This window comes from Notothenia rossii (assembly GCF_949606895.1).
Source record: "Notothenia rossii genome assembly, chromosome: 5".
NCBI lineage: Eukaryota > Metazoa > Chordata > Actinopteri > Perciformes > Nototheniidae > Notothenia > Notothenia rossii.
Window position 1 is genome coordinate 72,656,271 of NC_136903.1, and position 122,027 is coordinate 72,778,297.

General features: G+C 39.8%; 3 protein-coding genes across 4 annotated transcripts; all 3 read right to left on the reverse strand.

Annotated features, from left to right (window-relative positions):
- Positions 1-20,352: 20,352 nt before the first annotated feature.
- Positions 20,353-23,208, reverse strand: LOC307041566 (PAK4-inhibitor inka1-like). The gene is made up of 3 exons (XM_079685033.1): positions 23,056-23,208; positions 22,904-22,937; positions 20,353-21,432 (listed from the first exon to the last, which is right to left on the reverse strand). Exons 2-3 carry the CDS (start codon positions 22,919-22,921, stop codon positions 20,473-20,475), a joined length of 978 nt encoding a protein of 325 aa, XP_079541159.1. The 5' UTR covers positions 22,922-22,937; positions 23,056-23,208; the 3' UTR covers positions 20,353-20,472.
- Positions 23,209-27,652: 4,444 nt separating this feature from the next.
- LOC307039322 (guanine nucleotide-binding protein G(i) subunit alpha-2) lies at positions 27,653-82,692 on the reverse strand. The gene is made up of 9 exons (XM_079681252.1): positions 81,948-82,692; positions 43,867-43,909; positions 38,708-38,849; positions 35,706-35,866; positions 33,115-33,243; positions 29,965-30,094; positions 29,661-29,814; positions 28,682-28,897; positions 27,653-28,590 (listed from the first exon to the last, which is right to left on the reverse strand). The coding sequence occupies exons 1-8, from the start codon at positions 82,063-82,065 to the stop codon at positions 28,707-28,709; spliced, it is 1,068 nt and encodes a 355-aa protein (XP_079537378.1). The 5' UTR covers positions 82,066-82,692; the 3' UTR covers positions 27,653-28,590; positions 28,682-28,706.
- Positions 82,693-83,691: 999 nt separating this feature from the next.
- On the reverse strand, positions 83,692-116,652 carry LOC307040315 (sodium-coupled neutral amino acid transporter 3-like). 2 transcript variants are annotated; one of them, XM_079683026.1, is made up of 17 exons: positions 116,136-116,649; positions 103,130-103,364; positions 102,380-102,412; positions 102,119-102,212; positions 101,894-102,009; positions 97,401-97,474; positions 96,387-96,479; positions 96,178-96,259; positions 92,879-92,961; positions 91,576-91,634; positions 91,043-91,189; positions 89,713-89,792; positions 89,167-89,267; positions 88,509-88,633; positions 88,265-88,409; positions 87,227-87,330; positions 83,692-86,675 (listed from the first exon to the last, which is right to left on the reverse strand). In XM_079683026.1, the coding sequence occupies exons 2-17, from the start codon at positions 103,258-103,260 to the stop codon at positions 86,571-86,573; spliced, it is 1,572 nt and encodes a 523-aa protein (XP_079539152.1). In that variant the 5' UTR covers positions 103,261-103,364; positions 116,136-116,649; the 3' UTR covers positions 83,692-86,570. The 2 variants fall into 2 exon arrangements, with proteins under 2 accessions (XP_079539152.1, XP_079539153.1); XM_079683027.1 differs by lacking the exon at positions 102,380-102,412 and having other exon boundaries at positions 116,136-116,652.
- Between the last annotated feature and the right edge of the window lie 5,375 nt (positions 116,653-122,027).

Sequence of the window (122,027 nt, forward strand, 5' to 3'; positions counted from 1 at the left end):
TAAAGGGATTATTAATGTCACATTGGGATGATGATCCTTGTCAACATGTGCTGGAACATAAAAGACTAAATACTGTACTCCTTAATTCATTTCCTTCCTTTTGGTGGGCCTGTGTTTGTAGTTAATATCAATTTCCTGTTGAGAAGTGTTTTTATTGGTTTTGACCATAGACTAGTTTTGACATGACATGGGTTAGTGTTTTTTTTTATCCCACTGAGAAAACTGCTTTCGAATTTAAAGCATAAGAAATGTTTATTTTTTCTTGTTTTTTTAATGCTGTATGAAAAAAAGAAAATTAAGTTTCTATTTTTGAACAATGTTCTTCAATGTAACATAAGTAATAATATGTTTTGACATGAAATGAAACATGAAAGCAAACAATGACACAATGAACTACAAGGGTTTGTTGAGATGTTAAGAAAGAGTGAAGAAAAACAACTAATTTAAACAAAATTTGCAATGGCATGTACCATGTAGGTCAAGATCATTAGGAAGGGATTTGAGAGAAAATATCAAGACAAATGGAAAAGGAGATGATAGAATCCAACACAACACAATGCATATACAGTATAAGCCATGTGCGAGAAAGATTTATGCCTACTTAAGAAAAAGGTGAAGTTGAGCTTAGGCCCGCTCTTGTCGGGCTTTCGATGACTAAGTGCACTTCAGACGTGTTCGTTCTGTCTCGCACCTGTTTTTAAATGTGCAGGTTATATGGGGACTAAATCAGAATAATACACTGATGCATGGATTGAAGTACTTTACAGATTATAACACTGAATCTGATTTATTTAGTATAAAGTCATGTTTGAGGCGCTATCAAATATGTGTCTCAACACCTCCTGGTGCACTGGTGTCTGTACAGAAAGAGTAACATATTCATTTATCTGCTATTCAATTATTCTTCACATATGATTGTGAATCCAAATATTACCTTCTGTATATATTACATTTTCCTCGGACTCAAATGTTCCATTCCCCATCTGTATTTAGAGGTTTATGTTCTTTGGGTACTGCAGGCTCCTGAGTGGAAAGTGAGAGAGAGGAGTGCATGAGCTCCACCGTGACTCCTCACAGGCTCTGCTTTGTGTGGAGGGCTGTTTCCTGCATTCACAGGAAACGCACATATTGGAAACAGATTTTCTCTGACAGTTGATTTTTGCCAAAGCCCGGCTGAAACCACTCTCAGCTGCTGCAGCCTGCAAGCAGAAAAAAGAGGAAGGGATGGTGAGGGGGGGCAGCTTTGAAACTCATCTCCCTCATCTAACAGGGTGTGGGTATTTCCTTCATTATTTTTTCAGTTTTACGAGCACATATTTTCTCTCTCTCGCTTTCTTTCAGTCTCCACACCAAGCTCCTGCCTTCTCCTCGTCGCTGAGGGCTCGTGTTTCAGTGTTGAGTGCTGTTTGGTTTTTCAAATGTCAACACACAGGAGTCTGCCCGGGCCGAGGAGTTACCCCAGCCTGAGCGGCGCAGTGAGGGCCCATGTGAGCCCAGGACCTCAATGTAAATACAGCATGCGACACACCATCACAGCACACTTTTAAACCCTCAAACAGAGGAAGTTAACATCTCAGCGTGGCAGTGCAAGCAGCCTGTCATCTATTGGGCACATAAAACTGTCAGGAGAAACCGACTGACCCTGGACTCAACCCAAACAGTCTCTCTGCTGTAAGCTGCATGTAGAGCCACACATGCAGGAACATACTTTCTTATATAACGCTGACAGACTGTTAATGATTATGACGTGTTTTTGAATCTGAAAGCAAGGAGAACATATTATTCTCAACCCTCATTTGTGTGTTTCTTTAATACACTCTGTTTTTTTTGCTTGCACGAAACATGATTACATACACCTTACTGTGAGAATCGTCATTATGGTTATGTCTATATTGATGCAGTAAGTGACCGACTCACCAGAACAGCTGCTTCAGGCTGTCCAGCTATCACCCAGTAGCCATTCCTCATGGGTGCTTTAGCCGGGATTACCATGGTGATAACCTTGAGGTCAAGGGAAGTGTGCCGGGGGCGGGACCCCCCACACTGCAGACAGGGACCCCAGGGGCCACACTGTTACGTCTCAGGAGACTATTGTTTACCTCATGTCATTTTGAAGTGGCCTAATAGACCTAACAGCATACAAACTAAAACACTACGCCTTCTAAAAGGTAACCTATCACAAGTTATTTTGTTGGAAAATTATTGAAGAACATTGCATTTAGAGCATTAAGCTACTATACTATATACTATATACTATATTAAGCTATTATTAACTCTTCTTTAACTCTTATCTGATTGAAGTAACTCAATGTTTTACAATGTGGGAGGTTTAAGTTTATATAATCTTGTCCTAATCGCTGTGTAAGATTTGTGACACCTTTTGACCACTGCATTTTCAAACTAGGACGGAAGAACATGATAGACCTTTCAACTCAATCTATATTTGTCTGCATCTACAGTACAGGTAATTTATCATCTTTAAATTAATTGGGCCAAGCATTTATACATAAATGGATGACCGTTACAGGCAAGAGTTTACCGGTATGTACTATTCATACAATGTTGCATTTTTCTTTAGGTCGCCTCCAGGTAAATGTATTTCGCAATATACCTGTACCTATAACTTGGTTTTGTAATGTTGCTGCTGTGGTTCATCCTTGAGGATTTTCCACCGTTTCCTCTTGGTGTTGTATTTCTTTATCACTAATCCTCATCTCAGTATGGATCCTTTGCTTTCAGTTCATCCCCTTTCTCTCCTGCTGTTAGCTTGTTTGGCTGACTTCATTTTCTTTTGTCCTGCCGTGCTGGTGGCCCGGGCTTCATCTTACCTTCCAGGTGTTTTCAATGATCCATGAGTATCCTAGCAACATGCCAGTGAGCTACATCCTGGGAAGCCAAAGCAGATGTGGGTGCACAGTTCACCCTCCATCACCAACGCATATGTCATAAAAATAATTCTCCTGTTTGATCCTGTGTTTTTCCCATGATGCCATAGCTCCCTTCAAGCTTTAATTATGGCACAACCCTGACAATCAACCCCATGCAGCAATGCATACACACATACACAATAACCAACTGAGGACAGGGATAAACCGCAGGAGGAGAGAGGGTGAATCTGCTGGGAAAGGAAACACTCCTCTTGTTGCAGAGGGCGAGTGTGTCCGCAAAGCCTTAAACATGAAGTCAGGGAGCTGTAATCAGGGTTAGTGGGAGAGCGGTTTACCTTCCATCGTATATTATTCACGGGAGTGCCTCGCTGCCAAACAACATGTTGATTTTTGGACATACTTCAGGGTGTGTGCTGTGAGCCTCTGCTGGGAAAGAATGTGCTCTCTGTGTCATTTTGTGCCTTTGCTCTTGTCTATATTTGAACATAAGAAACTCTGCTGTGGTGAACCAGAAGCTTTGGTCTGGGTTCAGATCGGGAGGTTTTCCTTGGCGTGGCCTGGTGATTACTGAGAGAGAGAGAAAGAGAGAGAGAGAGAAAGAGAGAGAGTTTATGCAAAGTGTTTAACATTTCATACTGAATTTGTTTTGTCGTGATTAAGAGTGAAAAGTTTGCAATTCCTTGTCTCGTATCGAGTACAATATGACAAACAAATACGTTATCAAGATAAGGAGGCTTCTGTAAATAAAATACATCTGTTTAAAATAGCAATGCAAATGTAAAAAAAAAACATTTCAGTTCAGCAAAAAATGATTTAAAGCAAAAGCAGCTGAGCTACAGAAGCAGACCTTTCCCCTTGTGTTTATACTGCACTGCCTGTTTTCATTTCGCATATTTTCTATCGTGTATTCCCATCTTGTTATCAACCTTATCTTGTCCATGCCTGTCATCCCTGTGTGAACCCGAAAGTGCGTACGGTTGTGATTTTGTTGGTCTGGGTCCAAGGAGAGTGACCCAGTCCCCCAGTGCATTCAAAAGCTTTTCACACCTGGGTGTCGGGGGAGGGGCAGCTGCTGCACAGTGCAGAGCAGCACTCCTAACAGCTATATGACCTTAAGGGCTATAACATCTATATCTGCCACACATATTATAGCTTATCAGAAGCTGAAAATATATATAGGGAATTGCTCGCTTAATAGAGAGTTGTGTGAGTGAATTGATACTGCTTGCCTTTACACTAAACATGAAGCCAAAGTCAGCAACAGGTTAGCTTAGCTCAACTTTTTTTTTTAAAGCAGTGAGAATAAAGCTAGGTGGGCGCTTTCCAAATGTAAAGAACATTTATAAAAAGCTAACCAACACCTCTACATTTTGCAAATAAATATGTATTATATCAATTGTTTTGTAGTACAATATGATATATCATGAATGCAATGCTGGAAATGTTAAGTGATGCAATTATTTCCTCTTATTATCCCAATAAGGTGAAGGTTTGAAGGTTTTACCGAATGGTATCGATCTTCTCACCTAACTCTTAGTTAAAAAAGCAAATAAAGCTGTGAATTAAAGTAGTATTGCATCAGCATATTTCTTGAGCCAGTTTTACCACATTTTTTAGCACTGGAGCATCTCTTACTTATATAGGTTCACAACAGATGCCTACCAAACTTTTCAGAAACATGTAGAAAGCTGGAAACAAGAATAAACAAGAGTGACACAGTTATGAAAAAGTGGGGTTGCACAATATTGGTAAAACTGATGCCAGTACATTTTCTTCTAGGTCTATATTATCCACTAATAAACACATATGAGAGCAGAGAAGGAAAATCCAACACTAACTTTGTAGTTTGCAGTCTGGTGCCAATTATCCTGATTGGACAGGTCCTGCTGTGCGAAGTGATTACATCCCAGCACCAACGCCACACACCATCAGGTGTGGGACCACATGATATCCTGAAATAAGAGATGGGTGGGGCGGGGGTGTGGGTACAGAGAGTTTGGCTTTGTTGTAGTCCAGCTGAGACTCACTCAAGAAAATGAGACTTTAGTGTTCTTCCCAGCCAGACTAATTTCATTCCTTTACAAAATGCTGCACCATTTTCAAAAGTGGAAAAGCAGAGTACTCTCATTTCCCTGATGCGAACTGGGTTTAACAAGGAGCTTTGCAGTAAAAACAAATATGCGGGATGTGTTATTTCCTTGGATGGGCAGTCCCTACATCTTCAAGAAAAGCGCTGGACACGCAGATGATTAATTTGAGGCCAGATTTAATTTTGGGCCAGCACAAGCACACAAGTGTTTGCAGCAGAGTTAACCACTCAATGTCTGGGAACAGGAAGTAGTTCCTCCTGTAGCGTAATGCCAAATATTTAAAAAGTCTAATTGTTTTAAAAGCTGCTATCCACAAAAGTTTTAGGAAAAAGTGTTCTTCTTGCACTTTTTACATGATATATAAAGTATCTGCTTCAAGGCTGCTCAGGTACACTCAATCATGAACAGCATGATAGGCCACAGCTGTCACTTCATCCAAATATGGTATTGGATACATAAAGTGAAACCATTCCTCTGCACATCCGCCTCACTTTATTGTTTAGACAAGTGACTGTAAACGTCTGGCAATAAGAAGGACTGGCAGAAGTTAGACCCGTCGTTTAAACTCAGCAGTTCTTAGTGCTTCTTCAGCTCTCTCCATATATAGACCTAGATCATCAGTTTGTTGGGCTGCAGCATCGCGTTTCCTCCGCAGCAGCGAACAGCGGGTCCTCTTGAGTAAGGGCAGCTCTCAGGGTCCCCGAGGTCACTGGCTGGACGAGCCTTTTAGCTGCATAGGAGCCTTTTGTCTTTGTGAGGGTCCCTCTGTTCTTGTACTCTTAATTTTGCCACACTTCCTTCTCATGTTATTAGCAGCTAAAGCCTCAGTTGTCTAAAGAAGCCTGTGTTGTAAAATGCAAGGCCACACTGAGCACCAGTCTGTCACCACTGACCCTATTGATCTTCTCCAACTACTGTGACATCTGCTCAGCACTAATTGAGAGTTTCATACAACTGTCAGCCACTATAGTGCCAGACTGTTGTAAAACGAATTCTCTCAATGGCGTTAACAAGTCTGTGTTGTTTACAGGCTGAAATCAAGAGAAAAGACAGACAAATCTAAATGATCAATGGGCCATACATATATATTTTCTTTTGAATGACTAAATTGATCTGCCAGATAAGCATTTCAAGATATTTGAATTCTTACATTTAAATAAATTCTTAAAGGAATATTGGGACGTTTTTTGGGAAGGCGCTAATTCGCTTTCATGCCGCGTTAGACCAAAACCCCTCCCTACTTATCCAATTCGAAGTTAATAATGACAGTTTTGTAAAAGAAATGCAAAGGAAATATTTGTCATGTCAGATGTGTTGTACCAACCCAATTAAGACACAACTTTATAATCTTTAGTGCTAATAGAATATGGATTATATTCGATCACTATGGCTATATGCTGTGCAGTCTTTTATCTGAACTATAGCACATGTGTCAGATATCAGAGAGCAGACTGAAGGGCACACATCACCTCAGGGTTCAGGGTTCAAGAGGAGCCACACTTCCTGTAGCCTACACCGTGGAACCCCTGCTGACTGCTTTACTGGCTCTCTCATTGTCCAGATTTATCATCCCTGCCATTGATGTGGCCTCTCGCAGAGGCCATTAAAGACCAAAGAGCATCACCCTAAACCAGATGTTTCACCTGACAAAGTCCTCCGTGCAGCCTGTCTCTGAAACATACACAGTGCATGAAAGAATGATGGGCTCGTGAATAAGGTTTAGATGTCACCGGACAACATAAAGTACTCGTAGGACATTCCTGCTATGGTTTTAATTTAAATAACCTGATCTACATTAGAAGAATTATGTTGACACTATATCATAAACTTATATAAAAGGAAAAATGTCAGGACCTCGACACAAACTGAAGAACCCAAATGCACGACCCAGAGAGAAAGTCTTGAATATAAAAAAGGTATATTTATTTTCAACAGTGCAGGTACTGTAACCCCTCTTAACAGAGTAGGTGGTGGAAATAACAAAAGGCGCTCACAAGGAGGAAAAAACGAGCATAACAAAAAGAGGACTTAATAAAAACTTAAGCCAACAAAATAACATAACCTGACATGAGTGAAAAACGATCCTTTCAGAGCTGAGGCTTGGCACGACCATTCGGGGAAATAAACAAGATGAACTGACACAGGACAGGGGAGAGACAGGACTATTTCAACATGAGGTGAATGGGAACAGGTGGAAACAATCAGGGGCGGGGCAGACACTGATAATGGCGGGAAAAACACACAGGGAGGAAGAAAACAGGGCCTGAAATGAAAGACAAGAGGTAAATACAAATGACAGACAAAATACATAAACATAACACATTTGACGTGACACAACAAAAAACAAACAAAATACATATATGCTTCATGTACTGTAAGTGTTCAACGTTCTTTAAAATGAAATAAGTGCAGGTCATATTGCCAGAATTACTTCAGTGACGAAAAGCATACCATGTTGCCATTATTGCCACACTAAAAAAACAGTTAAAAGTCAAAGTGGGATGTTTTTTAATTTTGGTTTTATTGGTAGAAATACATTTTTATCACGTTGTCAAAGTAATGTTATTTCAAAATTAAAGATTACTGCTTTCTTTCCACCACTGTGATCTGGATCCAGTATGTAGAATTAGATTGTCAAAATGTACTTGGCACAATTGGCAAAACTCAATGAATGGAACTAATGCCAGGGGTAAATACAGTATATAAAATCATACCAGAGCCAAAACCTTGTCAACAATACTTAATTGGATAATATATTTTGATACCTAAAAGCGTCCTGCACCAGGAAGGTGTTTTCCCCACTCCACCACCAACATTCTTAGAACAAGTATAGCATACAACATGCATTTATCCTACAATTTTGCTGTCAGAACCCTTATGCACAGCTCATTTTAAACTTATTTTGGTGATTTCTGACGTTGTGTGGGGCGGCTCTGTGTTTGTTGTGGGTGCAGAGTCCCCTGAGGTCTGAAGAAAGAGACAGTGTGTGTGTGTGTGTGTGTGTGTGTGTGTGTGTGTGTGTGTGTGTGTGTGTGTGTGTGTGTGTGTGTGTGTGTGTGTGTGTGTGTGTGTGTGTGTGTGTGTGTGTGTGTGTGTGTGTGTGTGTGTGTGTGTGTGTGTGTGTGTGTGTGTGTGTGTGTGGAGGTCTGGTTTGGTCTGATGATGTTACATGAAAACTCTCCTCGTCCAAAAGTCCGACTTGCAGGGTCACATCCCATGCAGAGTCATGGGGTGGGGAGCGCTAATGCGATGACTTCAACCCTATTAAGAGAGTGCATGTGGAGAAAAACAGCGTACACAAAGAAGCCCAGTGTTCACCTCTTTGGTCTGATGGAAGAATGTTCCAGATGCCAGTGTGATAATGACATTAGCATCTAATCAAAGGCATCACTTCAGACTGCTTCCAGTGCAGATGATGTGCACTTATACGGTTGTGTGGTTTCTCATTTGCCTAATGGAGGAAGTTTGCTAGTAAACAAGCAGCATCCTCCCTGATTCAGTTCATGAACCTACTTTGGAAATCAAACTATCTAGAGAGATGTGTTATTTAGCTGACCTCATTTTAATGACAATTCCCCAGTGGATATCTTAATAATATGATCAATCTCAATCAACACCTCTGGCTATCACAGCTTGGGTCACATGGTGTGACTGACTTAGCACATACAAAATGAGTTCAAGACAAAACAACAACATACGAGTAAGGAAATAAAACTACACATCGCACTTATATAACAGGCATGGCAGGTTTGATGTGAATTTATTTTCAAAACAGTCAGCAACACAAGAAGAGTTGTTGAGATACATATAAATAATAATCATTTAAGGCTTAATATATGAGGCTACAGCCAGCAGCCAGTTACCTATCTTAACATTAAAACTTGAAAATAGGAGGAATAGAGTCCATCACTGTTTATTTTGTACAAAAGCACATTTTTTGGGTCACTTTTAATCTCTGCTGTTTCCCCTTGTTTATAGTCTTAATGCCAAACTAAGTGGCTGCTTGCTGTAGGTTCATATTTATCAACCTTCTCATCTTACTCTGCAAAAATAAAGAGTAGCATATTCATACATCTCGATCTATCCCTTTTTTAAAAAACTGATGTCATTGTTAAACTGCAGCAGTAGGTACATCCCGACATTTAAAACATTTTCATCTGGAACCTGAGCAAAACCAACCGCCGGCCTGATTCAGCTGAACTTGCAGTAAAAACATCAAACACAGCATACTTGTGGGTTAAACTCTTGATAGGAATGTGGATGTTAATTGCCGCTGAGCCAGTGTATTTGATCTGAGCGACATGCATTACTCAGCCTTGCAGAGCGACACATCGCTGAAAACCAGCCAAGAGCACGATCTGACTTCACTGAGTAAACACAAGCATGATGGGGTTTATTTTCTCTAGTTTGGCTGATGTATGTGTATTCAAATACAGAGGGTGAAAAGGCAGCGCAGATAACAGAAATGGAGAAGAAATGGACTCCTGATTAGATCACACAGTGTTTATGTGATAATTAGTGATGATAAGATTGCAGGGGTGAGTGAAGGCGGTTATTTGAGCTGATATTGTGCTGATAGGACCCCAGTGGGACACCCAATTATAAAGTGAGGGACAGTAAATATACATAGATAAACTGTGAACTGCGCAGTCAATTATACACAGGCATTATAATATTTTTAGCAGATGCTTTTTTTCAACTCCTATCCCCATAAGTGCTTTTATGTCGCGTAGAGATTAAAACTATGAGGTAAAAGGAACATATAGAGCAAATTGTAAATAAAACACACATTAAAAACATTACATCGTAAAGGTTTGTTCTTGGATTAACCACAATCTGGATACTGTCTTAAAAGTATTTAGGTTTGCAACGAATTTCAAGTGACCAAGTTGCAGGCCTTCCTCAAAATGAGGGTGACATGCTTTGCAGAATTGTACTTTACAATTGCAACTTAAAGCTGCTTTAGGGGTTCTGCAACAACTTTCATTTATTCTGCCAGTCAGGGATTTACACATGCATTGTCTTTGATTTTATTGTGAGGTCTGAGATAGAGCCTTGGTTCTCTTGTCAAATCAAAGACTTTCACTTCTGTCGGGCACTCTGTTTGGGGGAGGGACAGTTGATGGATGTGTGGTGGGTGGGGGGGTGGTGACAAGTTACAGGGGGACACAGAGGTGACCGAGTCATTAGCAGCACAGTGGTCAGTCTGTGTTGGAAAAAGCTGCTGTACTGTTCGGCCCTGCAGCCACAGACGCCACGGTGCCAAGGGTCAGCCCCGCCGCCACGCTCATAAAGTGCTGGACATTACACGATTATTGCTGGTGTGTGTGTGTGTGTGTGTGTGTGTGTGTGTGTGTGTGTGTGTGTGTGTGTGTGTGTGTGTGTGTGTGTGTGTGTGTGTGTGTGTGTGTGTGTGTGTGTGTGTGTGTGTGTGTGTGTGTGTGTGTGTGTGTGTGTGTGTGTGTGTGTGTGTGTGTGTGTGTGCCCCTGCAAAATGTTACCAATTGGTGTTTGTTGTGATGCTTATTTTTTGCTTACCCAAAGTCTCTGTGTTTAATTTTAGCATTATGTTCTTTGCGTACTTCTATTCTAATTATTGAGTAATCTGAATATTAGTTAGAAACATAATCAAACTGTAGTCCAAAACATTTTAAGGTATTAAGGTAAATTACATAAATGACAAAGGAAAGCAAATCCTCACATATAAGAGGCTGACCAACTTTTTATAGTCATTCTTTAAATATAACTAAAACAATTGTTCAAACTTGTTATTTGTTAACTTTCTGCTAATGGCTGTTTGATAAATCAGCTCTAAAGGATATGACTCTTTCTATCTTTATCAGAGGTTTTTAAAGACGTAATATTCAAGGCATCCCGTTCAGACAAAGTTTGTAAAAAGGAGCCAATGGGGAGGCCCGCCTCCTATTATGAAAACCTCTGATATATATGATATAGTTGAACAATCTGCAAACCAAAGCATTCAAATAATATTTGAAGGACAATTGATTAATAACCACATATCATCCAAATCCAACCAAATGTTGAGACAGCGTGGACTAACATGCATCGCCCCTAGAACCATGCAGCTGGCATAGCCTACCTGGAAAATCAGTTTCATATTGTCACTTTTAAATGTCAACAGGCATACATGAGTGAAATGACAGTGACATAAGATGTATTTTTCCCAGGCTGCTTCCTGCTTGCCGTTTATCCTCCATTCGGAGCTGGTTCAGCCGGTCTAAAGTATGAACAGAGTTCCCACATAGCACTACCTTGGGTGTCAAAGTGATCCATCCCGTTTCCTGACTCATCGTCCGAACCAAAACTTCTCTTATCCTTCCATTCACATTCTTGTTACGGGAAAGGAGGGCGTGGCAGCAGGTAGAGGAAGGACAGCAGGGTATTTTTGGTTCAATGACACCTGAAGGAAGTTTTGATTCCATCTATTTACGCTATAGAGACTGGTTATTACAACTTAACTTTCTACTGCTGAGCAATGACCTGCTCCAATAGATTCAACTAATGTCAACTTTCCAGAATGATTGTATTTACTGTGGTCATTTAATGTTTGTTTCCTATTCTCTTTGTTCTTCTCGGTACATCTAATGAAGGTCAGAAAACTCAATTTGTTCCAAGCATTGCCACAATAAAATGTGTGTTTGTGTGTGTGCGTGTGAATGTACGTGAACAAGTCTGGACAGGCTCAGTCTTGCCAGACAGGGTTAACATCTCCATTAAATTAGTCTGCTGATCAGTTCTGTAATACTGCAGTGCTGTCAGATGAGACCAATAAGAGGGTCCAACAACAAAAGTAACCACATGACTGCGAGCTGCTGTCCCCCCATCTGTCTGTCTGCCCTCTTACGCAATGCGTGATTCTCATTAAAGTAACTGCTTTAACGTAAGTAAGCATGCAATCAATAGAAGGGTGGACTGTGTAAAAATGAATGCAATCGTTTAGTAACAATAAATGATCCCGCCCATAATATTTAAATTGCTCAATTAAAAAAGTGTTGTGTCACATGTCACCCAACCTGTCACAATTTGTTGTGCATTGTTGACTCAGCTTACTGATTACAACCAAAGTCAAAGGATGCTGGAAGATCTGGTTATGAAACTGTTAAACTGGTTGTTGTCAACTGACAATTTTTGTGGTGTTGCGGCACTATGACTTACAGATATTCTTATCATAAATATAGAAAGGGAAACTTTGTCCAGAATGTAATCATCCAAAGGGTTTAATAAGACATGGGCTTTCAAACTTTTATATTTTAAAATAAATTGGGAGTTTGTCAAAAATAATATATGACTTAAAAAATAGCAGAATATATGTAAATTGAGATTTAATCGACAACAATTTAAATCACATTTTGTGAATTTATTAATGGGACAACAATTGAAAGATTAATCAATAACTGATCAACGCTGACAACTCTTATGTGCACCCTTAAAAAAAAAACTATTTATCACAGATAATTTTGCACTGTAAATGCTCGAGCACCAATCTACAGTTATGTTCACAGGGATCAGTACTCAATTCAACCTATGTATCTGTATGATTATTATTATTGTTGTTGTTTTGTTTCCCATTGTAAAGCATCCTTGGGTTTCGTGAAAGGCGCTTTAAAAATTGAAATTATTATTATTATAACATTTGAATGGATTCAAATCTATAGGAACAGGAAAAGGTGTGCAGTGTGTCAGCTGAAAGGGGTTGAATTATTAAACTCTCAGTTTAATATTTGACTCCATCAGTCGTACAGAGGCGGCCACTCAGTCAGGCGTTCTGCATTAGGACGGACAGCTGTGTTTAAAATCAACAGTAGTCCAGGTGCGGCGGGAGGCCATCTGGTGCCTGAAGTAGCCCACCTTCACCGGACCCTGTATTGACTCAGGGGCCGCGAGCAGGACACGCCTCTCTGCCAGCGAGGAGCTTCTAAATCAGCTGAAATAATGCTGCGCTGAGGAGATTTGGTCAGTAAGAAAACATCTAACCTACTCTAGTTTACGGCAAACACTGTGAATATAAAGTTTCTTGATAACTTTGATGAGAGAGGATGAATGTTTTATTTTTTCCCTTTTTTGACCAATTAGTTAACGTGAGAAGAATCATCCATTGTTGGAAATATTGGGAATAAACCACATGGCTAACCATTCCCTAGACTCTCACTTATTCCCCACATCAAATAATATTATAATGAGTGAATCTGGTTGAGGATGGCCTCTCACATGATCATAAAACTTGACCATCTGACCCCCTCTTTACCCACATGCTGACATGCTCCCGTACCCACGATCAACCCAGCTTAACTCAATGACACATGATTTTCTTTTGGGTCACGCAACAATGCTTTTGTTGGACGGGACTTTTTAAACTTTTGCTCTGTGCAAGATGCCAGCTCTTTAAAGAAAGAACTTACTCATTAAAGATGTTTCATACAGCAGTGGAGCAGTTTCAAAGAAATGTGTAAAGTGTAATCACTGACTGCATACACATCTGTTTGTAATAGTCCACATTGAAACCATGTTGGTTAAAGTGATCCAAGTTGGCCAACAGTAAAGTTAATATTTGGAATCACACTGCAGCTTCTCTTCACTCCAGCATATTGGAAATAACTCTCAAGAAACGTAAACAAACAACCCGTGTGGTATCATTCTGATTATAATGTGTGTGACTCTATGGCCTCCATGGACATTTTCTCTCATTTTCTCAACATTTCTATTTACTCTCAGCCTACTCTGGCATGTATCAGAACGAGAGGTCACCAAACAAGATTGCCCGTCATAATTTATTATCCATAGCCAGAGCAAGTCAGCCATGACCAACTGGTTTGACAGCACAGTAAAGCAAAGTCTGCACAAACAAACAAACTAACAAATGACTGCAGGGGTCTGCTCTGGTGGGACAAAGTTAAAATGCAAATAGTTTATCATTTTTATTTCACTGAATTGAAAGGATGTCATACCACTGAGAAGATGAGATGCAGAAGGATGTCAGCAGGAAGTGAAAATGTCAGAGAGAAAAACGAGCTGGAGGAAGCGGGAGCCTGAGAGATCTTTCGAAAGAGACAATGTCTGCTTTCTGTCTGTCCCCTCAGTGAAGCCCGTCTTACACTGAAGAAGGACTCCATTGTGCGGACGTCTAGTGAGGGTTTTCTGTCTGAAGCTGCGGAGGGACAGTTAGTGGCACGACCATGCTGAGGAGCACCACAGGAAGACAACTTATCAAGGTCACTCTGCTGACCTCTGCTTCCTGCTCACCAGAATCACCAATTGTGGGACGGAGCAGCTTGCAGGCTTTTCAGATAACTGATTTCCCACCCAGACGCTCTCACTCACATCACTCTTTCATTAATCTCCATTTGATGTTTTATTCCTCATCGCTCCTTCCTTTCCCTCTCCTCCTCGCAGCGCAGGATTGATGTCTCCTCTACTTCTTCTTATCTCTCCCCACCTTGAGTTCATCTGACTATGAGCCAGGCAGGCCACACTCTCCCACACCACTGAACTCTGGGATGCTTCCTGTGTCTGCAATATTTTGGCAAGACAGAGGTTACTTCTCTGTGCTTTCTATATCAGCCACATGAGCATCTTTCAGCCAAGAAAGATGAAAAAAAAACACCAGGCCAAAAACAACAACTAAATATGAATAATTGCCCTAAAATCTGACATGAGGGTACGTGTGCGATCTTAAGAGCATCTTGAAAGACTGCGTATTTGCTTCCTGATTTCTGGGTGCAGGCAATATTCTGGTTTATTGACCGTAGCCTTCTGTGTCTATTGTACCAAGGTAAACTATGTGGCAATGTGTGTGTGTGTGTGAGAGTGTGACATATTTGTGTTTGGCAGTGAAAGTGTGTGTTTGACTTAGCAGTGCTGTTGGAGGTGATGCCTTTGCCTTTGTGACTGCACACATCGGACCATGTGGTTGTAAATGGACTCTGAATGCCCAAAGAGTCCTTTCACAACAAGTCATTTAGAGAGTTTGTCACAATATGTGGCTTTGGCATCTGCTGTAGGGTTTGTTTGGAAAGACTTCAGAGACTTTGTGGTATTTATTGCAACCGTTTTCTAACATATCTAGTTTTAGCTCTGCAATGTGAAGGCTGCATGATGTTAAATCTTCTTTATCTGTATAAACAAAAATCAAACCTCACATAGTCATGAACAATTGCCTTTCCCTTGTGGGCTCTATCTTTTTTTAGACAAAGAGTGGGAAACTGCTGCTTTATGGGAGGGATAAAACAAGGCTCTGCAAAAAATAGGAAAAACATTAATTGTCTCCAGAGAAGCTAATGTTTTTTTCCGTTCTCTTTACTGTGGTGTTTTTCAGTTTTTCCACAGTAGAGTGTGGACACATTACGGCTGCAGCCAATGCTCTTTGTAAGAGATGGCCGCAGGCCCTGCAGAGGCCGTGGCACTAACTGAGCCAAATGTGTGTGAACTGGGATGTGACACGGCACAGGCTCAGGCACGTCCCGACTCACAGGCAGATACACAGATTTAATAATAGATAGCAAATAATAAAACTACATTCCAGATGTGGTTGTTTATTAAAGTTTGAAAATCTGCACGACGGCAGAGAATGACTCTTTGCAATATTAAAGAAATAGAAAAATAGCATCAATGCAGGAAGAAAAAAGCTTAGCTTGGACTAACAGTAATGCTATTATGCATATTATATATTTATGGATTGCACACAGTGGATCATGGAAAGCAGTGATGACATAATAACCGCCGTAATGATCATTGATTTTCTGCAGTGAGGAAATCCATATCTGTTTTTGCAGAAAGCGAGTATGATGTAATGACTGTGTGTGGACTGGGATATACACTGAAACAGCTTCTCACTTGCAAACAATTCAACTAATTAGTGAGATAAGCAAAACGATCTCTATTTTACTCTTCAAGGCTGTTTTATTTATACTATGGAAATGTGGGTTTGCTTGTAAAGCAGTGTGTTGTACTAAACAGAGGAAGCAGGGTCTGACCTAAGAGGCCCTGTTTGGGCATGAGAACCAAAGCAAAGTCCTCTGGGATATTTCGCCCTGTGTCATCTTGTCTGTTATGATTCCCATGAACCACAGACCGGACTTTAGTAAGCAAAGGAAGAAAGCAGCTGTGTGATTTTAAATAGAGCTGGTGATGACTCCCTGGTTCTCCAAATCTTGTCACAACCAAATATACCTACTTTATATAGGTACATAAAGGAAATGTACAGTGAACCTCCATAATGTTAGAATTGTATTTTCATTATTTTTGTATATTCATTACTTCCTAGCCAGAAAGCTACTACAGTGCCAGGGTGGAAGTCTGTGTTTTATTAAGATATATAAGAACAGGAACAGCAATGAATTAATGACTCAGGAAATGATTTTTTAATTCTGGCCAGGTTATTATGGGGGAGTTTCTACCAGCCATTTCGTAGCCAAAAAAAGGAAGACAAAAAACAAAAAAGACCATTAATCACTGATTCTTTGCCAGACTGCAGGCTAAACACCCCCCACACTTCACTTCCTGTCCCCCTCTCTGCTGGCTCATAGGTTGATAGGAAAAGCTTTTGTATGTGTGTGTGTGGGCGTGCGTGCATGTGAGAAGTCTCTCTAGTAACCTAAAGAGATACGTTTATTCTCCATGACTGAACTTTGTTTCTAGCAGTGCAGCAGACAGGCTTTTAACCATAGTCATATTGTGTGGCAGATATATAAGCCAAACACTGCTAGGCATCTGTCCAACAGTAGTATGTTCAACTCTTCAGCTCCATTGACAGTGTGTTTGATAAAGCCTTTAAACACCATCTCACAATTTACACCTTCTCTTCCTGCTTTACTAAAGGACACAACTGAATATGATATTCTGCTTTCACTACAACATGAGAACCTGAAATTCTGAGTAACGCAAAAAAACTTTGTGAATCAGTTCACTGGAATTAACTCAGAACCCAAAGTAATTCAAACTCATTCATGTGGTTATATAGCCAATATCTCAGTATCCAGGCATCATGGTTTGACTGCAGCAGCATTTTGTAGACTTTCTCAGATGGAAACCTGCTTTCTCTGAGGGCTTTGCATCATGCCAAGTTGCCTCCAGCAAGATGTTCACATGATGTCATTTCTCTCTAATTTCCAAGTAAACGTTTTCTCGGAGGCAGATCTATGTGATCAGAGTCAGCAGCCTCCTGTAACTGTAAATCTGTAGAAACTAAAAACAATGGCTCCCTTTTTCTAAATCAAATTTAAATGAAAATCATAAGTTTTTGTGACCAGATTTATCTGGCATCTGAAACAAACATTGAACTTTTGTAGATTTTTAGATTTCTTTCTAGACTCATCCCTCCATCTAAGTCTAATATGCAGCAGTTACACTTAGGAGTCTGGTTGAAAAAACGGATGAATCGTCAACATTTATTATCATTAAACCACTTCAAATAAGCCTTTTACATATTTAGAGCATTGTGCAGTGAAGGGTTTGAATTGTTCTTCTGGGAGGAAAAAGGTTTGTTTATTTATTGAAAGTAACTGAATTGGCTTCTTAAGCACAGTATTCAAATAATTTTGTTGTTCTTTTGATAACCTATTCAGGTGTGAAAACTTGATTGAGCATTAGAAAGGAAGTTCTAAGCATTATGATTAATGCAGACAAGGCGTTTTCAAATAACTGACCAAAACAAAAGCTTTTTTAAACATTTGCTAACATTTCCACTCTGCACAAAATAGCATTTTTTTAAATGTGAAACAACACTTATGACACTGATTTGTCTTTAGTAAAAAGATCCTTTTTGACATAATTCAGTTACATGCTGATGTGTGGCACATAAAATCGGGTTTGGAACTAAGGGGTGGTCTTCTTTTTATGGTTAGAGAAACAGCCCCTCAAGATGCCGGTAACTGTCAAGTGAGATTAATGTAAGGTCCCTTTTTTATTGCAATAATTCTGAATATGATTGGACAGTCTCAGCAGAGCCTTCAGGTAGCAGCTCTAATTAGAGCGTGTTTCTATCAACACACAGGAATCACATGGATGAAGATTTTGCCAAACTTAAACACATGGCCCATCTTCTCTTTCTGTTTACTGATGGGATTATTACAACATGGGTGAAGGGAGTGAGGGATTAGTGTGGATGGGGTCATGCTCACAGTGGTAGCCATGACTATCAGTGAGGACCAGGGAGAAGAAAATCCTCTGCTTTTACAGTAATTAACAGAAAGTTTGTTGTGTGTCCACGACATCAGACTGGGCCACCCTGAAAGCATGCGACGCCTCAGCAGATCTGCTTTGGATCATCTTGTGTTTATGGCAACTGGTGCTAATATCTGCCAGAGGGTCTCACTTACTATAATCAAACTGTGGGTGGCAACCATGGCTGATGCTTCAAAGTTTGAAAGGTAAGTAATTTTAATAATCGATGATGGTGGGCACAGTTGATCATCTTCCTTACCTATACAGTATGTGTCTACCTAAAACTTTCCCTCTTAAGGTTGTTTAGGATCCTTTAACAAAGAAATTTTGGCTTGATAATGCAGTTCTGCTGAATAATAGCTTGATTTCTTTTGGGGCATGTTTTCATTCAAAATATTAGGCATGTAGGTGGACCCCAGATAAACCATACAAGAACCAGAAGCAAAATCCAGACGTTGAGAAGCAAAAAAACAAATCTAATTTGTGGGATGAAGTCACCTGAACGTTTTCTGGCAGTCCTCAAAGAAGTTAAGAGAGAAGCCTGTACAATGTGCTAAAACAATCTGTCCAACAGGACCAAAGCGAGTCTCTATTTTTATGATTCTGTTCTCTGGCTTTTCACTGGAAATAATGTGATTAATTCTAGACTTAATTACCACAATATATGACACAGTTGTGTCTGTTGCAGCCTTAAGTCTGCAGTGTTTAATCTAATTGGGGTGTTCAATTAATAAAGCTTTACATAATTCACAATATACATGACAGGTCTCTTACTCACAGACAAACATAGATCTAGAGACCATGTGTTGTAGAGATGAGCAATGGCTTGGATTCATTGCTTCCTCTCTCGTCTCCTGCATTCCCCTTCCTCTGAATGATTCTCAGTCAGCTGGGAAGGTGATGTATTGATGCACTTTAGCAGATGCACACCACTGGGAACAAGCGAGTGCTAAAAAAGGGGAAAATCAGCCAGAAAAACTTGGAGTTGAAAAGTTCTCTCTGCAACATTTTTTTTCTGGGTTGTCACACACTGTTCCAAACTTCCACGTCATTGTGAATGTGTCCTGATAAGAGTTCATTATTCCCAAGCTGAGCGCTCAACAGTGTGCAGCAGTGACAAACCACCAGAAGACCCAGATAAAGAGGCTAAGACAAACGGCACCCAACCAGAACAATCTCTCTCCTGTACCCTCCTGTGGCCTTGATAACAGACATGATTGGTGAGACTGGCTGCAAGGGAGCATGGGAAATCGCTTTTTGGGGGGAAATCCTTTATCTTTAAAATGTCTGGAGCTATTTTTCCTCCAAATGTATGGTCAAAGCGAATATGTAAAGGCGAATGTGAAGTGATCATTAGCTTATCTTGGTGGATATGTCACTCTTTGCATCAGTGTGTTCTTTCCTCAGAGGACCCAGAACTAATAGGACCATTAAACAATGTGTGTGGATGAGTTGGTACCACCTGTGAGGCCAGACCACAATGATAGCAGAGACCAAGTTAAATGAAGCAGGGGGCTGTTAGTGAGGCGTTCTGCTTCATAAAGCAAAGGGAGAGTAAACTTCTGCTCCATCTGCGACCAGCTGCTTCGCCTCTCTTCACCTCTTTCTACTCGGACACTTGGGGAATTACCTCATCAGCCACACAGCGCTCTGTGTTGATACAGCCTCGGTTTCTTGCCTGTAAATAGCTCCGTTGCCCCGTTAGAAACCTCTCTGAAGAATTCAACTTTTTGTTGAGTAAGAAGAGAACTTTTATTGAGAACATAAAGTCCTTGGTGTCTAACGATCGTGCTCTAAAATATGCTTGAACATTGACTGAATGCCCTGCCTTATGTGGGCTGGAAAATCTGCAAATCTGAGATATTATCATGTTTTCAACTTATCTTTTCTATTATACACCAATTATACTAAGCCATACATTAACTTACTCCATCCCCCTGCCCCGAGTATTATATTTCTAATGAAAACAAAGTGAACCTTTGCAGAGAGTGTAGAGAGAGTTAAAGCCCCTTTTAATCCAGCAACAAGGAATCATTGTCACTATAATGAGCTGTAATGGAAATCAGATGGCGAAATAAATAAAATGGATTTGGGTGCCTTCTGCTAATGCAAAATTATATTAACCAACCATATATCCTGTGTCGAATGCAAGATGTGAATGATGCAAAAAGAGAAAGAGAAAAAATTATGTAAAGTTTAAATTATGAGACAATCTTTATTTCATTTAGCATAGTCACAGCATATAAAAAGTGGGAAACAGTCATATAAAATATAAAGTGACTCCGAGGGTTGTCCAGTCTATATATGGCTCTGTGTCAGACGTAGCCAATGATGTTGTTGCAGATTAACGGCTGTCTGCAGCGTGATTTCATGAGGGCTGCAAAGTTGTAAAAGTCTGGGTCCATCTCATTGAGGCCTGAGTGAGACTGGTGGAAAAAAGGGACTTTGGACTGAGATACCGCTACGGGACAGGACAGACGTTTTGCAGCATTCGCAGTTCTGTCAACGTGCGCAGAGTCTGTGGATCTCATCCTCACTCTGTCCTCTACACTTTTAGAAAATCCAACCAGTTTCTTCCTCATGTTGACAAAGAAACCCCTCCCCACTCTATTTCCTACATTCGGCTTCAGCTCAGTGGGTTCAGGACAATCTGGCAACTCCATCCAGTTCTGTACGAGGTCTGCAAAGCTGTTGTCGCCCAGAACTAGGGGTTGGCGGTTGCGTCCCCTGGTCAGTAAAGAGTTCGTCCAGTCCTCTTGGTTTGCATCAAACGATGTCCACGTCTCTAGACAGGCGTCAGACGTCGATTTGGGACGGATGCGTCCACTTGGAGCTCTGTTTGTACGGAGGCAGGCTGAAGAGGACACCCGCACGTTCCTCGTCCTCCTGAGAACCACCGCTTCATCCTGCCAGGACGCCTCAGAGTAGCCTGAATCAAATTCCAAGCTTTTGTGACTGCTGGGAGAGCCCAGTCTGAGGCTCAGGCTGGAGTCGTCCTCGTCCTCCTCCAGAGGACTCGCCAGGCAGCAGGCCGAGTCGTATGTGCTGGCCGTGCTGGCGTCAGATATCCTCAGGCGTGTGCGCTGCTCTCGCTGAAACGCTCGCTGCTGACAGGCCCGAGCCACCGCAGAGTGGCACACCAACGCTGGGAGCTGGGTGCTGAGGGGGCGTCTGGCTGCAGGGCAGGTCCTCCGGAGCTGTTTCAGGTCCTGCAGTGACCTCATCATGTACTGCATCTGCTCCCGTAAGCAGTTGCCTGAGTCAGGCAGGCACATCTGAGGAGACAAAAGATAGAGAGAGGGAGAGTCAGACAAAGTGTCAATAAATCCCACACCATGGCAGATCTGTTGATAGAGCCATGCTGAAAATAGCACATTACTCAGCCTAATTGAGGAGGTGTCGAAGAAAATGGCTCTAATAATAATAAGAGTTGACTAAATTCAGTTCTTTGGCACGTTTAGACTTGCTCAAAGTGGGTTTGAAGCTATTAAAATGAACTCATTTTCTGTTATTGTAATCACGAAGGTCAGCCGACCTGCTGATCAAAGAACGCACAATAGACAGATTTTCAAAACAAAGCAAATCCATCTGTCCATTAATTGACTCAACCACGCCAACAACTTAGGGAACGCCCTGTTCTTATTGTGTCAGGTGTGATTCAACTGAAAACCCAGACAGAAGTTATAAGAGGGAGAGTTGTACTAATGTCTCTCCTCAGCTATTTCACTGCACACTGAAACAACATCTGCAGTATATCAAGGAATAACTGGGGTCTGCTGGATCCAGATTCAGCTGCAGGGGTCCTGGCTCTTTAAGGTTGCCTGCCTATGAAATTCACCAGTGACACACTAAGGAATATAATACTTGTGTTTCCTCTCTGACTCCTGTGCTGATTGGTCAGAATCAGCCAGTGAGCAGCGATGGCTCACTCTCAAACACAAACAGGGCATAAGAGACCATGTGACTGTGTGTGTGAGTCTTTAAGGGTAAACGTGAACAAAGATGAGGTCCCATATTCTTTGTAAACAAAGTCTAGCTATGCTGGTCTCTTAACTGAGCCTAGATTCATGACATACTGTAGTATATCTGGGCTACTGAATAGTGTTTCTTTAATATATAAGTATGAGATATATACATTCCAAAAGTCAGAGGAACCACAGGAAACAGGTTCATATGTGGCCATAGAGGTCACATCCAACACAAGGTACTTGACTCAATGCCAGCACTAGCCTCAGAACCTGTAATGACCTCTCTACCCTGAATCTACACAATCCGTTTCAGTATGTGACCCTGCTGCAAGACCTTCTGCCCCCATTTGGTTTTCATCATAACTCCACGTTGCAAGGACTTGAGAAAGTACCCAAAGCTACTGTATGGAACAAAAAAAAGCAGGGCATGCAATATCCTATAACTAAATAATCAATTAATATAATAAGCTACTCTTCAAAATCAGTGAGTGTCCGTTAAATATCTCCATATGCTGCCATAACTGTCATTATTTAATCCAACAATGCTGCTGTGTTTAGATCATGAACTCACTGTGGAGGCATCTGAGCATCACTGACCGTTCAGCCGTCTGCTGCACTGGCAGATGTTTACTCCATATATTGATCATATTATACTAAATATTTGCTAGGGCTAATATTACTCAAGGTAAGCAATGTATAGGCTAGTGCGAAAAGGCAGCTCGGTTATAATGTCAAACAATAAAGTACAAAACTGATTTCGAACAGAAAACGAACTCACCATTTCTTCTCCTCTCATTTGTAAAACTCTGATTCTGCAAAAAAAAGAAAATAACCAGTTTTAGAAAAACCTACTCACACACACTTAGGCTAATAATTTCGTAAGAAATCACAACAGCGTGTAAAAAGTAGGCAACACAAGCACACACTCACTTCTAATATGGCACTCTATGTCCAAAGTAAGTAATATATCCCATAAACAGAGTTAAGCGTCCCGGTTCGTTCAGAAGGTGTTACAGTGTGTCTGACTGCAGATGCCTCCTGAACAGAGGTGTATGATCTGAGTGACTCTTCAGCCCTGCTCGCCTCCTTTTACAGCTCCGCGCCCTGCTGCGCACTGTGCATCGTGTATGAATGAGCCAATCAGAGCGCAGGACGCGCACACAGCTCGTTTAGACCCGCTTCCGTGTGCAGATGAACCCAGCTGCAAGAGCTGCAAGAGAGGAAAAATAAGTCCCATAAATTGGATCTTAGATCAATATAGGGAAAACAATTCCTAATGTTATACTTGATATTGTAGTTTCAGGAACCGTCTCCTAGATAAGACTATGATTATTTTTAAACTTCACATGTTTTTGATCCTAAAACTGACATCATGCTTAAGGCTTTGAGTTGGTTTAGGAACCTACTCGTAGAATTTGATTATCTTTAAATTAATGGTTTATGTGTTGATGCTTCTCTGTAACTTTATGTGCCCATGATTTAGTTTGTTGCATTATGATCTGTCTTCTTCATCCCTTAGCATTTTATATACTGTGAATTTTTGTAGACAATGTAGACAAAAGTATGATCTCCCGTGAAGATATATTGTGTTTACTATTCTAGAATAATTTGAAGTCTATCAAATATTCACATTTGAGACGTTTGAATATGTGCTTTCATTTCTTCTTCAGCCATTTAATATCATTAATTCAATGTATTCATGTGAAAGAAAAAGGAGTGACAGGACCTGCATAATTGCCTGCATTTAATGTTGAATAACACACTTACATGCCGTAAGTGTGTTATTCAACATTAAATGCAGGCAATTATGTCCTATCACTCCTTTTTCTTTCACATGATTGTTTTAAAGTTGTATAGCAAAAACAATGTAAGCAACCAAACCCTTTTCTTGGGCTGCTTCTCATCTGGTAGAATAAAAGAAGCTTGTCCTCCTGGTGTTAATGCTAATCACGGGATCAGTGTTTAAATACCTCCATGTAAATGTGATAATCCTGCACTCATTGGGCATTGAGCCTGTAACCCTGACAGTCGTTGGGCCCTCCACATTCAATTCACACTATTCACTAAATGGATGTTTATGCAAAACTGAGAGGAATGCATCTGTTCATTACTGTTGTGGGTAAATCCAGATCTGATGGCCTGCTGTTCGGGTGCAGATTTGTCTCCACAGCAAGGACAACATTAGTATACAGGTACTTGCAGCATGTCCAGACCTGGTTAACCGACTAGACCCTAAAACATCCTGCTCGGGTATTATTTGACTACTTTAGGGAGATTTTAAGCACTTTAATACTGAAAACTGTCTATTTTTCAGACTTTTCTTCAGCTAATTCTGTCAAATGCTCATATTCTAACACACATTTTCTCATTAAGCTTCAATATACAGGACAAGCTACAGTACAGACTTACATTGAAAATATTATTTTCACAGAGTGCATGTTTTTGTTGACACCAGGCTTTCACTTTTAAACGAGATAACGTTTCTAAGAAAAAGCGTACCACCCTAAAAGCCCCCAGCCCTTACACTATCCATTAAGTAATTACACATGCCTGGTAATGGAACTGTGATTATTTCAATTTTCTATACAGACTGACCTTTATTCTGAGTCTCTCTGCTTTTAGGAATCCCTAATGGCTATAATCATTAAATGAGTTGGTACTTGAACACATGAATGGTTTACTTCCCTTTATGAAACTGGATTTTAACATCATGCTGGTGTTTTTTTATTTTTTCAGAACATTCATAGATATGGCAGTGGTGATGTCCATTAAGTATAAACCCCTAAACAATCAGTATTTTTGTTCAAGGCAGGTCACACATCAGAAATAAGTATTTTAGCCCCCTCCCCCCTTTTTTTCTGGTTGTCGACATGTCATTTCTGGCTACAGATGAAAATAATTAATTTGACCAGATATTATTGATGCCATGGCTCATAGCTTAAATGCAAGACTAATAAAACCAATCAATTCAAATTTGTGTCAATGTTTTGACACAAATGTTTGATTCAAAATTGGCTTCAAAAATAAATATGCTTGCTTTAAAAATATTGAATTTTACTTTGAAAGATACCCAAAAACAAATGAATTCAAGATAACATTTTTACTGTTGTTTGTGCAAAACATGTAAACTTTACTCTGGTTAGTAGACAGATGTGTTGTGTCTCTGAGAGGCAGGGTGAATGTAGAGTCTTTGAGATGTAGAACTGCAGTGCCCTCTAGGGAAAAACTGCAGAAGGTTTATACATAAAAAAAAGTAATGTGCCGTTTTATAATAATAATAATATTTGTATTTTGTAAGTGCTTTACAGGTGCTCAGAGTCGCTTTACAGAGGTAGTAAAAAAGGACATCTTTATCTTTTCCACACTTTCACACTCAGTAAGGATGATAGTAGTTGTAATTGTTGTATTGGTTATTTGTTAAATATATTTAGGCTATATCATATTGCTTTTCTGTATGTCCTTGATTAGTGGTTAGCAGCACTGTTCATTTTCATTAGCATATTCCTGTAAAGTATGTAATCATTTTAAATTGAATTTAAAGCAGGATGTTGTTTGTGTAACACTGAACTAATCAGTGAATCACAGATTTGGTTGAGAAATCAATGGTTATACTGTAAGACCTTCTGAGCACCTTACCATAATCTCATCTACATGCATATAAACACATTCAAGATATATGTTATGTGCTATAACACATACACTCATCAGTCTTCCTCTGAGTCATTACTGGAGAGTGTTCCCCCAGAAGCACATTCACAGGTCCACAGACTTGTCTCAACCTTTAAAATAATGTGTTGTCCTTTAGAGCAAGTTTCTTAACCACAGCGGCACCACATTAAAACTGTGCCAGTACCTGCACTTTTTTTCTATAAGTGAATTTTTATCAACAGATTTTCGTTTTTTTATTTAGATTTAGACCATGTCTAACATATAATGCTGCCAATTTCACCATTTGCTGTTGCTTGATCTTCATCTGTCTGAAAAATTAGTATTACTATTGTGGAGGGGGGCATCTGGAGAGGATTGGCAGGATGAGTAGAGGGTCATTAAGCTAATATATATGAGCGTCACTAATTAGCCATGTTATCCATGTAATATGGATCACACCCTGAACAGCTTCCTAATCATTTTATATTAAGTTAAATCCAGACAAATAAAATAGGTTGAAGCTATCGTAAATGTGTCAAACGAGGCCTTTTAAAAACTTGAATAAGGATTTGACAATAAAAAATGTTTTCCCATAAAACACTGATCATTGTCTGTCCTCGTATTTCTTCTCTTTAGATGGTCTATGGAAGAATGTGAGCGATAGGCATTAGCAGTATTTCTTTTTCTAAATAAATAAAATCTCCCTCCTTTGATTTATTTGTTCTCATTGCACTAATACTGTTTAACTTTATTCATGACATTTTGAATGTATTCATAAAATAACTAAATCATCTTACTCCCCCTTTGTCACCATATGCCTGGCCCCTATTTTCTTTTTGATTTTCTGTCTTTCATTTATATTACAGGGGTTTCTGAAACCACTGTGGTGGATGTAGAAACCACTATTAGCCACGTGTCTCTCAAACTCAACAGCAATATTTTATAAAACAAACTTCTCCTTAATATTCACCTCTTCATCTGGTAAATAAGGAACTACATCTCCTAACAGTGGAGTATTATGTCCTTGTTGTGTTGATTTTTCCGTTTGCCACCAATAGGGAAATCATACTTAATCGAGAACATTTTGTGAAGGCAAAACTGAGACACAGGTGTTTGTAGGAATTGATATCCTTACATTAATCGTCCACTAGATGGGGCCATCGGCCAGTTTGATTTCAGCAGGAAGTTGTGGTTCGGGTTGACATTTTCAAAAAGGCCCGGGGCTTTTAATGTGTGATTGTTTTTGTATTGCTTGATTTTAATTTGATTTTAACTATATTTATTTGTTGTTCTTTTCTTTTCACTATCTCTGTAAAGCAACTTTGTGCACCTGTAAAAGCGCTAACAAAATGTATCTATTATTATTATTATTATTATTATTATTATTATATGTAAAAGGGCTTGAAGCGAGATTCTGTAACTTTTGATAGAAGAAATCAAACCTCCTCTTACAAAAGAAAACACCATAGCTAAAGGTCATACTCAAGTCTTGTCAATGTAGCCTCACTTGGTCTGGCATCATCAGAATACATTGTTTAATGTTCGCAAACTTTAGATATAAAACTAGACTTAATACCAACATAACTTTACTACAGAGACATTCAGTTATAGTGCTCTATAACTGTGTTGCTCTTCCACTACATTTAAGCATTTACTATCATTCCTTATTTGTCACTTATAGCCACCATGTCTTCTTTTCAGCTACAAAGTCTCACTTTTGTGGAAAGTAAATATTCTAAACCCCAATACTTCATTTTTATTTATCTTTGCTTGTTTTTAACCCTTTTGTGTAAAGAAATTACAAACAACTGCGAAGTTACCCACAAAATATGTTGCAGAAACAGAAGTAACAATAGGGAGAAAAAAAAACGTGCACAGGTCAGGTGATCTCTACTTTTATTTAAATTAAATCATATAGGACTTTAAAAGCCTTTTAATATTTACCAAAAAAACACTAACCTTTTGCTGAATTAGATTTTCGTCTCTCATTAATAATCACTATATATTCATAGGTGCTAGGCAGAAAACACAAGAAAAGTATAGGCGCACAGTAGGTCAAACAGTATTGAAAGCATATCTAGGAATTGGTTGTAAACAGAAGTCAAGGCACACACATACCACGACAGACATGGAAATGGTACTATAAAAAGTGAGAGAATGTTAGTTACACACATACTTTAAATATCAGTTAGAATTTTGTCATAATTTCCCCCAGCATGTGAAGCATTTTTTTTTTTCCTTTTCAGCATTTTAACATTTTTTATTTTGTTTTTCGTAGGAATGTTAGACAATTTGTGCAGATTACAGAGCTAATATTTGCCATGTTGAGTCATGCAAAACAATATACGGTTTGGCTATGAATGATGAACTTATGTAAACATTATAAAAAAAAAAGAAGCGCTTTCCTTTATCAGTCATATTTTATGTCCATGCCTGTGCTTCATCTTTTAAAAAATAAGCTTCCTGTGATTAAAAGTTGAATAATTTGCACATCAGAATTTCTAAAAGTAAAATAAATGCATTTATATAAAAAAGTTTTCCTTTACCTCCATTAGTAATTGAAAATAAAGAAGAAAAAAAAAATAGAACAAAAATACAATTATAAATGTTGATTTTGTGGTCATAGCCCAAAGAGTTAACAATACAAGCGACTGGATCAGCATTTGTTGAAATTCTGCAAGTCTCGTCGGGTTTTTAGTCTCTTAGGTGTCTTTATAAAAAGCAGATCAAAGCAGAAATCGTGGTTGGCCAGTGCAGTCATTCATGATGTGTGTTTACTCCCCCTTTCTTCATGGTCATTGGAACTCTTCAAGTAATCTGAAAAACAAAAACAAACACACCTATCAGTCATTATCTCTGACAGGCTTCAGTCGTTGACCTGCTGCCAGGTTTCTCTCTCTGAACTCACCTTGACTCTCTCTCAGATTTGTTTTTTAGAAGAGGCCGCAGTCCTTCAGGTTGTTCTTGATGATGACGTCAGTGACAGCGTCGAACACAAACTGCACATTCTTGGTGTCGGTAGCGCATGTGAAGTGGGTGTAGATTTCCTTGGTGTCCTTCTTCTTGTTCAGGTCTTCAAATTTGGTCTGGATGTAAGCCTGGGCCTCCTCGTACTTGTTAGGGCCTGAGGAGACAGAGTGAGAGAGGAGAGGCTGAGTCGCTGAGGAGAACACACTCTCTGAAGGGTCTTTTTCCGTTCTCTTGTTCAATTCATCTGGAATGATTTTGCGTCTCTTTGGTATTATCGTTAAATTAGAGTCACATCATCGGTTTGTATCTCTGACCACCCGGCAATGTTTGAAAGTCCAACGTTTGTTTAAACACTCTTTCCTAGTCAGCAGATATTTTCAGTATCCAGAAAGACCCTTCTAACCATCTGCAAAAAATATATAATTGGCTCAGATCTTTTCCAAATCCAAACAAAGATTGGATGTCTAAATAACAAATGGTTTTGCTGATTTTAAACAATATGAAACAAAATGTTAACAATTGACCTCCATTAGTCTTTGTTTGGATATTTTCCGAAAAATATGAAGCATTGATATTTTTTTCTGTCGTATGAAAAGGGGAAAGATATTTTCTGGTCATCTGGACTGGTAAATATAGTCGCAAATAAAGAAATAGGTATAATGTCTTTATCATATTAGATTATGTTTTCATCCATATGGTTAGAAGAGTCTTTAAGGATTTTTAACTTCAATGAGATAGTGACACATAAGAGGCAAAAAGTGAGTCTAGATTTAGCCTGGTTTAATGGTTCTATACAGAGGCAGACTCTAACCCTAAGTACAAGAGTCATTTTTACACCCTATTTACTAAATATTTTACTTGTTAAAATCTATCATTTGGTCCTGTCCTGTGTTTGTGTTGAGGCGGTCCCACCGTACCAGAGTATTCGGGGAAGCAGATGGTCAGGGGGCTGTGGGCGATCTTCTCCTCGAACAGGTCCTTCTTGTTGAGGAACAGGATGATGGAGGTCTCTGTGAACCACTTGTTGTTGCAGATAGAGTCAAACAGCTTCATGCTCTCATGCATCCGGTTCTGGATGGGACGGGTACAAGTGGAGATAAAGAGATTGTTATCATTATTAAAAAAACGTTCCCTGACACCCCAACCTCTCCTCTCCATTTTCCTCGGAATCATCTCCTTGTGCAAAGCTTTTAAACATTTTTGAGGATAAGCCTAACTCACCATCTCCTCGTCCTCAGCCAGGACCAGGTCGTAGGCACTCATGGCAACACAGAAGATGATGGCTGTGACTCCCTCAAAGCAGTGGATCCACTTCTTCCTTTCTGAACGCTGGCCTCCAACATCAAACATCCTACACACACACACACACACACACACACACACACACACACACACACACACACACACACACACACACACACACACACACACACACACACACACACACACACACACACACACACACACACACACACACACACACACACACACACACACACACACACACACACACACACACACACACACACACACACACACACACACACACACACACACACACACACACACACACACACACACACACACACACACACACACACACACACACACACACACACACACACACACACACACACACACACACACACACACACACACACACAATAAATATACATTATAATGCCGGAGAAGAAACAACACTTTCTCCTGCTGACAGGCAGCAGCCTCAAGGTCTCTTTCTGGGAAAGTGTGTGCTCTCTGCCTTTCTCTGGGCAGGTTGTTTCTCTGCATAGGCCTCTTCATTTCTCCTGCCATTTCTGAGCATTTCTGTTCAGTGCAGTTGCTGTGGTAACGACAGCTTTAAGGCAGGATGAGGCAAGGCAGCAGAAGTTTTTTTTTTAATGGGAGTTATTCATGAAGATGAAGGGTACCTAGATAGATGATGGAGGATGTTCGTCTGGACGTTGCAACACTTAAGATTTTCTCCGTCTAACATTGAGAGGAGGCTTTTCAGCTGGCAGCTAGAGGCAGAGTGTAGCCATTGTAGCATTGCATGTATGGATTGAGAGCTGACTTCAGATATTAAAATACAAATGGAGAAAACAGTATATGTTTTCAGAACATACAAGAAGAACACATTTACATTGTCAAAACAAGTACACTTCTGAGAAGCATGGCAACAAACAACCATTCAAAGACACTTAAAGGGTAGTAATGTGTTTGTATTCAGAAATAACTTTCATCCTCTCTAATATCCTGCTGTGATACAGACTAACATCCCACACATGTCTACATTTTTTGTGTGTGGGATATGTCACTTTTCTGAAGTTCCCCTCGGTTTTTCTCGGTGTCTAAAAATCACTAACAGGATTGAGTGGGACACGCTGCTTTGGTTAAAGACACCTTTATCTCAGCTGCTGAAATCAATCAGCAACTTGACAAATCAGTAAATAAATGTTTTCTTCTTGCAAAATGTATTGACTTTCCAAAAAAGGGAAGCATTGTGTTCTGGCAGACACAGACAATACTTTTTGTACAAACTGAAACTCATGACTCATAAAGGCACATGAATTCAATTACCTCAGTCGGCAAAATGTGTCAGTCGCTAGAGATTCATAATTGTCAGAACAAAGTACTCTGTGACAACAGTTGATTTTCTTATAAGATATGACTTTTAAATTGCTTTCTCATTGCGTTTAGAGTCTGTTATCGTCATCAACTAGTGATTCAATGAGAATATCTTAAAGATCAAATGAGTTTCTGGTTTTGTAATGATTATTTTTTCTGATACATTCAGAAACATGCAAGATATTTCCGGCACATAACTAATGTGTGGAGCTACTTCCGGTGGTGAGCATGAGCCTCATTTAGTAATTACTGTCACCTGCTGAGCCCGAGTCCTGAAGGCATGTCGCCCTCTGATCAGTGTGGTTACCATTTGATCCTCTAAAACACATGTGTCAAACTCAAGGCCCGGGGGCCAAATCAGGCCCGTGGTGGATTTAATTTTGAATTACTAGGCGTGTGGGGCAGTGGGTTGCGCGTTGGTGTTCGGGTCAGGGGGTCACAGGTTCAAACCCCACTGCAGTCAGCATGTCGTTGTGTCCCTGAGACACTTCACCCCAAATTGCTCCTGTGTGGATTGTCCACAGTACTGAGTATGTAAGTCACTTTGGATAAAAGCGTCTAACAAGTAATGTACTATTAGATCTGGCCCGCCAGTATATTGCACGCACACCTTCACTCCATCCTGAGGGTCTCCTCAGCTCAGAGCCTGACCCCAAACATTGATGAACTTGCACCCAAGATGAGATGCCAAGTATCTGCTTGAGCTAGCATCACAGAGCAGCACACTGAGTTTACATGGATGTTTCCTTCTGCACTTTCTTTCTTGAGACAACAGGGCATGTTTGGGTTTCTCTTTGAGGGAAATTGTTTTTTTGAAGCTGTTGTTGGCCTGTGGGAAAATGTAATCATAAGAAATGACTCGGGAAAAGCTGCAGATAGAGCCATAAGAAATGAATGCAACTGATTATTTAATTAATGTTGTTTTTACGGGCAATAATTGTTAGTTCCAGGTTTAATATGTGCAATAAGTTCATTTCAATACGTTTTGCAATAAACATTGAACCAGTCCGGCCCTCGACTAGTACCCATTTTTTTATTTTGGCCCACTGTGTATTTGAGTTTGACACCCCTGACCTAAAATAAACAGCCATTACACATAAGTTATAAATAAGTTCTAAAACATCACCACTGTATAATCGATTTTAAAATGTTATTGCTAACTTATAAAGCATTCAATGGTTTGGGACCCCAAATATGTCCGACATACTGCTCTGTTACAAGCCACCCAGAGCTCTGAGGTCATCGGGGGGGGGGCTTACTCATTGTACCCCGGCTCAGAACCAAACACGCCAAAGCTGCTTTTAGCTTTTTTGCTCCCCACAAATGGAACAAACTTCCAGAGAACCTGAGGTCTTCACCAACGCCGAGTTCTTTTAAGTCACGGCTAAAAACAATACTTTTTTCCTCTGCTTACCCAGAAGTCTTTCAACTTGCTTTAGCACCTACCGTATTTACAATGTTGTATTTAAACTATTCTGTATCTCTTTTATGCATGGTTTTTATGAATCTAAAAGCACTTTGAATTGCCTCTGTGTCTGAAAATGGGCTATATAAATAAACGTAACTTACCTTACCTTATATTAGCACGGACAGTTTCTATGTAAACGAGTATGATGTGTCTCTTTTGCAAATGAAATATTTAGCTGTACAATATAAACTTCTTCTTTTAGACCTTTAATACTTTATTAGCATTTTACAAAATGAAGATTAAAGGAATAACTGTGAAAGGAGGGAGTGTCTTACTTGAAGTGCAGATCCTTGAAGGTGAAATGTGTCTCCACGATGCCCGTGGTCTTCACTCGGGTCCGCAGCACGTCCTGCTGTGTGGGGATGTAATCTGGCTTGCCTATCCTCTCCAGGTCATTTAGATAGCTGTCAGGAACAAGGACACACACCATATATATTAACACTGGGCAGTAACCTCGCAGAAATAAAGGGACCTTAAGATGTTAAGGGTTTGGGTTCTTTCAGGTGAAAGGTCTCATCTGTTCCTTCTCACAGACATGAGAAGTACAGAAGGCCCACTAACAGCTCTGTGTCGTCTCAGCACAGCCAGTTACAAAGTGACAGTGATGAGAGCTGTACAAGGCTGCTGCTACCCCTGCTATACCAGATCACACAGTCATGAACATTCATCTTATATAATGTACATTACAGTAAGCAAAGGAAAGGAAAACTAGGATAACACACCAAATAAACCCTTAAAAAAAATGGGGCAAGACGTCCTTTTTCAGCATGTATGCAAAACACACGAGTAGGATTAACATTCGTGTGGTAATATTTAAAAGCCAAATTGACGTGCTGTCCTAGTCTCTTTTTTATCATTGACATGAATGATCAAGCACCCAGTGTTCAGGGTCTTGATATGAACGTGTAAAGATAATACATTATTTCCGAAACTGAATATCTGCTGACTTTTTGAATGCCTGAACAGATATGCAACATCTCTATTATTGACAGGAGCATACGATATATTGTCTGTGACCATGCAATTGAATACAGATATTGTAAAGATGTGTATTATATCACAGACTCTGCACTATCCCAGCCATGGGAAAGCATCCACTGCAAGGTAAGCAAATGATGTGGATCATGGTAAGGGAAAGCTCTGGTAGCAGATTTCTGTCTCTTTTGTTAGCAATCACAAAATCATGTAGTATGTTAAAGCAATGCATACACTGAATCCTGCAATGAGATCCGTTCATATCCGCATGCACACAATACATAATGATTTGTATGTAAAAACCTATATTTCAATGTAATATCTTGACACTATGCTCTGTTTGTCTCTATATTTTCTTTCAAATCTATTTAGAAGAAAAACTGTGTTTGTTCAAAAACAAACAATAAAGCATTCACACTGTTCAACATACCCAAAGCCTGATAAAACACTAACTATAAGACCACAATCCACTTTCACAACTATAAAGTTACCCTGGTCGACAAATAAAAGCCCAAAAGTACATTTTTACGTAATTCTTTCAGTACAATACTTAACTAGCTTGAGAAAACGATGTTATAAAACAAAGTGTTGCTGCTGGATGTTATCCCATTCAGCCCGGCTGTAGATATTAGAGCCTCTGCACCACTAGTTCATGCCACGAGAGTTTAATCATAATCCTGCTCCACACGGGCAGAGGGTTAGGATGCTTTTGTAGTCCACACATCAGCAGCACAGCTTGATTTAGCCATTGCAGTTATAAGCCTTTAAGAGTAATTTAATTTGGCCTGCCTACACTTTAATACATAAAGGCATTCAAATGTAATGTGACAGAATAATTGTCAAAGGTCAAATATTGGTCATTTTAAAAAGGTTTTACAAGAACAATTAAAACCATTTCAACATGTTTTTCATCCGTGAAGTAAACAATTATGAGTGACCTAGTGTGGAACCCTAATATACTTTATATTCATCACACAGAATAATTAAAGCGTTAGGAGTGACTGTTTCATTTTGATACTCCCAGAAATGTGGTTTTCCTAAAATAATGGCAGCTGGATTCATTTTTTAGTTGAGTGTAAATTACACGTCCCTCTCTCTCAAACCAGTCATAGCAGAGAGGTTCAGTTAATGAGAGCCGTGCCATTTCTCTCGCTTTATCTTTCCCTGGCTCTCAGCAGGTGCTCAGAGATGGATTATTCTCTACTGCCAGACTCATTTAGTTCCCTCTTAAAGCAACCAACTCTCTCAGAGCTCGACAAAGCCATCACGGTACATTGTCCAATCTCCGAGCTGCTAAATGTTAGCCTGTTAGCTTCCAGGTCCTCTCAGCCTTAACAAGAGCAGTGAGGCAGAGAAGGTGAAGCTATGCTAATACCAGCCAACACAAACAGAGAACAATATCGCTCCCCGTGGAAGATAATACAGCCGTTACTGCAAAGCAATCACTTGTGAAAGAGTTAACACTCCCTGACAGTTCAGCGCACATTCTGGCAGTGTCATGGTGTTATCAAAGGCTGACTGTATTAAACAGAAATCAGCTAATTCCTGCTGCAGCTTGCGACAAGACTCAGGCTCTCGGATTTCATCCCACAGGGTACGAGTGATAACCTCTCACCTCTTACCAGCAGCCTCTCACAGTTACCTCATGTTCTCCCTGTTTATTATACAGGTAAATTATAACAACACTGCCAAAAACACTGAGTGCTCAGAAATTAGATTCATTCAAGTAATTAAGGCCAGCGGAGAGAGGCTGAGGTTGCCATGTTGTTGTGGATTAGCGACACAACTGGTGTTTGAAAGTGAAAGCCCTGGGTTAAACAAAACAGCAGGCCTTCATTATTAATAACTGCAGCTGCTCTCTGATGTTATTTTATGTCATTAAGGCACTCACTATGCTGCTGAGTCATTGAGCTGGTACTCTCTGGCCCGTGTGAAGCAGCCCTGCACACCACCGTCAGCCCACAGCCGCTGGATGACGTTGGACAGATCTTCTGGCAGGATGCCCTGCTCCTCTGCTGCTGCGGACAGAGCAAACAGCTGGCGGGCATCGTCCTGACATGAAGAGACACACACAACACATTAGATCGAGCCGATTTCACAGAAAGATACAAAGTCTAGTATCACTTGTTTTTCTTTTTCAATGGACAAAGCTGATAAGCACTGCAGAGTTTATTTAGCACATCTTTTTCACATGGCTAATTATATCCCACTTTCTGCAGGGCCCAGTAATGGTGGGCATGGATGCATGTTAGTATTACAAAGAGTTTAGAATTGTGATGAAACAACTATACATCAGCACAGATTCCGAAGAAGAAGAAGAAGAAGAAGAAGAAGAAGAAGAAGAAGAAGAAGAAGAAGAACAGTTCCCAAACACATAACGTTTAAAACAGTTACTTTGAGAATCAAATCTCATATGGGCCTTCAACATGAAAAACACTAAAGAATGACCACAACAGTTTACTGCATGCCATGTAATAAGTATTGTTGTCAACATTGACCTTCTAAGCTAACTGTGACATAGGCTTTTTTAAATGTAGCTGGAAGTAGCGAGGGGAAACATTATGTGCCTGTGGTAATTGGTGCTTTTTAAAAACAACAGTACTTAGACACTGCAGATAAGAGCTCCGACCAATGGAAACAGTCCTATGATGGAAAGAGAAACAGCATTTTTTCAAATGTTATATCATTTGAAGTTTCCTGCAGCCCTCTGCACTCCATAGAATCAGACATGTCTAATGTCAAACTGTAAACTTTCACAACAAATGATATTGAAGGAAGTGAAGACACAGTCAAAGTAAACAGAAGAGTAAAGAACCAGAAATGAAGGATCGATCATTGGCTTACTTGGAGTTGTGTCGTCTCACAGTCACCTGCCATAAACTCTGCACGGTAATGAATCCGTCTATTAAAGTTAAGTGGCCTGGAAAAGCAGATGCATCGAATGGCAGGCAGGACATTAATATGCCTTTTTAATAATGTATTTATGCTGTATTTGTTCTTAAATGTCTTTTGCTTTTAACCTGCAAAGCACTTTGAATCGCCACGTGCTGAAAAGTGCTGTATAAATAAAATTGCCTTTAATATTAAAAGTAATGGCATGTACTTGCCTTTGTTACCCTGAGACACATAATAAGTGAGCAATGACATTTTGTAACTGTACTTAGTTTGCACTCACTGGGACTCTGAGAAGGGCATCACCTCCACCGCACCCCTCTGACCCGCTGTGTTTGAAGGCTTAAGTAAACTTTGATGTTAGGTATTAAGAGCAAACTTCCATGGATTAGTTAATAATTAGCTTATTCGACCTGAAATAGTCTTATGACCCTGTCATGAATAATGTTTTCAACTTCTGCAAATCTGTAAGCAGCACATCTTGGAAAACTAGTTAAGAAAACTCCAACCAATGAGTGATGTGTGCCCTGTATCAAATACTACTTGGTTACCAATTGTCTGCAGGAATTGTCACATTTGGCAAACAGTGAAAGCAGCGTGTTTCTTGTGTTTACATGAAGAGATCAAACAAACCCATTAGGTCAGATGCTGATTTCAGAATAATGCTGAATGCTGACTGCGTTTTCTCTCACGGTGAGACGAATATTGTCTTTTTAATTGAAAACTGTGAAATGTTCCAGATTAGTCTGTCCTCTCTGTAAGTCATAGCAGTGGTGGACGGTGTTTCTCAAATAAACTCAAATAAACTAATTCACTCCGTCCAGCAGAACTCGTCATGCTGAGTTAGCTCCCTTGGCAGAGCGGATCCTCACATGTGCCAAGTAGTCAAAAGGCTCTTTCCATACAAAAACCCCCATATTTATCCAATTCCAACTGAAGGTCACGCAGGAGAGGGACATTTGGAGACAACAAAAAGCATAAAAGATTTACAGAAACTGCAAAGTAATGTTTTTTACAAATAGGTCTAAATTGAATTGCCTGCATGAAGGCATGTTTTGGTGTAGAGCCACCAAGCACAGACCTGTATCCACTACATGACGCACATCTGCTTTAATACTTATTCTAATTCAAGTATGGGGATCAGGTGGGTTACAATTTCCTATGTGGTATCCGCACGCTTTTAGAAACATACATCTACTTTTATAGAAGTATAACATGAGTTGAAATATGTGTAATTGGTGTGAAATGTTGGACTGTGCCAAGGCAATACAAGCTTTCTCCTTCTCTCCCCATGTAATTAATTCAAACACAATCTTTTTAGGTTCACTTCGATGTAAGAGTTGACAGATTGATTCATCATAAGGAACTATAGAGACTCTTCTCCAGATACTTACTTATCTTATAATAGAAATTATCTTTCAAATGATCTGTGAAAATAGAATATATGAATCACATTCATGAGATGATGGCATTTTCGACTCATGAGTAATGCCAGAATTGTATTTCTGTCACCTTATCTCCCCGGGTGGAGATGATTTACTGTTTAAAAACACACACACAAACACAGTTATAAACTGAAAATACATGGCACTGTAGGAGTCCATCTTAAGCATCTGCTACCCAGAGTTGATTTCCGAGTAGAGACTGTCACACTGCACTCGAGAGAAATTCTTTAGCTGCATAATTCCTGCTGCCTCAAATCCTGAAGGCGATGAGGAAGGAGGCGGTGGAGGCTTTGGAGGTGATTAGTAGAGATGATATAACAGATATATTACACTGTACTTTAACAGGTTATCAGTTAATTCTGTCACTACCTCAAACACGGGAACAATTGGACTCCTACTTAAATCCTTAAAAGAACATTGGTCTTTTGAGTGTTGTAATGGCTTAAGCAAGCAGCCGCATAATATTTTCCAAAACAATTCAAACATTGTCCTTGATCTTGCTGCTGCAGAGGATGATGGTGTGTAAAAACCTTCAACTTTATTGTCAGATACCTACCGCTCTTGTAGGTTCCTCATAGTCGATCTTAAGGTTGGCCATAGCTTTGATGATGGCCATAACGGACTGGATTGTGTTGCTGTAGACAACGGCTCTGTACTGCTTACACTCATCTTCTGAGTACCCATCCTCATGGATAATCCTGAGAACGGAGCAGAGCAAGGGAGGAAAAGGGAAAAAAATGGCATGTAAATGTAGATGAAATCACATGTGACAATGAAACATAACATGCATATTCATGATTACACATTACATCAAATGGTGTTAAATAGTGTTTGCTGGCTTTTTGCCTCAGATCTTACTGAGTATTTAATCTAATTTGGAAACGGTTGTCATTTACAATAACTTAAGTTAAGGTTTTATAATTATCACTTGATTAGATTCATCAAAGAGTATATAGTCCTGCATGTATGACATCATACACAGAGGACACAATGATAAGGCAAGTGAGTATTCTTTTCAAGCTGTATAAACTTGAATGCTTATTGGATTTAAGCATATCAGGGGATGTCTATTTGTGTAATGAGGGAGGGTGTAGCCTAAGGAGACACCCTAAATGAAGGTGTGAATAATTATTAGGCAACTTCTTTTCCTCAGGCGAAATGGGCCAAAAATTGTATTAAACTGACTCTGAAAAGTCACATATTTCGTGATTACAGAACCTTACAACGTTTTTTATAAATAGTCAACAGGGTCGCAAGAAACGTGTTGAGAGAAAAGACGCAAATTAACTGCCAAAGATTTGAGAAGAATCAAACGTTCTTGCTTGTGGGGCTGTGGACGAGTTACATAGAGAGAGAGGCATGCGCTTGAAAAAATGGGGCTCAGACTGAAACCACACAGAACCATCTCCTCTTGTCTACCATGAGACCAGAGCCAGGATGCTCATTGGTTGTGTGATGTGCTGAATGGGAGCTCATTAAAATGCAAGTGAGCCCGCTGTGAACACTGAGGCCCAGCCAAGAGACTCAAAGCCCACTCTGTTCTCCCTCATTCAAACATTACTTCTAATAGTTGATGACATGATCATGAAGCACTTTGCACAGTTTGTTTTAGAAGCTGCTTATTAAGTAGGTATTTGAATCTCTATCCAACATTTGAAAGATGTGGACATTTGATGATTTATCTAATTTTCTCTGAAAATAATCATAAAAAATAAGAAATTGTGAGTTTTTGTGAAGATGTGTACAAAGTTTTATCAAGTTTTTTTCTTAAGTTAAGCTATACAATAAGATTAGTAAACTGCAACATCTCAATTTAACTAAGAATATTATTATATTATATGTTGTCTTTAATACATATTGTAATTTCAATTATGACATAACATTTAGATTCCAAAAACATTTTGATTTATTTTTTGAGCCGAACCAAAGAACCCCAAAAAGGACCTAAACAAACTATAGTTCATGATATATGATAAACAAAGCCAAAGAGGGATTTGAAATTACCAGATGAAGGCGCTCTCCACACCACAACATGACCATTGTAGTGATATCGTGTGGGCCTCAGCTGCATCCTTCCCCTTTTTAAATAATTCAATACTTTTGTGTTAATAATAACTTGCAAGTCGTGTTTCATTCAGGGAAGTTTTCAGCAGGATACAATAACACTGGATTACATAGGAATCCCATCAATAATGCTTTCATTTATTTTGACTGTTATACTTTTTTAAGCAGAATTATCCTTTAAGTCGCATCATGTAGGTGTAGTGGAAACAAGAGGGAACTTTTCAGATTTCTTCCTAAGAAGTAGATACAAATAAACCCCATCATTAGTACTGCAGTTTCCTGTGACTGTCAGAGAGGCATACAGTAATTGAATCCTTTTGTCATAATAGAAAATCCTACAAAGAGAGGCTCTGAAATCCATTATGTGTCTATCTTACATAAAAAGAGACAACCAGAGAGAAACGTTGCTCATATAAGTCTGGATCTAGTGTGAGACTGAGGGGTTCCTTTTACTGAGTTATGTTTGTTCTCTATTTTTAGGTAGACGAAAGAAGTCACTGCTACTCCTCTGAATGTAAGAAAAGACTGCGGTGTTGTGCTCTTTCTACTTCCAACTTCTGTCAGTCAAAGGCATAGCTAGATCTTTTTCACAGGGAACATTTGCAACAGCCCTGGTTTAGTGTATGCATCAATAATGTTATTCATGTATTTTTCATGCTATGGCGAGTCAACATGTGAAACAAGTCTTTATACAGTTAGTGGGTTTAACGTGATCTCAGTGAGAGGATTACAAACATTAAAGCTCAAAAAATGTATAAAGAGAAATAACTTTGGTAATTAGAGATATTGGTATTTGTGTTGTGCACATGTGTTTTAAGAAAGGCTGACAAGAGTGATCCTCAAACATGACCCCAGCCTTTCATTTGTGCTTCATCACACAGAAATAAAAGCTTAGGCTATAAAGACACATACAACTAATGTGTGTCTTCCTTTTTGCTCAAGTCTTTTCACATATCTTTGAGACATGTCATGTTAGTTTGAACATATCAAGCCTTTTCTTCAATTAACATGTTTGAAACTTTGAGAATGATGGATTTCCCTCAGAAAGTTTCAAGTTACTCACTTTATCTTCACATTTGCAAGGCGATAACTGTCTTACCGCTTTTAAAAACAGCCTTTCAGATCCGTTAAACCCTGTGCCTAAAAGCAGGAACAATCAGCAAATCAAGTGACGTGTTTTACATAATAACTTGACTCACTTTCTCCCAAACTTCCTCCCAACATAAGTTTGAAGTAGCTCACTTTTTCTTCTCTTTGTGAGGCTATTAGGCTATAGTATCCCCTGGTCTTTCAGTTTTAAAAACATCTTTTAAGACCTACTTTAACCCTACAGATGAAAGCAGGACAAATCAACATGACTCACTCTAAAATGTTGTGTCCTTTTACTCTAGCATTAAAAATGTGAAATAAAATTAGCCATAATAAAGCAAATGTATATTCTATGTCTTGCCTTAAATGTATTCTGAAGCCTATTGTTATATACCAGCATGCAAATGTTTTCCCCCTGCGATATATATTGCAATATGAAAACATACATGAATTGAAGAAAAGGCTTTTTTTTTTGTCCCCTTTCTTGAACTTTAATGCTATACAATTTATATTTTTTTAAACTATACTGTATTTAACCGGATGATTTTAGTCACGGACGTCTGGATCAGAGCAACAAGCTGAGCTGAACTGCCCTGGGGAAACACATGAAACGACTTTATTCAGTGTTTTTACCTTTTAATCACTGGGTCCGTTTGATTTGGAGATGTGATTGTGATTGGTGGTTTGCTGTGCATGCAGAGCCTTCATGTCACTCACTCAAGTACCCCAGACATGAGAGCCGCGCAAGTTTTCCTTTTGTAGCAAGCAGCAAAATAATTGTAACATGACGTGTTTGAGTTAATTTGCCGAAAAAAAAAAAGAAAAAAAAAAAGTTTTACATATTTTTTTAAAATAATTTGCACGTGCAATGTGAATATCGCGCATGCGCATATCGCGATTATCATCACGACCCGATATATCCTGCAGCCCTAGTCCATATTCTGACAGACAGTCCATTGAGTGGAAGAAAATATGGTGAAGAAGTGTCCATGCTGATGCTTCAGTGTCATAGAGCACTGTCAATCATCTTTTGTACAACCCGACTAAAATGATATCCTTAGCCAATGCTTACCAAAGCCTTGTCAGATAACAATCAATGCAGCAACAACATCGGTGGGCGTTCTTCACCAGACTACGTCTAGATTGTATACGCAAAACTGACTGGAAGCATTTAGACTGGAATAATTAGATGTACCTTGGTACCTGATGTGGTCCACGTATAGAGAGTGCAGAACACATACAGATATCGGTATTCTGCGCAGTGACTGGACTCCCTGCTAGATTTAATTAATTACCTAACAAATGTTTCTCTCCTCCATGACGCTGGTTAAAAATTATTCATGGTGCAATGTGGGTTAATGGCCTATTTCAAGCCTGTTAGCTCTAAACTAAGAATGCCATGCTAACTGTGCTTAACCCAAAGCAGCTCTCACCATTTCAGCATTCAGAAGATTGCATTTATCAAAGGAGGCACATCCCTGCATGAGCTGTAGAGCAGAAGAAGATATACCTGGTGTGTGTGTGTGTGTGTGTGTGTGTGTGTGTGTGTGTGTGTGTGTGTGTGTGTGTGTGTGTGTGTGTGTGTGTGTGTGTGTGTGTGTGTGTGTGTGTGTGTGTGTGTGTGTGTGTGTGTGTGTGTGTGTGTGTGTGTGTGTGTGTGTGTGTGTGTGTGTGTGTGACGTGTCTACTTCTATTAGAAACTACACTGGAAGACACTTATGGACTAATGCATTCTGCTTCCTTCAGACTTTCTCTGGTATTTCTCTTGATGTTCAGTGAAACAACAATTACATGCCAATAATGAAACGCTTCTGCCTGACTTGACAATTTTGCTTGGTTTTAATAACCCAACTTTGATCTCTGACATGGGGTATTACAATGAAACACAAGACGATTATTCTTGATTACGAATTACATTATCTTTTCTCTTATACTATCACAGCAAAAAAAGTGTCTTATCTGACCTAGGCTGTATGTGGTCAGAACGTGGTGCATCAAGTTGTATACTAGGATCGCATGAGAGTCACATCAAGCACACCGTTTTACCACAAAACCATCAGCAAATGAAAAACACAAAGTGCTTACATCCACTTTTGTTATGCAACTTTTAGGATTTTGATGTCAAAGGGTGCCTTTTAATCATTCAGAAGATGGCTGTCGGGGAAACCTATTAACATTTTTGTATATTTTCAATTTTTGTTTCTATTCAGGTTTTTTTTAAAACTGGAAATTAAAAAGATGATTCATTGGAACATGTGGGCCACCGAGAACATGGTATTATCTTCTACAAACCGCCACGTAGAAAAGTATCAGGGCTTGGATTTGAAGCCAGCACATTTGGTTGTAAGGTGATACTTCTTCTTCCCACTTTCTTTAACATCCAAAAATGAATAGGCTGCTCTAATTATTCTAACAGCTTTACAGAACATACTGATCCTTAAATAAGTGTTGTAAATCCACCTTTGTGTAAATATGCCAAATGCATGTAATTGTGCTGTTAAACCATAAATTAATTTGTCTGAGAATATGGGAGGAAAAGCAAAACAATGAGCAGTTACTCACTTCATCTGCTTCACAATGGTGCTCTTCCCCGACTCTCCAGCACCTGCAGAGAGAACAAAAACAAGCAGAGGTTAAAAATACACTCCCGTTAGCTGAGAAATGTAAACAGGCAGCCAGCGAGGCCGCCTCACATCTGGACCCTCGTCTCACTCCCCTCCCTTCACATCCCAGTCTTGCCTTCAGCAGCAGAACTCAGTTTCATCCTGGACCTGCCTCCTGTTTTCTCTTACTGTACACCTACAGCAGGGGTGTCCAAACTATGCCCCGGGGGCCAAATGCGGCCCGCAGGCAATTTTGAATTGGCCCGCAGCAAATTCAAAAAGTATAATGAAATCTGGCCCACAAATGAGCCTTGTGCTTGTTTTATAGTGTACTTCTTAAATATACATGTACAAATATATTACACAGTATTCATGTGTTAATAAAAAAAAAACCTCAATAACCTATTTACATAACAAGTTTGAAATAGACCCTTCCTATTTCCTCTTATTATAAGCAATCTAAGGCTTACATTTTAAGGAATGAACAGCCAACAACATTTATTAAACCGTATGGAGAGCTGAGATTTAAGCAGTTTTTTTCAAGGATCAAGCATAATTGACCATTTTGCTAACTTATAACTTAACTGATAAGGCAAACCTCACCTCTAGTGAGCGGCCAAGCCCTTCGTATATTTGTCTGTGTGTGGACCTCGTAGAAATACGATTGGACACCCCTGACCTACAGGGACTCTGAAACTCACTTCTATCTGTAGTCTGACTCAAATGGTTAAACACAGGGCTTGAATTCATCCAACATCCCGACCTCTCTGAACCTCTAAAGGGACACAATCCACCTTTCATATTCCCTCCTTTCCATATTAAGACAGGTCACTTTATCGTGGTGAACATTTTAATGGAAATGTCTGGCACAGACAGGAAATGGGTTTTTCTTATCCACTGCTGTGTTTATTCTAATAGCCTGAAGCGACCAGAGAGAGCTCATCTGCCACAAGGAATCCAACACTACACACACACATATACACACCCAGGGGTGCCTGTCAGTGCACTCTCCATTCGTACTCGCCTGGGGTGAAGTCTTTCTGGGATGACCCTTAAAATACACTACTACACAGCATGCGGCATTGCGGCACGCACATGCACAGCAAAGCCTCTGGGTAGGAATGGGCTAAGATAGCTTCCCGGACAGCTGTCAGCTCCTACAGCTCCATACTATATGAGCTCAGACTGTAGAATGTGCACTTTGCCTTGAAGTAAAATATCCAACTGTCTAAAAGGTGTGCATCACATTTATTAGAGTGAACCTAGGCTGACCAAATGTATCAAAACCAAAAGGATGTTAGCCTCCGTGGTCTGTGTGAAAGGGATTTTCTGTTGAAAGCTGTGTGACATTCTCCATCATACATCCACCTCCTGGTTCTAAAGTCCCCTGTCTTCCCACCAGGCAATTTTACAAATGTTATTGCGATGAAGCTCTCATCCATCTGCTGTACAGGCTGTGGACCATATTGTTGAGCAGAAGGAATGCTCTCTTGCTCACTGAGTACCTTGAATTAAAAACTGTAAACATATTCGATGCTGAAGAAAATGGGAAATAACTATGATGGAGACTTATTCAATGCAAATGGGAAGTGTGCTTTCATATTAATCAAGTCATTTTTGTCAGAATTCAGATTGAAAATGTTGCATAACTGACAAGCTTTTGTTGGATTCAAGCCACAATATTGGTTTCAAGCCAAAAGACCATCAAAATGTCTCCTTCAATTGAGCATCGACACACCAACGCTGTTAACTGTATCCTTCATACAACAACGAAGGGATAAGCATTAATGATTATTTTTTTTATAATTGTGCAAAACACAGGAGAGTTTGACCTTGCAGCCTCTGTGGCACAGTTGATAATATGTGAGTCTGTAGCCAAAACTACCAAAACACACTTTCTAGACCTGACCAGGGACAAGCTACCATGCATTTCTCTTCAGCCACACACACACAGGAACACACATACTGTACAGGAACACACACACACACACACACACACACACACACACACACACACACACACACACACACACACACACACACACACACACACACACACACACACACACACACACACACACACACACACACACACACACACACACACACACACACACACACACACACACACACACACACACACACACACACACACACACACACACACACACACACACACACACACACACACACACACACACACACAGTATATTTCCAGTTATCAAGCCTGTACATGTGGAAGAGGTTTAGTTTATTGGATCTACTGCTAGATACCCTTTCTGTTTCACACACACATGACAGAATCCTCAAAAACAACAAAATATATTACTTTAGGAACAACAAATTGGAGAATAAAGTGAGTATTTTCCACCCAAAAAAGGATTAATAAAGAACAAGAAACTGCTGCTACAGAAATCCATATTATGAGTACTTGAAAGACCCCAATTCCCATGCATATATGCAGGCAAATGGTGTCCTGCACTGCACTGTTTCACTTGAATATTGCAGCTGCCAGCTGGCAGTGAAAGGCTGCCAGCAACTGAACATGCACTTGTACTTGAATAAAACGGTTTGCAGAATTTCTACAGGACTGAATACAATCTTCTTAAATAACCTTAGTGGAAAGGGAAAGAAAATGCCTTTTTAATCGTTTTGAAATCACATCCCAGCTCATATCGTGCACCTGTTTAACAAAATAGTATTGGTAGGCTATTACCAACCAATCATGCTAAATTCTAAATCAGCCCACATTTCATTCTTGTTACAGTACATTGCTTGAATGTTCAATTTGAGTGGAGAATATTTCACAGTTCAGAAGTTTAAGATGCTCTAACTTCCGTTTCACTGGTAGATGAATTGAATGAAACTCACACACTTGGTAGGCCAGCTGGGATTGCTGAGGGATAAAAGGCTGGGCTGTCACTAGATCGGGGCAATGAGCAATGTTGCAGGTGGTTCTGTGGGGAAAAGCTTTGGCAAAAACCAACGGCCTGACGACAGACTGATACCACTGATACTGCCACTATTACACAACACATTTTGCCTGATCTGTGGCTAATGCTGCATAGGAGCATAGCTTCATTTGGACTGAGGAGGCTCAAGACTGCAGCTGCTTGAACACACCAACATCTCACAGTGTGAACAAACCAACAAAGTCTTCCCTTTGATTCTGTGTTATTTCCTCACAAACAGTATCATTTAAAAAAACACTTCAAAACTAAAGCTTCAACCTGTACTAAATATAACCTAACTGACCTTTGCTTTTAAAAACAAACTGAACTGACATGGGGATGAACTGAAAAACACACCAATGCAGCTCGCAGGAAAATAAATACTGCCCACTGCCTAGCAACTGGGCAACATGTCGGCCAGTTGTGGTTGTCTTTGACTCATGGTAGTACATTAGAAGAAAAAAAGGCAGAGGGGGGAAAAATACAGTGCTGCCAGTTCAGTCTGCAATTTTATTTGAATAGGATTGCAAAAGTTATAGAAAATAGAAACATTTCTTCTGTCTGCGTGTGTTTGGGAAGAAGGGTTGCTAGCATGAAAATATGTAGTGCTAGGAGAAAGCAGAAGGGAATTTTCTTTTATCTCCCAGCAAGTCTAAAGGAACATATTTTTAAGTAATAAAGTGACTGGCAGACAGACAGATCAAACACCATTATAGGTGGCAGGGGAACCTGTGGGAGGGAGCATGCAGGATTAACAGGGGTCCAGCTGTTGCATAATTATCCAGCATATCTGTAGGTCCAGAAATCACGAAATGTAGAACCACAAGATCCCCCAAAAATCCCTCTTGTCAACTCAAAGTAATGTGTTTGATCCAAAAACAAAGTGGTTCAGTGTCCTGTGAGGGATTATAGGTCGTGTCTCAACAAGGAGAGGCAGCCCCTTCCAATAGCACTGGCTTTAACAGAACTGGATGTATTTTTGTTAAGTTAATGCCAATAAAGCATATTAAATACAAGTTTCTAATTGAAAGAAGAGCATAAACAGGCACTCAAAGGCTATAAATATATTGTTTCTCTTGTCCTGACAGTGATTACAGTATTATAGACACAGACGGCCGCAGTGTTTCAATTCACTGTTTGCTGAACTTTCTCCAATGCCCTCTTATACTTCATCATACAGATAGACTTCATTTGGTATTTAGGTGTCATGAACTTTAAAATAAGCAGAAGCCATCAGCACTAAGGATCATCACTATCTGGAGATCAAAAAGCTGTGCTGAAGGCTTTAAACTAATTTGTTCTGTTTAAATGTCAGAAATATTTCCTAAACATGAATTTGAGTTTTCTTTTGCAGAAAAAGGATCCGAGTAAAGAAATGACAAAGCCTTTATTGACTCTGACCAGGGATGAAACTTGACAGGAAGAAGAAGTGTGCCAGACAGCTCTTCTGTGAGTAATCCTGGCATGCCTGAACCATCTCTCTAGTTTCGTTATTCAGTGAAGCGCAATAAACTGACAAGTGCGAACATAAAAAGGAGGAGAGAACGAAAGGTAGCACCTTTGTTCTGAGTCAAGACTGAGGATCAACAGCTGTAAATGATCAACCTATGTCTTCATCCTTGCAGCATCCAGCAGCCACAGCCTCATAACATGCTAACTGTTTTAAAGGTCTGCCTCCTATGGTGTTTTACTCTGTGTGTGAATAAATGTGCATGTGTGTTGTGCAAATGTGACCCATCCTGGTGGGCCTGCGACCACACAAAGGCAGCAGTGTGAACCCCTGCTAGATCAGAACAGAGCACGCTGTTGATGTTTAGGCCTGGACCCTACCAATCAGCGCTTTAGCCAAGACACACACACACACACACACACACACACACACACACACACACACACACACACACACACACACACACACACACACACACACACACACACACACACACACACACACACACACACACACACACACACACACACACACACACACACACACACACACACACACACACACACACACACACACACACACACACACACACACACACACACACACACACACACACACACACACACACACACTTTAGAGCATGAAGTTGATTAGTAAGATTTAGTAAGAGTGAAATCCTAAACACACCATGATTTTGTTAAAGTGCCAGAAGTACCCCTGAATTCCTCATGAAATTGGTTTAGGGCAATAAAAAACTTTAAGTAATGTACCATCGAAGCCCCATCTATTATTGGGACCAATGTGAGAAAAGGCGTTTGGATTAGAGAAAGATCAAATGATCATGTGTATTATCAAAGACACATTTTAATGTAAATGAAATTCAACTGAAGAACGTGTAGACACCAATATAATGTACAAAGACGCGTTTTTCATTTAAATGTAGACTTTAAACAGAGTAAGGGCGTAATAACCCACACATAATTGGGATAAAATATAATCCAATTGAACATTAAACGTCGCACAAAGTCAGTATTACTAAAGGGCGATACTGGTACTGCATTGCACTAAACTGCGTAGGGGTTAATGATATTTGACCACATTACGCAGAAGTTGGTTGTGACTTAGTGAGTGAAAAATGAATGCTGCACTCTTTAATGAGACAATTATTGAACTGATTCTTATGCTGCCACTGTGAATTTAGAGAAAGCTAGGTAAAACAAAGAGAAAGTTGAATAAAACATTGGAAAGAGCACAAGGATATTTCTTTGAAGTCCACTAAATCTATAATGGTCTGGCCCTCGGGTCCTTCCTGTCCACACTTCAGAGCAAATCTGTTGAATAAATCAATACCTGACCCTTTAGTGACGGGCTGACCAATGGATACCAAACATGCACTGGCTTTGAAGCTGGAATCTAGAGACATTAGAGGCAAATATTGGATGTTATGAGGCTTGAAATCAATATGCACTTAGAGAAATGGGACCTAACGCTTTTAAGATCACTTCAATGTTATTTCTCCTGCTTCCTTCGTGTACTGATAAAGACAGTGTTAGACTTCTCTCCGATTTCAGACTTCACGTATTCTCTTTTCTCAATCTCAGCACCCTCTGACTCACTACGACTTAAAAACCGAAACAATGAGATGCCTGAATTCACACAATCTCCCAATTAAACATTAAACTAAGCATACAGGGGAAAGTGATGAGGCAGCGGGTGATGATGCCAAGATTAGTTACTAAATAAATGAAGGCAGTAAGGAGAAGGAAACAGACGTAGAGAAAAGGGGATAAAGACAAATAAAATAATAAACGCTGAGGGGGCAATTTCACACTACAGGGGGATCCAGTAAGACAATTCAGCCTCACCATAATGACACACGTCTCTTACGCAAAAACACTGCCTCATCACTTCTCCATTTCCCAATCTCCCTAAGGCTTCACTCTCTATTTATTCTATAATGTAATTCATTTCAATTTCCGTCATTTCTTAAAGGGATCCTCCCAATGTCCTCGGCCGCCTACACACCAGCCGTGAGGCGACCCGACGCCGCCTGTTCTTCTCAGCTACGAGTTGAGAAAAATGTGCCCATGCAGACTGGAGACCAGAGGCCCTCGGAGAGACACATGTCCCACTTCCTATTCTCAGATCCCATCAAGGAGGAAATGGAAGCAGCTTGCATAAACGTGTGTACACTCGAGAACGCAAAAAAAAAACATGTGCACACACGGTCGGGCATATCTGTCCGTTTGAAAGACAGGGACGGAGGCATGTGGTTTCCTCCGACAGATGGCTACCGTGCCCCGGGCAGAGAACAAGTCTGGACAGCAATGTGACAACTGCTGCCAAAGAGGAGAGGGATCAGAGGCTAGAGGATCTACTTCTTCTATGTAGATTGACTGGATGTAAGAGAGTGTAGAAAGACACATTTAAATGACATTTCAGCAAATGATCTCAACAAGTCTGCAGCCACAGAGACAATCAATAATGTATTAATAACCATTACAGCTGTGCGTCTTACTTTGATGGAAAAGCAGCCATAACGATGCGGTTAGTTAGATGAAGAGCTGCATTGGTGAGTTTCAGAGAACATGTTTTACTTTGTGTGGAAAACCCCGGCCATCAGCAAGGCTCAGATAATTGATATAATCAATTGATTAGTAACATCACCAATTAGAGGCATGAGAGATAAAGGGGTCTGGCATTTCTTGTGGGACTGTAAAAAAGGACTAAAATGAATCAATGGAGCTTTAGGCAGTGTGTGGTTAATCTCCTGTAAAGGTGATCAGATCAGAAGAGGACCGCATTAAAGACACACCTCCAGAGCAATTAGATGGTGTAAAGATTAAACAAAAATACAGCCTTTATATTAATCAGAGATGGGGAATCATTGATAAAATATTAATAATCCAATGTGAAGTCAATTAAGCAAAAAAGTGTCAAAGGTGATACAAATGTTATGTTGTTCCAGTCTGTATCATACGGTTTCTTAAATCAGATTTCAGGCCATAAGCCTATCAAATAAGCATATAGAGGTTAGCCATATTTCTCTTAAGCTAAGGATGCTGCACAGACATCCTTCATCTGTCACAGAAACATTGAGGGCTTCTGAGGGAGGAACTGCAAATAAAAGAGGGGGTAATAACAATGTAGCATGTTGTTGAATCGATCACAATCATGTTGAAACGTGTGAAAAGTCAATTATGAGGCTCACAGGTACTCAGGTTTCTGTCAATCTTAAACGTGTAAGGGGTAAGATGTTTCAACAGGTTACTGGGACATCGGGAACAAAATGTCCCGTCTTCTTGCTCCCACGGTTGGATATGGAGAGCAAAAACAGAGAAGAAGATCAAAAAGGGAACAGCAGCTGATAGCAGGATATCCCTGCTGGTGATCTCTACACTTCCACACCTCAGGACACACATTACGACGAGCCTCTAACTGCCATTCTACTTTCTTATGGTCAAAAATAAAGAGAATACCATTTCGTTACTATGGTTATTCAGCTTTTATGGCAAAAATCCCGTAATGTTTTTTATAGAACGATAAGCTTACTGTATGATGTGAAGATCATTGTAACTTAGTGACAGCCGTCCTCAGGTTTAATTATACAAAGAAGCAGTAGAAAAACATGACATTTATTTACAGAGTAAAACATACCCACGGTTGGTTTTCACCCTTTAAGGCACGTTCACATCGTGCCCTTTTCACTGATCTATCCGTCAAAAAGCATCATACTCAACTCCCCTGGCAACAGTTTCTCCCTTAAAGGCCTTTTTACACATGCAGCATGCAAGTGAGCACACAGACACACAAGCATATCAGATGGAAAATAGGATGTAGAGCAGGTAATATCTCGAATCCACCGGCTTTCAGAGGTTCTATGTGAAGGTGAAGTGCTCTTTGGAGGTTGGAAAACAGAGGTAAGACAAAGCCATAGGGGGTCAAGAAAAGCAAAGAGGCTGATGGGAGACTGAGAAGAGTGGGACAGCAAAACATTTCACCGTAGCAGACAGCAGAGAGGATCAACAGAGTGCAGGGAAAGGAGTAGAAGACAGAGTTGGTCTGCAGAGTAGGGCTGCTCGATTATGGCAAAAATCATAATCTTGATTATTTGGGTTAATAATTGATATTACGATTATTGAAAAACAAATACCCATTTACTTTGAAAACCTCCATTTATTGAAAAGAAAAATGTGAACAGTATGTTTTTAACAGTTGATTACCCTGAACTTAAATTATAATTCAACTGAAAAACAAAAAAGAAATCATATTAAATAAACAATCGTTTTATTTCGATTATGTTGTTTTCATAATCGTGGCAAGCCAAAATCGTAATTGCGAATAAAATACGATTAATTGAGCAGCCCTACTACAGAGGCCCTGATGGGACATGAGAGTGAGGCTGCCAAATCAAATGCCAGGTCATTGCCTGTGAATGCCCATGATGGAGACAGCCTGAAATTGACCACAGCCAGGAGTAGAAGTGTGTATACAAATCAAATTCAGAAAAACACTCACTTAACAGGGAAGCTCAAATCTGACTGGGTCTATTTGTATGCTCTTTAAATTGACTGATGGCGAATAAAAGTAGAAATAAAATAGGTGAGGTCGCTCCCCCTCTCATTTATTTCTTGCATTTGGCCCAAGTTCCTCTCCTGCCTCATTTCATCGACTCTGAATGGCAGCAGTGAAATGATTTGACGAAGCTGAGAGCAGGAGCAGCTCACAGCCCCGCTGCAGTGCCAGGGGCAGCAATCGCAGCCCGCCAGATGGAAATAATTCATAATTGATGGCGATTTTCGAACGGTTTGCTGGGATGAAAGAGCATCGGGTACGTAGCCCAGTCTTTTGTAATGTGGCGTAACATCTGAAGCAGGCTCCTTAGCCCCCCCCCTTAAGCAGCACCATGGTCCAGAACAAGAGTCAGACATCAATTTAATATCTCATACAAATATTCAATGTGCTGTACTGAACAAAAATTAGGCTAAGACGTGTATTTCGAAGAATAAAGCAGGACACAGCTTTGTTCACTGCTCAGAATGACGCCTTAGACGGTTTCTAAACACGACTTCCTGTGCTTTTTACGTCATCAAGGTTCTGTCTCATTTCCTTTATTTCGCGTCACATTCCTGGCTCTTTTTTTTTTTCTCTTTGTGTGTGTTCAGCGCTTTGCACGTCTATATTTAATGCTAAAGAGATTATAACTTGGTGTTAATCTCTTTTTAAAAGGTTGCTCTGGGAGAACTTAAATAAATGTGAAAATGTTTGGTCACGTTGAAATGACAAAAATGTGCTAATCCTTTGGATCTGGCATAAAGAATTGAGAAAAATAAAATACCTTATAGTTATCCAGAGCGGCAAGCTCCCCGCACCACACGTGTGTCAACACATGATAATATCAAGGCCACTAACTCAGCGCTGCAAACAGCTGAGCAGCAGCTCTGAGGAATATCTTTCATAGCTGGCATATTTCACACTCTTTTCCCAGCTCTTGGCCCCCATAATTCAGTGTCTCCCTCTCTTAGCGACACCCTGAGAAAAACAAACCTGAATTCAAAGTGTGTCAACAGTTATGTTTTATGTCTAGGATTTCGATGCACATAAACAGAATACGATGGATGTTTGTATAAAAGAAGATGAATAGACTACAGTGATGTATATTCATTATACTTTGTGTCAACAAGCAAGCCGCTCCAGTCACACTACACCCACAGAGGAGCCTCTCTACACAATTATCTTTGAGCAGTCTTACTTAAAGCAGAGAAACAGTCTCATTAGCAGCCACAGCAGCTGCAGCCTCCCGGTGATAAATGAACCAGGCTCAGGATTGTTAGAATATCCAGTTGATGAAAACACTGTTATACTGACCCTAGGTACAGTACAGCAGGACACATTTTTCCTCACTTTCTCACTATTTACTGGCAATATTAAGGCGAACATGTGAAAGAGTGTGGTGGTCTCTAACTGGAGGCGTCTGTTGCATCATGGGCTATGGGCGACTGGAAATGCACTGCTGATGCATTATACATGTTTCCATTACCAGCCTCCTGCACTAACCTTTGTACTTAGACATGCACTTCCACAATCACATGTCTGTCTATGCACATAGACAGAAGGATGGAGGAAAAGGTTTCAATGAATTATGGATCGGTGCATCACCAATTAAGCAATGAGATGAGGAAAAGGCGTGGTATAGACATCCTGATGAAAAACATGAAATAAGGCCAGACAGTAAAAGCAGAAGTTTCTTATACGCCCTTGAATGCATTACCGTATTCAAGGTCAAAACCTGGAGGTAAATCAGAGTAAAGCTGCAATGATACGTCGATTACTTATTAGTTAATCGACAACTGTTTTGATAATTGAACTGTATTAACCATTAGTTGGCAAAAAGGCCAAACAAAAGTTGTTTCTAGCTTCAATTCAAGTGGCATTGCTATGCTACCGTGGACTTTCCATATACATTACATGTGCTGAATAAAACAGGGAGCGCACAATGGCAATCTTATCCATTTCTTTTTACAACATCTAATAAAAAAAGGCCTATTTTGACTTGTAGTGCGGAAGTAGAAATATTTTTCTTAAACAATGTTGTATTCCTTCTGACAGTTAGTGTAATGTAATGCCACAGGTTTTGTTTCCTTGTTTCTTTAGACCTCCTAACAAAAAAAGTGGTAAACAAATGCTGTGTGAAAAATGTGTTTTGTTCAATTAAATAGCTGTTTTTTATATTTCTTCAGGATTCAGATTGTGTTTCAATAGAAACAGAACAATAAATAATAAATAATAATAAAATGTTTAGTATGTTGAAGCACAATATAAAAAAAAGCATAGAATATGAGGTGAAACAACACTATAAACTTGCAGAGAAACTTTTATATTACACTGTTATCCACAATTCTGAAATTAGCATTCATTGGCATTTCAGTAAGGGCAATACACCTTTGGAAAATACATTTGAAACCTTTGGTGTGAATGCATTCATTTATACGTGTGACCAGATTTGTCTTGGTTGATGCAACTTTTTGTGGACATGGACTCCCAGTCTGCTCTGGGATAATTACTCCAGACTGAAAGGCCATCGATCAAAGAACAAGCGAGGCGACCAAGGTTGCCGGAGACGACTGGCCTTCTCTCTGAAAATCAGAGGCTGTTCTGGCCTTGAAGCCGGCAGACATGAAAGGCCCGAGCAGAGCGATGCACCTGACGTCGCCACGGCAAACATCCGGCTCAGCATTTTAACTCAAGTTTTAATGACACACTTTGAATCCAATTCTAACTTTCAGATATTACTCGTTTTCTTTAAAGACTTACCTTGAAGCCAAATAATGAACACAGCAGCTGTATACAAATATTTTAAAGTTTTGCAATTACCATTCCCATTATATTTGGCAGTATAAGCAAAGCCCAGGAGCAGTGACCAGGTGTTTCTCTTGAGCTTAGACGTCATTAACTAGTAACATCCTAAGGATAAGTATATACTCACACCATTTTTAAATACTTTCCCAACTATTTGTTTATGTTTATTTTGTGTAATTTGCTGAACTTAAATCTAATTTTGAACAGGAATGGCATAGCTTTTAAGAAGAATCAGTAAGGGAAAGGGAGCAAATGTTTATATATAGGAGGTTATATTTTTCCATATTAGACCCACTGTGTCAACACCTTTCATACATCTTAAAGGTCGCCTATTATGCAAAATCCACTGCTGCCATCCTCTGTGTAAGGAGATTCTGAAAGTATCAGGAACAAATATTTGCTCTCTTTTTGTCCTGATCTATTTATATAAAAACCTGTCTGAAAATGAGCTGATCAGATTTTGACAACTTTATGATGTCATCAACGATTTTTTTGGGTTGTGTAACCATTAGCCAATAACCAACCAAGGTAACACCCCCACACCTTATCACCTGAATCTCCTCCTAGAGCAGCGGTTTTCAAAGTGGGGGCCGCGGCCCCCTGGGGGGCCGCCAGGGGGCGCTAGGGGGGCCTCAGAAAATTGGAGGGAAGATAAGAAAAAAAAAGGAAAGACAAAAAAAAAAAATTCTAATTATTTTTTAATAAATATTTTAAATCTGATTTTAAAAAAAAAATCATAATTATAAAATATAATTTATAATAATGGAACATATAATTTGCCATAGTCATCTTTCTGATTGCCTACCAGTCAAAACATCGTTCACGACGCCATGACGTCATGTTTAGACCTGGCGGTTTGCGCCATTTATCAAGCTGCTTTGCTCCTCAAGCGAGCAAGCTAGCTAGCTCAAAATGGACAGGTTTTTGACAAAGAACAGGTCAACGGAACCGACCAACAGCCCTGCTGTGGAGGACACTGCTGCAAAAAAACCTAAGAACTCCTGGCCAATTAAAATCAGAAGGTACGAGGCAGCGTACATTAAGTATGGCTTTACAGCCATACAGAAAAATGGCCATGATTGCCCGAAGTGTGTGCTCTGTCTGGAGACCCTCTCAAACGAGTGTTTAAAACGAAACTTCAGCGTCACTTGATGCAAAAACATCCGGCAGAGGCCGAAAAAACGGCAGACTTCTTCAGACGTAAAGAGGAGCATTTGGCCAGGCAATCTGCTGCATTCACACAGCAAGCTACCGTTCCCGAGCGGGCCCTCAAGGCATCATTTTTAGCTTCATACCACATTGCTCGTGCAAAAAAACCTCACACAATCGGAGAGGATTTGCTTTTACCAGCTACCAAAGACATTGTCCGAGAATTGCTTGGCGAGGATGCTGCTAAAAAAATTGACGCTGTCCCACTCTCGGACAACACCGTCAGCCGACGGATTGGTGACATGGCGCAGGACGTATCTGCTCAGCTTTTGGAGCAGGTGAGAGCCAGCGAGTACTTCGCTCTTCAACTAGATGAGAGCACAGACATATCGAATGAGGCCCAACTGCTTGTGTACATTCAATTTATTTCCCAGGAGAGATTTGTCGAGGAAATACTGTTTTGTAAAGCACTTGAAAGAAGAACCACTGGGAAAGATATTTTTCAAGTTTTGGACGATTACATCGAGTCTAACGGATTGAACTGGGCCCGCTGTGTGGGGGTGTGTTCGGACGGAGCCGCGGCAATGACCGGCAAGATCAGTGGAGTGACCGCTCTCATTAAGCAGAAAGCCCCGCATGTAGTCGCCACACACTGCATGCTCCACCGTGAGGCACTTGTCGCAAAAAGGATGGATAACGAGTTGAATCAGGTACTACAGGAGGTTGTACAAGTGGTGAATTTTATTAAAGCCCGCCCCTTGAAACACAGACTGTTTACCCTGCTTTGTAATGAGATGGGCGCCCGTTTTGAGGGGCTGCTGCTTCACTCAAACGTGCGCTGGCTGTCACGGGGCGCAGTTTTGAACCGTGTCTATGAGCTGCGGAGGGAGGTTGGAGAGTTCCTCTCTTCTGAAAAGCATCAGCTGGCAGAGCGGTTCACTGATGCAACCTGGATCCGCAAACTTGCATACATGTCAGACATTTTTCTGCATCTAAATGTACTGAACCAAAGCATGCAAGGACGTGACACGTACATACTGCAGGTGCAAGACAAAGTGCGTGCTTTTTCCAAAAAGATTATGCTGTTGTCAAACAAGCTCCAGGAGGGAGTCACAGAGATGTTCCCACTACTTCACCAGGAGCTGCTGTCATGTGATGATTTGGGCTCCATCTCTCCAATGATCCAGTCCCACCTGGAGCACCTCCAAGGATATTTTAAAGACTATTTCCCTGACCTTGAAAACACACATTTAAACTGGGTTAGGAACCCCTTTTCCCCCGGTGTCGGTTCTAGTTTGGACATAAAGTCACAGGAGGAGCTGATTGAGATGACAAACTCAGGGGATTTAAAACTAAACTTTGAGGCTCTTCCCCTGTCTAACTACTGGCTACATGTAAGAAAGGACTATCCCACCTTGGCTGACAGAGCACTGAAATGCCTTCTCCCTTTTGCAACAACTTACTTGTGTGAGTCTGGCTTTTCAACTTTAAAGGTACTCAAAACTAAACATAGAGCATGTCTACATGTGGACAATGACATGCGTATGGCACTGACAGACATTAAGCCCAGGCTTGACAGACTGTGTAGGAGCCACCAAGCCCATCCCTCCCACTAGTGTGATCACTGTCTGTCACTTCCAACACACACACACACACACACACACACACACACACACACACACACACACACACACACACACACACACACACACACACACACACACACACACACACACACACACACACACACACACACACACACACACACACACACACACACACACACACACACACACACACACACACACACACACACACACACACACACACACACACACACACACACACACACACACACACACACACACACACACACACACACACACACAAAAGAGAGGTTTGGTTTCTTTTTTCTGTTTTTGTATCATCAACAGTTTGTTGAAAGGTTTGTTATTCAGTGGGAATATAGTGTTGAACTTACAGAACCAAGTCAGTTTAATAGATTTTTTTTCTTTTTTGACTGAAAACTTTTGAAGACATAATGCAAGAAAGACAAAAAAAAAAAACTCTTGCATATGTAAATATATTTTCTGTAGGGTAAAATGTATTGCAACATAGTGTCTATAATAAGAAAAACATTGTGGTGGAACAAAGATGCCCTGCCATACAAATCTTATTCTGTGTTGAAAACATATTGTTAATATTATTCTCATGCTAAACAAATGTAATAATTACAGTATTGAATAGAGAATAAAAGTAACAAAAACGTTCTTAAAGTTGATGTGTGACATATTTTGTAGCATTGTTGGTGGGTTTGCAAAGGGGGTCCCCGGCCAGAAGCTAATGATTTTTGGGGGGCCTTGGCATGGAAAAGTTTGGGAACCCCTGTCCTAGAGCACCATTGTGTTCTTTTTAACCAAATATCTCTCAGAGGGGCGTGGGGAGTGGCTCCTTATTTTCATCTAAAGTAACAGACAGAGAATCAGCACTTTTGAAGCAGGGCTGAAACAGAGGGGATTATGGGATGCTGCAATGGGTGATCTGCTTGGTATTTCAGACAAACACTTCAGAGACATGATATATAGATATTTGTATATATCTGAGACCTATAATATATTGATGAAAAACAGTATAATACGGGAACTTTAAGAATCAGATCCTTTAAGGAAGCCATGTGTGTTGTGGCTGGCTAATACGATTTATTAAAATACAAAAGTATGTTGGTGCATTTAGTGTTGAGATATGAGTTTTAAAAAACATTGTTACAGCTGGTTAGGAAGATAAAGACTTAAAGATTAGTTAAACAAAGAAACTAATATTCCTCAACTGCTGTGCCGCATGATACTAATAGCAAGAGGAAGCAAGTTCTGTTACAAAGCAATCCCTCTCAAACGGTTTTTAAAAAGTTGGGCTTTTTCTTTCAAGTCTTGAAAGGTTAATTAATAAAACTCCTGACGGATCCACATTAAAAGCAAGATTCTGAAATGTCCTTTGCTCATCAAGCAAACTGACAGTCCTGTTTATCTTATAAGTATCTACATGAACTGATGAATGCTGTGAAATCAACAAATCTGAAGTGTGCGATAGATTGAAGAGGAAATTAAAAGTGCCAAAAGATACCGCAATTACCCAGGGGAAACAGACAGGAAGTTTATTTCATCTCTGTGTTGCTATAGCAACCTAAAAAAAAGAACAGGAAATGAAAAGAGAAGGGGGGAAATGGGAGGTTTCTCAACCGTTCACACACATTTCCCTCACACCATACAGTACAAGGTGAAACTTGTTTCTCTGACACCTTTCACTGAAAAAAATACTTCATGAACATGTTAAGGAAGTTCATTTTCTCAACTACACACCAATCTGAATTTGAACTGGATGAATAGAAAAGTTAGAAAGTAGCTGGTAAACATAACTTCTTCATTTGTGGTTATTACAGATCGCCCATTATGATTAAAGCTCCGTTGTACAGTAGAGTGCTGTTGATATACTAGGTTTTGACTGGTTGGCCTTCTAGTCACAATTTATAGTGCCTGAAAGATCTGGTCATTTCGTCGAGACCTTTGAAAAAAAGTGATTCCTCCTCTCTTCCCTCCATGCGTTTCTCTGGTAGATATGGGAATACTCTGTGGTCAAAGAGAGGAGGAAACTGAGCATCCCTGGTTGGCAAACAGCCCTGAGCGTACCAATGAGTTGCGAGATGTCTGCAAGCACCTATACCTATACTATATCAGTATGTGAAACATTAAATAAGCTTATCAAGATGGTTTTCATTCAAAATTCTAATAATGAAAAAGTTTGGATCCTAAAAGAGATGATATTCAGTTCATGATCTAAAAAGCTTTCTCAGTGACTCACTGTTCAGGCACAGGAATAAACCTTGATATGGACATGTTTTCATTTCAACATACCATATTAGTTCAAGTATATTTGTCAAACTAACTCAGATCTAAGTTCAACCGTTTCCCAATTTGGGCTGAACAACAACATCTGTCTATCCACCCAAGTCTACTTACTTCACAATAAGACTAGTTATTAATAAACGCTGTACTAATTCTTAAAATAAATGCACCTCCTGACTGCTCAAGTTTGTTGCATCCTGGTCTAGACCATGGTGATTTTCTGGGCTATGTGCACTAACCCAAACATGCATGTGAGGACATTACTTCACTGTCATTAAGTGAGCCTCGATGAAACTTCCTGCACACCAACTATAGAGGATGTCCTACCTGCAGCTAGTGAGAATACATACCCAAAAGAACCACCTTTAGTCATCCTCAGTCACCAGTCAGCAGAATATCACCTGTCAGCTGAACACTATCAAGACCCTTCATGACACCATGAGAGACGATCAGCAGGGAGGATATCTGTTGTCTCCGTCTACACAGACCCTAACCAGGTCTCTCCTGATTTGTTAAGGTGCTCTGCTCTTTCAATCATTCAAACCCAGTAGCTGATAGACAGTTGCACTTTTCCTCTACCAATTCTCTCTGACAGTTCGGTTGCGATTATTTTAGTTTCAAATGTCGAACAGATACTTGTTTTCCATGATTCCATCAGACTTGCTTCCAAATCCTTGTTAATAAAAAAAAAAAGAAACTGTAACAGAAAGTCCTGTATAACTTAAATAGTGCATGAATTTGTGTTGCTTTGTATTTAAAAAAAAGTGCATGCTCCTTGGTGTCAGCTAGGTTTCTAGTTACAGGATTTCTTGGAGAATTAAGTGTTGAATTTGAATTTCAGCGAATATTTTTTTAATGTTTTTTTTTATTTTTTATTTTTTATTAAAAAAAAAGAACTCTAGGTGCGTAACCCTGCACATTGACCCCTTATGGAAGGGCTAATGTCGTTTCATTTTTTATTTCATTGACATTTTGAGACCAACCCACAATAACCTAGTTTCAGCTCTCATTGTGCTACGACTGTAAACCTGTTTCCTCTGCATATACTTTCCTGAACACACCGTTTATTATACTCATGTGCTACAGATACTGCTTTACAATGTCAGCCCAACCTCCTGTACACTTTGCTACTTTACAGCCTCATGAATTCTCTCTATTCTATGACTGCCATAACTGACCTTTTCAGGCCGTTACTGTCACTCTGCTTCATCACGGTTCATTTAAGCCATGCTTTACTGTGCAATAACAATGGACAGACTACATATGAGAAATGCATGTTTAATCAACATAGCATCACCTACTATTTGTTATTAGACTGTCATTTTGCAACAAGAGATGGCTGATGGCTGCAAAGCATTATTTGAAAAGCTTACTGCTGGGTCATTTAGAATAACATTTCATTTTGATAGAGATATGTTTTCTTTTACATAATTCATTAATAAGAAAACCTTCTCTGTCACTGCTTTTTTATCCAAATGTGTGCTAAGTATTCATATTATTACTTGACTTGCATGAATGACTATGCTGGAATTTAGTTATGCATTTCGGCAAATAACCCAATAAATCAGCAGATTACAGGCTATCGTCCAACCTACCTTAAACACTGCTGGTACTGATCCCTTACTCTTTTCTTCTCTTCTTGTTGAAAGTTTGCCTAATTTTGATAGAAGACATTTTTAGAAATGCGGGGAGATGAGCATGAAATGCAATAACGGCCCTGTAACCACTCAGATACCAAGGCAGTCCACTCATCCTTTTTCTAACATGCTATATAGACAACTGTACACATGCGGAGAAAAATTGGAAAACGCTTTTAATGAGAATTGCCTTTCACAGTTAAGAGTAGATCTTAGTAGAGATACAAGTTATTCATAAAGCATCTTGGAGAGTGTCAAGGTGAAAAACAGTTAGCATTATGGGAGGTGTAAGTCAAGTTTCTCTGCGTTGATGTGTGACTGAGTGAGGACTCCACAGGAATACGGAGCACCAGCTCTCGCACAGAGAGCTCTTTGTGTGCGCACATTGCCAATGAACCGGCATGTCCACCAAAGCCTCATTGCAACTTTGTTTGGCTTGCTCTCCTTTTGTTTATTCTACTTCCTTTCAGGTTCCTCTCTCTGCAGCTGACCAAAGCAGCGTCCCCGTCCCCGGATTCCGAATCAGGGAGCGAGAGAGACTCGCTGAGAGAAAGTGGGAGATAAACAGACACCAGGCAAACAGACAAGTGCTGTGCAAAGTAAATCCTGTTTAGACAGGGCCTTGGTAATTGAAAAACTACCAGATGAGCTCTCCTAACAGAACTTCTATCAATCATATGCAGCTATCCTTGATCACAGACAAATAAACTGTGAAAGAGATAATGATGAACGTTTCTGCACACGATAAAATATGTCCAACGAAGGTCATGTTTTACTTGAAAGAGCAAGACACCATCTAATCTGTTAGGATAATTAACTAGTTTTTGATCAACCCAGCCTTAACATTAATGTCCAATTGTACTTCTGCTCTGACGTGGGATTACATGGAAATGCTGCTCTTGAAGATATCCAGTGTTCATTAGTATTTAAAGTGTGCAAAGTTTGTAAAACATCATAAACTTATGTCACAGCCCCTTCATTATCATAACAGACAGAACTGATGTTGGAGACTATGAAAAAAAAGGACCCAGATTAGAAGTGTTCCTTTAAAAACAGTCATGCAGGCACAGTCACCTCGGCTGCTCCCAGTGACATCCTCCCAGCCCGTCATGGTGCCAAAACAGACCTGTTTGCTTTCAAAACACACCCTGTTCCAGTGATAATCGCCATAGTAACCACCAGAGAACTGAAACCCAAAGCTATCCGGACCTTTTCACACATTAACAGTTCACTGAAGCAGACATGTTCAAGCAATCAAACATTAGGCCAGGGGAGACGAGAAGAAGCTGATTTAATTCATTACCACTGTTACAATGAGAGTCCACTCTCAACAACTCATTCCCTTAGCAACGCTGCCTGGCGACAGGGCCCTCAGGCCTCATCTGGTAGATGGCAGAAAGGAAAGGTGGAGATAAGGTATCTTTGCCGAGTGCTTATAGCTGTTACCTATATTTATCACATTATATGGTATTTATCCTAGGAAGATTCACCGAACATCTCTTTTGTTCTGGAAACTGCCGAGTACAACCGCAGTCTGATGGAAAGACCACTGTGTCTGGCTCAAAGGCATTTCCACAGGGGTAATAAGCTAAATGCAAGATCTGCTTTCACTTCCTATTAGATCTATTACATTTCGATCAAAAGCTCATTTTAGCCCAAAGCTTTCTATCAAAGCCCAACAGTGAGGCTGTAATGAGCATTACCATTACAGCAAGGTGTTTCTATAAAATCAACATTAACCTGTACACTATCCTTGAGCTGAAGAGGAAGTTGGTGTTACAGGAAAAGAAAGAAATAGAAAGACTTCTTTGCTATGAAATGCTGAACTCCCTTCTCTCTCTGACTCTGAGTCTTAGGACAGGAAGTCAGAGCAGATGCAGCAGAAGTTGCCCTTGAGTTCAAGCTGAGGCCCAAAGACCGAGCTTCACGGGTTTGTGTACATATTCTATTACATTCCCGAGTCAAGATTTCATCCTCCTTGATCAAGGTTTTATCATCGACAACGTTTTACATTAAAGCTTTGCAAAGCCTGCCATAACGCCCTGTAAATGAGAGCAACGTCAGATCAGAAGGTAATCTGGATTGAAGACATCTAAAGTACTGCAGGGTTTGAAGGAAACTATTGTGGGAGGTGTGTGTGCAGGGGGGAGGTGCTAAAAAAGTGTGCATTTGTTGTCATTGTTTTTGAAATATAGTGGGATTCATGTTCTCTGTCACTTTCTTCAATACCCCAAGAGGGTTTTCCTGGCTCGGTTTTCCTTCTGGTCTCATTTATGTTGTTTCTCAAAAGCTTTTTTCTCTCTCTCCTGTGTCAGATTCACCTTCGATGGATTTGTTTTTCTGCTCCTATTCTCTACAAACTTTCTGTCACATACTTTAATGCAGTGTTTTCATGCCGCTTTGGGTTATATGATAAGGATCTTCCTGTTAGCAGAACTCTAGAGATTATACTTTACTGTTTAGCTTCTGTTGTATAAAATATTGTAGATAATTCAATCTGACAATGACAGACAGATCAAATGTACCAGCAAAAATAAGCAGAATGTTCAACATGGATCCTTGTGGTGACTTCCGAACAGTAGTCAGAGCTTTAGGAGCACTTTAAGGCAGTAACTGGGGCAGATTGAGCCCAGCTGTCACTCAGTTTCTTGCACTGATATGAACACTTGTGTCGCCAAATAATACATTCTGCGGATAAGGGACCTTTTATATATTTTTCCTTTGTTCTTACTCTGATAAGCATTATCATGGCAACTGCTTTAAGAATAGAGAGTATGTGTGGATTGCATGGTTGCAAATTAACAAAGTGTGCCACAAATATGTGGTCTTTATTCCTGTCTGCTACACAGCAGACTTTACAGAAGAGGAAGGTGATATTTCATCCTCTCTTCCCAAAATAAGTCTTCCATCCTCTTTTTCTATAACCATATAGGGTCATTTTATTTTTGTTGATGCAGTTTGTCTGGGTTTAAAACTTTCTGCTTTTGTCATGCCACGTTTTCCATTACTTCAGGCTGCGTACTTAGCTGTTTTCTGGTCAAATTAAAAATAAATCACTGCACAGAATGCACTGAGAAAATCGAGTAGGTCGTTTAATGTCCAATATTTAATGCATAAATACAACACTTTGTATACAACATCCGACCCATGGCTAGCTGCCAACAATTTAATGCAACCTGTAAATAATTAGGGGTTGAAAGAACTAAGGAGCTGCTAGTCTGCGTAGTCAATATGTGTTCAACTCATGATCTCAATGTAAGAGATGTATCGGTAAGGCTATAGCTGCTACACATCACGTTAATCACAAAACCTTGGAGATAGATTTAGGATTGTCAGAATAAAGCTGCACTGTGCGAGCAGGATAGCAGGGATATACTGCACGGTGTAATAAAACCAACTGTGGTGTACAAAGGTTTGTGTAATGGTCCAAGAGGTCAGTCATTTATGACTAGGGAAAGTACTCAAGGCTGGCTGTACATCAGACAACACATTTTCAGGGAAGATCATTTTAAAGCAGCCATCCTGTTTAATGTATAATTGAATATGTTAAAAAATAATAAAAAACAATCCACGGTTCAGTTGAGGTGTCACAATTACAGCCTAAGACTCGATTGATAAGATTGTTTTGGATTGCGTCTTCAGAAAATGAGAAGATAATATGTAACAAACAAATATGCATAACATGACAATAAAACTATTATTATTTGTAGGTGTTTGAATTTATTGGTATCTCACAATTTGATTTTGATTCTTGGAATGAAGGTGCAATTTCAAAAATATATTATACAGAAAATAACACTGTAAAACTCAATGTCTTTGTGACTTTTTAACAAAGCACTTTGTAGCATAACCAGTTTTTCACTTGTCTGTAGGATTAGTGTACGCCAGCTAGTATCTAGGTATCACAACAACTAGATTAGACTAAAACCTTTAAAAATGCGTCAACTACCAAAGTCTACTAGCGCACCACATTTAAAAAAAACTGGAAATGAGACCAGGCATAGTATAAGGATGTGATGATAAAAAAAAGGTGGTCTCTTAACATTTGTTGCTTGCTTTTTCATGCAGGCAGATCTTATTCTTAGTAAATAACTGATCCGAAAAGTAAAATATTGTTGCATGACAGTAAGATGTTTTTTTCCCCAGTATACTCTGTGGTAATGACTGTCTGTGTATATCTCTGAATACAAAATAAAAAAGGGAGCAGAAAAGCATTATGCAATCCAGTATTAATGTCAGCATAAACAAACTAGACCCAAAGCCGAGTCATCTGTTTCTCTGCTCCTTCATCCTTCTTTCTCTTCATGTAAAAGGTCATGGTTGATCCTCAGACAAATGTCGAGTCCCTATCCTCCCTCAGACTGCATTAGGGGACATGATTAGCTATTTTATTTTGCACAGTAACCTTCAGAAACCTTCTGTGACGAGAGCAACCTGATAATACCGTTTCCAGGTGTAGGGATCGGAGGCCTGTGTACTTCGCATTTTCAAAATCTGTAAGGGTGAGAAAAAACTCTATAGTGTGTTTCTGTAAAGGAACAAGTCTCTCAGTGGTCTGATCAGAATAAAGTATGAAATCAGAAGGAAGAGTGAGGCACCAGTGGATTGTTTATTTAGGATTTTGGCAGCATCAGCAGCAGCAGCAGCTTAGAGCAATACGTCGTAGTGCTTCTGTGGTCTGACCCTGCTCACTTCCTGCCTCACAGGAAACACGGTGCATAGCCCAAGCCCTGCCCTTCCTGTAGCCTCTGCCTGTGTTCAGGCATGGTACAGTTTGCTCTGGTTGATGGCCGGTTCTTCCTCTCTTTGTGGAAACACTATCAGTTCACCCAGGTGACTATTGTGTGAACATCACACTGGATCATTTTAGATTGCAGGGTATCTGCAACATAAACTTTAAGACTGTAAACACTTTAAAAGAAAACATTGAAACTGAAGATGTTACAGCTCATAAGGAGCACTGGTCTGCCTTGCGCTTCTCACACTTAAACCCAAACTACCTTGTCTTTAATCCAGAAGCAAAACATGAGACTGAGCCAATGAAAACGCTGAGGAGTTGGAAAACATAAGGATTACACATGTGCTGAGCTGAGATGGGCTGTAATTGAGAAGAAACAACATTAACAAAACGGTCCTCCTGTGGAGACAAAACAAGCTGTATTTAGGGTCTACTAAAGCATGGAGACCCTCCCCCATGCTGCGGCAGCCAAGAGTCCTATACTGTCTCTATTTCCCCACAGTCTTTAATCTCACTTGACTGGAAAGGGTGGGCCATTTTTCACCACAGGCCTTAGCATAAGCCTGCCATTAAAATTGCTAAAGAATGGGGATCTACTTTAACAGATGATGTGACAATGTGTGAATCGAATAAACCCAAACAGAAGCAAATCCTTAAGAATGAACGTGATATTTTATCCCAAGTGGATAAACAGAGTCACGTGCCTACATGTGTTCAGTGGCGGAAAAGAAGGACAGCAGAAAAACAGGAAATCAACCTGCTGCAACCGGCAGCTTTGTGGGAAGGTTTGAGTCAACACATGGCCTTCTGTTTTTGGATCAGCCTGCTTTAAAGGGCAGACTCAGAGAAGACTGAAGGATTAGAGCAAACAAAGTCACCGTCTATTACACAGTATGTTGGACTTTAAAGTTTAAAACTAATATTTACTGTTGAAAACATCTAACTTCCCAACCTCAGATCAATATAGAACAAATCACAACCAACACCGTAGGCTATGTCAGATATGCAGCCTGGAGTATTGAATGTCTGGCTCTGCAGGCACTACAATTAAAGTGGCATTCGGGCATAACAAGCTGCGCTCCTTCGCTCTGTTTTCAAACCACCTCAGTGCAGCTGTCTGCTCTCCTCAACTTAACTGGCACACAAGACTCTGACCGACAGCAGAGCATGCAGCACAGCCATTCAACACTCCTGTCCATCACTCCTTTCACATTCAGTTGAAAGACATGTAGATTTATGTCTTTCCTTTTTATCTATATTTGTTTGGTCTGTTCCAAACACTACAGCCCATTTGTCCTTTCTTCCACATGTATATAAAGGGATCCTCTGTGGGTCTCCGGAGGCTCCCAGGAATAAAGAACCAGTCCTCAATCGGCACACGACTTCAGGAAGCTGAGACAACATCTCTCGTGCAAAAACACACAACTGCTCGACAGCCTTCAAAAGTCTCCCAGTTTGTTTTAATCTCACAGTCAAACAACAACACATCACAAAGAACTGCTCACCATCATTTACAGTGACTTACTTGTGTAGCACACGCTGCTATGGTGTAATCAGATGAATGGCTAAACATCACAATGAAACAGAAGCAAAAACAAGACAGAGTTTTGGGAAATGTATAACACTGCAAGTAGATTTTCATTGTAAAAATCCAAGACTAAAGCAGGAACAATGTTAGGTCCTGACCTAGTCATTTTCAGTCTAGCAATTGATATAATTGAACTATGTGAGTGGGTTGTTATAATAAACAACACAGTATCAGTCAGCTGATAATAGATGAGTACAGCTTTAGAAACCTCAGGGCTTATTGTGGAGCACTTTATTGCCGTGCCCATTTCCACACATACTGTACATCTTCACTTTCCTCTCAGTCTTTCTTTAGTAACTAAACAAGGTTAACAAAAGAGAAAAGTTATCCCTATTCCAACAAGCCAAGTATACTTTTTAATAAAAACCTGATTCACTCCAGTGCAGCTCGAGCCATGTCTGCTCATACTTACCAACATAAATAGTTAACAGTGACCCCCGGCCCCTCCCTCTCTCTGTTCTCCTACTCAGTATTCCTTTGCTAAAAAGGGCCTCAGTGTGGGAGCGCACCGAACTGAGGCCCCACAGAAAACCACATAATTACAAATCACAATAAAGCCCTCAGTTATGTGTCGTTGCCAGAGGCTCAGCTGCACCCTGCTCTGCTCCACTTCCAGGCTTTTGCTTGCAGCTACACAGCCCCCCCCCTCTTCCCTCACTACTTTCTTTCAGTTCTCTAACCCATGCCCTCCTTTCACCTCACCCCTCTCTCTTTCTCTTGTCCCCACTATTCATCTTACTTCCCCAAGTCCTCTTTGCCCATCTCTTTTTCGTTTGCATCTGATGGAATCCACTAGGGGGATCAGTAAATTGTCTTAAAAATTAGGGCTGCTCAATTAAATCGTATTTTAATCATATTTTAATCGCGATTACGATTATGGCTTGCAACGGTTACAAAAACAACGTATTCGAAATAAAACGATTCTTTTTTTATTATTACCTTTTTTTTTTCAGTTGAATTATACTTAAAGTTCAGGGTAATCAACTGTGGAAAAAACATACTGTTAAAAAAAAATTCTCCAATAAATGGATGTTTTCAAAGTCAATGAATAATCACATTTAATAATCGCAATTATAATTATTGACCCAAACAATCGAGATTATAATTTTTGCCATAATCGAGCAGCCCTATTAAAAATACTCAGAAGAGCATTGTTTTATACATTTATGGAGAACTGCTATAACTCTACCACAGTTACGCAAGCAAGCTCATACAATAATTCCAGGTAAATAAGCTATTGTATCGATGCACAGCACCACTGTGACAGGGTATAGGTTTACTTTGTGAGTGAACACTGAACAGAAATATGCTCTCATTAGCCGAGGATTTGTGCCTCAGCAATAGAAGCCTCTTACAGTCTCATACAGAGTCTAAGCTCCAGCTCGGAGCAAACAGAACTAAGCCAATCATTAAACCGTATTCAAGAGAAAGGGGAATATCTCTCTAGTGAATTAAACTATAATAATGATTATTTTTAATTTATACAGGACGGCCGTGGTGGTCGGACCTTAGGTCCCTTTAAAAGAGAATTACTTGCTTAAACTGCCAAGCAGGTTAAAGTGAGAAGAACGCAAGGAAAGAGAAACCATAGCTCCACATGAAAAGGTGTAACACACTTCAACTTGTAGTCTTAGCAAAACATTAATAAATGAAGCTGCAGTGATACAGATAGAAAAACAACACAAGTAAACAGATTTAATGCAAATAAATACAGTGTTACATTTGTGTTTGGAAGTGATGCAAACATTGGCTGTTAGACTCCACTTATTCCCCGAGGTGCATTAAAACAATAACAAATCTGTTTCATACTATTACCAGCATGAGGAAATACTGCGTCATCATTTGAAACTTCCTTGACAATTTCATTAAACTATTAGTTTCACATTACTCTGGAAGTCTTTGAAGGTTGTTGTTTATAACAGGAAGAGCCAATACATCTCTTTGGATCTACTGATAGGACGTTTTGACTCTTGTTTTATGTTTTACTATTATCTAATAGTGGCTAGTAATCTAATAACATGCACAATAGTCCCCTCAGAAATGCAGTGGAATTAAAGGCAAAGTGACAGTAGCCTTAAAATATTGAACGTAACATAATTAAGGGAAAAGACAGCAGACACTAAAGAGGAGACCGATCCTTTACAATGAGCTCCGAGTTAGATAACGTGAGTTTATCAACTACCTCAGTGAAATCCTTCTACTTCCATGTTCTCCTTTATGCTTTCACTGTCCCACAATATTATCCATTCTCTAACTACTGTGGATAACGCTCGCTCCAAGGGCTCAAAGGTTAAAAATGGAAATAAAAGTGTCGTAAAAAAAGGGCGTTCAATGCCATTGTGATTTTTATGAACATGAGCCATAGCTGCCGAGTTATCTCAGGTATTCCTGATAAGTCAGCCATTGTTTATGTTTATGTTTCAGACTGGGAGAAGTGTGGCTCCGTCAAACACTTTCTGTTCTCTCTGCAACAATCACCAAATGTAGGCCACATGCTCACTGATATCTCCGTGGCTGTTTTCATTTTGTCAGAGCGTAACTGTGATTACTACGACACACGCATCAACACCAAAATGAAATCCTCTCTGCGTGGGAAGGAATTCTTAATAATGTGGATGAGACCATCATATGCTCTACTTATTAGTTTTCCTGACCTCCGGCTCCCTAACATTCAAGCTACAAATGGAAGGCACACAGCTCCGCGAGACATTGGCACAGTTGTTGCAATTTGAGTTATTAAAGTGGAAAGCGCTAAACTAGTATAAAATAGGATTTAGAAAAAATGATGGGGAAAGTGAGGATTGAGGAACAGTTGGACATTTTAAAACGGATTTACAGGGCAAAGCATATCATCTTATTTTGATATTTACTTTTGTAAGCTCCTTAATGAATGTTGGTATATTATAAGTGAGGGAGTCTTTTTTCAGTTGGCATTTTAGCGCTCTCACAATTGGTAAGGCAATTTTATGAAAAGCAATACATTTATTTTCACGGGGAATTTCCCAGTTATGTCTCCAAGTTACTGCCAATGTTAGAGCATTAGTTTGCAGCTAAAAATTAAACAGCACAACAATCACAGGGGGGGGGGGGGGGGGGGGGGCAGGATGCCACACAGCCATTGGGTGTACCTATTTTTCCCATCAGTGCTCCCCAATAAGGAGCTTTTTTCCATCTATAAACACACACAAATGCAGTGTCATTATAACACATGCCTGCACAAACACTTCTGTGACCGTAAAAAAGCTGCAATTGTGCTGTGGCTCTGGCCTCATGAGACCCACCACACACACAGAAACACACACACACACAGCAGCAAAGTGAAAGCAGCTCCCAGGTTGCCAGCAGGTCTGATTAAAGTCTTCCTGAAGGACATCATCCCCGTCAATGAGGGAGCCAATGAAAGGCATGAGCTGAGTCAGCGTCCTCCACCCATTTCCTTGAAGAGGAAAAGTTCAGGTGATAAAAGCTAGATGTCTTTCTTCCTAAACCTTCACCCTATCTTGCCTCAGCCAAATTGGACCATAAATAGCCAGGTGAACAGAAACTAGTTTGTGTTGCTGTTGACAATATTTCTGTTACACTGAACATCATACTTCATATTTCATCCGAATGTGTGCTGACATAGTTCTGCATATTTTAACACTTTATGTAATTTGTTATGGTATTACAGTAATGCACCACACATTCAAATGCCCATGGCTTACATACACCAGCTACTGTTTGTTTTGTATACAAATATATGCATATTATCTGTGAGTAAAGAGATGCAGCGGCATTCTTTGACATGCAAAACGAATTAATCCTATTTTCATCACAGAAGTACTTCAACTGTCACAACAACAGATAGCATAATCTATTACTAAATGTCTCCTTTGTCGTCGTCTTAACTTTATATTTGAATATTTGCTTTTCATTTTAAACTCTCAGTCTCGCTTCTCAAATCATATTTGGCTCATGGGAAGGTTTTTTAAGATGAAAACTAGTTTTTCAGAGGATGTCAGCCTGCCTTTCACATGCCAAAATTATACACCACACGAAAGCCCTCGAAAAACACACACACACGCACTGACACTACAAAAATCACACAAATTACAAGTGGCACAAACCAGCCTGTGTTGCCAAGGATATTTCTTAAAGTTCCACATATTTTCTCCACTGTGCCCTGCTGATTTAAGGGTGGGAAACAAAACAATACACCAAAACATATTTTATAGCACTGGTACATTCCTTCCAAAGATCTTTAGCTGAGATTGACTGGGTATTATTATGTCCAAAAGATGAGTTATAACAGTCCTAAAGTATCATTGCTAACACTTTTTAAACTCCACTCATTGTGAGCAGACACAGGGGTGTGTGTCATTTTCACCAGTTTATTCTCCTGTTAGGTTTGCCACTTACATTGTGAAAACACACTGACACACGAGTGTTGTTAATACTGCTGATATTTTAAAGACAAAAGAAAAAGGGAAAAGAAAGGGTGGCTGCTTTCATTTCTTTTCAACAAGCACAGGATTTTCAAATGAATAAAAGCTTTAAATCAGACTGGTTTGAGGGCTTCATTGTTATGTTTCAAACAGTCTGTTTTCAAAAGTGGAGACTACAGTCTGAGGATCAGAACCAGGCTACTGACACAGGATGGGTGTGCTGGTTTCCTCCACCAGCTGAACAAAAGACATCTACTTCTCTTTTACATGCAGCCAGCTGAAAGAGGAAGTGACAGATGGAGGGGGTGACAGGCTGTAACAGGAAATGACATCAATTCTATCTGCAACACAGTTAACAACTATTATGATCCAAAATTGTAAAAGAAAGAGGAAATAGACTTGAGATCTTAATGGAAAAGCATAAAAAAAGAAGGCTGCTTTCAGTGCAGTCCCAAGCATAACCATTTGATATCAGAAAAGAGAGGTTATTTTTAATTGATTTAAAGTACAACCAAACTAATGAACGTATTTAATTAGAAAAATGGGAATATGAGGTAATAAAATAATAAAATGAGCTAAAGAGAAGGTGGTTATAGTGTCAATTTCCATTAAATGGCTTGTCCTCAGAGGATTATCATTTGTAGAATCAACAGGAAGCTCTAATTGGTTTTGGAAGGTGAACACACTTTTTACAACGTACAATAATTTATCATAAAGAAATACATTTCCTTCATTAACTACTTCATACAGCTTTGAATTTAATAATGTAATGTAGTGTAACATTTTGTGTTGTGTAGCATTACACTGAAAGCAACAAACGAGTTGGTAAAGAACATAACCCACATAAAAGATTGTAATGAAGTTTAAGGGTTGTGTCTGTTTAGTTGTCAGGTATTGAAGAGCTGAAGACAGGTGATACCACAGCAACAAACTGACCCCTTAATTACAGCCTTCTCTGCGCAGCTGTCTCAACATCACCCTGAGGCCCCTGGAGAAAAAAACATACCCTCACCCAGTGTGACATCTAAACTATTCCCACCATCTATCACCTTTGCATGGGCCCCTGCTGCTTAAGTTATGCTAGGCACCTCCCTTGATGCTCTTTCTCTGTTCAGATGAGCACCATCAGAAGCCAGAATCAGCTGAAAGCCAGCAGAGTGACAGATCAAGAAAAGGCCAAGGTGGAACTAAATCTGATAACTTAGCAGACCAAAAGGGTACACTGTGGCATCCTGCACCCCCCCCCCCCCCCCCTTTCCTCTGTCTGCTTTCTGACAGCTTCACTCCATCATCATTTCATATCTCCGCGGTGACACACTGTCACTCGGTAAGAAACACAGGGACAGGTTGATGATAACATTTTTCATGATAACATCTCTTTTGTGGCACACCCTCCTAAAAAGACATAGTCTGCCTTTTTTTGCACAGCCATCCAAGTGTTTTCTCTCCCACCTAGAACACATTTGAACAGCAGCTGAACTAAATAATAGATGAAGAAACTGAGCGGATTGGGGAGAAGTACAGCAGTGAAATTTGTGTTAAGTGAAGCCTCCCTGCTGATCATAGAGACATGCTCTGTCTTCCACTTGGTTAAACCTGAACTGGGGCCCACCCTCTGCTTCCATCCTTACTGTTTATCTCATGAGCTCTTCCAGTTCAATGAACCTCTCTTTCTTATTTTTTCATCCTCACTTTACTTCTGTTCCAAGATTGTTAGGATAAAATGTACAAAGAAGTCCGCCGCCATTGAAGCTATTTTCTTTCTGGGGCTAACACTTTGACATTTGGCTGTTCATACACACAGTCTCAAAAGCTGAGTGCAGGACGCCCCCCCCCCCCCCCCCCGGGGAAGCCCAGCGCAGAAAAATGACAGGATGACCCGTGCGGATGGAAGGGAAGTGAAGTGAGCTCATTTCCTATAATGGCGAGAAGAAGGGAAATGGATTGTGGGAGGGGAGTGAGGGGATAATGGCTTGGTGAGACAAAGAAGGCCCCAACTCCCACTCCCAAGCCCCTAAGGGCACTTGGTAAATAAGCAAAATAAAGTGGGGACCTTTGACATTTCTGGTGATTCTATTGGGGGGGGGGGAGGGGGCATGACTTTGAGGAGTGAATTGTGTATTCTCAGGACACTAGCAAAATAAGCAGCACTGCAGGGAGCGTAGTAATGACTCTATAGAATACTGTCTATCAGGTTTGGGTTGAAACAGGAAAATACAGGTTTTTGTAGCCCTGTAGCTACATATGGAAAAATGGCAGAACACTCAGAGATGTGCATGAGCAGGCCAGTTCATTCAAAGAACTAAAGTGGTATCAAGTGATGCATATAAGTCAGATGCAATCCCCCAGGTTTTCAGACCTCCATTACAGACAGTTCTGTAACACACCGTATACAGTGCAGGTGAAGTACTTTGTTTGTTGTGCTCACACTGATTAGAGATAACATTTAAAAGGCTCATCAGCAGCACGTTTAACCACAAACATTGTCCGACAGTTACTCCGGATCATCTGCAGATCTCTTCACCCCCCTTGTCTACACTCAATCGTTTTCAGCATTTTGATCTTTGGGAGAAAATAATAACCAACATGAACAGAATTAGGCGTATTGTTAGAAACTCTGGCAAACAAATAATGTTTCAGTATTTTGAGATACAATAAGGATACATTCATTGTACTTGGCTGGAAGTAGAAGTGGTGGAGAATATCTGAAAGCAGTTTAATCAAATGAAATGATATCTGCACGGCTGGATACCCCCGTGAATAACTGCTTTCTGAGACTTGTTTGAACTGTCCCTTGACAGTTGACTGACCCTTTAAAGAAAGATATCAAAATAAAACGTTATTTGAAAGCTTTTTCTGTATCTGCCTATATCCAAGGCTCTCAATAATAGAGCTTTGCATTTTGCAACCGTTCCTGTGTGAAGTGCTGTCTGCAGTATCTACTTCCTCCTCCTACACACATCATCGGCGGTTAAGTCCTTGCACAGAGAATAATGCTTGTGATCATGTCCTGTGTCAAATATCTTCACACCCTGTGGTGATCAAGGTGAACTCTGGATGCTGTGCTCAATAACAGAAAGGCACAGGAAATCACAAACCCCCTTTCCTCACTACGATATTCAAGCAGCAGGAATAATGTAGGTATAGAGCATAGGTCTATATTTGAGGCAGCGGTGGAAGATCTTCTAAGCTATGAGTATTTCCTGAGGAGAGAGGATGGTAAAGCACTGTCCCTGTGGACTCGCACTGAGACACACAGTCTGCAGGAGCTGGCTTTATCTTAGCTCTGCCTGTAATTGCAGGATATTCTGCCCCTTCTCTCTCTCTCTCTCACACACACACACACACACACACACACACACACACACACACACACACACACACACACACACACACACACACACACACACACACACACACACACACACACACACACACACACACACACACACACACACACACACACACACACACACACACACACACACACACACACACACACACACAGATCTGCTATCCAGTGCATCATACAGCTAATTGGGCAGCACTGTGGTGCAGACTGTTGAGTAAACACGGTCACCCAAAATAAATAGGGCAGCAGCTCATATGATAAATCTCACAGAATCGGCACATATTTGCCACAAGTGCTCATTGTAGACGTCATTAACAAAGCAAGCTGAGTTTCAGAGGAGATTTGTTGAGGAGCTGTGGAAGTGTTCCGGAGAAGGCACTCGGAGACATGGAGCTGTGGAAAAGGTCAGTCTGACTGGCTTTCTCCAGAGAAACCAAGGTCCCTATAATCAGCCAACTGTAATTACACCCGACACCCACTGAATCTCAGACACTGACTTTAGTAAGAGGGAGGAACCCAGTGTCTATGCAGCGCTGACCACATGGGCTGACCAGCAGGAGAAAATGTCACCTTGTGTTGTCATCAAACACAACTGTCTACAGTAAATATATGCCTGCACTGGAGACTTAATGTGCTGTTGATGCTTCTTGGATAAATATGGTACCCTGTTATGTTTGACTTCTTGGGATTGTTTCTGATCACACTCCTGTGGAGGTGAAAATGGAGAAGGAATTTGGGAGCAGAACAGTCAAACACTATAATCACCAAGAGGTGAAGATAAAATAACAGGATCGGTTCAGAGAGTCCTGATCTCCCTGCCTCTCTAACCAATAGCTCAGGTTTCCCAGCTCAACCCTGCTCACATTGATGGCTTTCACAGATCGAGCAGTGGCTGGGCTAGTCGATAGAGGCCCTCTCTTTGTGATCAATACTGTGTCTGCATCACTAAGCTTCCAGAAAGTTACCTGATCAAAGCTGTTAAGAGAAACGAACGTAACAGTTTGGTCTGCTGGAACCCACAGGAGGAAACTGTGAACTGTGAAGATGTGTGACAGTGGTTACGACCTATTAGAATGACATGAGCTTGAATGTCACCCTGAAGTGTTTGGCTGTTGCTCTCTATTGCAACGAGGAAATAAAAGACAGTTTTACCGTTACAGATACAGACTCTGGGGTTGTTGTTTTGAACAGCGTACAGTATAACTCGATTATCCTTGATAGGTTTGATGGGTTTCGTTGTTTTGAGCTAAGAAAACATTGAAAATCATAATAGCCACTAGGTTAAACCGCATTTTCACTGACTGGCATTGGTTCGACTTGACTCACTTTTTGTACCAGGTGTTTTTATAGTTTTTTATTTTCCACAGCGGATATACCTACTCATTGTAGGTGGGTTGATCAGCTGTCATTTAAACAAATGGATGTCATGCAGGGATGTCCTGTTATGTGCTAGTGTTGATTCAGTGGTCTGAAGGGTTTAACCCTAACCCATTTTTGCTTTGCTTGGAAACTCAGCTGAACCTTCCACACATTTGCCTGGAAGAAAACTAAGAAAGAGCAAGTCCAGTCGACTAAGTGTAGCCTATCTAGCCTCATTTTTTCATTGGAGCTCACTTCATCCAATATCTGCTCCAGTGTTCACTGTGAGGCTATTTCCCGACTTCCTGACCAAGGCTTTAGCAAAGTATGCAGATTATCGAGTGAGCATCCTCACGCACACTGCAGAGAGCACATTTAAAAAGAGGAAGAGAAAACGACTGGTTTCACATCATGTGTTCTTTCTTTTTGTCTGTGGTTAAAACATTTTAATGCTGGTTTATAATAATGACAACCTTGTGTAAAGACATGGTTGCCGTGTTAGTTATACAAGATTTCTCTTTGCATCCCCTCTCCACACACAGTTAATATATTCCTAGCCTGAAAACATTAACTACGAATTCACCATCCTGTGGCATGAGATATGCAAAGTGGCTTCCGCTTTCATTTAGGTTAACCGTTTAATGCTTTGATCAGGAATAAAACCAGCTGCAGGCTGAAGTACGTCAGCCTTACATTGTTACATGGCAGCCTCACTGCAGTGACCACTGGCGCTATGTAATGGAATCCAAGTCAATTACACATGGAAGCACCAACCGTAAACTGACTGTATAATGTGTACTGCAGAGCACGCCTTATATCATGTCATTTAACAACACGTCCACTATCCCCGATGGAAAGGACAAACAGCGCTGCCATATCAGTTATTTTTTAAGACCTAAAATAGACCGAGTTGTTTTCCTTCCAAGATCAGCATTGTTTCGCCGCAGCCCCCTTTTTATTTTGTATTCATTTATCAACTCTACCCTGTCGAGCTGACAGCTGTGCGGGGAAAAGGGAGTTTTTACACGTGCTTCACGCCTCTTTAATGTTCACACATAACAAAGACGTTTTTAGTACAATGTCTATAAGTCTGTATATTGTTAAAATAAAAGGAGGCTGTCGAGCCAGCACATTACATAACAGTATAGCCTATCAAGCCGCTAATCTAAGCCAATGTGTTTATGTACAATTAACAGTGTGTGTGTGTGTGTGTGTGTGTGTGTGTGTGTGTGTGTGTGTGTGTGTGTGTGTGTGTGTGTGTGTGTGTGTGTGTGTGTGTGTGTGTGTGTGTGTGTGTGTGTGTGTGTGTGTGTGTGTGTGTGTGTGTGTGTGTGTGTTTGCCTCATGCAGAAATATGTCCTACTACTAGACTGCAGTTCTCACAGTTTAAGCGTGGCATGCAGCCAAAATACATTTTCATTTGTGTTGGGCTGGAAAAAAAAGGTTAGTACGCCAAAGGATAGAGTGAATAAACTAAAGTGAGTAGAGAAATCTTTGTTGTGAACGGGGAGGAGGATTACATGTCAATCAAAGATCAGAATCAACAGGGAAGCCTGTGAATGAGTGCTTCCTGTTAATGAAAACTTAAGCCTCAATAGTATGAAGTCCTCGCTGCTGCATTAACTAATGGCTTTTTCTGGGGATAGCAAAGCAATCTAACACAGCCTTCTTTTAGGTAAGGCATGCCGACAGGAAAAGTATTTATAATAGAAACTCCTTATTGCATGACACTGTATGAAATATGAATGGGGAAGTTAAGATTTGTATTATACATTCTGTGGTTTCCCTCTGTAATTCAGAATTGATTCAAAGAGAGATTCATCATTGTGGTAGAAACGAGGAATCATTCAACATTAAACCCACAAACAGCTCACATTAAGAGTCTCGTGAGTTTGCTCTGAGAGGGACATTGACAGCACAGACTGTTTACTGGGGAAGGAGGCAGGCATTCTTTTCACAGCTGTTCCAACAGATTCCATGGCAACAGATGGGAGTGCTGAAAAGCGTACCTGGAGGTGTGATGTTGCACCTCTGGAAGGATGTCACACCTCTATCGCACATACTTAATAGATTATATGATTTCAGCTACAACTAAAAAACACAACATGGAGACACGGTAACGGAGCATTATTCTAACAAATGACAAAATGCACCTTAAATCTTGAAGCTATTATTAATGCACAACTGGATTTACCCTTTCCAGATCTAGAATTTAAAGTTCACTTTTCAGGGACTGGAAATCTTACAAAAGATATTGCAGGTTTATATCCAATAGTCTTTGCACACCGTGACAAGATTTTTTCCAAATGCACAAGTGAAGGGGAAAAGTTGTTTGTCCATACATTCACAAACCCAGGGTTCAGATTCAGACCTCTCCTATAATTCCCCCACACACTGCTCTGGATGTAATTACTGATATTAAACCTGCAGTACAGCAGAGTGTGTAATTAGACTTCTAACCAGTGGCACAAGTTAACGAGCAGACATCTCTTTAATGACCCAAGAGAGAGCAACACAGTATGCGGTCTCTATCAATTTACAGAATGTACTGTTTTCTGTCAGGAAGAGGAAGACAAATCAATGTTGTGTGACCGCCAACCTGTTACAAAATGCCTCCAAACTACTTCTGATTTACGCAAGCTCTAGTATGCTTGTGCGTGGTGTAGAATGAGAATATGAAATAGTTATTTTCAAATATGATTCAAGTTGACCCATATTTCTCTGCACACAGGATCAATATTAACCGGAGCATATGTTCAGCATGGCATCAATACAATTCTATGAGTGGCTGACTCATAATTGCATTGACTATCTTGAGGCAATAACAGGAGTAACTTCTGGAATGTGAATCAATGGAAATTAAATGAAACACGTCATCGATGCTTGAATTTACTGATTTGAACTTTTCATCATACAAATTATTGTTGAAGCAGCCAATTTGTTGTGCTTGTCTGAGCTGCATATCTAGTAAGGTTTTCTTTCTTAGAGGATACTTGCTTGAAAAATAAAAAGAATAGGTATTGGAAAAGTGATGAGATGTAGGATTTTATCACGGATGAAAAATAGCTATTTAATGACTCACAATACAGTATAAAGCCTGATCAAAAAAACAAGAATGATCATGCAAGAAAGAACATTGATCTGGTATTTATGCATGGGAACATTATGATGTATTGATACCTTAGTCGAGACTGTATGATTAAAGTGATTCTAGTAAGTTTGATTCCATTGTACATTTAGAGCATATTTTAAGGATTAGCAGGATAATATTGACATTCATTTTCATAATGCCCCATGCCATAAAGGACCATCTCAAATGATAAGGCTGATTGAAGTAAAACAATATGTCAGTGTCTTCAATATCAAAGCAGAACAAAGCATTATGTCCAGTAAGCTATAAGTCAAAGGAAGCAGGGAGACTATTAAAAGCCTGGGAAAGCCTCATTCTCTCTTTGCTACCAAGCACTACTATGAATCAGTTGTTTATACGTGTGTGAGTGCTGGGAACAGTCAGGGCTGTTGACCCTCAGTCCAAACAGCAGCCGCCCACTCATTATCAACGAGACCTTGGCTTGTCTGACCCTTCAGTTCAGTCCTGGTGGGAGGAAACCTCTGCAAATATAAGACTGCCTATTTGGCTACTTTGTCAAAAGAAATCAGACACTCAACCTTTCACTCAACATCCAGAGTTTAGCATTTAACACCATAAATTGCAAGATACGTGATCCCGAATGTTGTTTCAACTCCAAACATCCCAAATAAAGCCTACATGTTTACAGTAAGCAGAGCCTAGCATAAAGGCAAAGGGCAGGACAGGACATTCAACTTATAATTAACATACACACTATGGCAGTGGGGGGGGGGGGGGGGGGGGGCTAGTTCAACAAAATACTTCAACAGTGTGAATGATATGAATGAAGGCCACCCTATAAAAAGGGAAAATTTGACTATTAAAAGCCAAAAAAAGTGACTTACTCGTGGGCTTTGTGTCTGTTATCTGACTGTCTGTTATTCTCCTGTGTCATATGTGTACAAATGGTCAAGTGTTCCATGCTATTGCACAATTCATCTGTGGCCATTAATGAGGCACTTTTGCAAGACAGTAGCCTACAAGTGTTGTGACACAGTACTCACCCAGCAGCAGCAGTTTCACTTCTCTCGCCGCCTTCTCCCCATCGTCTCTGAGGTTTTTATCAATCATTTTAGACCTCTCGGCCGCGGCTTTATCTTCCTGACTAACCGTACAACCCATGGTTCCTAGTGCGCGCTTCAGGACTGCTGCTTAGTGGGGAAATATCACCTGAGAAATAATGTATCGGCTGAGTCCGAAAAACCCTTATTTTAAAAAACAAGGGTTGAAGTTGGGTAAGGCGACTTCTCTTGTTGGTGAGAGGCGACAGGGGACTAGAAACATAGATTTCCTCCTGCAATGTGAACTTGGATTTCTAACAATTCCCAAAAACACACTTAGTTGTTCAGTCACTTCACCAGCATTTGTGGTTTCTTGTCAGAGTTGAGAAGTTGTCCAGCGACTCAAGGAACTTTTTTCTAACGTTCCACTTTTAGGTAAAACGGTAGTTCGTACAGTCAAACAAGAGAGCAGGTTAAAACACACGAAAACAGGAGTTGAGCAAAAATAAAAAGTATTCCAGCTGTTGAAAACCCGAGCACACACGGATTCCTGCTGCCAGTGAGGATACCGCACACACACCACACACCTTTCAGATAATATTTATCTTCACTGCTCTGTATATTTTTTTGCTTTAATCCCTAGTGCCGTTAAGCATTCTTCCCCCTAGTTGAGATTTATCACGTTTGAAGCCACACCCGTAGCCGCCGTGAAGTTCCCCTCTGTCCGACTAACAGAGAGACAGCCCGTCACCTCCCAGCTCAGCAGCAGCAGGGCCAACCTTCACCAGGAAGAAACGCCCACTCTCAGTGCTTCATGGGAAATGTAGTCAAAGGCGGCGCGCCACTGTTTTCATCAAAAGGTAGGCCTATTAGAAAAAGCCTTCAGTGCCCCAAGCGTCAATGTGTCATACCGGTGTTTTTTTTAAAGCTTACACATTGGTGAACAGCTTGCTCTATTAACCAGTAGGCTACACTGTCTCAACCTAGGTTGGCCTACTGTTCTTTTTTCATATTGACCAAATACAGCAATAGGAAAATACTGAAGTTTGTTTTTTTGTATCAAAGTAGAAATAGGACTAGTAGCTACAAACCATTAACGTTTCTATAATTCAACAACATAGCTATAATGGTGACCACATTACATATAATGTGGTATTATTATTGTGGTATCATATGGTACATATAATGGCTATTTGTCTATTTCAATGTTTGAACATAAAAAATATCCTATCCTGAAGAGTTATTTAACTGAAGCCTTTGAGTAACTTTAGTTGGGTTAAAAAATATAATTCTGACTGTATAAAGGTACAACTGATACTTATAAAGATATCATACTTAAAATATATGTAATAGTTTAAGCATCTGTTATTTTAAAAAAAAGTAATAAAAACCCACATTGTTACATTGATGGTCATAACGCCACAGCTGATGCCTAAAACAGCTCCATAGTGTCACCTAGTGGACTGGCCACTTTTATTACACAATTTATCTACCAGTCTTATTAAAATCCAATTATGTGCATATTTATGCCAAAGACAGACGATGGTATTATTGCATTTGCATACTCAATTTATTGCATACTCAAATATAATGCTAAAATGTCCAATTGTCTCACTAATATCAGTCATCTCAACAAGGGGGCTGAGAAGTTGTTGAATTACCAATTTGTTTCAAATTTTAAAGAACAATCAGGCAATAATCTCCTGTTTCTGGTTCGCCACATCTGACAGAAGATGAGAGATCAAAATGTTGTTACCTCATTATCTTTATTGCAACATTGTTTACAGTACAACAACTGCCAGCAACATATTAAAATATATAGAGATACAAGAAAATCGACATGAATCCAAGGACAAAAAGGTTTAAAAGCACTTTGAAAATGATTACATTTAACATTTTAATTGGACTAAAACTTTAATTGCTATTTACATTGTACAAACTAGATATGCATATAGAATATAAAGGGTATACATTTATATACATTATTTATAAATGCTGGCCAATGTCAATACTTATTATGTTACTTTTCAATCATACACATTTCAATAAATCACACAAAGACGGAGACTTATAACACTGATATCTAAATAGAGGTCCTCAGAGATCCTCTTATATCAGCCACCAACACAGTGTATCCCCTAACTGTGCTGCCTGAAGTTAATTTCATTTGTGTGTGTGTCTTGTGAGGTTTAGATGGGTGTTTAAGTTTGCATCATTGAAAAACTCACAAAGGTCAAATTAGGAACAGGAAGTTGGGGGAAAATATAAGTATTGCATTCGTTAAACAACACCACACAATATGTTATGCCCCAGTGGCCGATTTACACGATTCACTCCGTATACAAATACATAAAGACAATATCTAGATGCAATGGTAAACGAGGGATTAAAAAAAGTTTGTTGTGTAGCAAATTGACTGGACAATACTCACATAGCCTTTCAGCACTCACTGTACTCTGATGTAACGGAGTTCATTATTAAAATATATTGATATTCAGACAAGTAAACCAACTCACTATCAAATCCGAGTTAGTAGGTTTCTGTCTGCCAAGAAGCAGCAAGGAAGTCAGAAACGACCCAAACTATACCACTGATCATACGCCACTGACTATAAATGATTTATATATTAAGAAAAAAACATTAAATCAATAATTTGACAGTTTGCATTTCATCACTGGTCAGATTCAATCGAATAAACATTAAACATAAAGTTTAAAACAACAGCGAAACTATCAATAGAGGGAGACAAACACTTGAATTATACTTCTGATCAGAGTATAGGTCCAGGTTTAACAACACTAATGAATATACGTAGGTACTATAGTTCAATTACATTGGAGCCATGTTTTCTTTTATTAACAACACGGACACTTGAACACCTCCAACAGTACATCCAATTCATTATTTGTATCTACAGAAGGACCAAAGGGGGAACATCATGATGGCAGGGGCTCACAGGTGCACTAACCTTAAAGTTATTTCAAGTAATGTTTGAGAAGACATCCATATTATACCATCAAAACATTTGCTAATTTTCTCGTAACCTACATTAGATTGATTACTTCACCAAAGATTTCGGTTTACAAAAGATACATGCCCTTAAATCACATCTGACTAATATGTGAATTCCTCACATTTGCTTTGTTCAACTTGTTAATGGCTACAAGAAGTTGTGCTTATCAAATGGAAAGTGCTTTTGCTAACCAACAACTTTTCAAGATTGTTAAAGAGACAGAAGTCCCATGTCTGTGTCATTTGTGTTGGGGATCAAGCTTGAGCTAGACACTAACATATTTGCCGGCACCAAACTGTTGCTAACGACTTATTTAAGTGACCCTATTTTAATTTTGTTATCTCTGATCACTTCCAGTACATGTTCATCATACAGGTAAAAATGCTCCCTTCTCGTTCATTAAGAACACTGAGTGGTAATTTCTCTTCTTCTCATATATCACTTATACAATCCACCTGATAAGGTTTAGTACCATTGTATCACTTTAATTTACACAGTCATACTTGGAGAAAACTGTGTACATCTAGGCAGTGTTTTATGTAGTGATCTAGAGAGCCAAGAACCATTAAACAACGGCCATAACCTGAAACCTGCCTCTCTCATATTGATCGCCTCAGAAAGACCTAGCTGAGGATTATCAGTCCATACTGCATCATCTGAGGTTTTCATCAAGTGCTTTATAATAATAAGAAAATATACATCTTGATCATATTGTGTATGAATGTTAGAATAAATGTGCTATATACCACATACTTTCAGTGGTTGTACACCCTGCTCTGTCAGAGGTGGTAATGATAACACCTCCAAACCTTAAAATAACCACCAGCAGCACAACTTAGTGAAGTGAGCTAAAGGCTGCACACTTAAAAGAAGCAGCTCAACACTTTCCGGTATGTATGCTAAGCTAAGCAGCTAGTGTTAAGAATTTTCTCTGCAAGAAAAGTATTCACCAATCTGTGAAATAAATGTTCACTTTTCTCTGCAGTTGCAGTGTGGCAAATATGTAGATGTTGAAATAACTTAATAATAATAATAATAATAATAATAATAATAATAGACATCATAGATAATTAAACATTATAAAATAATTGTCTATCATTCAATAGATTTTTGTCAATCTACAGTTAAAATGAGGGGCCTCAGGTTGTGTATTGTGTGTCGAATAGCAGTTTTCAGATCAGAGTCCATGTTAGGGACAACACAGAGTTGGTAAAAGGCGGCATATGCTCACAACCAACATCACAGGGGAAGGCATATAAAGACAGCAGCTTTGTAAAGTGTTGCTTTATATTCTCTTACATCCACCTATCAAGGCACAGCCTTCAAATGTCAACAACCTATTAACAACTTTCCAGGAAAGTCTACTGGAGTGGATCGGCAGTCCCTGTTTGGCAGGATGTACAGTACAGTGTAATGTCATTAGGGTGAGAGCTTTTGTGGAGAAATTGAGAGCCTTCCTGAACTCTAGACTCCTTCTCTGTGGCCGAAATTCTCTAATGGAGGAGATAGGGCATCTTCAACGTTGAACATCACTCAAAGTAAAAACTGTAACATTACAACATAGATCTAAATCAACAATATAGAACCTGAAAGAAAAACATGGAGAGTGGTGCCTAGTGACCACTGCTGGCATTGCTGGAGCCAGATGTCCAATCCATGATGATAAAGCTCAGGCTCATGATCATAAACAGGACGCCTATCGTAGCAAAACAGACGGCCTAGAAGAGAGGAGGAGGGATTGAGTTAAAGACAGTGACAACAGGATGGAGAGATGCATCCTTTTCCTAATATAACAATATTTAAAGTGACGTCCATAGTAAACCATTGAATACCTGTGTAGCTTTGACATATGTGTAAGCATTTGAATAACATCTTACATTATTAAATATAAATAGATGTACAGTGTTTAACATATAAATATCATTACAACTGTAAGCATGTTGTACTATATACTATCTTATAGGCCTAAATTATATAAATAAATGGCATTTTCCGTTATTTTATATACTATACATTTTTTATATTTATGTATATCTGTAAATAGCATTTATAGTTACATGTTTTTTTAATATATGTGTATTTCTGTGTATATGCATTGAGACTAATGCTAAACTGTTAAATTCCTTGTATGTTTGCAAATACTTTGCCACTAAAGCTGATTCTGATCATTCGGCACATGACATGTCTGTTAAAGCTACAGAAAACTGAAGCTAACCCTAAAATAAAAACAACTGAACTTAATTTCCTGGCATTTTAAAGATATGCTTACCATGACTTTGGGAAATGAGGTCATTGGCTCCTCTTCTTTGGGTACGATACGAAGGTAGAAGACAGCAGGGAATATGAAGATGAGACAAGGGGCAGATGTGGCACCTGGAAAATCGACAAAAAGCCCAAGATTATACATGACACTAATTCTCAATAAATTCTCTGTCCATTCAGTTCTCATTAATTACTGCTGCAAGTCCAACAGCACTGTGTGATGATATTTAAATTAGTATGAAGGGGGAATGAAATGTGTTTATTTGCATGCAACTCTTGTGGAAGCATTCTGCTCTTTGAGTTGGAAATGATGAGTAAAACATTAAAAACAGACTGTTTCTGGAACATACAGAAAGAGGTTTGATATTTATGTGAAAATATAAAGGAGAATGTAAATCTGATCTATGTTGTCAATAGGGTCTCTAAATCAAAACAAAGACGTTGCAACAGCTCCTGTGAGTTTGACAATACAGTCAGCCTTCTTCCGATTAAGATTACTCTAGTGTTCATCATTCAGGATAGTTTTACTGGGAGTCTAATTTTCTGCATGGATTTGGAGAACCCACTTAGTGAAACTGGTCCAACCACTGAATAAATCACTTCTAAAATCAGTGTTTCTCCCAAGCATAACTAAAGATCCAGACATCCCATGACTATATAGTTCAAATCAACATAAATAAATACAAATATACTATAAAAATGTGACTTAAAACTGGATAGAAAGTAGATATATGAAAGCTACTGGGAGACAACCACAATGCTAACGCAACGGCATTAGAGGCCACCAACAGAAATGAACAGTTATCTTTCAGTTTAAAATGAGTAACTTCTCTAGGTTTGTAAGTAACATTTGTGATAATGTAAGTACACAACTTCACAAAAATATATAGGATAGTTTAGTCATTTGTAGATATTTTAATGCAGAAATGTTCCATAATATATCTTTAGAGATCACTGGGCACCCTCTATTAGTAACTTGGTCTGTCTAAATGTTTGTGTTTTAATGCATCAAAACCACCCATCTCCCAGGGTTCGTCTAACCTACCGATGATCCCAAAGATACCCAAGATGTTGGGAGCAAAGATGACCAGCAGGTTGATGAAAGTGAGCAGAACAACTGCAATGGCAATGTGACGTGGCCAGTTGAAGGTTTTGTTGGGAAACGCCATTTGATTTATTGCTCTCCGTACCTTGTGAAAACAAAAAAAGGCAATTGTCATTGGATGATGAAAAAATACCTGCTTTAAGGTTTTTCCAAAAGTGAGTATGAACGCTGAAGCTGTACTTACAGGAAAGAGCACAATGGGCACAGTGAGTGTGACAGCCGTGAGCACAGCCACGCGCACGCACAAAATCAAACTGTCATACGGATCGATACGACTGTAGGTGTGAAGCAGCTCTGCTTCCACTTCACCTGAAAGAGATCAGAGAGGAGGAACATAGAATAGGTTCTTCTAAGACCAGCTGGTAAAACATCGTTTGTACTGAATACATATTAATTCATAAAGATATATAAGTATGTAAGTATAATATGAATATTAACTGGTATGTTTAAATCTGTATAGCAATAAGAACAATGTAGAACTTGGACTTTAATCACATCACAAATAAAGGTTAAAATAAACTACTATTCTTATATATCAAATAAAACCTACATTATTTCATGATGCATTTTCTTATGCAACAGATGACATTAAGATCTACCACATGACCACTAGAGGGGGTAAAGGCATCATGATGCTTTTCAGTCTTCAGGACTAATGTTCTGCAAGGACTTACTGTGTCTTATCATATATATTATATTATAATAATGTGCTAATATCCTTGTATCCTCTTTTGAAAGCAAATCACAAGAATACATAAATAAAAATCAGAAGCAAATGAGGATGTGTATAAGACAGATAAAGAGACAGGATATTCTGCATTTGGAGGAGGACAAGGCCTCACCATAGAAAGTTAGGTATCCAAAAAGAGCAGCGAGGAAGTACATGCAGTACATGACTGCAATGGAGATGTTGGCCACATGCTGCATCTTTTTCTTGGTGGGACTGAAATCAGAAGATATTGCAATGTGATGTCACACACGCAAACATAAACCAACACACAAGCACGCACAAACCCACAAACACGCATTCACAGAAAAAATACTGTATATGCCCTTATAGAAAGCATTTAGCCGAGTTACTAATAAAATACCATCTTCAGCTGCAGGCTACATTAGATGCAGGAAAATTACTCTATAACACATCCCTTTTAATCTTAGGAAAACAAACAACAGCGGTTCAAAGCAGGATGATACATTTGAAATTACATTTTTAAAAACATGCTACATTGTACAAGCAGTGCCAACACATTTCAAAACAAAGTTAAAGCAGTGCATGTGACTAGAATATGATCAGCCAAGCACAAAACAGAAACAGTGGCTTTCATCTTTGTTATGCAACGGATTTCTTGTCCAAAATGTATCAGGGGTTTCCCATCATGAGAACATACTTGCGCAGCTCTGTGTAGATGGGCAGGACCTCGGGGTGGCACACAAAGGCGAACGCCAGGATGGGGATGGTGTAGGCCGTCTGAAAATGAACCCCAAAAGGTCACCATAGATACAGCAGCACCATCCCAGACGTCTTACCACCAACCTCGCGCTTTACAGCCCATTACTCCCTCGGACTCATCACAGAGAGCTAATTGTTTCCCTGTGATTAACTTGGGCCTGGCTGAGCACCAGCTTTAGCCTTTTTAAGAATGCCTTACTCGTAAGCTGCTAAGCAGCTGGGATTGGTCGCACTAGCCCGGGTTAAGTAAGCCTCACACATCTTTAAGGGATGTTAATAAAGACTTGATAGGAGCAATACGTTTTTGCTTATGCTCTGAAAAGGGTACCACTTTACAATAAGACCTTATAAAGCCCTTATAAAGAGTTTACGAATAGTTTGTAATTCATGTATTAATTAGGTTGTGAAAATGTTAAAAATCATTAATAAGCTTTTATAAGAGATGAGATAAACAGGGCAACTGTGACCGGTTGCTTGCCAAATAGAGAGCCCATATGTATCTGTACTGCTAAGCCTTATATTGGCCACTTGGTCATCTTCTTCATCAGCCAGCATCCTTGGTATCTGTTGTTCACAGAGTTGATTCTCGCTAAGTAGCCAATATAAGGCTTAGTCATCTTGGCAAATAGTGAGCCTGTGTTGATGTATGAAAACTAAATGGTTCTTAATGATTAATAAAGTGTTTACAACCTAATTAATAACCCATTATGAATCCTTTATAAGGGTAGTCTTATTGCAAAGTGCTACCCTGAAAATGACAAAAGTTTCAATTTAAGTAATGTTATGATACAATGGAATAAATTGAAGGATCTAACTATGAGAGACCTTCTACAGTCCACTCCTGTTGTGAAGGTAAGTGCTAAGTGTTACAATTAAGGGTACTTAGAGAAATGTCAAGTCATTCCCATTTCATTCATTACCCATCTTTATGGTCAACAAAGGGCAAACTTGATGATCTCACTGTTAGTACAGAATGCCAAAGCAATTTATATTCCTCTGCAGGAGCAGACAGCCCAGGGGTCACCATAAGTTTTTGCGCCTTGCATTAATCACAGACTAATGTTGACCATTAACAGCTTGATAAAAGCCCCAATCTCCTCCTGAGTTCAACTGAGTGCTTCAATCCAGGTGCGATTTCCATGCTTGCATTGTGAACTGTCACTGGCAACATGCTGAAGATGACTAAAACATAAGTTGGTGGCTGTCAGTGGTCATGGCAGTGGAGGTGGATTTGCACTTTCAGACTGAGTGACATGCGTTAAACCTACTTGTGAGTTGAGGTTGGCCATTTTTGGAATACAGGAAGGATCCGGATTTCCACCAGGATCCATGGCACTGACATTCAGCATACTGACAGTGCTATTGAATGCAAAGTCCGAAAATGGACACGGGGTATTGAACTTCTTGTAGATGACCTGTGCAAGGCAGACGAGAGGCGTTAAGAAGAAACAAAGGCTCTAAGACACGGCTAGCATAAAGACAGGCAGAAAATATGGCACAGAAAAAAAGAGAGAGAGGGGTTGGGGGAGAGAGAGAGATTCATGGATTACAGCCCACACAGCCAAATCTAGGTCAGAGAACCGACACAGGCTGGAACTGCAGCGTGCAAACACTAGTCCATGGCAATGAGAGGAGTGGGGAATACTAAAGAGATGATGGGATGGTGAAAGAATTCTTCTTACAGACAGATCCCATTGCATCTGAATATGCTGCCTTGATGTTTCTGCCAACAGAATTGAAACAAGAAGAAAGACATCATGTCTAGTTAACATGCAGGTATACCAAGAGGCAGAGGACGTACCGAAATGAGGAAGAAAACCATGCAGCTCAGGGAGAAACCACTGGTGTATCCCAGGTATCCTAAAACACAAACGCTTCATTAGCATGTCTCTTTTTTAGGATAACATGGTTATGCTTATTCTCAAATAGATTACATAGAAGGCTTATATGAAGAAAATGAAGATGAACTCTATTAACTAATCACCAGTGAGTTAAATATTGCTGCTGAACTATATCTCTTGCTGTATGTTCTTCAAGCCTTAAGGTGAGCTACACTGATTTACTGTTCTTTGTGTCAGAACTGCACCGACTGGCTGTTGTTCTTGATGTCTCGGCAGGAGACAGACTTCTTAAAAGAGGTCAGCCAATACGCCTTCTTATTCTCACTTCTAAACTGTCTCTCTCTGCTTTTCTTCCACTTTCCGTCTGTTTTGTCTCATGTACTTGCTCATCTGAAGCACTGTCACACAGACCAGTCACATGACACTCAACCAACCTTGCAAAAACACATTTGAGTGTAACACAGGATTATTATTTTTAAGAGAGGAAACATTTGGCAACCTATAGCAGCTTGCTGCCAATTATCCGGCATGGCTGCTCATTGAATTCAGGTGTGACTTAAAGAAGCAGGGGCATAAGCCATGTACCAAGGGACATCTCAGGAGGACAACATTGGAATTGGTCACAGAAAGAAGAAGAGAGGGAGGGAGGAGAAAGACTCTTCCAGGAAAAATACATTCAATAAGGCAAAGTTTAGCTCTAACAGCTGGTTCTAAATTGTTACTGAGAAGGTCACTGAATAAACCTTTTCTCCATCAAGCCCTGCAGGATATTGGTATAATTAATATCAGATACTACTCATATTTGTCCTCAAAAGTTTTGCTGCTTGCCTTTGGTGGCTAACGGTAAATGGACTGCATTTATATACCTCTTTTCCAGTCTTTATAACCCCTCAAAGCGCACAGTCACAGGGGGCACCTTGCGTTGGGCCACCATGCAAGGTGTCACCTGCTCAAGGTAATACCTATGGGTAATACACATTCATGCACTATTGGGTGTCGGGAGCAATATGGGGTTATGTATCCTTCCCAATGATACATGGACCTGTTGTGTTTCCAATTGTTAGACGACCACCACACTACCTTATAGGTGCTACATAAATAAACGTGCCTTGCCTTGTGCTGCTATCATAATAGCTTAGCATTTTAGCAAAATGTTATATAGTAGTGCTAAATGTAACACAACACCAGATTTACAAGGAATCCCTGAGTGAAACACTACTGATCATCCCACTAAAGGAAGGATGTGATATTATATATACTCACCTAGCTGTTTCATGAGAGCCAGAGGAAATATTATTGCAACAGAGACAATCATCACAAGGTAGTTCCCGTTTAGGTACCATTCACTGCAGAGACAGAAAGACACAAATAATACAACTCATCGATTAGGAAGTACTCCGCTTAACACCCCTCTCAATCTTAATCCTCTTGAGCATTTGCACTGCATCCGATATTGATTTGGAAGACACAGGGGTAAAGTGGGTGAACAGCTAGAAAATCAGGTACACACACAAATAAGGCACACTGTGTAAAAAATGGATTTAATTAATGAGGTTTTTTGTTCTTTCCATCACCACCAATATGCCAAATCGAAGAGTTAGAGTAGAAAATAAGTCTCTTTGCTCCCCGGAGTACCACTGGACACCGAGAACCCAGGCTGGAACACAGAGATCATGTCCTGTGTTGTTTATGAGAGTGTTTGTAGTACAGGTTAATATCACACACAAATTGCACATTTGCGATTATCTGGACTTAATATATTTTCCATTAACTACAAAAATGATTCAAACACAATAAGGAGGCCAAACATACGTCCACCAGAATTATGATCCTGTGTTGTGTGGAGAAGGCTTTGAAACAGTGTTTAAAGGTTCACATTTGAGATGTAAAAGTAATTATCAACATATTTACAATATTTTTTTTTAGGGCTAATCAAAAATGGATTAGAGGTGTGGTGTTGCGATGGGGGATACCGACCTATGACCACCTCAGTGTGTTAAAAGTCTTAGATACAGCCCTGTTGAGAACTTAATTACACCATCACACTATAGGGTATGATTGAGAGGTTTCATAATGATGAGGCTGGCTGACTGCGAGTGTATTATTATTGACTTATTAATTGCACTAGCCATACACAGTTTAACAGCATGATTAATACAGTATATCATTATGTGCTGCAAAGCAATCAATTTACTGAAGAACATCAAGAGAGAACCCATTAAAGGGAAATATTAACCAGAAAGGAGTTCCTGGTTTGGGCTAAACCAAAGTAAATATAATTTACTTGTTATGCACCTTGAGGTTATTTTTTTTGGTTTCCACTGACTGACACAGAGTCAAGTGGATACTCACATTCGAAGTATAAACAGTGTTACTAAGTGTAGGACATGAGTAATAGATGTTTGGCAAAAAAACATGACAAACAGACTCCAATGACACAACCTACCACATGTTACTGTCTCATGCACAGCCACGCCTAAGTAATATACCTCAGTGAGCTATTTATAGACTGACACAGAAGGGGGGATTGATTTCATGATTTCTATCAGGTGGGAGGCTTAGCAGAGATGCTGTTGAACACACACACACACACCCACCCACCCACACACACACACACACACACACACACACACACACACACACACACACACACACACACACACACACACACACACACACACACACACACACACACACACACACACACACACACACACACACACACACACACACACACACACACACACACACGCACACACGCACACACACATGCACACACAAACACCTGTGCACACACACACATGCACACGCGCGCGCGAAGAAAGAACAAGAGCACATCTATCCTGTAGTCGTCCTGCCCTCCGGCCATTTGGACCAGGGTCGCAATCTCACCAACACTGATACACACATGCTCACAAACATATTTCACAAAAGCACAATCACTAATCATCACAAACAGTGAGTTGATAAGAAAATATAAATGTACCCTGATAAGCTAGTTAAACCAACACACACAAAGAGACAGCCTCAGGTGTTTATTGACCAGTGTCAGCAACACACATGTAGACTCAAATCCCTACACTGCAAATGTAGATAAAACAAAGAATGGAAATGCTTGCATGTGAAAAGATGCTTTAAAGATTCAACTGGAAAAAATATATTTATAATTATTTCTTCAAAATGAACATTTTCAACCTTTCAAATAAACATTGGATAACTCGGATATTTGCGTCTTACAAAAATGTAACATTTTATATAGTATGATTATCCATAGATGCAGTCGACTAAAACTGAAAAGGCTAAGCTGTAATTCATATATGTTATAAGCTTTATCATTACAGTGTTATTCCGTTCTATTATAAAAGTAGTATTAGTTATAAAGCTATTTAACTCTATTGCATTGGCTTGTGAGGTGTTATTTATGTCCCCTGTACAGTTTAACAATATAAACACACATAAAATGTCACTGGGTCAATCTAGTCTGTCATTTCAAATAGACTGTGATCGTTGACCATGGCCCACAGCACTGCTTCACAAAGCAAGAGAGAAAACATGGAGGACATGTTGTCACAGTATATCACTTCTACAGTATGGTGAATGGTGACTAAATGTAGCTGGACACATTCATCTCAACATTTATAAGCAAAGCGTGTTGCAGAGCATCCATTTTTCTCCATAAAGGTGGAAACCAGCACAGCAGTAACATATACTAATATAGTATACTAATATAGTATACCCCTGTAACAAACATTTCTCAAACCCAAAGAATATGTGAGGAGAAGATCTAACTGGGGTAAGGGTTAAGGTGTAAGGGGGGGAACATCCCACTCCCAATTATTTGTTTCTGAGGCCACCTGCACCGGCCAGTGATATCCCATGGTTTACGTTTTCATCCGTGGAGTCTAGCTGTGTTTTGATATGAGTGTTTCAAGGCGGCCGTGCTGCTCTCCTCCTCCAGGGTCACTATCACAGCTGTTCTCAGGCCAGCTGCTCAGCACATCCAGAGCAGCACCAAGCCGCCAACTGGCACAGCCTGACACCTCTGCTCTGAGAAGAGCACGGCTGCATGAGGTCCCTCAGAGAAGTGACGAGATATCATACTACTTTCTGACATGAACAGGCACATTTTTTACCTTTAGGAGGCATGGCAGTTTGTACAAATGTGTACAAGGGGTATTTCAACCTTATTACAAGTGTGTAGAATCACTTTTATTTAAATCAAGGTTCATCATGATTGAAGTGATGCTGTACTGTATGTCCAACAAAGTAGCTCTAGCAGCGATTGCTTTAGTATGAATTAGTGACCATGGGAGTTGCTAATCGCCTAGAAATGAAAGCCTATAATAACTTTAATCAGGTTCTTTTGAGTGAAGTTAAGTGAAAAATACGAGTATTTGAAAATAAATATATAATCACTAAATTATAACATCTAGATTAAGCTTAATTTAAGTCATGTACTCCTTCCTATAAATCACAGCGTCTGTTCCCTGGACCTGAGGTCACTTGTGTTACTGCATTGTGTGAATTACAACTTTTGCGTCATGCATGCAATGGCCACTCACCCTGCAGGTTTATCCACCCTCAGAAAGGCCTGGATGACCAAAGGAAACTCATACTTGACTATGTACAGGTAACTGGACATGGCTGTGGAAAGGAGATAGGAACACATACAGTGTTAATCCAAAACCCCAGAGTTTTATCCCAGAAACCTCTGGGAACATGAACAATGTGAGTATATAAAGTGTGAGAACAGATGGCAGTGTCACCTCACCTCCAATGTTCTGCAGCGTGATGGCAATACCTGCCGCCATCTTCCCGGGGGTCCCAAAGGCCCTGTAGCCCAGCTGCTCATACGCACGAATACCTGGGCCACAAAAACAAATAATATTTTTGAATCTATACTAACAATTACTAACAAAGAGACATTAGATCTAAATAAACTTAACTTGTTGTGTCGTAGTTTATAGAGTAGACTCTTACCATATCTGACATTAGAGGGTATTTTATTGGTTTGGTTTATTTGCCCTGATAAAGGACGACAAAGAACAGTCCTACAGGAGAGAGGTGAGAGATTCCCCTGTGGTGCACTGTGAACAACCTTTTTGCCAATGTGTGCAAAACCAAGTGGTGATTATTGATTTGACAAAGAATAGGATCTCTGACACTAATGGTGTTTCTGTCTAGCATTGGATGTTTTTTAATTACTCAAGCATAAAGATTTTCTCACACTTTTAAATTGGTATTAGAACGCATACTGCATACTAAAATGTGCACATCCACAGGATAACGCTAATGTTTCTTAGATGTTCTTCAATGTATATCAGTGCACTATTGAAATTGATTAACAGGAAGTTTAATAGTGTTTAGTAACCTAACTGATATCTGACCTGAAGCAACTCAAGCAATCAGCCATAGGTATGAGAGCAGGAACAGGAACAGAAGATATCCCATTATCAGAGATAAATCTCATACATCACTTATTTTCACTGATACCATCAGGTAAGCGATATTTTGGCATTGAGTTACATACCACTCATTTTTGAGGCAATATGATTGTTTCATTTTCTGCAAACCAAAGGGGCAGGTAGCCACTGACTCAATTTGTTGTCCCTCTTACAGTATATCTTCAAATCTACCTATTTTTCACTGCAGGCTGTGTATATTTTGAACCTTACATAAAAGGTTTTAATGTATCGAAATATATTAGTGACCTTTGAATGCATATGAAAATAAATTCCCTATGGATTTGAATCAGAAGATGCATATTGTCAGGATACAAACATACCTACGATACCAGATAACTTCAGTAGTATATGGATGGAATAAGATGAGAGGACTGCCACCACTGTTAGAAGTACCCTGAAACAGACAAGCAAATACAGACATGAATAACTTTACAATTTTTAGCAGTACAATATCAAAACTTCTCATTTTAAACAAAGTTATATGTTACAGTTAAATACTTTGCATTCGGCTGTAGGCTATTTATACAGCTGCAACACAGGCATACATTGTCTGGATGCGGTTACATAGATTATTGTGGAAGAACAGAGTCCCTGTGGCTCTGCTTTACCCTGGATTGTAAGGAGGCTGCACAGTCAGCCCCTCTGCCCTCTGACACAGTAAGTAAGCACACACACACACACACACACACACACACACACACACACACACACACACACACACACACACACACACACACACACACACACACACACACACACACACACACACACACACACACACACACACACACACACACACACACACACACACACACACACACACACACACACACACACACACACACACACACACACACACACACACACACACACACACACACACACACACACCAGATGGACGGTTTTAATAGAAAGCGTTTTCTACTGCTGAGACTGACAGAATGAGGAAAATCCTTTATTAAGATTAATCTTCTGCTTTTTGCTCCTTAGCAGTGAAATAACCCACTTCAGTCCCAACAACAGGCTTCCTTTCCATATTCAGTAATACAGACGTCTCTTTGAGAAGGAATCGACTCTCCACTGACTCACATTTCTCCCATTCAATCATTACATTTTCTCTGTTTTGTTGATGGATGATTTTCAATGCTTTCCGAAAAGCATACTCTATTTGGCTTTCATTAAAATCATCCCAGATGAAAATCAGAGTAACATCGGATAAGAAACCTGGGGACATAAATGCAAAAACATTCAAAAAGGATCTAAGAGCTCATTACGTGGCCCAACATTTTCCGTAGTTTTCCTGAATGCACTCACCAAAAATGAACCACAAACATATTAAGGTATCATTATGGTTTCTGATACTGTCAGTAATATGTGGCTGCCTGTGTGACTGTTTGTTGTGCAATGTTCATTTAATATTTTAACACAAAGTGTTTTGCAGAAAAACATGTTTATATTATAACTCAATGTGAGATATAAAAAAAGGATTGCTTTTATTTGAAGGAGATTGAAATGGCATTGAAATGACAGCGCTTTTCAAGACACTGACTAATTATGAGAGGACTACCAATTAAAAAAAACTACTACACTCAATAATATGTTTAATTTGCTTGCGAGACAAGACTTGTATTTTTTAATAACATTTAATAAATAAAGGAGATTTTTAAGAAACATGTTGCCTCTAAAACATTTGTCAAAATGCAAAGCATGAGGACTCTTTGTGAATGGGTCGGTGATCTATTGACTGACCCAATCATCCTCGTTCCAACTATTCCCTTTGTCTTCTTCTTTTATTGTTGCTTGTGGCAACATTAACTTTCTCTCTCACACACTCTCTCCATTACTCTCACTGTTTGGAAAAGCCAGCCATCACGTCTTTCAACTGGTCTTCAACTCTTGGCCAGCTAACAGGTTTTTTTGTCGTTGTTGTTTTTTAACGGACTAGGTGAAAGAATGCTTGGCTGACTTGCGGTGGAGGATTTGGGAAGTCCAGTTTGGTGGGAGGACCGATCTGCTGACAGTCAGACAGACTGACACACTTGGGTCCCTGTAGCTCTGCTCACAGCTTTCCCCCCCGCTGCATTCCTCCCCGACCGGGCCACTGACCTGTTGAAGCCTCTGCACCAGCCAACAAAAGTCTGTGTGATACTGTACATCAGGCCATTAGGCAAAGTGAAACAAGGGACATTCTGAAACGATTATCTAGTTTAAGAGCATGAGTCAAATTGTGTTTCTTACTGTAGTCCTAAAACTGTCCTTACAGTACATAAGAGATGTCCTCACAACTGCCTGAACCCTGCAACCTGAAATAGGATCAGATACAGGATGTACTGATTGGCATTTAACCATAAATTGTTCAGCTCACGCCATACATACGCATTGTCCTAACTGTTTTTGTTTTTTAGCTGTCCTACGTGTTTTTGTTTTTTAGCTTTTAAGGTTATTTGTACATTTAAATTTGGAGTAAATACTTGTCTTTAGCAATCTTTAATGCTAAATTGTTTCTTAAAACTTGTTTTTTATTATCCTCATATTTTTTTAATTGTTTATGTTCGCACCACCAGATACCAAAGCAAATTCCTTCTTTGTGTAAACGTACCTGGCAAAAAACTTGACTCTGATAATAACGCAACGACACTGTTGATAGTTATGTAGTTATCAATCAAAAGTCATCTGCAATTATGCTCAAATGTTGGCATATGTTTACATACTTTATGTGGAGTGTACTAATGTATCTGGCCTAACCACAGTGTTCAGGTTAAAGTGAATAATGAGTTATTATCCTTCAAGGTTTAATGTATAAAGATGTCTCCAGCAAGGGACCCAGTCAGAGAAAAAACATTAAAATGACCTATTTAACCAAAATAGCAACAAGTAGCATTTATTTTGCATTTGTTAATGTCTCTGTGTTTGAGCATAGATGGTTTTCTCATTTTGAGGTCTTCTGTCCCCTTAAGGAGCAGAACTTAAGGTCCCAATGACACTGCTAGGAGAAATGATTAAAAAAAATTCAGGCGATCACCAGCCTGGAGTCAAATGGGAAAAAAATAATGCCTGCATTTCTGTGCCAAATATGTCCCTGACCCTGCCTTTATTTCTCAGTAGCTCTTCTATTGTCCATACAACATTTCTGTCAAATACTCTTAATTCACATGCAATTAGATATTTTCATGATATATGATAATATAATGGGCTAGAGTTGATTTCAGCTCCTTTCTATAGGTCTCAAATACATTGGTGTTCCTTCACAAAGGGTTCAGCCAGGCAAGACCTCAGACAGCTTGAAAAACCACAGTCACACAACTCAGCTCAAAAATAAGAAGCTTTCTTTAATACGAGGAAAAAAATCCTCAAGACATTACTGCCTCGAAAATAATCTTGAATAATATTTGAGGAAGGCTTCAGATGTCTCCCTTATTAATTTGAATCTTGAAAGCTCACATTAATATGCTTTTACCTTTCTGTTGTAGATATGAAAAATGCATCTTACCTACCAAGGGGAGAGAGAATCTAGTTTTTCCACCATTGCACAACCACTTAAAACAAGCCAAGAGTTAAACAGACATATCAAACATTGCTTCATCTCTCACTGGAGCTCTGCATTGTCATTTCCATCCTGGAATGCTTAGTTAAATAGCAGTGCTTGACATTTAAGAAACGTAATGGTGAGGGGCTTACATAAGGGCATGTTCACAGAAAAATACTTAACTCAGCCTGTTTCAACACCAGACACATCTAGCGCCATCTGGAAGAGGTGTCAAAACAGCCCATGGGGGGACAAGATGGGGAAAGTGTTGATTTCTTTCAGCGCTATCTGGTGAGATCACATTGTGGAAACACCACACTGATTACTTTTGAGAAGCATGCAACCAAACTGTTCAACCTTACAGCTGAAAACATCATGAAGGAAGGGGATAACACGCATGTAAGACCTTGACATGAGCATGTTAAGCTTCAATAGCCCATCAGTCCAATATCATACAACCCTATGTATAAATTAGATTCCACCCTAAAGCTTCATGTTTGCATGTAAATGCAGAATCCAGCCACCGTAAATCCAACCAGCTGAAATGTCGGGGAGATACTTGAGTAATAGCTAGCAGAATATATCTACTTTCCCACAATAAAACTGATGATGTAATTCCTTACCACACTGTATGACAAGCATGTAATGAAGTGGTGAATCCAGTCAAATTAGCTGAAAGCAAGCTACAAGCTAGTTGACAAGCATTAATGGCTATAGATATTTTAAAAATATGTATTGTCAATAAATACTGTAAAATAACAAAATACTGTGATCACTCACTTACAGCTCATAGGTCAGAAGACATCCAGTGAATTTAAAAAAGGTAGAAAAGCATCTGCGTGAAAACATTAATATTCAACCTGAAAGCTGCAGTCGCCTCTGACATCAGTATCCTGACACACAATTCTCCAGAGGCTTATATATGTTAAGCCACATGCAGTATATACACCCACTGGTTCATGGCAGAGACTCAACCACGCAGAAACAATGTGGTAATCTTCTTCACCCCTAATTGCAGTCATTTATAGAACAAGTAAATGGTTGCCAAAACACTATTAATTGGGGCCTTTATTTATCAAACATGTGTCCTGTGTTATCTGTTTCAGCGACTGCTGCTCGGTTCAGAGAAGAGAATAACAAGTAGGTGCTATTTATGTGTGATGCAGATCTCCACTGGAAAGTGGGAAGAAAATGAGTTGGACAACATCTGTTAACCGTACGTCATTCTTCCTATCAGTAATCATAGAGTTACAAATGTAGTGTATCAAAAGCAGTTGAATATCTTACAGAAACAGGACGACCCCGGTGTTGGCCATGGCGTATGCCAGTCCCAGGATTCCACTTCCCATGATCGCATTGCCCAGGTTGAAGACGGACATCCCAAACGAGGTTTTCCCCTCAAACTATAACCCATGCAAGACAGATGGTAAGATCAAACATGTTAGATAATCTGATAGTAAATACATATAATGATACCATTGAGAACTGTTGATTGGAACTGTTTGAACTTACATCTGTAAAGTGAGTGGTCTTCTTGTCGCCCACGCCTGATAAAAACTCCTGGCCCTCTGGGAGGTTGGCCTCTGCATTCTCAGTTCTGTGGGGACTAAAGGAAAGAAATACTGTCAAATAAAACACTCAAGATTCATCAGAAATGATAAATGTTCTTTTTGTACCATGCTCTGGTTACATTAGTTGCTTCTCTGTGCTAATTTCTATCACTAAATTCAGATAGCACACTGAATTCTCTGTTTCTTATCATAACATACATACCTAGCATTCTGGGTACTATTGGGTACAGTTTCCCTACAAGCAGTGTAGAGAGAGGCCATCCATCACCCAACGAGAGCACAAAGTGGAAACACAACACCCTTAGTTACAACATAATCAGTCAAAAAATACGGCGGAAACGGACCATTCATGGATCATCTGAGGGGGACATTTTAATTAAACTATTTATACAAAATGAGAGGGTATTAAAAAAATATTGCAAGACAAACAGTCATATAATACTGAGGCATTTAGCTCACTCTATTTTCCAGCACAAATGACAGTACAATGAAGAAGCAAGTAGGAGGTAAATTACACCAGGCTGTCACAGCGAATGTGTAATTTTGCATCTCCCCCATAACGTAATGTGAGCATTGAGGCCTTTCATTTGAGTAATACCTTTTCTAATGCCTCTGGCCAATTCATACAAATATTGCATGTAATTTCTTTCTCTCTAGGGGAGGGCAGGTCCTTCTTGTTCTGAAGTCACCCTGATGATGAGTAAATGAACAGGCACAGACAAATTACACCCGACACTTAATTCCCTTGATGTTCTGCTATAAGAGAAGACATTTGAGACCTTTAGTAAGTGGCATGTTAAGCTGACGATTAAAAGCATCCTGTGACTTCAATCGCCTGCCGTAAATAGTGTTGACGGTAGAAAATCCTAGTTATTTATCTGTCAGCTGTGTTAAACTAAAAAGGTATTCCCAATATAACAAATACATCTGTGTTAAGGAGGATTGTACTCACTTCCCTCCGCCCTCTGCAGGTGGTGTTTTGGCTGAGATCTCCTCCCCTGGATCATGGCCTTTCCCATTAGGAATTGCGTTCGCCTCAGCCGGAGCAGTTTCTGCGGTATCGGCTGGTTTATCTTCACTCATATTTGCTCTGGTGCTTTATTTAGTATGCAACAACACGTCTGTTCAAACTTGTGAATACTTGAAAAGTGCTCTGAGACTGAAGTGTCTATTTTTTTTCCTGGGATCTGTAGGGGGAAAAAGATAGGGGCAATTAGCAACACAACCTGAAGATTCAAAATCACTGGACAACAATGATATACACTATAAACTTAAATGTTCTATGAAGTGGTGAAGGCATATTGAATATATATTTTAAATTGATAACTTGTTCACAGACCACATCAGAACATTAAAGGCCCTGTCAACCCACACAGGTGTTTATACTTATCATAATCGAAATTACGGCTCTAACACTTATTTGGGCAATTATTTATTTTTTATAAACAGAAGGATAAAAAACATCCTTTATACATCGTTGTAATTGGATAGCAATAATATGTAACTGTTGCTTGATATTTGAGATAATGTTTTCTTTTCATGAACTATAATAGGAAGTCCAACTCAATTCGAAGTTGGACTTGAAGTTGTTGCTATTTTGGTTTGATATTGGCACTATCAATGCTTTCATTCCTAGTTTCCAGCAATAAGAGACACGTGGGGAGATAAAGGAGGCCACCCTGAGGGCATGTGGGTGAGTCTTTATCTTCCATAAGAGCCAACAGTGACAGGACTGAACTCCAAATCACTATTAGAGGATGACAAAGGTGATGTCAAGATGGAGCAACATTTCATTCAGTCTTATTTAAATAAGCAACTGAATTTAATATTGTAGTTGTAGCTTAATGGGACTGGTGACGAATGAAGGCTCTGAACACGCCACAATACATTGGAGATTTAGATTAAGATTCTAAAACTTCTAAAGAGTCTGAAAATTGAAATAGATAAAAAAAACAAGCTCAGAATTATAGTAAGGCTTATAAACATTTTCACTTGTAACTTAAAGCAAAATCACATCCCTTTAACAGTGAGTTGACAATAAAGTGATGTTTTGGCAAATCTTGTGAATAATTGACACATCAACTGACATGTCTACGCTCAGAGAAAACAGAGCTTTCAGTTAACTGTGACACACTGGGCTTTGCATCAGGCCTCTTTTTCCTGGATATCCCGTTGTGGTGTCTTAGGTGACCAGCTGGCTTGTGGGGCCCAGAAAGGCCCTCGTGACATGTACCTCCTGGATGCAGTTGACTAAAGGCCCCTATCTGGCCGGCCCTGAAAGATCTCCTTTGCTCTGCTGCATAGTGGAGGCTTTAATGGAGTGCACGTCAGGGGCCATAGAGGAGGAACACAAACGGTTGAATCCCCAGTATTAGATAAAAGGAGAGGAACCAGCTCGGACCAGCTACGAACCAGTTCTAGCCGTCTTTGTGCCTCCATTTTTCTGCTTGTCACTTTTCTCTTGGTTTCCTCTTTTATTGAGCAGGGTTCAACATAACAACAATGCTCAGGGCTGTCTGTACTACCATTCCTGGCAACCACTCAGTTATCCTTTTCCGCTCAGGCCTCTTCCGCTTCACAGCTTGGCCTTTTAAATGTAGCTTTGTACAATATTATTTTAACAGATCAAACGCAGTGCGAGGTGAATAAACCCTTCGTCTAGAAGTCTTCTGAACCTGTCTTACCAACCACGTTGCTGTGAGCTGCCCTGCACAGCAAGGACTCTCGGTGTCTCTGGCTAAAGCCGGGCAACGTGGTTGGGCAGCAAAGCACAGTGCACAATGGCACATGTTGTGCGGTTTCCTGGGAACGGGTTTGAGAACAGTGGAACTATTGTGCCAGGCATCATTATACTGCTGGGGCCCCCTTGGCCGTAGTTCGCCAGACCACTCGAGGGGCTGAAAAGGTATTTCACTGCGTTCTGGTTGAAAAGACGCCACCTTGGATTCAGCAAATGCCAGTATCCTGTATGCATGCACAGTTGTAGAAGAGTTGCTGACGGTAGCGATGGCCGAGGCAGGGCCCCTCTAGTGGGACAAATCACTGCACAGAACCACACTGCTACTCAGAAATTCTACAAATCACAAGGAGGTTGGGGGGAGCCATTCAAGGCCAATACATGATGGGCTGTCCAGCTACAAGGGTGCCTCTTCAATGGCCTCAAGCAGTGAAGCTTAATACAGAAGACCTGATGGCAGAGTTGTGGCTCTCGACGATCAATATATTCAATGACAAAAGCAGTACATGACATCCTTGGAAAGAGCTGAGTGAAATCACGCTAAATAAGGCAGAGCTTTTATTTTTAGGAAGTTTGGTCTCCAGTCCTCTCCAAGTTTAAAGCAAAGGAGGGTGAAAAGGAGGTAGCTGAATTGCTGTGAGGAAAAAGTGTCCTTTACAAGTAGGACAAGGTTTCTGACTAAATAAATACTAATTCTGATATCAAATATTATTTGCAAAATAAAGACATTTGTAGACAGAAATTACAGATGCAGTTTGGGATGGGGATAAGATTGCAATTAGATAAATGAAAAATATTGAACCTAGACTTACATGTTTTTGCATTGCATAGTCACATTTGAATATAAATAATACATACAAAGCTGTGGTGTATAAGGATTTATTTTTTGACAAGCCAACACTAAATATTAAAATAAAAAAATGGAGAGAAATTAGTACCAGCACAAAGACAATTTAGTTGAGCCCCACAGGCTTGAACACCCGTTACCATAGCACCATTGTGGTATGAAACAGAGGAGGGTTGTATGTCCACGAGGAAATGCTCACTGTAATGCTCTGTAGTCTGCAGACTCTATGTCATCCAAGAACACATGCAGTTTAACCCCAAGCATGTCTTATCCAAAAGAAAAACAGACGCACAAGACATCTTAAGAGCTCCACATAAATAATGCTGGTTTATTTGATGTGCCCATTTTCCTAATTGCACCATGACACATTGCAGAACATAGGGACGCTGACAGGGTGATAATCTATCTTCTTAATTATCAGTTTGATTGTCACCGTAGTGCCCTTGAATAAACAACACGTCTTTCTAAATGCAAATGTGTAACATCTAAAACTAAATTAGTTGTGTAGGAGAAATAAGAATACGAATCAACAAGAGAAAGGCCGGAAGGAATAAAGATTATCATTAGAAATCCAATGCCCCCTCAATGATCCAAACCTCCGAATCCTTAGCTAGAGTTAATGCCACATTGTAATGCTTTGGGTGGGAGTAAGTGAGTCTTTTCACAGCAACAGCAGAGGCTATGTTTATTCAAGCCCTCATCCAAAACATCACTTCAGTGTGCCAACACACAGCGAGTGGCTCCGACGTAAGCAGCTCTGCTCAGAGACGTCATCGCACAGGGAGGCAAACGGAGCCAGTCGCTTCCACTCATTGTTATTCCTTAACTGATACCTGGACCAAATGACACACTGCAGGCTGATTCATCCTCACTACTTGCTTTTCATTTGTGTAGTTGTAATTCTAGGACTGATTACATGTGTGTTTATGTGTGTGTGTGCAGTTTATGCAACGAGTAATCTCACAGTGTAATACTGTCACTACTTGATTCTCACAGTCATCTGGCCAAAAAGCTTTCTTAATTGAGTGTCCAATGTGTTTCTCAGAGACTCTTAATCTGCTTAAGTGCATATGGACAATCATGGACTGCTTTTTCCAATTTGTTCTCACAGCCAGGTCTATGCATATGCTAATAGCAGAGCTGAACTGTTTTAAATGACTTTTGAAAGAAATCAAAACTCTCTCATCGCAGCAATGAAATGAAAATGAAAAATAAAACTCATTTTCAGCAGGATTTTTCATGGTTCTATCATCTAAAGCTAATTCCTCATCCTCCCTTTCTGTCCATGAACAGGAAAAGATTTACAGTAGATTAAAAGATTACACATGCCAACAATTTCACTGATGAGCAGCTAATAGATCTGTCGGAGACATTTTATGGGAAAACAGTGAGTTTAAACTTGGAACCTCTGACAGCAGGATATTAGAGTTGATCAGATTAGGGTCCCTCTCTCTCTCTCAAGCAGGAAGTCAGGATCAAACTGATCAGGTTACTCTATACTCCTGCATCTGTATAAGAATAGCTCTAAAGGATACCCTCACTGTAGCCCCCATGTCATGTCACACTTAAAGCTGTGTTTAACTGCATGTTCCACTGAGCACTGTAGCTGCCTGAAATAAACAGGAAACGCATCCAACAACCATCTGCCTGTATTCTGGTTCTTCACATGAGAGTGAACATAAATACAAATGAAGCCAAACACACTTACAAAGACATATGCAGTGTAATTACTGAACAAGGGTATGCTGTTGTTGGCTGAATGAAACACATGAAACAGCTACAGAACAGTGTAGAGTCACACATCTCTGTATTGTTGTACATATCTGAGATATCCTGCTTACCTACGACACAAAGGACATGCAACCTTTTATTTTACATGGTGCTAAAATCGCTTCAATTAGTGATTTGGGTGAAATGTAGGTACATTGACTACAGTGCAATGTTTTGCTCACACCCAAACCAAACAGCTAAGCATTTTTGTCTAAAGCTCTGAGTTGCATCTTGGACAATCCTCTTCTCCAAAGCAATGCAGATTCAGGTTCATGGGAAGCTTAGTATTTGTGATACCAAAAAATGAAAAGTGAATGTAGATTTGACATTTTCAAAACTGATACCCACTATATATATATTTTTTTTTTATCTGGCTAAACTTTAAAGGAGTTATTTTGTGTTGAAGAACTTTTAAGATATTATTTAAGGCTATGCAGAACCACACCAGTGTTTTCAATCATTCTTGCTAAGTAGGGCTCTGCTCATCTGGCCAGAGCTATGCTGGTATTTAGATGAGAATACTGGTCTCTTTGTAAATGTCATAACATTCATCTGCTACTTAGTAATATCTATCTATTATCTAATATATCATTCCAAAAACTTGTATATAGACTCTTATTGCACTATTCCTCTTTTTTTTCTCACTTTATTTTAGAACTATTTTTCTTTTTGTATTATTTTAATATAATATACTTTAATATTGCTTTAATATTGTCTGCTTATCTGTATTATTGTGTTGCATTGTTGGAGAACTCTGTGACCTAAGATTTTCAACGACATAATTACTCTGTAGCTATGTTAGTTTGACAATAAAGAACCTTGAACCTTGAACCTTGAAATGAATAATACAAGCGGGAGCTCCCTGCTAACCTATAGGGAATTTAGGCATGCTTTTGTTGCTCGTCCTTTTCCCTGAAAAATGCCTCTCACAAAATCTATAAAAAAAGTCTACAAAGAATGTCTGAGAGTTTTACTTGACCTCCAGTAAGTAAATCAAACAAATCATTAGATTCACCACAAATTGAGAAGGGTTATATTGAAACTGCATGTTCCGAGTCTTTCATTAAACAGAACACAGGCAGTGCCTTATGGCGTGTGTTCCCTCTGTTGATCGGCCATCTCTCTCCCTGCTACAGACCACTGTGATAAACCAACATAGAGAATAGGAGATTAACGTCTGACTAAGAGATTTGTCCGTTTCTGAGATGCTCAGAAATCAGGACTCCTATAAGCTACAGTGAGAAACACACGCCTGTGAAAGGATGCAGGAAGTGGTCTCTGCTTGGCAGTGCATTTAAATATTCACTCATGTGGAAGGTATTATCCCACAGTAAGTCAAGTGTTTCAGACAGAGCCTATAATCGGGATTATTCAGAATTTTCAAAGCAGAGAGAAACATTTCTTGGCAATAATTTCCCCCTCAAATCTCCTTTTATGATTTAGTAACCCAGAATGTCTTCATAAGGGATGGATGCTGATGTGTGTAAGTACTGTAAAGACCGGCATGGCATACATAAAAAAGTATATATGCACATAAAAACAAGGCTTTCGTATGAATTAAAAACATCCAACGTTTGCACAATTAGTATCTTTGTTGCAAAGGTTGGATTATTTACCTTTACCCAAGATATGCTAGACTGTTGAATAAGTTGGCGTGAACAGGGGTGTGGTGGGTAGGGGATGTTTTTTTGGGGGGGCAGTTTTATGTCCTTTAAGTTTGTTGGTGATATTTGTTCCACAAATGGCTGCGCACTTTTTTTTACAAAACATTTATTAGATGTTCTGTACTCCACATCCAATTCCTTATTTAAATTGAATATAGCTTTTAGTAAAAGTGTATGCAGAAAAAACATGTAAATCAGTTTTAACATCACATCCGAGTGCCACTTATTCACTTAATGTACATTGTTTTCACTTCTGTCTATCACCCTACGATCATCTTAGCTGTAGATATATTTCCTATTTTGTCTCTCTCTGCTGTCATTCCAGCCACTTGACCCTCCATCACCCCACCACCAGCAGTGTCAACCGATCTGATTGGCTGTTATTTACAGAGCTCTATCACTCACTATCCAATAGTCAGGAGGGTCAACACATTCTTAATTATTCCAGTTAGGGGTCTGTTAACTCAAATGGTGCAATTTGAGCGAGTGGAAATCTGGTGTCATGTCCCTCAATTTCTCCACCTTCCAAATAAGGTGATAAATAACCGTGATAAAAAGAGAATGCTTTTTTTAAAAGCAATTTGACAGGGAACATAAACAGCTGGAGTTCAGCACAGCCCTTAATAATGTATGGGTTGTGTGTTGTGGTTATCCTTGTCCGTTGTATATGAACTTGCAACAAATGACACACAAGGACACAGAACATTCTCATGGCCAAGGAGAGAAAGAAGCAAATTCCCTTCCAAGAAATATACTTGCTTGTTTTGCTCACTCACTCACTCACTCACTCACTCACTCACTCACTCACTCACTCACTCACTCACTCACTCACTCAAAGAGGCCAACGGTGTACTGTATTGTCTGCAGATCTGACTGGCAGGCTGTAGTTGGAAGATGACAGGTGTTTGCGATACTACGTGGGTCTGGAACCCGAACAAGATGAGGGATTAGATGGAAAGTGAGGCGTGAAGCAGTGAGGATCATCTTTAGTGTCTTGTGACAACCCTGCATAGGAGCAGTGCAGCCTGGTGACTCACTAAAATTGTGATTTATTTATAGAATCCAACAACACTTTCCGTCACTTTGGCCCAACGCTGACTCTGGAAACCCCACAGACAGGAAGGGACAGTAGAGGAGCAATGTAACCCCACATAAGAGTCCTGAGACTTCTTTTAAAGAGTGCAGACAAGATACAGATTACGATACAAACAGCCTGGGATGGGCTTGGGGACAAAAGTAATATCCTGTAAGACAAGACTAAGGGGGACAGGTAACACGTAAGAACAAGTAGACTGTATGGGCTGGACTTATGTTCATTAATTAGCTAGGAGCTGAGCCTTATCAATAAAACATTGCATTCAGAGCATTAGCCAAGTGAAAGTTGTCTTTTTGTTGTGTGCTATTAAATAGTAAAATACAGGGTTTATATATTATTACTGCCGTTTATTTCTGCATGTATTTATTTATTTATACGTTTATGTCGTTTCTTTTATATTTCCGTTTCCAGTGCAATCTTTTGGAGATATTAATTTTTTTAACTGGTTCTTGCAAATTGTGTGAAGGTTATACAATACAGCATAATCTGTATTAGCTTGAGATGACAATCAATCTGCAGCTCCATCCTGCTGTGCATGTTTGAGGCGTTGTATAACACACACACTGTTCCAGGTGCAGAAGGCAGCTATAATTATGCACTGAAAGCAGTCAAATTAAATCCCTGGCATCTAAAAGAAAACCAAAAAGCAGTAAAGTGTGTCTAAACAGAATGAGAAAACCCCAATCAAGATTGAAAAGGCAAGAAAGGGGATATCTTTCAACATATCACAAAAAAACTGTTTAGAGCGAGGGTGTTTATGTCATGTTGCTCTTGAGGTGATCAGCTGCTTCAAAATAAATGATGGGTTATGCAGATTCTGTATAGTCCCACATCTGTTTCAACAACATACTGTGAATTTAGAACAAATGATTCACTTGACTGGAAAGTGATCTCAGCCCTGCAGCTCTCTGGCTGACGAGCTGCCATCATCTCCTCTGTACAAACACTATAACCCTATGCTGTGCAAAACTGCAAATAAACTGTTAACAAACACCTTTTGTCACATACAGTACAATAAAACTTTTCTAACACGCATTTTATTACAAGATGCCAGATAGTGTGGTGCTAACATTTTGGGCAGTATCATTGCAAAATGACAAAGTGATGTTGTGTTCACATTGTTTGCAGAAGGAACTAATGGGAATTGGGGGGGAAATGATACCCAAGATGGTGTATATTCAATGTTAGGTATTGATACATTTATACAAATGTATACAAAAAGTGATGACATCGATGTCATCATGTGATTAAATTAAGGTTTATTGCCAAAGCAGTAAATGACTGAGATCAAATGCTTTTTTGTTTTCTAAGAAAAAGAGAACATGTTTCAACACATGCACCCCATTCATTGTATCTGGGTGGTACAGTAAGGCTGGTAAGAACTGGCCTGGATAGTAACACAATGCTGACAGGGTTATGGCAAATCAAATGTGCCCAGTTCTCACCAGACAGCTGCCAAATACAGCCCTGAAAGCAAAGGCCATTAAACTCACTGCCAGATGAATAAGACTGCAAGTCAGGGTAAACAAAATAGTAAAGATGTACTTCTTTAAAACAAACAATTTTTTATATGAATATACTGTATATGAATAAGTTATCACAATGTTGCTGCATACTGCAGGTGTGTGCAAGAAATTTAAAAGTGTTAAAAGCTGGCCAGCAGACTACTGTGTTTTGCCTGCCAACCAGTTTCTGGATGACAATACCAAATCAGTTTAATTTGGAAAATCTTGGCAGCTGAACGGATTTACTAATGTAGCAAAGGTCATTAGTAAACACAAATATTTTGGTAGGAGTTGAAAAACTCCTATTTAACAGATAAAACACTTCCCTTAGATCTACTGTTGAGATATCTTTAAAGAACAGTGGACAATATAATTTTCTATACGTAAATGATCATATATTTATATGGTTTTAAATATTATTTCCTTTCTTTTTTATACAAATGCGACAATACATATACACCAAAAATATATATATATTTGTCACTAGTCTCAATAAACTATGAAATGGGGACTATTTCAAAACATATATTACATTTCTGTACTTCTTCTAGCTTTAGAAAGAGCCAGTTTATAGAGCTTTAATCAACAGTTATTTTGTATCTGTATCAATGAATTTTTCTCAATTCATGGCTTCATTGATCGGTCTTTTGAACATCAGAAACTCACATTATCTTATTCATCACCTCACCTTAAGTGGTGAGGTGATAAAATGTCTTGATTAGTCCAACTAACAGTAAAAACAACAAACATTAAATAAACCATAATGCAAGACCTATAAAAGTAGCATATGCTGATTTGAAAAAAATCAATGAATATTAAAGAAATGTCAATAAATCGACTAATTATTGTAGTTCCGCCTGTTTAACCAGGCAATGTTGAATTGATATAAAAGCAAATTAATTTTTTCTTCCTCAGATGGTCAGCAGTGATTTTGTTCGCACTGTGGCTTCACAGGCAGATTGACTAAGGACTGAACATAAAGCTCAGCAGTGGCACAGTCAAGGACATCACCTCATTGAGGAAAGCGTATGCCAGTTGTGTATTGGTTAGAAACAATACAGCAGGATGCACTCAGCTAACCAGCCTTTCATTCAGACGTCCTCTGTCAACACCACACTTTTCTAAGCCAGCTCTGTCTTCCCTCAATCATGCGCCCTCAAACAAAGTACCATCTCTCCTGGCATCTGCCACTCGGCTCACTCCTGTTTCCTCCTGATCACATGGGAGGAGAGCAAAAGAAAGAGAGTACATCATGGGGGCGAATGCATTCATTGAGCTGGTAGTACAACTCACACAGTGTTTGACCACCCTGCTGGATGTTGCACTGCTGACTCTGTCACATGCCGCAGCACCACGGACGTCCAAATCCCAATCAGAGCGGGCACCGACTGTAAGCAGATCAATGTAAGGCTTAAGCATCAAATCCCTTATAGAACTAGGTGCTGATTACAATAAGCCAAAGATGGATAATGAGCAAAAATACAAGTATAGCTGAGACTCGGAAGATTGTTTTCAGCTTTTGGGCAGTTTAATTTGACCCAATGGTAAGACTTAACACTTTCCGTCCTACTGAAGGGTCTTTGGCAAATAAATCGAGACCAACAAGAACCAAGACAGAATCACACCAACCAAACCTTTACTCTGACTTTCTTATGAGGAGAAGAAATGAAAAAGAAACGCCCTATAAAAGTGGTTCACTGTTGTTAAGTATTGTGGCTGATCAATCAATCAAGCTAAACAATTACTATTCATTTAAACTGCTCACATCTCATAGACATGGACCACTTCAAAATTGTTTCGGTCATTATGCAGTTTCAATTACATGAAACAGTTGTTTCTGTAAGACGTTGATGTAAGACTCTGCTGTTCAGTTATCAGCAGTAGATTGAGCAAAGTGTTGAGAGTGAAATCATTTTCTACGTATATACCATCCAATGGTCAGATGAGCTCTAAGTGGTGTGACCTAATCCGGACTACAATTCTTCTTCAAAATGTAGAAATACTGTGAAATGACTTGAGCCAAAAGGGTAGATTTACCTTACTGTAGGCCTAGACCTTCTAATCCATCCGCTTTACTGTGCCAATACAACTACAAGGAAAAACTTAAGGAATTTCTTCAGTTTGCTTTTATTAAATCCCTTTTGAAACCTCAACTCCAGACAGAAAAATCATGGCCTTTCATAGATTAATACAATCAACAAAGTCACAGCAGGGTGTTCCTTTCTTCTCACAGTGAACTACATTGCACTTCATGGCTGAACAATCCCTTCATGTTTCCTTTTCATTCCTACAGATGTAAATCAATACAGGATCAGAATCAGAATCAGCATACCTTTATTAGTCCCACGGAGGGGACATTTGCGTAGTTACAGCAGGGAAAAGAGCCACAGACAGCTTAATGTTACATATATTAAATATGTGACATGCATTTCTTTTTAAAGTACTAAGTTATGACATAATAAAAAAATATAATAAAAAATAGTTACATAATTTAAAAAAAATACACATCCCGTAACAGTTCTTAGGATTTAGCAGCCAGGTAAATATTAGTTATTAACGGCATATATATATATATATATATATATATATATTGCACATCTAGCACATATTGCACGTAGGTGGTTGGTATTTAACAGCGGCAAGTTACACAATTTACAAAATACACACCTTGTAACCGTTCTAAGGGTTTAGCAGCCAGGTATATATTACACAGTTATTAACGGCATGTATATATTGCATATATTGCACATAGTTTGTTGGTATTTAACAGCAAGGGGTGATGATACTGCTACAGGATATCTAAAATAGAAATAGGGCTTTGATCAAATCAAATAGGAACTTACTGAGTATCTCTGTCTGTGTCACATCTAATGGTGGATAAAAGGGAGTCAGCAGAAGGAGTCATGAACACTTCTCATCCACTAACTGCAGATTTAAAGAGAAGAAACAAATACTAAGGAAGATATTTGCTTATTCTCTGCTGGCCATGAACCACTAAAGTAGATGTGAATGATGGCTATGACCTTTGTTGCATAGTGCTCACTACTAATTTCTTGTCAATCGATACATTTTGTTATCAACCTGCCATAAGATGACATTTGTGAAACAGCACCTTTCATTCTGAACTCAAATAACCAGCTGTGTACGCATGTGCCTGATCAAAAACATGTACATTTGCTTTCCCTCTCATGCACGTGTGCAAGGATACAGCCTGAAACACACAAATGCAGGCGTTAATCTCACAGCAGATCAAAAACTCAGCACGCCTCAAAGCTGAGGCTGGATAAGTCTGTTACACTGTGATTTCATTGTGGGATGGAGTTTGGAGAGAGGCAGCACACGCCAGAGATGAGCAGAGAGCTGTGTCACTCAATGATAACGAAAGAGGCCATGTGGGCTTGACATGAGCTCTCACCAGCTCCAAACCGTCAAGTCTGCCACTGTCTCACCTGCTGCTCACAAGCCCTTGAGGTGACTCATCGTGGAGGAGTTAATAACTGGACCTTGCTGACTGAAAGTGTCTCCAGAAAACATGCCGCTGTTAGGAGTTGTATCCAGTCTATGGCATGTTGTGCACAATGCTATAGATGTATTTAATTTGAGGGCTTATTTTGCATAGTTGGACATATCATACCAAAAGCCTTATTTTATCCTTCAGAATTGATAGCACCTGTAGCCTAGCTGTGACGTGGTGTGAGTCAGCTGTGGATGCTTCTGCCAGCCACATCCTTAAAAACACGAGAGACAATCCAAAAGTGAAGTGCAATGCACCTGCATGAGCATTTGGTAACAATCCGGGCACACGATGCCTCATGCTGTCATTATAGTATTACATTTGATCACTGAGCTATACTGGGTCGTGGCAGTGAGAGGGAATGACTGGAATCACTGTTCAAATCAGAGGATGCACTCCGGGCAGAGTGAACATGTATTTAGTTGTGTATCAAATTATTCCAGCTGATTCTAAGATAAGCCCGAATGAAGAAATCACTTAGAAAGGAGGTCTTTGGAGTGTAAAGGGAATCTCAAAAGACAAATGAAGATCAAGTGCAGCGAGCTTAGTAATATTGCATCTCTCTATGGATGGTTATCTGACGACGAAGGACCTTGCCTGAATGAAACAACCCTAAACAACGTTATCTTGACCTTACTTTTACTCCCGTGTAGGCTAAATGTCACAGTCGGACTAAGCAAGCAGGCTGATGCTGCACATACGAAGGAACGTTTTTCCTAATGTTCTTTATTTTAAGGTCCCTGTCTATGTGAAAAACATGCTCATTGATAAGTTTCAGACATTGTGGGTGCTATACTCGTCAACGAGAAGCATTCAGTGCCTTACCAGTGAAGTGCCAGTGTCCTCCCCCAACTCCAAATATCTCCACACAGATCTATCCTCTGCTCGCTAATGGGTCTGCCTCCTCCCGTGGCGTTTCGTCCTGCCTCTGTCCCGCTACGTCCGTCCACCTTCCCTCCAAACTGCGTAAATGTAATGTGTTTCCCACAACAATTGTCCTCGTAATCTTCTCAAAAGTGGGATGTGAAGAGTGCCCAGGTTCCGCCTACCGCACGCACAACGAACCCCCAATCAAATGATTGTTGTGTGTGTGTTGTTGCGAAGCCAGCGCACAGGGTCACGAGAGCCCTACTATTTGGCATGCGCCCGTTTAAATCGTTTGAAAATTATGACCCAAGCTGCGTTGTCATCGTCGGTCGTTGAAAGGCTCGTGCCCACTGCTCTTAACATGTTATTTTTCACACGGTGAAGGGGGTCGTGTGCATTTCTTGTTGACGGGTTTATCGTCGTGCTTGAGCGCGCATTATGACATTGAGTGGTCGCGAGGAGACCACACACTAGCATTTATTTCATCTACTCGAGTGTCTCCCGAAAAAAAACGTACCCGGGCTCTCTTGAAAAATCGATTTAATTTATATTTTTGGCAAGCATCAACGTCAACAACGTAAACAGCTGCCTGAACCATGTGCCACAAAAGCTCACTGTTTGCTTACGCACAAAGGATACGCACGCTCAATTTCTAGGTCATGAGCGGGAGCGCGTTTTGATGTCACTATACGCTCGGAGCCTCTTTTCTCTCTCTTCTAGCCCACGATAACGAGAGGATGACACACACACCTGCAGTAAAATACGAACAGGTCCCCTAATCCTGTGAACTTTCATCTATATTCATGGGGGGGGGGGGGGGGGGGGGGCAGATAGAGCCAAACACATTTTCCATAAGAAAAGGACTCATTTATATGGCATGAATTACTCAATCTGCACACAAACACACAAATAATACATGTACTTTTTTAAAACGTGCCTTATCTTTTTTCGTCAATGCTGATACATCCTGCACTTTCTCCCACAAATACCATACTGTCATCTCACCCCAGAATGACCCAGCAACCACCATTTCCTTTGAAGCTGTGGCAGTAAACCTGACCTTGTGGAAAACTAAGGACATTTCACCTTGGGGACATATAAGCGCAGCATCTGCTCTGAGGTTGACCCAGTGGGGAATGGCTACCCATCGAGGAAAGGGCCAGAGATGCTGAGAAAGTGGCTGGTGCGTCCTGGAGGTCAGCAGAGCAGCTCAACAGATGTATGCTATAGTTCAAAGAGAGACTCAGTGCATGCTTTAATCCGGGCTTCATTTCAAGAGTGTATAGTCCTCTGGATGTTCCTATTCCCCACGAAAATGTGTTGGTATGCTAGTTTAGGCACTGTCAACTAATGAGGAGAGGGTGAAGAGCAAAGACATCTGGCAACTGGTTCTGGAGGCACACCATTTGTATTCAGTTGTATGAACTCCCCCTGTTCTTTTTTCTTTAAACCGTGCATGTGTACCAGTCTCACCTTGCCTTACCTGTCAGCTTTAAGGTGATTGGTAGTGCTCCAGAGGACTTTCTGACTGCCAAGAGCGGTGCACAGCAAGGCGTAACCATAGAAACTGGGTGTAGCAGGTCTTCAATGCAAGTAAGATGGCAGAGGTGCTAAATAAATCATTAAATATAGCAATGAATGTATTTTAGCTTACACATAATAATTATATGTCAGAGAACTATGAACCTTTTAAGTAAAAACAGTTATCTACAATGAAATGGGGGAAACAGGAAATACTTATAATATGTACGTATGCTAATAATATTCCAATTATACACAAAAACACATAACCTTACCTAAATAAATACAATATACAATCACAATACAGTCATGCTTGCGAACATTTACTAAATATTTCTAAACACAAAAGGAGGCACATCTGAGGTTGAGGTACTGTATGTCGTAATTGTCTAAAAAAATAAATATAAGACAAACTGAAATTGTATCTCAATATGGCGCTTGAAGGCAACGGTATTACAATTCATCTCTTGGGAGTTTAAAGTCTGTGCAATTTTAATTTCAATCCATCCAAAGGTTTATTAGTTATTTCAATTTACTGGCAGACCTACCGACAATATTCCTATTAACATTCATTGAGTGAAAATCATTTTGGTTACATTCTTATCCCTCTCTCTTTGTGGAGGTACTTGTAGCATCCTATCCTTCCTCCATAGCCCCATAGCCCACGCCATTTACATAATTAGGAGAAACGGGAAGAAAAGATCTTATCACAGACCACCAAACCCATTCAGTTTTTTTTGCTGAGCCCGGCTGGATGATGTTGCAATCAAACTCAATTAAGGCCAATCTTCTGTGTGCATTCATCATTTGGGGAAGAGATGAAAGTCACTGTGTTATTATCCAAAGCAACATGGCCCACTCGTGGATGAGCAACAAATAGCCGTGCTGTGGAAATTATGTGGTTATGCAATTACCTGAACGATGGTTACAGTCACGTGATGCCTTTATGTACTGTAGGACCATAGGCAGTTTGGCAAAGGTTTATTAATGCCATCTGAATTGAGTGTGGAGGGGACTCATAGCCATGCGTGAACATCAGCTAACACTAACAAAACTTGACATGGTGCCTCTGGGACTTCAGGCATGATGAGTCAGTTTGAGGATGTGTTCGTTTGTGGATGTTAAAGAAAAATGACATGTCTTCTCAATAGTTAGGGGTTTGTATTTATCAACACATTTTTTGTTGACATTTTAGACATTTTATTACAACAACAGCTGTGCACGTACATAACAACCCAAACTAAATAAACAATGCAATACAGCAATAGATACAAAAAAAATGCAGTCGGGAGTCACATTCTCATTTGACAGAACAGTTCAGTATTCGTTGTCGCTGGTTTGAATCTTAAACATTGACCATTTCTCCCATATCTCTTCATATTGTGTTTCTTGCAGTCTCAGTCGATATGTCATTTTTTCCATTATATGAATCTCCTCCACGATCTGCATCCACTGTTCCATAGTAGGAGGCTCCACCCTTCACCATTTTTTTGTTATGTCTTTCTTGCCAGCTATCAACAGCATTTTAAAAAGATATCTATCTATGTAGTGAACATTTTCCTCTGTACAATTGCCCAGATAGAGTACCATGTAGTGCAGTCCATAGGAACCTCATAACTCAGTATCTTTTGCAAAACCTTGTGTATCGATTCCCAGAACTTAAGTATTTTTGGGCATTTCCAAAATATATATGCATGGTTGGCCTGTGATTCTCCACATTCTCTCCAGCAGAGAGGATTTGTATTTCTGAATCTTAGGTGTGATAAACAATCTGATCACATTTTTCCATGAGTATTCCCTCCATATCCGTGAATTGGTGGATGATTGATGTATTACATTACATTATAGGTCACTTGTTAGACGCTTTTATCCAAAGCAACTTACATACATTCAATACTGTGGGCAATCCCCACAGGAGCAATTTGGGGTGAAGTGTCTTGCCCAGGGACACAACGACATGCTGACTGCAGTGGGGTTTGAACTTGCTATCCCCTGATTCAAAGTTCTCACTGAGCCACAGCCTCCCCAGTATGTATCTTCCACATGTTTTGCAAATCATCATCTGAAATGGTTGTGTTAAATTCTGTTGTCCATATCTCTTTTATATATTTAGTTGAATGTTTATTTGTGGACAATACTTTGTATAGAGCAGTTATGATTCTGTTTTTGGTTTCTTTGTATGAATTAGTTATGATTTGAATCACACCATTCACTTCAGCAGAGGAGTCTCTTTTAATTTGCTTTTTGTAGTAGTCCCTTATTTGTAAGTACCTGTAGAAGTCATGTTTATCCAGATCATATTTATCCTTCAAATTCTGGAAACTCTCCAGCTCCCCATCCTTCTCTAAAGTGCACCATGCTGTTATCCCCTTGGTTATTTATCAACACATTTGGTAAATAAGAAGGCTGAGAATAATCAGATCCATATCAAATGTCAATATTAATGTAATTGTTAAATTGTATTCAATGTTATCAATATTGGTTTCAATCTATGTTGGTTATAGGTTAGGGCTGGGCAATATACACTCACTGCCCACCTTATTAGGTATAGCGGTTCATCTGTTTGGTAACACAAATATGTGATCAGCCAATCAGATGACAGCAACTCAGTGCATTTAGGCATGTAGACATGGTCAAGACGGCCTGGTGAAGTTCAAACAGAGCATCAGAATGGGGAAGAAAGGTGATTTAAGTGACTTTGAACGCGTTATGGTTGTTAGTGCCAGGCGGGCTTGTTTGAGTATTTCAGAAACTGCTGACCTACTTGGATTTTCCTGCACAACCATCTCTAGGGGTTACAGAGAATGGTCAGAAAAAGGGAAATTTAGGCTGGTGCTGGTGGTGGTGGTGTTGGATATTATATTGGCATACTTTGGGCCCCTTAGCCGCAATTGAGCATCGCTTAAACGCCACAGCCTACCTGAGTATTGTTGCTGACCATGTCCATCCCTTAATAACCACAGTGTACCCATCTTCTCATGTCACAAAGCTCAAATCATCTAAAACTGGTTACTTTAGCATGACAATGATCCAAATCCTATAGAGCACAGTTTGGATGTGGTGGAACGAGAGATTCGCATCACAGATAATGCAACTGCGTGATGCGATCATGCTAATATGGACCAAAATCTTGGAGGAATGTTTCCAGCACCTTGTTGAGTCTATGCCACCAAGAACCAAGGCAGTTCTGAGGGCAAAATGGGTCCAACCCGGTACTAGCAAGATGTACCTATTGAGAAAATGACATGACTTTACGTGTATGCAGCCTTTAAACAGAAGAAAATACAACACTTATGAAATATTGATATATCCAAAATCTTAGACTATATCAAGTTTCATCATGATATCACTATGATAAAAATACACCCACAGGCCACTTTAACAACATGCTCATAATCAATGGTCAGTAAGGTTGGACATGGATCTTTTTTTATTTAAAGAAGCTCATAGCTGTTTTGTTTTTCCTGAAGGACCTTTAGGATCCAATGTAATGCATCCGTTTGAGTTGACTGAGAGCATCACTATGGAAAACATTGTTTTATTTCATTTTGAAGAAGTTTTTATTTTCACGTCAACACCAGCAGGCAATGAGACAAATCAATAAAAAAGAAAGCTGCATAGTGTCAGCAAGTTTAAATCTTACATAATGACGTGATAAACTAGAGTAATCTGGGAGTTTCTGAAGCATTTATCAAGAGGAGACATCTGTCAAACCAGGAGGAGGATGTTTGTTATTCTCTTCAGACTTCAATCAGCTGACAACGTTTTTACAGAAGAAATTCACTCTCCTACACACATAAACACATACTTGGGCCACCTGCCCATCCATTGCCTCTTTTGCAATCAAAGAGCCTGCTCTGTAACACACATGCGCATGCACGCACACGCTCGAGATAAGTCCTGAGCATTATTTCTCTCTGCGGGAAGAATTCCCTGAAGGAGCAGCCTAGCCAATCCAGGAGGGAGGAGAAACATTGAGGCCCAAAGGAGCAATGCACCTTCCAGGATAAAGCTTTGGTTCAATGGCTTAAATCTGCCATTTGTCCCTTACACATGGACTTGATGCTTTGTGTTTTACCATGAAGTTCATTCAAGAAAATATCCATTCAGAGAATTATGTTCGATATGGACCTTCTTCCAATCATTGGAAGAATTAAACTATCAGTTGCAGCTCATTTTTGTTACATATCACTAACACGATATATAATTTTAGCCATGCAAGTGACATGGCTCATAAATGGTAATAATGTCTGTCGGTCAATTCTCCACATTGGTCCAAAATGAAATATGACAACAAATATTGGACTTGAGCAAGACATTCATAATACC

Bases quoted from the DNA above. Each gene is read 5' to 3' on its own strand.
- LOC307039322 (XM_079681252.1), bottom strand. From the start codon at position 82,065: ATGGGTTGTACGGTTAGTCAGGAAGATAAAGCCGCGGCCGAGAGGTCT. The intron at 38,850-43,866 runs GTGAGTAACTGC...CTCCGTTCTCAG, and splicing joins ACCATTGTGAAGCAGATGAA to GATTATCCATGAGGATGGGT. The intron at 29,815-29,964 runs GTGAGTTAGGCT...CGTCCCATCCAG, and splicing joins TGGCTGAGGACGAGGAGATG to AACCGGATGCATGAGAGCAT.
- LOC307040315 (XM_079683026.1), bottom strand. From the start codon at position 103,260: ATGAGTGAAGATAAACCAGCCGATACCGCAGAAACTGCTCCGGCTGAG. The intron at 92,962-96,177 runs GTGAGTGGCCAT...CTGTCTCTGCAG, and splicing joins AGGGTGGATAAACCTGCAGG to TGAATGGTACCTAAACGGGA. The intron at 88,410-88,508 runs GTAAGTACAGCT...TGTTTTCACAAG, and splicing joins TGCCCATTGTGCTCTTTCCT to GTACGGAGAGCAATAAATCA.